The following is a 144,179-nucleotide window of genomic DNA, read 5'->3' on the forward strand; positions in this document are numbered from 1 at the left end:
CAATCAACTCCGCTAACTAGATCTAAAGGCCACCTTCTCTTGAAATTTCCTGCTAAACTCTAGACCCAGGAAGCATGGATGCTTTGGAGAAGCATCTGAGCTCATGGGAATGGATACAACCTTTTTTTTTTTTTTTTTTTTTTTAAAGGGAGATATCCTATCTCCTAGAGCTGGAAGGGACCTTGAAAGGTCATTGAGTCCAGCCCCCTGCCTTCACTAGCAGGACCAAGTACTGATTTTGCCCCAGATCCCCAAGTGGCCCCCTCAAGGACTGAACTCACAACCCTGGGTTTAGCAGGCCAATGCTCAAACCACTGAGCTATCCCCCCTCATCATCAGAGCTTCATCCACGCCTCATAAATCGTCTCCAGGTCTTTATTTAGTACCAAAAGCCCAGAAGACAAGCCCAGGGGCAGAATTACCCATTCCTAATTAACTGTGAAATCTTTTTCTCTTGTCACTTCAGCAGGATGTTCCCTGCCTTGAACACTCTCCAACTCAGTGTGGGGAAGTTTACCGAAGCACAGAGAGAGTAGCGAGGTTTCTTTAGCAGGATTTTTTTTCTTTTTGTGAGGAGCTGGAGGGGCGAAGGAAAGATATTTTTCCCCCAGCATTTCCAGTATTTTTTTTTTCCATTTTGCTTTCTTCTTCTTCTCCATGCTCTGCTCTGATAGCTTGTATCTATGAAGGGTGGGCGAAGGGGAAATGAAGGATAAGATATTTCGATCTGTGCTTTTGGCCAAAAGGGCTAATGCAATCGTAGGTGTATAAACAAGGGAGTAGAGGTGGGTAGGTGAGTTTGCCTCTCTCTATGGCATTGGTGGGACAGATTATGGAATACTGTCTCCAGTTCTGGTAGCCACATTTTTTAAAGGATGTTGAAATTTGGAGAGGGTGCAGACAAAGAGTCCCAAAAAATATTCGAGGACTGGAACAAATGCCTTACAGAGGGAGATTTGAAACGTTCCATCTGTATAAAGCTTGAGAGGTGACTTGAATGCAGTGTTTAAGGGCCTTCCCTGGGAGAAAATACTAGCTACTAAATGGCTCTTTGATCAAGCAGAGAAACGCAGAACAAAAACCAATGGCTACCAGCTGAAGCCAGACAAACTGGAACTGAGGCTTAAATTTTTAGCAGTGAGAGTGATTAACCACTGCAACACACTACCAAGGGAAGTGGTGGATTCTCCGTCTCTCTTCAAATCAAGACTGGAGGCCTCTCTGGAAGATACACTTTAGCTAAACCCAAATTATTGAGCTCAAACACAAGGGGTGAAATGTAAAGGCCTATGAGATACAGGAGGCCAGGCTAGATGATCTAATGTTCCCTTCTGGATTGATTCTCCATGAAATCTGAAATTTGTTTGTAAAAGTTCCTCTCTGCTCAGCGGGGTCATGTTCTCCAACCTGACCGAGCACTTTCGATGCTGGAGACGTGCATTATTGATTGGGATTTTTCCTCAAGGTCCTCTGCTTGTTCAAATAGACGTCTCAGAGGAACCCCTGTTCTTAGTGTGTGTGCATAAGAGATTGTTTAGAGGACAGGCTATGAAGTGAGCACCGATTCAAGGCCTGTGTTTGCCTTGGCTTCCTCCTCTTCTCCGTTCTCATTAATAATTTGACGAACTCGCTTCGCCTGATGTCGTTCCAAATGAGAAGGGCTCCCGGCCAACTGGACAGTCATTATTCAAAACCTTAGTTATTCCCTTGCAAAACCTCCTCCAAGCCAGGCCTGCTCACCAGGTTTCAAACAGCTGTGTTGGGATTGGCTGGCCTCTGTCAAGTTAGAGAAGAAGAGCTGCCAATGTTAAAAGAGAGGGAGTTGGAGAAAGTCTCACCTCACAGGGAGGGGGAAATGGTGGTCTCTCATTTATGTTGCTATAAATAACTCACTTGGCATTGTTGCACAATGAATGCCTTGGCTACACCCCTGTGTTTATTGTGTATCAGTGGCTACTTAGCCTTCTGCATCATTTATTGTGGGAGACGGATCATTGAATGATAGAATATGAGGGTTGGAAGGGACCTCAGGAGGTCATCTAGTCCAACCCCCTGCTCAAAGCAGGACCAATCCCATCTAAATCATCCCAGCCAGGGCTTTGTCAAGCCGGGCCTTAAAAACCTCTATGGATGGAGATTCCACCACCTCCCTAGGTAACCCATTCCAGCGCTTCACCACCCTCCTAGTGAAATAGTGTTTCCTAATATCCAACCTAGACCTCCCTCACTGCAACTTGAGACCATTGCTCCTTGTTCTGTCATCTGCTACCACTGAGAACAGCCAAGCTCCAGCCTCTTTCGAATACCCCTGGGGGGGAGGGATGGCTCAGGGGTTTGAGCATTGGCCTGCTAAACCCAGAGTTGAGAATTCAATCCTTGAGGGGGCCGATTAGGGATCTGGGGCAAAAATCTGTCTGGGGATTGGTCCTGCTATGAGCAGGGGGTTGGACTAGATACCTCCTAAGGTCCCTTCCAACCCTGATATTCTATGATTCAGGTAGGTGAAGGCTGCTATCAAATCCCCCCTCACTCTTCTCTTCTGCAGACTAAATAACCCTAGTTCCCTCAGCCTCTCCTCATAAGTCATGTGCTCCAGCCCCCTAATCATTTTTGTTGCCCTCCGCTGAACTCTCTCCAATTTGTCCACATCCTTTCTGTAGTGGGGGGCCCAAAACTGGATGCAATAATCCAGATGTGGCCTCACCAGTGCCGAATAGAGGGGAATAATCACTTTCCTCGATCTTCTGGCAATGCTCCTACTAATGTAGCCCAATATGCCATTAGCCTTCTTGGCAACAGGGGCGCATTGTTGATTCATATCCAACTTCTCGTCCACTGTAATCCCCAGGTCCTTTTCTGCAGAACTGCTGCTTAACCATTCAGTCCCCAGCCTGTGGCAGTGCATGGGATTCTTCTGTCTTAAGTGCAGGACTCTGCAATTGTCCTTGTTCAACCTCATCAGATTTCTTTTAGCCCAATCCTCCAATTTGTCTAGGTCACTCTGGACCCTCTCCCTACCCTCCAGTGTATCTACCTCTCCCCTCAGCTTAGTGTCATCTGCGAACTTGCTGAGGGTGCAGTCTACGCCATCCTCCAGATCATTAATGAAGATGTTGAACAAAACCGGCCCCAGGACCAACCCTTGGGGCACTCCGCTTGATACCAGATGCCAACTGGACATCGAGCCATTGATCACTACCTGTTGAGCCTGATAATCTAGCCAGCTTTCTATCCACCTTATAGTCCATTCAAACAATCCATACTTCTTTAACTTGCTGGCAAGAGTACTGTGGGAGACTGTATCAAAAGCTTTGCTAAAGTCAAGATATATCACGTCCACGGCTTTCCCCATATCCACAGAGCCTGTTATCTCATCATAGAAGACAATCAGGTTGGTCAGGTATGACTTGTCCTTGGTGAATCCATGTTGACTGTTCCTGATCACCTTCCTCTCCTCCAAGTGCTTCAAATTGGATTCCTTGTGGACCTGCTCCATGATTTTTCTGGGGACTGAGGTGAGGCTGACCGGTCTATGGTTCTTCAGATTCTCCTTCTTCCCTTTTTTAAAGACGGGCACTACATTTGCCTTTTTCCAATCATCCGGGACCTCCCAATCACCACGAGTTTTCAAAGATAATGGCCAATGGCTCTGCAATCACATCAGCCAACTCCCTCAGCACCCTCGGATGCATGAGATCCGGACCCATGGACTTGGGCATGTCCAGCCAGCCCCATCCCTATAAATTATGGTGCCCTACGCAGCCAGAGCACCTCCTCCCCCCTCCATGGGGGGGAGGTGCTCACGCTCAAGGGCTGCAGAACCACAGAGTCAGGAGCTGTGGGGAGCTGCTTTCGGGGGCCCCATAAGGGGACCCCATAAGGGGGCCCAGGAGATTAGTGGGGGGCCTCGCATCGGCAGCAAGAAGCGGGGCGACCCAGCCCCAGCCTGCTTCGCTCCCCCACCCCGGCCGTGTCACTGGGGTGGGGGGGTTGGGGAAAGGACCGCCTCCTGCACTCACCGGTAGCAGGAAGTGGAGCGACCCACCCCAGCCCCCTCCACTTCCCCCGCCCCGGCCCTGGCCCCAGCCCTGGCCCTGGCCCCGGCCCCAGCCGTGTCACTTGGGGGAGAGGGAAGGACCGCCGCCCACACTCACTGGCAGCAGGAAGCGGGGCGACCCAGCCCCAGCCTGCTTCGCTCCCCCACCCCGGCCGTGTCGCTGGGGTGGGGGGTTGGGGAAAGGACCGCCTCCTGCACTCACCGGTAGCAGGAAGTGGAGCGACCAGCCCCGGCCCCGGCCCCAGCCGTGTCACTTGGGGGAGAGGGAAGGACCGCCGCCCACACTCACTGGCAGCAGGAAGTGGAGCGACGCGGCTGGGAGCTGGCAGAGTAGAGCAGGCTGGGGCCGGGTTGCTCCGCTTCCTGCCGGTGAGGATAGACAAGAACACGACTTGCGCCTCAAACTCCTTTATCCTTCTTCCCAGAACCACATAGTCTGCACTGACCTGCTCAAGGTCATTTTTGGCAGTATCATTGGTGCCCATGTGGAGAAGTAGGAAGGGGTAGCGGTCTGAGGACTTAATCAGTCTCAGCGGACACTCCATCACATCCTGAATTCTAGCTCCAGGCAAGCAGCACACTTCTCGAGTCTCCTGGTCTGGACAGCAGATGGATGACTCCATCCCCCTTAGGAGGGAGTCCCCGACCACCACCATCCATCTCCTCCTCTTGAGTGTGGTGGTCATGGAACCCCCCATCCCTAGGACAATGCATCCCATGCCTTCCAGTCAATGGGGTCTCCTTCTGATCCCTTCCCTCAGATTTCAGAGTAGCAGCCATGTTAGTCTGTATCCGCAAAAAGAACAGGAGTCCTTGTGGCACCTTAGAGACTAACAAATTTATTAGAGCATAAGCTTTCGTGGACTACAGCCCACTTCTTCGGATGCATACGGCACTCTCAGCAGTAGTACCTGTGCAGAGAGCCTGAAATCAGTTTCTTACCTCTGTCTGCATTGGGGGTACATGCATTCTCCTCTTTCTTCTTCTGGAGGTCACATGCCGCCAATTTTCTTTCCCATTCTACACTGCCCTCTCTGATTCTTCATCATGCTGTATCTGCAGTACCAAACGCTGACTTCTATCCAGGATGTTGCCAGCCAAGCAATCTTTCTGCAGGTAACCCTTCCCATACCATCTGGCTCTCCAGCATGGCTATGGTGGGTCTCTAGAAGGGCTTTGGTGGATATGCCACAGGTGAAGACTGTTGGGCTCTTGCCCATTCACCCACAGAACTGGGCTTCAGCACTGCAAACATGGAGCAAAGTAGATGTGAAAGATTCAATCTCTCAGTACTCCAGCACTGATAACCCCCCGGAGGCATCCAGAACCGGGGAGGAGGGGGATAGGGGGTTAGACTATTTTGGTTCTACAACATGAAATTAAAAAGCTCTGTGATGCACAGGAAGGCATGCTGGGAAAGAGTGTCTGGGCATATAAGCCGCCCTTCCCTCAGAACAGTGAAAGGCGAGAGAAGAGCAAGATCTGCCGTGAGTCTATCTAGTGGAAGATGAGAACTAGGAAAGGGGCAGTAACTCAGGGACTCTCTGGTCCAAGGGTTTGGAGAAGCCAGTGAAAAGGTCCAGGAAGAGCTGGGTGCCTGGGTAAGGTATCCTGGGGAGAGGGGGTGGAGGGGTTGTTTTGGCTAAAAGGAACCAAGTTCTGAGAGGAGCATTAATGGACTCTCAGAACATAGATTGTAACTGTGAGGGGCGAGAAGTGGGGAGAGTTTGGGGTCAGACCAGATGTCCACGCCAATGTTTGGGCCCTGGACAATGAAGAGCCCCTCAGCTCTGACCAAATGCAGCCAGTTTCTCCCCACCTTTTGGGCTCTCAAATTCAGCCGGGGCAGCATAAAGCCAGCGAGTCTCTGAGCACGCAGGCCGATTGGTCATGTTTATCCAGAGGCCGAGACGTTCCCCTCCCAGCTGCTTCGAGCTGGACCAGTCAGGTCTGTAACTCCCAGCCGGGGCCGTGGAAGGAGCTTCTGTTCCGTGCTGAACTCTCCCCTCACCCTTGCACTTACTGCCCGTGCCCAGACCACATGACAGGGAGTGGTGCTGCCGGAGTCCCAAGGAACTGAAGATCATCGCCAAGACGTTGCTGGTTCACAGAGAGCTCCCTCGGCAAAAACAAATTTTATAAGGCTCTGACAGAGATAAAATGTCCCCCGGGGAGCCTTTTAAAAAGGCCAATTTGTCAAGGGGCCCATCTGACATAACTATTTTTAAAGGGCTCTTTTGCTTTTCTCTTGGCACAGTCCTCTTCCTCCACAGCAACTTTGCTTTATTTTTTTAAACCCTGGGCAACATTTGAACTCCTTAGCAGAGAGTCCACCAGCAAGGTTCCCGGTGATGCATCCCCCTTCCCTGCCTCTCTGCTCCCTTTCAAAACTTTCAGTGGGATCTTCCTCCACTCTTAATGTTCTAGGTCTCTCTGACCTTGGCAGCCTCCGCAGTGTCCTTGGACCGTGTACCTCTCACCCCGTTAGTTACGTGATCGGGCAAGCTCTCTTGTTTTCCAGCCCCTCTGATATCCTTGTGAGTCTCCCAGGTAGCGTTATTTGCCACTCCATCTATCTACTTCATCAGCCTCCGGCGAGCGTTTGTTTCCAAGCCCCTCCAGAATTCCTTCCACTGTGTTATCCTGTCTTGTTCATGCCAAGCTCTCGGCCTCCACTGGAATGAACTGAGCACACACTGGGCTTGCTTCTAGCAGAGATCTCAAGCCTCTGTCCTAATAATCCTGTTCCCAGCCTCTATAAACAATTGTAGGGGTAAGATGGTATTGTGGCGAAGGCTTTAGTCTGGAATTCTTTAGTAGGCTCCATTCCCAGCTCTACTAAAGATTACCTGTGTGACATTGGGGGTAAAAATCCCACCTTTTGACTATTTAGATTGTAAACTCTCTGAATCCTAGAATATCAGGGTTGAAAGGGACCTCAGGTCATCTAGTCTAACCCTCTACTCAAAGCAGGACCCATTCCCAGACAGATTTTTGCCCTAGATCACTAAATGGCTCCCTCAAGGATTGAATTCACAACACTGGGTTTAGCAGGCCAATGCTCAAACCCCTGAGCTATCCTTCCCCCTGAGCTGCTATCCTGCTCTGCTTGTGTGTGACTCAGAGCAGATGGGACTAATCTCAGCTGGATGGGGGTCTCTCAGCCAATATTTTGGTGGCCTTAGAGTGCAGCCACCAACTTTTGCTGGGAGCTGCTCTGACAATTTTTCCTAAAATACTTAATTAACTTTAGGAAGAACAAATAAATAGGCACAGATGCATGTCCAAATCATTGTCATTGATTTATGTAGGGTTCTTTGGGTTTTTTTGCAGACTCAATAATGAAAATAATGCACAGTTGCCGCTATTCCTTACTGGATCTAAACAGAATAGAAAGACAAATAAGGTGCTTGGCGCGTTCTTGTCTTTTTTGTTGTGTTTCTTTTGCTTTTTTGGTTGCTTTTTTAAAGACTTGCTAGCTAGTAAGTCGTCTGCTGTGAAAAGTGATATTTGTATGTTTCCTGCCGCTGGAACCCACCACCTGAGCATCCCAGAGCTAAAGCCCAAAGCTCAAACCCCACTGCCCAGGAAAGGTGGGGGGAACACACCTTGCTCAACCAGCATTGTGTCCCATCTGTCTCCAGAGCTGGCGCAGGGCGCCAACCCCTGCTGGAGGCCTCAGCCACCAACACCAAAATGGCGTATCCAGGAGCAACAGATAGAACATCATATAAGAATATAAGAATGGCCAGCCTGGGTCAGACCAAGGGTCCATCCAGCCCCGTATCCTGTCTTCTGACAGTGGCCAATGCCAGGTGCCCCAGAGGGAATGAACAGAACAGGGAATCATCAAGTCATCCATCCCCTGTCACCCATTCCCAGCTTCTGGCAAACTGAGGCTAGAGACACCATCCCTGCCCATCCTGGCTAATAGCCATTGATGGACCTGTCCTCCATGAACTTATCTAGTTCTTTTTTGAACCCTGTTATAGTCTTGGCCTCTCCCTCCACCCTGCTTCGCCTCCCCCTCCACCCTGTCACCACCCAGGAGTCTACCATGGCTGCAAGAAAAGCCACCGGTGGCCGCATTTGAGAAATACTGCAAGGTGCTACCATAATACTGCTACATATCAGTATTCCTAATCTCTTATATGCACTTTCTTCCCCCTTTAAAATTATACTGTAATGACCCTAAATCTGGGGGAACAATTGCAGGCACTTGGGTGGGGGGAGCCTAGAGCGTATGGTTTCTGTACAATTACATTTTTAACAAAATAATGGCCAGTAAATATCCAAGCCGAATTTCCAATATTGTTCCTATTCTTTTTTCCATGTTGATGAGTCAAAAATGAATTGGCAGAGCAGTGAAAGTTGGTGCTACCTCTCAGAATGTCAAAAGGAAGAGCAGAAAGCCAAGCCAGTTCCAACAGCTCTGCACGGGTGGCCTTGACTTTCCAGTGTACAACCTTACGATGCCATTAGCAATTCTTCCAAGTGTCCAAACAATTCATTCCCACCTCCCAATCTCACACACCCTTCTTTTTCCTCTGCAAAAATGTGGTTCTCTGACCGCAAGGAACAAGCCTAAAAAACAAAAACCAAAGAAAGAAAGAAACCTCTCACAAATTTGTCATCATCAATTCAAAACTTGAATAAAGAAATGTGGAGAAGTCTGGGGGTGGGCTGCTGAAGCCAGGTTCTGTTATGGAGAGGTAGGATAATGAAAATCTCTTTCATGCATCTTGGGCCCAGAATCAACACCGAACGTACCACTTGCTAGGGGGAACAGCGACTTGCAAATGACGAACACTAGGAGCAATCAATTTGGCAAATACTTTCCGAGCCACCCAGAGGCTGACCTATTGTGCTTCTAACTCGTTAGCCAAAAAAAAAAATTAATAAACAAATTCCTAAAAATCTGATCACCCGTCATTTGTAAATGGAAAACGGGGCTGAACTGGTTAGAAAAGGGGCTTGCATTTATTTCTACTCATAGTTGCCATTCCCAATACAAGCTATATTGGTGCATCCCGACCCTGATCCAAACCTAAAGGGCACGTATCCTGCCTCTGACAGCGGAGGCTTTGTGGGAAAACAAGGACATAATGCACTTGCTTTTCCAACGGTACAAAGTTCCCCACTCCGCGGAGGCTTTCTATAGCCTAATTTATCCTAGCTAAAGTGAACGAGAAGACCGTTTTTATTGAGATGGGGGAGGGAGGGAGAAATCACCCCCGTGCGAAAGACAACACAAAGTTGAAATCCACCCTCTGCGTGAGGATGGATTTCACCCAGATGAGTCCAATCCTTCCCTTGGGGTGCGTTGCAAGACTCTCTGATGTCACAGCAAGCATTTGGTAGCTGCTTTGCGTAAGAGGTTTGTAGACCAGCTCCATACAGCAAAGAGAAAAGTTACCAGGCTCCATCCTTTCACTTGACAAACGTGACACTTTCTTTTTGACATATTTCCCCTCAAAAAAATGCATTGTTTATTCAGCAGCGTCCCTGACTAACGCTGGAAACCTGCTCTTTTGACTCAGGAATTTTTCTCGATGAAATATCTTAAATAAATACAACTGAAGTGTATGTTTATGGCGGGACTATTAACTCCTGATGTTGAAACCGAGCCATTCCGCTGACTCGCCTCTCATCAGCAATTTGTCACTGGTTTGTGTTAGAAAAACCTCCATATGATTGAGCGGTGGAAACTTTCAAGCCATTAACTGTTGCCCCTTTGGTTAATTGTTCCTGATATTACAAATTCCACTCATTAATGACTGCATTTTTTTCCCTGAAGTCCAGATGCTGGCGCTCTTTGTAAGGACAAAAATAACCTAGCGGCAGCGTCTTGAAGACATTTTCCCTGCAACCACTGGGCTTGTGTCATTAAATCCAAACTACAATCTGCTTCAGAATCAGCTTCTAAGCCACAGAAATAATTAGCCGTAGAACTAGCAGGGACATTAAGGTTGCCTAACACTTTCCATTATAAGTTCCTGTTTTTGGCTGCTTATAACTTTGCTACGTCCCCATCTCGCCCCCACCATGTTCCTTCCTCCTCCTTCACTGAGGGGAGGCATGGGCAGCACTTAGTGGCAAAAGCATACATAGTGAACGAGAGAATTTGACTCTGTCTCCTTTGTGCTTTTTTAATAACAACCCACTGGAAGCCAACAACTGAAAGCTGGTCCCAGACCAAGCGCGAATTGCCCTCCATTGGGCATGAACGCAACAGTTTGTTTGTGTAGGGTGGCTCGCAAGCAGTGATCTGCACTGTTATTGTCCGGGCTGAGCAAAAGCGGTAAACATTGCGTCATAGAATCATAGAATATCAGGGTTGGAAGGGACCTCAAGAGGTCATCTAGTCCAACCCCCTGCTCAAAGCAGGACCAATTCCCAACTAAATCATCCCAGCCAGGGCTTTGTCAAGCCGGGCCTTAAAAACCTCCAAGGAAGGAGACTCCACCACCTCCCTAGGGAACGCATTCCAGTGTTTCACCACCCTCCTAGTGAAATAGTTTTTCCTAATATCCAACCTAGACCTCCCCCATTGCAACTTGAGACCATTACTCCTTGTTCTGTCATCTGCCACCACTGAGAACAGCCGAGCTCCATCTTCTTTGGAACCCCCCTTCAGGTAGTTGAAGGCTGCTATCAAATCCCCCCTCACTCTTCTCTTCTGGAGACTAAACAATCCCAGTTCCCTCAGCCTCTCCTCATAAGTCATGTGCTCCAGACCCCTAATAATTTTTTTGCCCTCCGTTGGACTCTTTCCAAATGCCACACCAAAATTGGCACCCATTCATTTGGGGACAGCTTTGTGTCCCTGTCGTTGAACTTTTCTGCAAAATGTTGGGGATATGGTTATTTGCAACATGCAAAAATGAGGGGGAGGGGGCTGAAATCCCTTTCACTCAATGTCACGTGCTAGCAAGAAGCTGTCAAACAGAAGAGAAAATAGTATAGTAGCCACTGTTTGTTTTTTTAATTTTTGTATGGTCAGACAAGAGCGCTCAGCCACACATGCTGGTGTGTTACTGTAGGGCTACTCATGGGCAATGGGCTTAACACATGAGTGTGTGACAACACAGTTGCTAAGAAAAGGGCAGCACACACTGGTTTGTTACTGTAGGTTTGCAGGGTGGTAAGTTACTGGCACTAATTTTTCATCTCGGAAGAAAATGCATTGAAGGGTTTCTTTTGCAAAAAAACCTGAATCGTACACAGAACCTAAAGCAGGGGTTCTCAAACTGGGGGTTCGGACCCTTCAGGGGATCACGAGGTTATTACATGGGGGGGGGGTTATGAGCTGTCAACCCCACCCCAAACCCCGCTTTGCCTCCAACATTTATAATGGTGTTAAATATATAAAAAAGTGTTTTTAATTTATTAGGGGGGGTCACACTCAGAGGCTTGCTATGTGAAAGGGGTCACCAGTACAAAAGTTTGAGAACTACTGACCTAAAGCATGAGATGGGCTTTGCAAACAGGCCTGCCTGACCTGAATGAGTTCCCATTAGCATCCATGCAGCACAGAACAGATAAGACTTCCCATCCAGTGGAGCCCAGGGTCTTTACTGCCTGTAAAAAATGCAACAGCCAGAGGTTTGAGATGTCTGCTGGCTAAATTTGGAAACCTGGCGGGCCTTCTTCCAGAGCATTGGTCTACTTACATCTAGTTAGCAGCATTATCCAGTTTGCCAACTGCTGCCCAAAGTATGACAATCCCATTTATCTCCCAGGAGCAAGATCCCGTTCCCACGACCTCTATGAGGTTCATTGGTCCCACTTGACCACATGACTGCAACTAGCGTGTGTGTGTGTGTGTGTGTGTGTGTGTGTGTGTGTGTGTGTGTGTGTGTGTGTACACACTGGCTGCTGATAGAAGTCGAGGCAGTGAAAGGGAAGAGGAGGAGGAGAGGAAGAAAGAGAAGAGAGTCTGAGAAGAATAATCTTTCACATCAAACCCTGTTCCGTCAAGGCTTTCCGCTTAGTCAAAGCAGGAACTCCGTGCAAAGGAGTTTTGGAAACCACTGGTTGTCAAAGCAAACATTTCCCCCAGTACAGCCCCACCTCAGTCACTGTAAACATCCTTCCTAAGCATTTCTTAACGGACTTCACCACTGGGAGACAATGATTAATATCTGCTACCACCGAGAGAAACTCTCATGGCCTTTGTCAAGAGGTTGGTAGTGTAGAGATGCGTTAAGAACCCAAGGTCACCTACTCTGCAATCACCTTGCAGGAGGCAGGCTGCCCTGTGTCAGATCGGTCCGTAACCTCCCCTCCCCCCAAACACACACAGTGTGCCTAATAATAATCCCCAGCACTTCCATAGTGCTTTTCACCACAGAGGCACGAGCTCTTTAAAGACTGGTCGGCAGTAGTAGTCTCCTTATTTAGATGGGTAAACTGAGGCACGGTTGAAATGTGTTTTAACTGTCCACTCTTTTGGGGATCCTCTCTGCCATATACATTGGCCAAACCGGACAATCTCTACGCAAGAGAATAAATGGATACAAATCTGACATGAGGAATCATAACGTTCAAAAGTCAGTGGGAGAACACTTCAACCTCTCTAACCACTCGGTGACAGACCTGAAGGTGGCAATTTTGCAACAAAAAAACTTCAAAAACAGACTCCAAAGATCAGAGGGGCAGCCCATGCAACAAACCTCGATGCCAACTCTGCCCACATATCTACACCAGCAACACCATCACAGGACCTAACCAGATCAGCTACAACATCACCAGCTCATTCACCTGCACGTCCACCAATGTTATATATGCCATCATGTGCCAGCAATGCCCCTCTGCTATGTACATTGGCCAAACTGGACAGTCACTATGCAAGAGGATAAATGGACACAAATCAGATATTAGGCATGGCAATACACAAAAACCCGTAGGAGAACACTTCAACCTCCCTGGCCACACAATAGCAGATGTAAAGGTAGCCATCTTACAGCAAAAAAAACTTCAGGACCAGACTCCAAAGAGAAACTGCTGAGCTCCAGTTCATTTGCAAATTTGACACCATCAGCTCAGGATTAAACAAAGACTGTGAATGGCTATCCAACTACAGAAGCAGTTTCTCCTCCCTTGGTGTTCACACCTCAACTGCTATCAGAGCACCTCACCCTCCCTGATTGAACTAACCTTGTTATCTCCACGCTGATATATACCTGCCTCTGGAGATTTCCATTACTTGCGTCTGATGAAGTGGGCATTCACCCACGAAAGCTTATGCTCCCAATACTTCTGTTAGTCTTAAAGGTGCCACAGGACCCTCTGTTGCTTTTTACAGACTCCAAAGAGAGACTGCTGAACTTGAATTAATATGCAAATTAGATACAATTAACTTAGGTTTAAACAGAGACTGGGAATGGTTGGGTCATTACACTAATTGAATCTATTTCCCCATGTTAAGTTATCCTCACACCTTCTATGGGTCATCTCGATTATCACTTCAAAAGGTTTTTTTCTCCTGCTGATGACAGCTCATCTCAATCGACTGGCCTCTTACAGTTGGTCTGGCTACTCCCACCTTTTCATGTTCTCTGTATGTATAAATATCTTCTTTCTGTGTGTTCCATTCTATGCATCCGATGAAGTGGGCTGTAGCCCATGAAAGCTTATGCTCTAATAACTGTGTTAGTCTCTAAGGTGCCACAAGGACTCCTGTTCTTTTTGCGGATACAGACTAACACGGCTGCTACTCTGAAACCTGTCATTTATTTGGGTTCCCTGTGCCCAATTGAAGTTGATGGGAGCTGAAAAGTTTGGCCTAAGCCATTCTGCTAACATCACACCGCCAGTGAGTTGGGTAGCTGGGACCAGAATCCAGTTCTCCTGGCTCCCAGGCCTTCGTCTCAGTTTAAAAGGTAAAATATTCCGATAAAGGGGTATGATGGGTTTGATTTAATCCAACTATAAAAATAAAATGACCAGAAGATTTGGAAGATATGGCTGGAAGCCTTGGAAACATAATCCCGGTGTCCTTAGCAGACAATGGGTCAGATGCTGCCCAAGTTCAGGTGAATTTGACCTATCAGAGCACCACAAAGGAACCTTAAAGATGCTCGGAAGGCACAGCTGAGGATTCCCTCAGCATGGCAACTCCAGTCAGTACACGCCTTCTCATCTCTCCTGAAATTCTCTCTAGCTAAGCCAGTCACTCTAGTTTAGAAGATGTTTTCCAGCCCACTAGGTTTCAGACTGGGATCCAGTCAGATAACGAAAAGGAAATCATCAGAAACATTACCCTGAAGTCAAAGGGAATCTGAGTCCACCTTTCTCGGTGAGCGAGTGTGAACATGATGAAAATATCCACCCATCTGGGTGTCACCCTTGGCTGCATGCATTGTGACACCTGTGATATGCACAGCACACAGCCACCTGAAATCTACTAATAAATATATGTAATATGTCTTTTACATTTTAAAAAAATTCTGTTTTATATCAGCAGCAGCATTTTCTCGAGTTATAGGTTCCAAGTCCAGTTTATAGGCTCCAAAAGGCCAGAAGGAACCATTGTGATCATCTAGCCCGAGGCCCTGCATAACACAAGCCGTTGAAGTTCACCCAGTAATTCCCCCATCAAGTCCATAACTTCTGGTTGCGTTGTAGTGAGTCACATAATATCGGGGCTGGAAGTTGAAACGAGACCAATTCAGATGAGAAATAAGGCACAACTTTTTAACAGGGAGGGTAATTAACCATAGGAACAAATTGCCCAGGGTCATGGTGGATTCTCCATCACGGGCAACTTTTAAGTCAAGACGGGATGTCCTTGTAAAAGATATGCGCTAATTCAAACAGGAATTAATTCAGGGACATCTGATGGCCTGTATTACACAGGAGCTCAGACTACAGCTTGTCAGATTGAAAATGTCTTGCTTGACATCACGTGACAAAGAAGATGCACATTCTCCTCTAATTTTTCTGAAGTTTTACAAACAAATTGGTTGCCTGCCCGCTGTCCTCATTATTTAGCATTTTTTCTCACAACTGCATGCTAGCTGGGACCAGAATCACTATACAGTGTTATGTAAACATTTTAAACATACGCCTGAGCCTAAATTTTAAGTCCAGATGGGTCTGAGCCAGAAAGTGTGAATGTGAATCCAGATCTGAACTTCCCCGGAGTTTCAAGGTTTTGGTTTGGTCCATTATAGAGACACTGGGCAGGCTGTGGACCCGAAAGTTTGGAAGTGTTCCAATCCAGGTCTTTCATTTGAGCCTATCTCAGCATTCATGGTTCTCCAGTCACTACTTTAAAAACTGGTTTTTTGAAAGAGCTTTTGCAGGCTAAATATATTTGCTTGAACATAAACCGTGGTGTTGCGTTTTTAAGAGGGATGCAGCATAAAGCAGGGTGAAAACTGGCTTGTGATGTGACCTGGGGCTTGCCAACTGTAACCCACAAAATGGTAGTATCTCTCTGGCAGACAGCATTTTTCACACCAGTTAATCTGAAAGGACCAGATCCCAAGAGACGCTGAGAAGAGCTGGTCAAATTAGTCTTTGGGACTAATTAGCAATATTAGCTGAGTCTGGTAATTTCAGCAGCTGTTTTCATTCTGAGGATGATTGATTAGAGTCACAGCTAAAGTTAAGTTCTGTTTTTCTCAGTTTGTTTTTAAACAGCCTAGGAAATGACATACCAAAAACTATATTAAGGAACAGAAAGGCTGCAAAGTCAAGTACTAAAAAGTTACAAAATACCAACATTAAAATGCCCCTGCAATCTTAATTCAGCCCCCAGATATGTACGTGTTATGATATAATCTTTATTTACAGGACCACATGCTCTTTGTTCTACAGGTCCCTGGCCTCATTCCATGCATGGGTTGGATGGTGCATAAGGCAGGAGAGTTGCAAGAAGAGAGAGAATGTTTTTCTTGTTTAGGGCACTGGACAGGGATCCAGGAGAGCTAGGTTCGGTTCCTGGCTCTGTCACAGACGTGCCATGCAATGTTGGCCAAGTCTATGTCTATCCTAATGGACGTACACACAAAGGGCTCCAGAAAGCAGCAACAGGTGCCCCTTATTAGCTGTGCTCCATGGGTCAGTCTAGGTGTAGCTGGCTGAGGAGCTAACCATCTGCTCTAGTTGCCAGAGTTCTGATGGGCAGTTGCCAGGTCCTATCCTGGTGCTTTCTTAATCGTTAGATGGGTCTTCTACCCTGGTGCCTCATGGGTGCTCTGCGGGAAGGGCAAAGGCTGTTTTTCTCCTCTTCCCTCACTAGCAAATCCACATGGCACAGGGCAGGTATTTGCTCATAGAAGTTAGAGACTCAAGTCATCTATTCCAAGGTTTCTCCAGCTGTTTTTGGTTTACAGGTCACTGTGTAAGGCCAGGCCCCTCCTTTGAGCCCCTGGCCCTTCCCAGAGTCTCAGGCCCTGTTGAGCTTGGTGCTCAAAGTATTGCATTCTGTGGATCTCTGACTGCAGACCGTCATCTGAGCCCCATGGACTGGGCCCATACCCTTCCCATCAGCTGCCACCGCAGGATGGCTCCCACCAGTGTATTCTCTCATAGGGAAGCCTAAAAGGGTGGAATGAAATAAGAACCACCCAGAAACCAGACTATTTGGGGGGGCTAGAAAAAGGGGGTTCTATTAAATGTATATTTTCTCTTTGCCTGTACCACCTAAATTCTCATGGCCAGAAACAAAAAGACAATGAAAGAGGCTTGTCTCATGAGATCTTTCTCCCAACCAGGACCTGGTAGTGCTAGAAATCTCACCTCGGTCCTTGGTCCCCTGTAGGTCTCCAGAGATAAGTGGTTGTGGGTGCATTTGGCAAAACATCTGAACTCCTAAGTGTTTATAACCACCCTGAACTTCTGAAGTTCTCCCATGGCCAGTCTGAATCAACGTTTCTAAGCAGGCAGGATTTCACAGCCTCTAATTGGCAAGCTCCACCTTCTGAACCCTGCTGTGAGCAAAACAGGTGCAGCTTTCTTTCTGAATTGATTACCCCAATTATTTCACTTTATTATATGAAACTTGAGGAAAAGATGAAGTGCTTCTAGTTCCTGGCTGCCTGCCACTTCCAGCGCCAGCTCGATCGTTAGAAATTACAAATTGACGCTGGCTGTCTACACCGGCAGTTTGTCCTGTACAGCGGGAAGATTTATGTGCCCAGGGAGCCAATGCTGATGGAATAAACGAAACTGGGCATGAAAAGGAATAAAGATTTACTCAGCATTTGAAATACTTTGGCTTCAAGGCCTCATGGAAAAGCGTGAAAAACATTCCATGGAGAGGCAAATGTCTCCTGTGTCCCTAATGTAAAAAACTTCATTAACTCAATATTACGGCTGCTAGACTACACCCCAAACCCCGCAGCTTACAAAAAACAGCTGGGAAAGAACATTGCATTGACACCGTGTAAGCATGCCAAGGGCTAAGGTTGCCTATGAACGTTGGATTCTAGAGATGGGCCTGAAACAAGACCCCCAAACCCTGCAGGTGTTTGAAATCTGAATCCGGATCCAGATGCCACAAGTTGGCCCTCTCTTTAAAATGAGCCAAAGGAGAAAGCTAGGTGTGAACAGATTCATCCTTTAGAGTCTTGGAAATCCAGGTCAGAACTTTGCCCATCAACCCATTTCTAGCATAGTGCAAAATTTTGTGCTGCACAGAGGCGGGTTGAAAAGGAATAATCCTATACTAGTGTCTCAGTTCTCTCCAACCAAACCACCCATAGAATATCAGCATTGGAAGAGACCTCAGGAGGTCATCTAGTCCAACCCCCTGCTCAAAGCAGGACCAATCCCCAACTAAATCCCCCCCTCAAGGATTGAACTCACAACCTTGGGCTTAGTAGGCCAATACGCAAACCATCATGCAGTATATCTATTGTAGTAAGCCAGAAGAAACTTTCATCTACCAGAACCATGTTTCTCAAGCACAGTTCCTAGGGAAGTCACGAAAAACAACAGGGGACATTGAAAATGTTATTACTGTTCTAAAGCAAAGAAAATAAAATTTCCAGAATAACATTGGATTGGCCAAAACCTTCAGAGTCAGTGAGGTCAAATGTAGTCTAGGTAGTATTGGTCTATTGTATGGGCTGATCATTGTTGTCTGTGATGCATTTTTTTACTCTTACGTTTATAGCAAAAGTAAGGGGGGGTCGTGAAAAGTTTTCACGTCGAATAAGGGGCTGCCAGCTTGAAGTGGAGGCCAGACATGTACTCAGGTATATAGTACTTCCACCCTAAACCTTCTACAAGCCTGAGTTGAAGTGGGTTTTGCCAGTACCCTTTTGCACGCTCTAATCCAGTCTTGGCTGCTGTGGTTACTGAGTGGTCATGCTAATCAGGACTCTGGGTTGGTTTCTTGCTGTTATGAAAAGTGATATGGGATCTTTATATCCCCCCTCCCCCCTCAAAAGAGTCACCAGAGAGATTGGGGGCATCTAGGAGTTAATGTTTTATGGCTCATCCCAAGAAACAACACCTAGTGCAGTGCTCCTAGCACTATATTGCAGAATAAGCTTAGAGCCCCAGCGGGATTTGAACCCATAACTTATTGGTTCAACAACCGGCATTGCTGTCCGAGCCATCATGCTGCAAATGCCTTTCTGGGTAAATAATCCAGAACCGCTCGTTTCTTGGATGAATTGTGATTCTCTTTCTGTTCTCAACATTTCTTAGAAGTGTGGGTCATCCAAAATCATTTGCAAAGTAACTTCAAGGACTAGTTGTTTTTCCGTACCTTGTTCATGGGCTGTTTGCTGTAAGAATTCAATGTTTGAAATTAGACCTGTTTTGACCGGATACCTAGGTCACATGGTTAGTTGCTGTTTCCCTGAGTGGATGAGCTCTAAATCTGAGAAACGGGTTTCCGATGGGAATACTCATGCTTATGAATTCAAAATGTGCTCTCCGTAAGTGTTCTCTACAATTCACTTAGAATGCCATGTTTCTTGACAATAAGAGGTCTCATCTTAGTCCTATGCAATTCGACAGCAAAACTCTCGTGGAATTGAGTGTGGGAGGATCAAGCCGGAAGTCATTTGCCGGAGCATCGGTGGGAAGCCAAAAGGGGATACAGTCAGAGCGAATCTGCTGAAAAATGCAAAGGAGCAAGCACAGAAACACCTTCACCAATCTCTCTGCCATAACTCAGGTGAAGACAATGGATGAATCCAGCACACAAACCAGCCAGTAACACTAACATGCAATTCATGGATACAGGTTCTGAAAAACATCCTTGTTTCAGCGTGAATGACTAAACGTTATTGACTGGTGTAGAGCAAACAGATTCTACCGAACTACTAAGACTTCATGGAAACCTTTGGAAAGCATTCTGCTGTTCAGCACGGGACTTTACAGCCTTAAGATTCATAATTCCATTGTTATTTAGCCGTCTTAAAATAATAGTACGGTGTATTGCTCAAAAGCCAAGAAATGCCACCGTTAAGGATGCCCTCCAGCTTTAACCCCTTGGAAACCGCACTTGACTGATGGGCAAGTCTCCCGTAGTACGAACGCACCACTCTCCTGGAGGTTATTACGGCTTTAGCAATCAGCAACTACAGCCATGTTGGGAGGAAGCTGTTGTCAGGCATCATACATCCAGGGTCTCTGGAGAGCTCCCCCTCTCTTTAGCAGGGTGCATGGAGGGACTAGAGCAGTGACCTGAGAGAGGAAGGAGGCTCCAATGGTTAAAACACTAGCCAGCAACTTGGGAGACAGCAATTCAATTTCCTGCTCTGCCAATGATTTCTTGCATGACCTCGACCAAGTCACTTAGTCTGTATGTGCCTCAGTTCCCCATCTGTACAATGGGGATAATAACCCTGCCCTGTCTCACAGGGGTGTTGGGAGGATAAATGCATTGAAGTCTGTGAAGCTCTTTAAGATCTGCTGGTGAACGGCGCTATACGAAGAGCTAAGTATTATTATCCCTCCTCCTTTGAGGAGTCCAGTATCCGAACCAGAGCGCCACAACATACGATCCCGATCTGAATTTGGCAAACGGACTCTGACTTCACAGTGGACCCAACTAAACTCTCGGATAGACTCATCTCTCACCGTGGAGCATCCTGAAGCCAGGTGGGAATTAATATTGAAGGCCAGATCCTCAGCCGGTGTAAATCATCAGAGCTTCAATGGAGTAGTGCTGATTTGCATCAGACAGTGAGCTGGTTCAGTGCGTCTAGAGTAAAACTCTTCTTTGGACTCTCGAAGCTCATTTTAAAGCAGCCGATAAACTGGCTTGTTTCTGATCTCTGCACGCGGCCTCCCCACAGGGTCTATCTGTGCTGCGGAAGGGAGTGAGAGTAACTTCTGAAACCGGCACGGTGATTCATAACTGAGCTCTGGCACTTTAAACCCAGAGTAACTGCAGCTCCGGAGCTAGGCCCAAACCCTCATCAATTTCATGTGGAGTTTGCCTGGAGTAAAATATCCCCAGCCTTTGGCCCATTGCCTTGGACAGAGTTGCTAGGATGGACGCCAGAGTAACTGAGAATCCTTCCTCAAGCAAAACACCCATTATATTCCCCGAACAATGATTTCGACGGGAGTTTGAACGGAGGCGTGACCTCAGGGCTTGGCCCGTTGGTGCTACAGACGGTAGGTGACTCTAGTCCAGTGAATTGCAGAACCCAGGACACCCAGCCTGTGTCGAAAAGGGTGAACTCACCTGCTTTACCCAGCTGTGACTCCACCTGTTTCAATGGAGTAGCTCCCCTTTATGCCACTAGCAAATTTGATCCCCGGGGCCTGATTCTCCTCTCACGCATTCAGGTTTTCCTCTGATGTATCTCCGTTGGACCAGCTCCTCTGCTAGTATAAATGGGCATAGATAACGCCACTCAGCTCTATAGCGCTACCAACTGAGGGTCTGAGCAGGAGGAGAATCGGGCGGTGAGAAGTTGTGCACAGCTGCACGCAGGCAGAACAAGCAGCTTCTCCTGTCGGCAAGCCCTGAACATGGTTACAGAGACGTCACCTTTTCTTTAAGACCTAAACCAAGTGAAAAAAGCCAGCCGCTTTGATTGTGAAGGAAAGACAACGTTTGGATCTGTTAAACTGGAGCACGGGCTAAATCACTAAATAAAAACGCCTTCTGCTAGGCAAGACCAGCGTGTAATTACTGGGGCTAAGCAGATGGCTTTATGCAAAGCGTTAGCGCTAAAAGCATAAGGCTAAATCCTTCCTTCTGGAACTCGACTGAAATCAGTAGCGCTCCACCAGCAAGGGATCGGGTCCACCGCCTTGAGCTGAGGGCTAAGAGTCGGCCCTATATAGCAAAGTATGTGCTTCATGCATGCCCCGCAGAAATCAAGTTCCGCGCTCCAGGACTCACCACCGCCGAGCCAAAATGTTTTGAGACATTCCTGTTAGGAACCAAGCCACCGACCTCAACGGTACCAAGTTTCAGGCAAGACTTCCCCTCTGGTTTGGCTTCTCAAGAGTGGCCTGAGGTCAGAGACTGTAATTGTGAGTTCTGAATACAAAAACAGGGCGAGAGACCAGCTCTCTGCAGAAGGGGAGCCACAAGAGCATATGCGACGGGGAGGGAAGTATCTGGATTCAGCTGGACTTTGCTCTTAAGAGCTGGCACCAAAGGGCATGGGTGCTGGGACTTTGGTTCCTTTCCTCTCCCCCTCTTAAAGGCTCTGTTTGTCCATTCTACGATACAGAGCGTGAGTGAGCCTGGAGCTGCCACACTGAAGCTGCAAACCCTTGCTTAGAACTGGCTATTCCGAAGGAATGCCGCAGCACATTGGGTTTGAGATTTCTGACGGCCAGGGAGGAAACCAAGTTAGTACCGGAAAGGAGGACATGTGGGTTTCACCGAGGACAATTGATGGGTTTTATGTTAACTTTAAAAGATCCATGCCAGAGCTTTCCACTGTTGCTGAAACCCAAGCGTGGAAAATGGCACCCAGGGATCCAGACCAGTGTCCACAAGTTTCTGTTCCCATGGCTCTCCAAAAGGGGGAAAGGAAAACATCAAGCGGGTGTTGAAAAACAGTGTCTGCTTTTGCTGCTTCTCCACATGCAGGGCTACGCTTGAGAATTCACTCAGCTAGCTGGAGGTCCTAGAAGAAGTGATAGAGCCTCTCTTTTCATTAAGCATCACGTGGTTGGACCCAGGGTTCAGTTATGAGATGAATCAGGCTGAAATGTCATATTCTACTGAAAAGTCAGACACTACAAACCTGAGTGGCTTGCGAAGCCCGCCGTCGGGTGGCATCCATCCCATGCTTGAGGTGACCCCAGGGCGTTCCATCTGATGACTACTTGGTCTCCTAAGTGTAATGAGTTTGTGCTTCTCAGCCCACTTCCTAACGGCATCACTCACAGAATCAACATCACTGGCTGATCCCCAGGAGATCAGGATGGGGGAAATTATCCTTAAATTGTCATGGCAGCACAGGATGTAACCGGTTACATTCCCCCCCCCCCCCCCCGCCACCCACACACACCCCTCCCACCCCACCACACAGATGGAGAATAGGATCGGCAGCCCAGTGGGCATTTCCAATTCAAACTGCAGTGAAAGGCAAAATTCAATTATTTGTATCCCTAATTCCTTTCTCTCTTTTAAGTACTTTCTTCCTCTCCCATAGTCTGGCAGAAATGCCTAGCATCTCAGCCTGGTCTCCACTACCCAGAATAAAACCCGATTCCATGCCCTCATTTCCCACCATGGCACAAGCCTCTCATGCCACCCTCCAGCTAGGAGGGCAGACAAATGACTCCTCAGGCAGCCAACATGAATCTCCCCGTACCCAAGAGCTACGCCGGCATTTCTCCTCTTTCGGGGACTCAAATGCCGCGTCTCCACAACGTACTTAGCCCCTGCCAGCCCAGGTCCTGGGAACTTGAGTTTGTTCCCAAACTCAGATGTTCCAGTTGAAAGCGCAGGGCAACGGCTGCCAAGCCAGGAGGCCAGGGAGTGAATGGACTTTAATAAAAATAAATAATCGTTTAAAGCAGAGCCTGGATCAACTGTATCTTCACCTATGAAATAAAATTCATGACGAATCTTCTGGGTAAGAAAACCAAAACCAACATAATTCAGCTCCCCACCCTGGTTCCCTGAATACTTTTTAATATTCTTCACAAACCAGCTATGAAAGTGAAAGCACTTTTAAAATGAGATCTCCTACTCAAGCCTAAATCTCCTAAAGTTTGCAGGGCTCTTTAAGACAGATGGCAAGATTTTCAAAACCGGGTGACTGACATTAGACTCCTCAATCCATATGGAGGCACCTAAATCAGTTGGCCTTCTTTTCAAAGAAGCAGCACCCCTAATGGATTTAGGATCTGGATTTGGGAGCCTTACTATAGGCACCTGCTTTTGAACATCTTGGACAAAAAGTCAGATCTGAAATTCAGAAATTAATAAAGCATCTTTCCTTTCAATTCTGTTTTTTTTTTTAAACCACATTGAGAATGTTCCCAGGCGGGTGGAAAAAAAAACCCCAAGCAGACTGGTTTTGTACTTGCAGCAGTGGGATAAAACCCAAAAGGAAAAACGGGTTGGTGAAATAATAATATTCCTTTAATGGCACTTGCCATCGGCGGATCCCAAAGCACTTTATAAGCATGAAAGTTGAGACCCACCCCAGCGGCCTGCGTTAGTCCTCTGTAGTAAGGTAAATAAAACCCTAACTGATTAAGCCTCAGAACACCCGGGTAGGTCTGTTGTTGTCCACATTAAAACCAAGGGGACTTGGCCTCCTAAATCTGTTTGGGAGCTTTGCCCATTTCCCCTTCTATACCAATTGGAAAATTTAAGGCAAGGGGGAAGGTGAAGTAACTCTGTGGGTCTCTCATGAGCTAATGAGAGAACAGGCACTAGAATCCAGAGCATTTGATTCCCTCTTTAACCAATGGACAGTGCTTTCCCCATTCTGGATCATACGCTAATCGCCTTAGAAAATGTACTTGGGAGGGTCTGGTCCAGTGACTCTGCCACCGACCTGCTTTTTGACCTTGGGTAAGTTACTTCCCCCTTGTTTCTCCTCTCATTCTGTGTCTTCTCTAATTAGATTGCAAACTCTTTGGGGCAAGGACTACCTCTCACTCTGTGTCTGTACAGCACCCGGCACCATGGACTCTGATCTTGGGTGTTCTAGGTGTAACCCACTGGTCGGTGAGTGCCATGTGTCCTGGTCTGTTTCCTCTTCACAGAGAACATGAGTCTTTTCCAGTCCCATTATGGAGGCTGGTTCTTTAGCTCAAGTTCTAGCGATGCATGCATATCCCTCCACAGGTCCCTAGTTCAATTCCAGGTGCTGGCCGTGACAGCCACGCTTCGGGTAAACAAATGAGTGTGTGTTACCAATGAGAGGCAGGCGTGTGATATGAAACACCGTGTCAGATGTTGCTGCCTTTGATCAATCTCATCTCCCACTTAAAGGAAAAATTGACCTAAGTATTGACTACCACCAGGTACTGTGCAATTTTTACCAACAAGAAGAGATGTTTATCCCTTTTAAATAAAATACAGTACAATATAGAATTACACTATAACATTTGGGGACCACTACTATAGAATACTGATGTATATGGGCACACGCACACACTATATACACGTGCACTCACACACACAAGCTTGATCTCAACTGAAAGGCAGTCAGCTCTGGAGTGAAACATGACAGCTGTTTAACAGCTAACAGCAACACACACACCCACACTCCCCAGGATTTGAGCTGAAAGTAAATCAGGATCTCACCGTCAACTGAAACTTCAGGAGGGCGTGTCGGAAGGTAGAACAGAATGGAGTTACCTGAGTTGGAAGTAAAGAGAAGTAGATTCAGTTTCTGTCACTGGCTGAAACACACATACATCCTCCTGCCCGGCTGAGAATGGGAGCAGAAGACAAGGCTTCTGTGGGACAGAGGGCCTGATCTAAACCCCACAACAATTAATGGGAGTCTTTCCACTGCCTTCAGTGGGCTTTGGGTGAGTAGGCCCAGACAGGTTACTCTCATCCTGAGACATTAGGCCTCTGTCAACAGCAGCTTGAGCCAGACTTGCTCCAGGGGGAGCTAAGCACTCGTCTACGGTAGAAATCACTGGAAAGGCTCTGAGGTGTGATGTTAACTAGGAGAGTAGAATAGAATCTTTGAACCTGGTTCATCCCATGACACACTCTGCTCAGATTACTTCAGAGTCACTCTGGGTGGGGGAATAGAGGGTGCTGGCTCATCAGCGGGTCCCTGAGCCATCACACTGGTATAGGTCAGGACTGGGCCGTGGAACCAGAGTTATATGCTCTGTAGCACCTTTTGCTGATGTGCCAAAGAACAGCACATGCCCCCTCTGACATGCGCCGATGTCCCCAGAATAAACGCAGGAGCAGTAGGAACCTAGCCACAGGGGGTCAGCGAGGATTGACCCTGCAGCCTTCTACACTAGATCTAGACTGGTCTCAGTGGTGGTAGATGACAGAACAAGGAGCAATGGTCTCAAGTTGCAGTGGGGGAGGTTTAGGTTGGATATAAGGAAACACTATTTCACTGGGAGGGTGGTGAAACACTGGAATGGGTTCCCTAGGGAGGTGGTGGAATCTCCTTCCTTAGAGGTTTTTACGGCCCGGCTTGACAAAGCCCTGGCTGGGATGATTTAGTTGGGGATTGGTCCTGCTTGGAGAAGGGGCTTGGACTAGATACCTCCTGAGGTCCCTTCCAACCCTGATATTCTATAATTCTATGATTCTACCCCAAGGCTGAAATAAAGGAATAATGTCATTAGCTTGTATCACGAGTGGTCTCATAGAGCCTGGAAACTATCCACTGAACGGGATCAGGAGACTGCTGAGTTGGTGTGTTACGCATGGCTCTGAGCTGGGATAACATCCCCAGTCGGTGGACAAGTAATAATAAAGGTGTATTCTGTAGCCAGATCATACTCTTAGTATAGAAGAGAGCGCTAGGGAGGAATCCTGCACTGTTCCCATGCAGGTGCCTGGTTGGTTCAGTCCCCTTCCTCCCCACTCACACACCCCTGCATATTGGGGATTGGTTTTTTAATATCCTTCTTTTCCGATGGGGTTTGGGAAGTTTTTCCCCAGGCTAGAAAGGGTTAATGTCCACAGGAAGGGACGGGGGAGCTTAAAACAATGTTTTTGCAATTTCATCTCATCGATTGCATCTAAAATGTTCCTGAGTTTAAAAGGGGGCTTTTAAAAGAGAGTTGTGCAGCTGGGTTTGTCACATTGCTTTCACTTAATGGGTTTTTCATGAGTGTTTGGAAAGTGTGGGAGTCAGAGCTGACCCATCTATAAAGGACGAAAGGAAGGAAATGCAGAGTGTAGGTTGCCTCCCAATTCATATTAATCTAATCTCATCAGCTTCCAGGTGAGAGCTGAATAGTTGGGTTTAACCTGCAAAGCCCTTCAATGGTTTGGGATCTAGCTGTTTCCACGGCCTCTGTCACACAGCAAGGGAGCATCTCATAGGCATTAACTGATCCAAGCAACCTCACCAAGAGGCTGGGACGCACCATTTTTCCCATTTTACAGATGAGGAAACAGAGGTTCAGGTATATGAAGTGACTTGCCTACGGTCACGCTGGGAAGGCTGTGGCAGAGCTGAGAACTGAAGGAAAGCCTCTTGAATCTCAATCCTCAACCACAGGACTTTCAGTGTTGGAGAAGTAGAGGTGGGGCTGACTGCAAGGCCTTCTCTGGGAGTGACTCTCGGAGTCAAGGCTATTGCCAGGGGCCCATCCGTGGTTTAATTTAGAATATTTAATATTACAATATACGCATGCCTAATGACCTATACACTAGGGCCCCACCCCCACTGCATTCTCCTTCCCCAAATCCATCCTCCAGGGCCCACTCCTGCCTTGATGCCTATAAGAATTCAGCCAGCTAATGGACCAAGGGGGGAGATATTAAGAACTGACGCTTACACCGCAAGTGTTCCCATTGATTTCATACATTAAGGTGCCACTCAGTATGATTAAGAGTAGGAGAATCTAGTCCTTTGAGCGTACGCTTTTCAGGACATGTACCAGACCTTGCACAACGAGGCCCTGATCCTGACTGAGACCTCTGAGCATTGCTTTAAATATACATATGAAGAGAAGTTTGAAGAGAAACAGACTGGAACTCCAAGACCTACAAAACCATGCCATGGACCAGAAGGCGTGGCAAAGAATGGTGGGCATCTCTGACCCTGTGGAAACAGGAAAAGGAGTTGAGAAGTGAAGTGAAGTGAGAGATGAGAAGATCCTTCATGCAGAGCCTGCCTGAGGTGGCTATGATCAATATCTACCGGTATTTGAAGGGCACGCATATCATGGGTGGAGAGGAGTTCTTCAAGGTGACCCGAGCTGGTATAAAGGGGTGCAGCTGAGCATGGAGAAGTTAAGCTGTAGGTCAAGCCAGTTGTCCTCAGGGTGAAATGCTTTAGGCTGTGAAATGGTCACTGATAGCCCTACCAAATTCATGGCCATGAAAAACACCCTCACGGACCGTGAAATCTGGTCTCCCCCCGTGAAATCTTTTCTTTTGTGTGCTTTTACCCTATCGTGTAAAGATTTCACGGGGGAGACCAGTGTTTCTCAAATTGGGGGTCCTGGCCCAAAAGGGAGTTGCAGGGGGCTCACAAGGTTATTTTGGGGGGAGGGGCGGGATTTCCACTCTTACTTCTGCGCTGCTGCCTTCAGAGCTGGGCGGCCAGAGAGTGGCGGCTGCTGACTGAGGGCCCAGCTCTGCAGGCAACAGCGCAGAAGTCAGGGTGGCAATACCATACCATGCCATCCTTCCTTCTGCGCTGCTGCTGGTGGCAACTCTGCCTTCAGAGCTGGGCCCTGGCCAGCAGTCGCCGCTCTCCAGCTGCACAGCTCCGAAAGCAATGCTGCCCCCAGCAGCAGCACAGAAGTAAAGGTAGGAGTACTGCCACACACACCCCACTACAACCTTGCAACCCCCCCACACCCTTCTTTTTGGGTCAGGATCCCTCCAATTACAGCAACGTGAAATGTCAGATCGAAATAGCTGAAATCATGACATTTATGATTTTTTAAATCCAATGACCATGAAATTGACCTTGAATGGGGTAGGGCCCTACTGATGGGATGTGACAAAGCCCCTCTTCTTCAGCCAGTTGACAAACCTGCCTGTCTAAGGATCATTCGTAGACTGTTAAGGCCAGAAGAGGTCCCATCTAGTCCTGACCTTCTGCATAGCACACACCACAGAATGTCCCCCAGTTACTCCTGTATTGAGCCCATCTCTTTCCTCCCACGCCCCTCAAAGTGCTCTTGTCCTACTGGCTCAGCCACCGTGGATCCTGGATCATCTTCACAGTGGCCTCCACCATCTCCTCTCTACAGAAACTTCTCTGGCAGGTGTCATCAGTGACCACTTGCTGATCCAGGTCTCCTTCATGCACAGTCTTCCCAAAGCTTTTGATTCTCAAGCAAGGAAGGGAAGTCAGTAGAGAGGCACCATCACCTTGGACGCCTGAGATACGGACATTAACATCACTTTCACACTGAGTTTTTCGTGGGGAATTAAATACACTTCCTCCTCCTGTCAAGAGCGGCTTCGGCTTTGAAGAATTTGATTATCCCCACCATGAATGCAGTAGCAGGAAGATGCAGATGTTGCCTATGTAAACAGAAACAGGGCGAATCTGCCGGCTGTTCCAACTTTACAGGAATTTCCTATTCCACACCACAATGAGGCTACATCCAATGAGATGGTTCAAGCCCAGCTCCTGGAGAACACAGCCATGCCATACATATGTGACTGATTACTGCATGAACTGGAACAAACCGTAGGGAAAGGTATATCTGTTGCAAGCCAAAATTGTGTCTTCTGTTGCAGAGGGTAAAATAACTGCACGGGTCTTCTAACCATGTCCAAGCATTTAATTTATTAAAAGTGCAATCTTCAGCCTGGTCTAAGCATGGCATTAAATGGTAGTAAGGAGAGTTGCATTTCATACAGCTGATCCAACGTCCATTAGCTCAAACAAATTCTTGTTTCTATCCTGGCTCGTGAATCCATGTTGCAAATAGACCCCAATCCAGCTTCCATTGATGGCTATGAGCCTAATCCTCATGTCATGGAAGTTAATGGGGGGTTTTCCATTGACAACTACTTAAGATGCCCTGATAAAAATACCCGGCATCAGCAGTTTGGAAAGGCGGGATATTTTGCTGAATGGACAACTATGAATTCAGTGTCCTTGCCGTCACTGTCTTGCATGGAAAAAAATGGTATTTTCTCTCATCCTGTTCATAAAGGGCCTGACTCAAAGTCCACTGAAGTCAATGGGGGCTGCTTCCTGGACTTCAGTACGCTTTGGATAAGGCCCAGAGTGCTTTGCTGGGTTAATGTTTTCTCTCCATCAAGCTGATCAAAATATTGTCTCAGAAGCATCTATTTGCCTGAATCCACTCACCTGCAACATCTCCAGGGTGCACAGAGGACAGAACCCACGCTAAGCTTGGCCACTTACTTGAGAAAAGCAAGACCTGTGTTTGTCTTCATGTGCACCAGCAAATTTCTCTGATGTGAAAGCCAGCACCCTGTTTTTGGAACTGATTTCTTCATGGCTTAATGGTACAAGCTGTGAACAGATGCATGTATGATGACGTTGCCCTCTGTAGGGCACAAATCCAGAGTTTCTAAGCATGGGCATCTCCTGCTTCAGATGAAGAGTCTCATCTGTTAACTTGGAGGTTGGAGCAGGTTCAGAAACTTCTTCACCCGCTGAATGGGACAAAGACGTACCTACTAGTACATTATTTCTGTAGCGAATTACTCTAGTTCTTTAACCTGTTGCTGCTGTGATAGATTGTCATTACAAATGATAAATAATAATCATACCTAGTTCTGGTACTGATAGCATCCAACCCACCAGGCTGAGCAAGGGCCTTTGTGTGGAAAATGAAATTGTCCAACAGAAGCTCAGATGTTTCCTTTTGTCTGGGGGAGAATGTGTAGTGACGTGTGAAACACTCAATTTACAAGTGCAAATAATTGAATATTGGTTTGGGGGCTTTTAGTTATTTTTAGTGTGTACCGTAAAGGAGGCTTTTGAGGAGGGGACTAAGATATTGTGAAGGAGATCTGTCTGTCTAGCTCCTATTGCTAGAGCAAGGGTGGGTTCTGCTGCCCTTGTGAAAGGACATAGATTGTCATGGTCCAGGGAAAGATCCTCAGCTGGTGTGAGCTGTCCTTGATCCTGTCAGTGGACCAGGAAAGCAAGGAGCAATGGTCTCAAGGGGAAGTCTAGGTTGGATATTAGGAAAAACTTTTTCACTAGGAGGGTGGTAAAGCACTGGAAGGGGTTACCTAGGGAGGTGGTGGAATCTCCTTCCTTAGAGGTTTTTAAGGTCAGGCTTGACAAAGCCCTGGCTGGGATGATTTAGTTGGGGTTGGTCCTGCTTTGAGCAGGGGGTTGGACTAGATACCTCCTGAGGTCCCTTCCAACCCTGAGATTCTGTGATATATTCTATGATTCTATGAAGCGAAAAGTCTGTTGCAGAAGGGGCTGGGGCTGGAGAGGGTGCCAGACTGGGGGAGAGGGAGGGAATCTTAGGGGCTCCAGGTGTATTTATAAGCCTGGGCTAAATCAGTCCTAAACGCTGACGCTTCTGAGGTTTCTCTGCCTGCGGGTCTGATTCTGCTCTGTTACACCGGTGCAGATCAGCAATAGTGCTGTCGATTTACTCCAGATTTGCACTGCTCTAAGCAAACAGGGAATTTGTCCTTTAGGAGACCCAAGAGCATGTGTGTAGCTCTCATTAAAGTTAATTGGAGTTCAGCACACAGAGCAAGGGGTGAAGTGACCTCCATACCTCTCCTCTTGTATCGCCAAACCCAGCAGGAAAAGCCCTGCACAGTCAAGCATCCGAACTGTGGAGCTGGCTATAAACCATCCGAAGGGCCCTGTTTTCCCAACGCGGAGAAATAGCTCCTCGGGCAGTTCCAAGACCTATGGATCATGTTTAGTCTATGTGCTTCAAAAAAAAAGTTCAGACTAAAAGGAATTTATAGGCAAAATGCACCACTGAAATCAACTACCTTAGTCCTCGGGGTAAAGCAGCTCCAATGAGACGAAGATCAGCTCTCTCCTCGTAATGTTGATTCATCATGCTGGGCATTGCGTCTTGGCCGAGACAGCACCCTCTTAAGGCAATAATTTCCTTCCTGTGGGCCAGCCCCTCATTCTACACAGATGATTCCTCCCAGGCAGTATGAACTTGATTGGTGTTGGGCTCTAGCCAGCTTTCCCTCAGGAGACTCAAGTTCTCCGAGGCCAAAGAATCCTTCCAGAAATGTCACAAGTCGGGCACCGTGCTGTTATTGACATGAAATTCAGATCCTCCGGTGTAATGAAGTTCTAGCCACGCCCCCTTTCTGGGGAACGGGAGATGTCTGAAATCACACCCTATGGAGGATCATATGGGCTCGGAGCCAGGAAACGCCGGCATCAAGATAATTAGGCCAGACACATTTCAATGGCAAATCGTATTTTTCATAGTCTGAGCAACCGGGATTGTTTACCTCAATTCCCAGGGTAAGCAAGAGTTAGAGCATAGAGACATTCAGCAGCGTTCAATTTACAGGCTTAACCTCTTTGCTGGGAGCTAATTTAGGAACGCTCAACGGCAGATCAAGGTAGTATCGGCACCACCCTGTGCAGCTGCGGAAAGCCATCCAAAATTGCAGCTGGATGCCTTTCGCCTTATCTTAATAGCCTTAAATGTTACCATTCCACTTCCCCTCCACTTCTCCTTGGAACGGGGCTGGAGATCTAGCGAAACCAATGGAAAGAGCCAGGCAGGAGTCACAGAAAATAACAACTTCTATTTTCTTTCTTCCTTTATTTTTTTGGTTTGCTTGGAAAAGAAATGGCCTGCAGAAAGTTCAACTTGTAATTCCAAGTGATCTTACAGGGTAACATCGTCTGTTCCAGTGGTTACTGGGCCTGCAATGTTGAGTTACTGAAGCACTTGGGGGTCCTTCGGGATCCAAGGCACTAATTATTTATTATTATTATTATTGCAGATAAGAAATTGCAATTAATGACTCTTCACCCACTTCAGGAATTTTTAATTTACGAGCAGTGAAAGGTGATTTCTGGCAGCTTTGGGGTGTTGTAAGTGGGACTGTTACACAAATAGGGATTTCTTTGCTGGCCTATGGGGGCAAACCACCAGTGAAGTCAATGGCACTGGGCCCATTAACACCAGCAGAGAATTTGGCCCCATATCTCAGCACACTGCAAAGATGGTGCTGCACATCCGGTTTCCAGATAGTCGTACTCCTACCATAAATGTTCAGGGGCCTAGAGCAAAGACAACCTTCTGTCTCACCTTTTGTTGCCTGATGAGAAAATATGGCTGTAGGCCCGAGGGTATTCCTGGAGGTTTCCATTTAAATGAATGTGTGCAGCACAGGGTGTTGTGTCAGCCTCTCAGAGACAAGCCGCTGGGCTGATGGGACCTGCCGTTAAAACATCTGGCCAAACTGACTGAGTTGTGTCATCCAATACAAGGCCGCACAACAAAAAGGGCCTCCCATATCGGATGACCAGATGTCCCGATTTTAGAGGGACAGTCCCGATATTTGGGACTTTTTCTTATATAGGCTCCTATTACCCCCCCACCCCGTGTCCCAATTTTTCACACTTGCTGTCTGGTCCCCTACATGTCCGTGTCCTTGAAAACACCACCCCTATATGGTCCCGGGTCTCTGGATCTGAGCCTTGGGTTAACGCACTTTGTGTATAGACAGGAGTTGGGGGTTAGGCCTGAGCTAACTCTGGCCTTATACTGCAGTGTAGACACATCATTTAAGGCCAGAAGGGACCTTCATGATCATCTAGTCTGACCTCCTGCACATCACAGGAGCAACATCAGTGTACACTGACCTACCAACCTGTCTCAGACTTAATGTAGAGGGGAAATCCCTCTCCAAGAGCCATTCGCTCTGTGGCCTCTCTACCAACAACCGGGCCAATTAGAGTCGACTGTGTATTGGGGGGGTGGCGGGATTAGTGATGTGGGCACCTGTCCTATGGAAAATGCCAGCTCTGTTCAGAAAGCAACAGCGGTCAGCCACTTCCATCCAGGGCTGGACGTGCTCCGGTGACAGAGAGGGGAAAGGCTCCCATATCTCACTCCCAACCCCTGGAACCTTCAAACAGCCGTGACGGCGCGGGTCTGGGCCTGCCACTGTGTTCAGATTCCAGGTGTCTTTTGCCAAACCCAGCCTCATCCAGCTCTCATTAAGCAAGAGGCTCTCAGACTGCATCCTGATCAGCAGACCTCGCGGTGGTCCATGGATGGGTGGGCGCATGGCGCTGCCCCCTCCTGTTTCCTCCTGTTACTTTTCCAGTGTAAACCAGGTGGGTGATCAATTGCAAATGGGAGCAGGCAGTCCGCACACACAGGCGTGGCGGGGGAGGTGTCCGTGCCACTTTCCAGATGTAAAGGGAAACAACCAGTGGAAAAAACCCTGAGATTACAGCCCGGTTCCACAGTGTACTGTCCCTTTAACACTTACTAGGAAGCACAATGGGTTACACTGCATGCTTGGGGCCCAATCCGTAGTCACAGAGTGGAAGCTCCTAGCGATGCTATCCGGAGACCTGGGTTCAGTACACGACTCAGCCACATATTTCCTGTGTGACCGTAGGCAAGTCACTAAGGCACTATGCCTCAGTCGCCCTTCTGTACAAGGGGCACAATAGCCCTGCCCGGCCTCACAGGGGCACAGTGAGGACAAAGACACTACAAAGATTGTGAGCTGCTCTGATCCTCTCGATGAGGCGCCCGATAAATACCTTAGATAGAAATTAGCGGAGTGCACCAGGGCCAGTTCTAATACAGGGCACCTGCAAGTCCATTCAGTTGGGAACGACCAGATATCCCAGCCTAGCCCCACATCTGAGTTGGCTGGCTGGGGGTCACCTCCGCACAGGGGGGACACAGGCAACGTGTGCAGAAGGGCTGCATGTTACTCTTGGGGGAATAGTGGATGGAGGTTTGCTGGTAAACTAAAGGAGTGGGGAAACCCACCATCTGCTCAAATTTCTCAAGTCCCGAGTGCAGCAAGAATGACTGGGGTTTGAACCCAGGGGGCTTTCAGCCAGCCTGTTCCTGCTGGGTGGGGTGGAGACCTTGCTTTTAGCAGCCCACAGGTCTGGCAGCTTTGTCTGAGCTGTCCATGGTGTGATCCCTCTGCTCATGCCTGGGGTTCTGTCTCACTTTGCCAGAGATCTCTGCTGCATCTAATAAAGATCTGGCTATCTCAGACAGCAGCACGACAATTCCCGGCAGCATCACAAAGGAGCACATATTGTAAGGGAAAGAGAAAATCGCCCATTAAAACCAGGGCTTGAACGACCTGCCAGGTTGATTTCAAGCCCCTGCTGCTGTAGATAAAGCTGCTTTGTCTGTCTCTATTAAAACGTGCAGCTATCGGCAATCTGTCCAAGCGCCCAGTGCACGGGCTAGCTGGCTGCATATGGATCCCATCTGACCTCAGGCCACAAGCCAATGCCCTTGCCCAATAGCTTTGGGGGCTATAAATGCAGATGTTGTCCCTTTTGGTTAGACTGGTTCTTAACGATGGTGCGAGAGGCGTTCAAAGGAGGAAGAGGATGCTCCTGGAATGGCTAAGGGGGCAGGAGCAAATGCCAGCTCCCTTGGGGCCTTTAGTGCAATCTTACCTGGTGAACTAATTGTGAACTAATGGATAGGTGCCAGTAGGTGGCTCTCAAGAATATCTAGCAGAGTCTCTGGGTTTTGTAGAACCAAGAAACCTTGCTGCTGGCCACTGCAAATGGCCCCTCGTGTGTAGCTCTTTGCATGGCGCTAGTTCTTTCATGCCAATGAGCAGATCAACTCCCGGCTTTTAATGTCTGTCACAGAGTGAGCGGGGCCTGAATAAAGCGACAGCATTTTGGTTGCATTTTATTTTTGCCAAATGCAACCTGACGGCGCTCTGACAGCAGCCCTGATGTCGCACCTGCTGTAAGATGGGCTGCCTTTCCCACAGTGGGAGAGGGGTCTGGGGCAGGAGCTCAACGGGGGCTTATGGGGGGGAGACCCCCCTCTACGGGTGAAATCCTGCCACGCTGAAATCAGTGGCAAAACTCCCATTGACTTCAGTGAGGCCAAGATTTCATCTCCTCCTTCTCTCCTGCCTGCGCCGTGTTATTTTAACGGTGTCCCCTCAAAACGGCGGCTTTCCTCTGCTTTCTCCACTTAGCTCTGCTTGGAGCTGTGCTCTCTTAGGCCGGTTGCAGGGGGAGGTCCCCAGTCCCTCTGGTCTGTTGCGTTGAGCTGCACTAAAGAGGGGAAAGCATCTCTTGTCCTGATCGTCAGGGTGGGATGGCGGGAGGAACCGGCCACTGCTAGTCAGAAGGGAACGGCTGATTTGCCAGAAGAGCAAGCCCAGCCGGCATTCCCATCTGGAGCTGGATGCGATGACTCATAAAAGCGAGTGGCTAATGAGCTGTTTACGAGCGGAAGTTCCTTTTTGTTGACCCTACAGTGGAGCTGTGAATGTCCTGCTCACCAGACCCACCCTGGACCTTCACACAATACACAGCAGCTGTGGGAGAGGACAGACCAGAGCTTGCTGAGCCTGCCGGGCCCTTTGCCGCTGGTGGGGGAGCATCTACTGAAAGGCAAGGCCGCCTCAGAGGTGACCGTATCAAGACGCTGTGCGAGGGGCACTCATTGGCTGTCCGTCAAAGGGCTGCCTCTACACACACATGTGCCTTGTGAATATGCTGGAAGAGCCTGTGATGGGCACCTGCATGTACTGGGATTGGTCAGGTCCCAACAGGAAGCTTGGAAAGATGCAAAACGCACAGTGTCCTTCAGAGCAAAATTTCCACCCGTGAGACAGAGAAGGTAGATTGGGACTTTCTGTTCACCCTCTCCCAGGAACATGGGATCATCAGTGAAACTGACCGGTGGCAAGTTGAAATACCGACCAAAGGAAATACCTTTTTCACGCAATTAGACATAGATGCCCAGGCCAGAAAGGACCACAGAGATCATCTAGTCCGATCTCTTGCATAACACAGGCCCTATACCCGCCCTCAAAATAATTCCTGTTTGAACATGGGCACATTTTTTTTACAAAAACATCCCATCTTTGATTTTAAAATGGCCAGTGATGAACAACCTTCTAGGTAGATTACCCTTGCTGTTAAAAATGCGCCCTTTATTTCTGGTCTGAATTTGTCTAGCTTCAACTTCCAGCCATTGTGGTGGTGGTATTATTGTTTGTATTGCCTCAGTCACAGACCAGGCCCCCATTGGGCTAGATGCTGACGATCTGTTACACCTTTGTAGGTTAAACCAAAGAGCTCTCTATTATCAGAACAGCCTGTGGAACTTATTGCCACAAGATACCACTAAGGTGAAGAGCTCAGCAGGATTCAGATATGACAATGGTGCTTTCAGCACTCTTAGGCCTGGTCTACACTCGGGGGGGGGAGGAGGATCGATCTAAGATACACAACTTCAGCTACGAGAATAGCGTCGCTGAAGTCGACGTATCTTAGATCGACTTAGAATTACTTACTTCGCGTCCTCACAGCACGGGATCGACGGCCGCGGCTCCCCCGTCGACTTTGCTTCCTCCTCTCGCTGAGCTGGAGTTCAGCAGTCGACGGGAGAGCGATCGATTTATCGCCTCTACACTACACACGATAAATTGGTCCCCGATAGATCGATCACTACCCGCCAATCCGGCAGGTAGTGTAGACGTGCCCTTAAATGCCAATAGTTCCTCCCAGGGTGCTGTTCTCCTACAACCCAGGAAGGAGGTGCAATCCAATGTGCACCAGCACAAAAATCAGAGGTGCAATGTTTGAGTTTTTAACTTTGCGACGTGAATTTGAAGTGTAGCCGGATGGGAGGAAAACATTTCGAACTGGTTTTGGCAAATCTAAGGATTTCAACATCTTCTGGCAAGATTCAGCTGGAACTTTTAGGGGAATTTCACTATCATTTGGCAAAAATAAAATGCAACCAATGATAACAAAGAAAACGAGAAGGTTTCTGGAGGAAGTTTAAGTGAGGAATGCATGCTTGGCAAAACAAGAGGTTGGCCGTAACGATTCAGGTTTCTGTTTTACGCTTGCAAGAATGGGTGACAATGAGTCCCATCCTCAGAGATTCTGGAATTGATCAGGCCTCTTGCACAATCAGCAAATGGATTTGCAAAAACATTTCCCTTCATTCTAGTATTTAAAGTGACAGCGAAACTTACACCCGCTATTTCCTGCCATCAAAGGTGTGCACAGGTATTTTTCACACTTCAGATTTGTGCATGCAAAAATTGCAATTGCATATGCTGCATTTGCCCAGGCAAATTAGTTAGTGTAGGGTGTAATTAAATGACTAATTACCCAGTTTGCACTTGCAAATACACAGACATGCAAATGTGGGAGTTTGCATGTGCAAAAGATTTAGGACCAGTCTCTCCAAAGGTTTAAGAGGGGTGGTAGGGCACCAGTGAAATCTGTTGCTGCCACACGACCATCAGTTTGTGTTTTTTCATAGCTTGTTGACCTCGGCTCAGTTGCAATCACTAAAGTGCCATCGCGAGAACCATCTTCTGTTGCCCTGTTCTTCCTGTTAATGCAGATCCAGGAAGAGAAAATCCAAATATTAGAAAATGTAGGGGGCATGTGTCTCATCAGGCAGCGCACCTCAGAAGGACCCTGCACACAGCACATTAAATTGTAGAACCTTGGCAAGGTGGGACACAAAATGGAACATTCCATGTTGTTGTCAACACCAGCTGAGCAAGCAGGTGCTTGGGTCGGCCAAGGGGAAGGGGCGGCACGTCGGGCTCTTCGGCGGCAATTCGGACGAGGGTCCCTGTCCCTCTCGGGGGGAAGGACCTGCCGCCGAATTGCCACTGAAGAAGAAAGTGGCGCGATGGAGCTGCCGCCAATCGCGATCGCAGCTTTTTTTTTTTTTTTTTCCGCCGCTTGAGACGGCAAAAACCCTGGAGCCGGCCCTGGTTGTCAACACATCTTTTGCAACTGACTGATAGGAATGTGGCTATTGGAAACAAGGCACAATTTGGATAGGAATTTGGACACCCCAATGTGCAGATCTGGGCTATTTGTTTCTCCAGTTACAGAGAGAGATGGCCCAAGCACAAATTCCAACCCAGGATACAGGCTCTGATTTGCTGTGATGAACTGTGGCCACACACATGCAAACACGCCACATGGAGATAAAACCTGGCACCCTCGGCAACAAACACACACACGCGCGTACCATATGCACTAAAGAAGTCACTCTGTTAGCTGTAAGTAACACACTGTGATCCTCTCCAAGGCTGGTCGCTAGTAAGAGACACTGTAATGAACAGTAAATTAAAATACATCACCACAGGTTGACGCGTCTGGGCTTTATCTAGCTGTGATCCAGGCAAATCAAGGATGGTGGTGTGACACTACGCCCCATATTCTTCATAGAGATAGGCTTATGATATCAATAGGGCATAACTAAGATGTATTTTATGCAAGGTGGGTCATGTGAGATATCATTGGAAAGGTTATGATTTACTGGATGTGATTATCCTGTTTGTAGGCATGTATCATTTGTGTATCTGAAGTTAGGAATATTGACTATGTATCAGTTACAAAAGTGTTTTCACCTGGGGAACACTCACCAGACAGAATGCCCTCAGTCTGGGTGGGCCGTTAGGGAGAACAATAGGACTTGGAAGATGTTAATCTCCCATCTTCCTGAGAAGCTTCCTGGGATGCTACAAACAACCTTTGACTCATGGGTGCTTTGACGCTGCAGGGTCATGTGATCATGTCACCTGGTACTGGACTCCCTCATAGAATACCAGCATTTTTCCACTGCGAGGGAGGAGAAATCACACTGAAAGACAAAGGATTCCCGCCATATATAAATCATAGACTATCAGGGTTGGAAGGGACCTCAAGAGGTCATCTAGTCCAACCCCCTGCTTAAAGCAGGACCAACCCCAATTAAATCATCCCAGCCAGGGCTTTGTCAAGCCTGACAATCCTTGACAAAGCCCTGGCTGGGATGATTTAGTCCTATTTAAGGCAGGGAAGTAAATCCTACCTAAGGCAGCGAACACTGGTGGAGCTGAACTGGCGGCAGCAGTGGTAGGGAAATCCATCACTTGACGCCTTTAAATCGAGACTGGACGTCTGCCTCAAAGGTCTGCGTTAGCTCAGGCAGGAGTTGTGGGCTTGCACCGGGCACTACTAGGCCAGGTGATCATAATGGTTCCTTCTGGCCTTAAAATCTATGGATCTATAAAAATCCATATTGTCAATAAGGCGCCTACTGACCTCTGCAACTGTCCCTTATGACTAGGGTTTTTACGATGGTAGCACTTAGCAGCCCCGGCTGCAATCAGGGCCTCATTGCACGAGGCACTGGGCACACACACAGTCCCTGTCTCACAGAGGACAGGGCAAATACACAGGGCAACACCTTTGATATTTCAGACTTGCAAAGAGCATGGAAACATCCCTTCCAGGGACAGCGTCCGGCTAACCGAGGTTGTAATTCCCATTTCATTTTCACAGAGTACCATCATTATCATGACAATGTACTCCCCATTATCCAAATAGCAAAGGGACACGGATCGTATTTGGATAATCCGGAGTTCAGATAATGGAGCGGGCAGGAGTTGTGAAGCCGTTCTGGAACAGGATGGCCTCCCCGGACGCCGGGGTCTTCTCCTCCTTCTCCACCTCGCAATCCTGGCCAATGGTCTCAGCTCTGTTAGCCAGTGTAGGCCGTAGGGCTAGCTTGCCTTTAGTATATCCATTGACTTGCCTTTATTATATTCTGCCTTTATTTAGGGTTACCATACGTCCGGATTTTCCCGGACATGTCCGGCTTTTGGGGGCTCAAATCCCCGTCCGGGGGGAAATCCCCAAAAGCCGGGCATGTCCGGGAAAATCGGGAGGTCAGCCGGGCCGGCGGGGAGCCGGGTCAGCCGGGCCCGCGGGGAGCCGGGCTGGCGGGGAGCCAGGTCAGCCGGGCCCGCGGGGAGCCGGGCTGGCGGGGAGCCGGGCCCGCGGGGCCGGGAGCCGGGGGGTGCGCCGGGCCGCCGGGGGCCGGCAGTGCTGGGCGGGCCGGGGGTGGTCGGCCGGGGCCGGCACCCCAGGGCCCGAGCCGACCCAGGCTGGAAACGCCGGGGGGCCAGCCTGGGCCGCGCCTCCTCCCCCCACACCCCCCTTACCTGCTTCAGGCTTCCCGCGAATCAAATATTCGCGGGAAGCAGGGGAGGGGGCGGAGACTTTGGGGAGGGGGCGGGGTTGGGCGGGGCTGGGGGCGGGGCCGTGGGCCGTGGAGTGTCCTCCATTTGGAGGCACAAAATATGGTAACCCTACTTTATTATATTCAGCACTAATGCAAGGAACCGCCAGGCCTGTATCCTGTACAACATTGGCTTCCGCTGTTAGCATAAGGCTTGAGGCCTGTGAACTCTGGCACAGATAAACGGCCTAAGGGTCACCCCTAAGTTTTCAGGAACTGTTAAAGGGGGAAATTTGTCCATAATGACCCCAGCCAACCACAGGAACGTGAGCTAAGGCCGGTTTTTGCATAGCACATCCGCAAATGTCTGATGTACATGATGAGTTGAAATCATTAATATACTGGCCTATAGGAGAAGGACACCCCAACATTAGGAGGGTGAGTAAATACAAACAAGGAAAAGGGGAGAAACCCCTACTTGGTGTGCATTAGACATAGAGGTGTCAGCATAATGTATTATGAAAGTTGTATCCCAGCCTGCATGCGGGAGGAGAGAGAGGTGTAGCCCTTGGGAGGGACGCTGGTGATGAGGAGGCAGGTGACGGTGAGGAGGCAGATGATGGCTGACATTTCCGGTTGTTCTGCAAGGGATGGTGTGAGTATACGGATGTGCAGAAGGACATTCTGCACTATCTCTATTTTCCTGACTGAGTTGGAGGGTTTGTGACTTTGCTAAATGTATTATTACACTGTTGTAAATAGAGACAGGGTCCTACAGTGTGAGTGGTGCAACGGTGCACATCGAGATTCCCAGCTATACAGGAATTTTAATAATACTGGACCTGATCTTGGGACAAGAACCAGTCAACCCTCAAGGTGACAACTGGGGATTCTTACGTAATCAATATAATTAATATAGGTTTCAGAGTAGCAGCCGTGTTAGTCTGTATCCGCAAAAAGAACAGGAGTACTTGTGGCACCTTAGAGACTAACACATTTATTTGAGCATAAGCTTTTGTGGGCTAAAACCCACTTTATCAGATGCATGCCACAAGTAATCCTGTTTTATATTAATGGAGATATCCTATCTCCTAGAACTGGAAAGGACCTTGAGTCCAGCCCCTTGCCTTCACTAGCAGGACCAAGTACTGATTTTGCCCCAGATCCCCAAGTGGCCCTCTTAAGGTTTGAGCTCACAACCCTGGGTTTAGCAGGCCAATGCTCAAACCACTGAGCTATCCCTCCCTCCTGATGTAGCCTGTTCTTTTTATAATTAATATATAATCTATAGAACAGGCTACACCAGACCTCTGCATTACCTGAAACCCTTCCTTGTCCCCCAGCAGGAGAGAGATGCTCAAGGGGGCATGTATCAGATGTCTCATAACATGGTTTAAAAGAGAACTGGATAAATTCATGGAGGTTAAGTCCATCAATGGCTATTAGCCAGGACGGGTAAGGAATGGTGTCCCTAGCCTTTGTTTGTCAGAGGGTGGTGATGGACAGCAGGAGAGAGATCACTTGATCATTGCCTGTTAGGTTCACTCCCTCTGGGCACCTGGCATTGGCCACTGTCGGTAGACAGGATACTGGGCTGGATGGACCTTTGGTCTGACCCAGTCTGGCCATTCTTATGTTCTCATGCTGAGGGACAAGGAAGGGATGTGGATAATGCGTGGGTTCAGATAATAGCGTTTTGGATAAATGGGAGTATACTGTATATGCATAACCGTAGAACCATAGAAGATTAGGGTTGGAAGGGACCTCAGGAGGTCATCTAGTCCAACCCCCTGCTCAAAGCAGGACCAACCTCAACTAGGATCTCCTAGGAGAACTAGTCACGGACCAGGACCCATTGTCCTAGGCGCTATACAAACACAGAATAAATCTGATCCGCTACAGGATGGTTTTTAAATGCTTCTCTCAGCAGAGCCGTCAAAGATCAGGGAGTCACATCCTCCAAAAGCATCGTATTGTCCAACAGGACCTGACAGCCTCTGAAATCAAGGATGCCTCAGGAGGTTAACAGAAGCCTCCCCCCGTGATGTTTCCACAGCCCGGAGTCCATTCACGGTGCAGAGGGAAGTGAGCTCAACAACCCCGACTAGAGGATTTCTCTTACGGGAAAGCAGTTCACCAGCTGTCAATAATATTTTGCAGCCTAGGGAAAAATATCTGCAATTGACGATGCGTCGAGGATGAAAACAGCCCTTATCTGGATTACAAGATCCCTGACGTGGGCTTGGAGCGCCGATCCCCTGGGAGCAGCGGTGTTTGGGGGCAGGGTTGCTCATTCCTATCTCCACAGGGAGCCACTGGCTCTTGTTTAAAAGTAGCACGAAAGCCCTGGAATCTGGAGCTGACTGATGCAAAGTGATTAAGAAGCTCATGGGACACATGAAAGGGAAGAGAGAGGAACCGTCTACTTCCTTAGATGGCAGGGCTGGAGCCCCTAAGCACTGGAGCAATATAAATAATCATTCAAATTATAAACGATGCGGGGGGAGGGGTTTCCTTCAGCAAAAGCTAAAGGAGGAGAAGAGACTCAGGGTGAATTCCAAACAGTTAGGGCATGCTCAAAGTCAATGGCAAAGCTTCCACTGATTTAAATGATGCAGGATCAAGGCCTTAGAGAATTTGGGTCAATGGGTGTGATGGTATATTTACTTGCAGTATAAAATTCAGCCACTAGATGTCGCTGTACAGACTTCCAGGCAGGGTGTGGTCATTGCTAACCAAAAGACAAAGCTGGAACTCAAGTTGTGAGGAAGGTTGTTTGTTTTCTTTAATAAACACCTCTTGCTTGATTCCATGTATCGTGGAAATGGGGGACGATCCATCAGCTTCTCTTCATAGCTTCTCTCTGGTTGTTGCAGAGTGTGATCAGCAGGTGCACGCTGTTTTCCTTTGAGGATGACACACCCAGCTGGGAGTCAGGAAGACTCCATTTTAATCCCAGTGTTGCCACTAACTTGATTTGTTGCCCCTGAGCAAGTTATTTCACCACTCTGTGCCTCAGTTTCCCCAGATGTAAAATGGGAATAACGCCTGCCTCACCGGCTGTTCCGGGGATTAATAAGCTCTCATTTATGTGCTTTCAACATATAGGTTGTAGAAGCTAAAAATGGGAAAGGCCTGTTAGACCATCCAGCCCATTAACTTCCAGTGACAAGAATACAGTAGGGTACTTCCCCATTCCCAGCCTTCATCTGTGCAAGCGCCGTCTCCCTACGCACTTGGGTCCTTGGTTTCCCTGCTGAGAACTGCAACAAGAGTAGCAATTACTGACAGATGGGGAAGAGAGTCTGTGAACTGGGAACTGGTGAGCTGCGTTCTCAGAGGCCACCAAACCAGCCACCGGGTTCAGAAAGCAATTGTGGCAGCATTCCACAATCCCAGATCGTTATCCGGGAGGCGTGACAGCAACAAAAGCCAGGGTTTGGCTCAAAAAAGGAAAAACAAAAAGATCTGGAAATAAAAGAGAAAGAACAGCCCTGGCTAGAAATGGAAGAGAGAGGAACACTAATACTAGTGCGCCGGGGAAGAATACAGTCTGATTATTTCTCTTAAACACCTTCCTCTTTGAAAAGTTAATAACAGTGTAATCAATACACGGGGGATAATAACTGGGTGTACACAAAAGGAGGTTCCCAGGGGGTGTTACATTCAATAGTCAATGGGACCCACATGGTTTTGTGGTTAGAAAACGAAGCAAAAAAGGACCCCAGCTTTTAAATCCTGTACAAGGCGCTGACTCCCAAACTGTGATCACGAGGCAGCCTCTTAACTTTGGAGTCCTGATACCCTCCGTCCAATCCAGCTGGAAGGTCGGGTAATAATGCAAAGCAGGAACCTCAGGGGAAACCAAACCCTCCAGTGGAGCGGAGCTTTTCTCAGTTTCGAAAGATGAAAGCAGCAGCAGCAAAATTCAACACGAGATTGAAAATAATAATCATTGTACAAAATGATCGCTCCACTTCAAAGGCAGTCAGACCTGCTTGGTGGGACCACCTGGGGGGGAGGCAAGATTGTTACAATGTCAGAGCCTGATTCAGCCTGATTTTAAGCCAGGCCACCTCCTGGGAGTTCAACAAAATTCACTTCCTTGCTCACTCCACTGGGGTGGTCTCTCTAAGATGAAAGGCTGGCTCGCAACATTTTCCCTGCATGTCGTTTAACAGTGCTAAATGCAGCTCAGCTTGTTGTGTAATGTTGTTGTATGGACCGTGAAGCAGCTGCCGTGTTCTACCCCAGAGGTAGCCGCAGTTCAGCAGTGGCTGATGTGAAATCCTCCGCCATGACCACTGCTACGTTAAGCCCCATGGATTCCCTTGTGGAACGGCACGCAGTATAATCAATGCCACAGCAGAATGCAGGCATACTGCAATATGTGTCTCACCCAGCGCTAGTCCTTGATCTGCAGCTGTATGGCAGAGTACAAGGAGGAATCGCTGTGAAGCTTTAAGAAGCCAAAGAAAGCCATCAAACGGCTCAGTGAAGAAAAACATCCAGAACCAAGTTAACCTCCTCCTGGCTAGAAACACGTCGCCCAGAGGTAGAGGGCAGAGAGCCCATTTGTGGTCTCATCCCAGCTTCCCACCTCCTCTGCTCAAAAGCAAAACATTCATCCCACAAAAAGGAAAGAGACCGGAGAAGCCAGTTAAACAGTAGCGCTGAGCAAATGCATTTCTGAGCTCACGCAATGATGCGCCAATCAAATGTCCCAGTTCTAATGTTTGTCCCGGATTTTTCTGGATTCCTTTTAAAGATAGTACAGAAGGAAATACATTTCCACAGCGCTGAAGTCAGTGGGACTTAGGCTCCTGAACGTCTATGTCCCTTTTGAAAATGGGACTTGTTGTTTATTGCTTGTATTATCGTAGCAGCTAGGAGCCCTAGTCATGCGCTGGGTGCTGTACAAACACAGAACAAAAAGGCAATTTCTAACCCAAAGGTCTCATAGGCACCGACTTCCCCTCTACCCATGGGGTGCTCAACCCGCCCCTCTGACCCAGGCCCTGCCCCCACTCCACCCCTTCCCCCAAGCCTCCACCCCGCCTCTTCCCGCCCCTGCTCCACCCCGCCTCTTTCCATCCCCCGAACACGCCTCATCCCCGCTCCTTCCCTGCCTCCCAGAGACGACCTGCAGGCCACTAAACAGCTGTTCGCAGTGGGCGGGAGGCACTGGGAGGGAGGCGGAGGAGCGATCAGCAGGGGAGAGGCGCTGGGGGGAGAGGGGGGAGCTTGGCTGCCAGTGGGTGCTAAGCACCCACTAATTTTTCTCCCCACGGAGTCGGCGCCTATGAAAGGTCTTACAAGCTAAGTATAAGACAACAGATGGTTATAGACAAAGAGGGAAGCACAAGGAAATAATCGGATGGTTTTGGCCAGCATGAGGGGGGAGGGGGGCCTCAGCACACCAGCAGTCAGTGTGCTTCCCCCCCAACCCCCAAGGCCCTGCTTTATCTACACTGGGGATTTTCCATAGGTGTGCCCAGAGCTGCGCTGGTCTAACCCCCGAGAATAGGCAGGCAAAGCTATGCCTCTCCCTTTGCATCCATGCTGCTCCCCCCTGTCTCAAGTAAGGAGCAAATCGCACTTATGCAAATTGCCGCTGCTAACCGATTCCCCGGTCTATGCTAAGGAGCTTGGGCTGGTATAGCTACACCAGTGATTTAGCAAGGCTGATAAGTGCAAAGTAAGGCACATTGGAAAAAATAATCTCAACTCTGCATGCAAAATGATGGGGTCTAAAGGAGCTATTACCACTCAGGAAAGTTGGGTGTCATCATGGATAGTTCTATGAAAACGTCCACTCAATGTGCAGCACAGTCAAAAAAGCGAACAGAATGTTAGGAGCCATTGGGAAAGGAATAGATAATAAAACAGTAACGATCATAATGCTCCTATATAAATCCAGGGCACACCCACACCTTGAATTCTACATGACGTTCTGGTCACTCCATCTCAAAAAAGATATGTTACATTGAAAAGGGCACAAAGAAGGGCAGTGAAAAAGAGCTGGAACTGCTTCCGTACCAGGAGAGATTGTTCAGCTTAGAAAAGAGACGACGAAGGGGGGATATGATAGAGGTCTATAAAATCATGACCACTGTGGAGAAAGTGAATAAAGAAGTGTTATTTATCCCTTCACATAACCCAAGAACCAGGGGTCATCTGGTGAAATTAACAGGCAGCAGGTTTAAAACAAACCAAAGGAAGTTCTTTTTCAAACTATGCACTGTCAACCTGTGGAACTCCTTGCCAGGGGATGTTGTGAAGGCCAACAGTATAACTGGGTTCAAAAAAGAATGACATAAGTTCACGGAGGACAGATCCATCAGTGGCAATTAGCCAAGATGCTCAGGGACGCGACCCCATGCTCTGGATGTCCCTAAACTTCCAACTGCCAGAATCTGAGACTGGAAAACAGGGGATTGATGACTTCATAAATTGCCCTGTTCTGTTCATTCCCTTTGATACATCTGGTGCTGGCCACTATTGGAAGACCGGATACTGGACTAGCTGGGCCATTTGTTTGATCCTGTAGGTCATTCTTATGTTTTTATGTCCCTGGGGGCTGAAATCCCTCAGTGGGGACTGAAACAAGGGTTACATTTCCTGGATTGTGTCATGTCCTGCCACGGGTCCCTTTCCCCAGCCCGTCCGAGGTGCGATACAGCCCAGAGGGAAATGTGTCCTGCAGCCACCTACCCAGGATCTGGAGAAAGAGAGCAATAAACAACAGCTAGCCCTTGAGCTGACTTGTTTTACACAAGTGCCGCCATGCCCGATCCGCCCCAGGCATGCCACCCAGCCATGCTACCCTTACTCACTGCTGTGCCCTGCACCGAACCAGGCTGTGTCTTCGGCAGCTGGCGATACACAGAAGAGATTGCTAGAAACAAAGAGAGAGAGAGAGCAGCCTGGTTTTCATAACCTAGGTTAAGTGCCGGAGGGTGAAGGCTCCGAAGTGGCAGAGTCATGCTGGTTCAGGGAGAAGAGAAACGAAGGGCAACAGGAGAAAAACCTATAAGGGCTTCTAGTCTTTGGCCGTGAGTAGGGGAGATAGGGGATGGATAATAGCAAGTTCTGGCCCTCTCTGAACTAGCCGGTGTGTATCTGTCGGTCGCCCCGTTACTGTATGTGAGGTAGGAGTGAATCATTATCCCCACCACCCTCGCTGGGGAACCGAGGCACAGAGAGATTAAGTGTCTAGCCCAGGTCACGCAGGGAGTCCGTGGCAGAGCTAGGAACTCAGGGAAGGCGGGAACTTGCTGTGTGTCCAGGGCGGCATGGGTGGTGGCTCAGGTTAGCTGCAATCCCACCCGACTATCCGTGTACAAGCCGAGGCGGTTAGCCCAAGCTGCCGGCTGTGCCACCACGGACCCGCCACCGTCGCTAAAGGCTACCACGAGCAGACCCAGCGCAGGTACATCGACACAAGCTGGCAATCACACCGCCCGGCTCAAATGCAGATGCACAGAGTGGGGTGGGCGCAGCCATTTCCAGGCTGGGAAGAGGAGTCCCAATGGTTCCTACTGGCTCCCTGGCCCAATCATGGGCCCCTCTGGACCCCGCTTTCACTTTGTGAGTTTACACTGGAGCACAGCCCACTCCAGTATTTCCATTGCAGGAGCACTAGCCCCCCTCTGCCCTCCTGCTTCCACCAGTGCTGCAGGCACATAGCTGGGTCTCCTGAGTTCCAGTCCAGTGCCTTAGAATCATAGTCTATCAGGGTTGGAAGGGACCTCAGGAGGTCATCTAGTCCCACCCCCTGCTCAAAGCAGGACCAATCCACAAAACTGTCCTCACCTGAAAGGAATCGGAGCTACCGCAGGCTCCAGACCGCCTGCAGCTGGCTGAGATTCTCCTTTACCTCAGGAGGTCGTGGCCTTCTAAGCCGGTGGAGCAGGAGGGACCATTATTCTGTCCCTGCTCTCGCTGGGACATTCTGCATGGCCGCAGAGACAGCTGTGAAGGCTTCTAGTCTAGGACCTGATTCTTGCCTCCCTTTCCAGGGTTGTAGCGCAGTGATTTCAGTGGCATCGCTGTTGATTTAGGCCCAGTGTTAGGCCAAAATCAGGCCATTAATCATCCGAAGTAGTATATGGATGGGCAGGTGACTGTAGTTTGGTGACAGCTCCAGACAAGACCCAGGCGGCGGATTAAGATAGCCATTGTGTCATTATTACCTCATTCAGAGCCTGTACCAATGCCTACCGAAGTCAACGAGAGTCTTAAGAGTCTTTTCTGGCATGTTTTGTCGTTTTAATACGTTATGGTAACAAATGACGCACCAGAGTCTGGGAGGGATGATGGCCACAAACTACCCATGTGTCATAAGCAAATGCTACCAAAAACAAGGCTTTGTTTGGCAACCTTGTGTCATTAACCTTTGGGGGAAATATAAGGCAGTTGTGAATATTTAGAGAGACAGTAGAATTGATCAAATAATTCGTTTCAAATAAACGATCTCATTCATTCAGCCCTTGTTTTCTGTTCATGAAACTATCTCAACTCTGGCATGTGACAGAACAAGGAGTAATGGTCTCAAGTTGCAGTGGGGGAGGTTTAGGTTGGATATTAGGAAAAACTTTTTCACTAGGAGGGTGGTGAAGCACTGGAATGGGTTACCTAGGGAGGTGGTGGAATCTCCTTCCTTAGAGGTTTTTAAGGTCTGGCTTGGCAAAGCCCTGGCTGGGATGATTTAGTTGGTGTTGGTCCTGCTTTGAGCAGGGGGTTGGACTAGATGGACTCCTGAGGTCTCTTCCAACCCTAATATTCTATGATTCTATGATTCTTTATTCACCAGTATTTGCGGAATAGTTTTGATGTCTATCTATTTACCTATATATCTTTCTAGGACAGTGATTCCATAGAGAGACCCTCTGGGATTCCCCCTTCCATCTAGATGGGATGCAGGAAAAGGGAAGGGCAAGGTGTCATGACCTTCCTCGGGGAAGGGGGTAATGACGCTCAGGTTGAGAACTCGTGATCTAAGCTTTTTTATTGCATTTACAACCATTATTATTATTCAGAAAAAGAAGAAGAAGAATATTGTATCTGAATGTCTTTTTGGCCTACAGTTCATCTGTGAATGTTCACTTCATCTAGTCACTTCCTGTGGAGTTTGGCTAGACACCCGCACCACGTGGTGTTGTTTCTCCTGTTTGATTAGACGACTGAAACGTTTCAACAGGATCACTAGGAATAATGAATGGTGAATAGCAAAGGCTCTTACGGGCATGTCAATATAGCAACTTCTGTGCAGAGCAACTGTTCCCTCAGCACTTGGGAGCACACAAATCCATCTGTGCAAACACAAGTAACGAAAGCAAAGAGGACGGCAGGCACCTGAACCAAAGAGCCAGGCCGAGTTCAGACAAATGTTGGTGAGCTCTTGTTTTGCAGGATTTGATTAGTAAACTACAAGACTCGGGATTGGGGTAAGAAGTCATCTGCCTCCAATGTCTCTGACTCCACTATCAGTCTCCTTAGCTCCGATTTTAACTGGGTCCTCAAGGCCAGAAATCTTGCAGTCATCCTTGACTTTGAATTTTTTTCTTTTCCTCCCCCATCTCCCTTGTCTGGAAGTCACTTATCACCACCTCAGGAAAGTGGTCAGAATTGACTCTTGCATTTGCCTTTCACGCTGCTGAAATAGTTGTCCACGATAGACAGTCATCAAAACCCAGATCAGTGACTGCAAAGCCCTGTTTTCTGGGCTTCATAAATATTTCCCCCTACATGTCCAGGGGTCCAGAGCATTGCTTGGAACTGGATAGGAGGAAACCAGTGAAGACAATGCAAGACAGGAGTGATATGTTCCTGCTTCCTGGAGTGAAGGGGAAATCTGGGCACAGCAACATCTGCTTCTGACCAAGACTGAGGATAACTCTTGCATGAGGGTGTAAATAAAGTCTCCTTATGCGTTCTTGTCCCCTTCCTAAAGCTGCATCAGTCCAGCCACTGCCCATCCCCAATACACCATGCCGACTGTGTGCCCCTTCTCTACTCATTTCTCCAAACCATAAACCAATCAAGTTAGCCTAATAATGTTTTTTTCTTTAAAAATCCCTCGCTGCGGCTTATTACTTGTGGTTTTGCTACCCGCTAGAATGTTTAGTGACATTTTTCTGCTAGTGTTTAGTCCTTTATCTTACAAGGGATAGAAATTAAACTCCCAGGGCAGTAATCGTCAGGAGCTCTCTTTCCTTTCTGTGGAAAAGTAGAACTGCATTTTGCTCTTCCCTGTCTTTGGTTGCCACCTCGGCTGTTTGTGGCTTTTCTGAAATAATTGATTTGTCACAGCGCAGTCAATTCACTAGCTAATTCTCAGAACACCCTGGGACGCAAACCATCCAGAGCAGGTGATATGTATACATCCACACTTTCAAAGCATTCTCTTATCTGCCCTCAAGCAATAGTTAGTTTTAATAGGATCTTTGGTCCATATACTCAAAGGTATTTCGATGCCTAACCCCTATTGAAATCCAGGCGAGTTAGGCACCTGAACAACTTTGAGGATCTGGACCTGCCTTCCTTAGAAATTATTCAGTGGTGACCTACAGATGAAAACCTCTCTATCCTGTTATAATTCCCATCCAGTCCCAGATATAGTTTGCTAGTAAAATACCCAAAGTATAACAGCATTAAGCTCCTGATTCAGGAAAACAAACTTTCTGGGCTTGGAGTTCTGCCTGTGCTTTCCTGAATGAGGATCTATGCAGCAGCATAAGAAGCGAATTTGGTTTCTAGCTGCTGTAGATTCACAAGCCAAGGTGATATGGCTGCAGGATCTTACAGAAGGTGTCTCTGTCATAGGACCGTCAGCTGCATCTCTTTCCCCCAGGATTCCTCAGGTTATTTTCTTGATAAGGTTCGGTACCTTGGCCTGGCTATGAGAACACAAGCAGCAGAAACCATCTGTGCTGTATATGCAGCACCCACACTTGTTGCATTTGCACGGAGCCCTGAACAAGACCTGGAGTCCTGCTTAGATTACACCGGCCTTACTAAATATAGGAAACTGTTTAGTCCTCAGAGCCCCGTCCTGCCTTGATAACATTTTATTTTTAATCTTATGTTTGGTTTGCCCTTGAGTTAAAAAAGAACTAGAATTCCAAGGAACGTTGAAGATAAAGCTAGCCGTGTTCTGGGTAGCCGGCTTTGCACAGCTTCATAGGGTCCCATCCAGCCTCTCTGTTTCTGGCCTCCAGGGCCGTTCTGCCCCTTTCTCTGACTTCCCCAAAAAACTCCTCACCCCCTGCCAAAGATTAGATCCAAGAAAGACCACTGGCACTACAGCCATTAGCACCTGTAGCGCATTGTAACGTGTGTTACTAATTCCTGGCACAGTAATGCAATGGTCATGGCAATGTATACTGCCTATACAGTGCTATCAGGTGCCCAACTGATGTCTTGCAGACCGTACACAGCACACCTGCGGCCTGCTTCAACACAATAGACTAACGGCCAATTCATCCATGGGTTATGTGTTCTTTTCTGGGTTTTATCCCTATTTTCTGTCATTCTGATGCACGTTATGCATTGATTTCTTTATTTCCTTTTCAACACGCAAAACTGTACAAAGAAACAACCTATCTAAATACATAGAAACAAGTGGCACTTAAAATATAAATCAATACAGGTGACTTTAAAATCTTATTAAATTATGTAAAAACTGTTTGGCCCACACAAGATTGTGCTTAGGTTTATATGGCCCTCCTGCATAAGAACGGCCATAATGGGTCAGACCAAAGGTCCATCTTGCCCAGTTTTCTGTCTTCCAACAGTGACCAATGCCAAGTGCCCCAGAAGGAATGAACAGAACAGGTAATCATCAAGTGATCCATCCTCTGTCGCCCATTCCCTGCTTCTGGCATGAAGGGTAGCACCACTGCAGTACTGGGTGTGTTGTCTCTATTGTCCATCATGTAAAAGGCAGAGAGACCCAAGTTTGACTGGGCCACAGAAACCAAACTCCCTTCTCAACTTGTGAGGTGAGCCCTGTACATAGAACTGATGTACATTGTCATGACTATCTTGTGTTGAAAATTGGCACTGCCATTGCATGGGCTGGGCTGGCACGCATCAGGCCCCGTTTCCCAAAGTGACCAGTGAGCTGAAGTTTATCCTGTGAGCGGTAGAAGCTGTTTCAGGAGGCATTTATCTTGAGACACCTGCAACCAGTGTATCTACCGGCTGATAAGTATCAATGACTGCCTATTGAACTATTAGATAAAGGTGCCTAGACACCGGGGCTCTAAACACGGGGTTAACTTACAATTTCATGATCACCACAAGGACGTGAGTAATCACTGAGCGATTCTGAAAAACAAACTTACTAGCAACTTGGGGACTCCAGCTGGTGCTGTTTGGAAATGCAAAGTCCATGTGATCCATCCACGTGACTTCACCTTCCACCCCGGGAGGATCTGAATTTCCAGCGCCTCGCATGCGTACCAGCTGGGTCACCATTGCCAGCGCATTCACAATCCAGGACACCCACCCAGCTGGTTTTGTGGACAAAGCAAAGCCCTTTTGCCAGGACTCACACTGGGTTTTCCTCGGGAGCGAATAATGTATCTGTCGGTTCAAAAGCGATGTGGTTTTGAAGCAACTCTAATTTAATCTGAAGCTGGGAAATAAAATCCTCCTGACCCGGCTGTTCTATTCTCCTTGCCCTAAACAATTGTGACAGGAAAACAGTTATTATTCCGCTGTAAATGCCCCTGGAATCTCACCCCAACACACCCACCCCCATCATTCATTTCACAGTTGAGTCTTGTTCTGACTGCTCCATCTCTCTCTCTCTTTTTTTTTTTTTTGACTCCAGGGCTGAAATAGACACACTCTTCTGATTGTTCTAATGTTACTCAGCTCTCCTAGGCTTCAAATAGATACGTAACGATTTCCAGACTCGTCGGCAAAAGGAAAAACCCTTCACCGCCTCAGCACACTACGGTGTCTTGGAATGTCCAGCTCTGGACCATAAGCAGTTGGATCGGAGACTAAACGTGAGTTTTAAACACCACATTTCTGAGGCAGAAAGCTCCTCCTTTCGTGCACAGGGTAGTGTTACGCTTGCTAAAGTGCGCACACCTGCACAGTACACAGACAGGGATGCAGGCATCCACTTTTTCCACGTGCACATGTGAAGTTTGGGAAATTTACTCCTGAAGGTGGAATGTTACTGGACAGACTCTTTGGCCCTGCTAAGGCCACTTTGCATCAGTCCAGCCTTAAACACTGCTTTCTCTTCCACCGGGGACTGGGGCAGCACCCGGGAGACAGAAAAGTGGATTCATGCCACCTCTGCAGACTGCCACCGAGTACAGGGCAAGCCAGTCTGGAGGTTCTGGGGGGCAGATCCTCAGTGGGAGCTCTGTTCTGTTCTGTTCCCCCTTGCCTCCTTCGTCTGCTTGCCTATTCGGATTGCAAGCACTTTGGGGCAGTGGCTGTCTCTTATTAGGTGTCTCTTATTAGGACCCAGGACAATGGGGGCCCTGATCTTGCTTGGGGCCTGTAACAGGGCGCTGGTGCAAAAGCACCTAATTAGCCCCTGCCCAGTCAGCTCCGAACGGGGGAAACAGATTGGGGCTGATGGAAAAGGCCTGATGCCGGCCTGAGGATTGGCAACACCTGCTGGCCTGACAAGCCAAGGACTATAAAGGCTGGGAGGCAGCCAGAGAGAAGCCAGGGAGGGAACTGGAGGCCTCCGAGCTGAAGGCTACCTCTGCCTGTAAAAGAGGTTGAATAATCCTGTAAAGTTTGTAAATAGATAGACACTGGTAGTGGGTTAACTGTTGGTAAATAAAGACATGGGTATTGCACAGGTGTTGGGGAGAGGGATAGCTCAGTGGTTTGAGCATTGGCCTGCTGAAACCCAGGGTTGTGAGCGCAATCCTTGAGGGGGCCACTTAGGGATCTGGGGCAAAATCAGTATTTAGTCCTGCTAGTGAAGGCAGGGGGCTGGACCTGATGAACTTTCAGGGTCCCTTCCAGTTCTAGGAGATAGGTCTATCTCCAACCCTGAAGCCTCCCTGAGCCTTATTAGGGGCAGCAAGACATCCCCAGGAAGAGGGGTGGGTTCTGGACCCTGTTACAGGGCCTCTCTGTCCTACTCTCCTACTAATAAATCACAGTTGGTGGCTTTGTAGTAGGTGCTTAGCTGTGGATTTCAGTGCCTGATATTAGCAATGCCAAAGCCCAGCCTCTCGGGAAGGTTTATTTCAGTGTCTGTAACTATGGGACTTAATATGCAGCCACAAGGGAGGAGTTTGTACACTTGCCATTTTTTGCTCATGCAGGAAAAAAAATCAAACTCCATCAAGGCTCTTTTCTCACATCAGGCAGTTTCTCGGTCACCCGGGCCTGATCCGGCAGCCACCTGTAGTTTCCCCAGATACTTGAAAACCATTGCGTTGCACTGGGATCTTTTGTTTCCCCATTGCCCGGCTTTCTTTTACTCTGTATTTATGGTTTCATTTTTTCCAGATGCTGCAGTGCCCCCATTGTGCAGCTGCCACTAGGGGCAGCAGAGAGCACCCAGAAGTCAGACGGTGCTTCATGCTCATAGGTGCCATAGATAAGTTCCAGTGTATATCAATGGGAACAGCTGTTGGCCATCAGAAAAGATGCTCTTGCCCTCATCCTCTTGCAATCACACCTTGAACCAGTCAGCACGGGTCCAGTGCTGCTAACCTCAGCGGCCTCCTCCTCTGGTGTAAAAGTTTCCCCTAGACCTGTTAAGAGTTGCCTGCCCACAGATGCTAAAGAGTTAAATAATAGGCCTACGTGCAAAGCTAAGGGTACTGAGCAATGATGCCGAGAACACCTGACTAATAATTTACAGTGTATTTATAGCTCAGAACAGTTGTAACAGAAACAATGGCTGTAACGGGAGTCTGCAAACAGCTCTTTGAACGGATCATCTTAGCTAGTCGTCAAGGAATGTGTCGTCTTTACTGGAAAGACATCTGCTGGCCTTGTTGCTGGGTTCTTCTTCTTCTGTTCTGTGCTGTTCCAAAAGGATTTGTTGAATCACAGCGAAGGTCCTTCTGTGTGGTGCTTATCACCAGCATAAAACATTGGGATGGATGGGAAAGGTGGTTCTGGTTTAAAAAAAAAAAAAATCCGACCCTCTATCAAGATCTGGTGCCACACTTTCCCACAGGACCTTGGGGGCAATCCACCATGCACTGAGCCTTCGGCCCCAAGGAGAACCCAACCCTTTCCCGAGTTTCCAAAAAATTCACTTAATTTTTCTTCCTTTTCATGAACCTCTCCGCTTCCTGCTTTGCCCCCAATGAGATCAGGAGACTAAATGCCATGAGAGATTCTCTTCCGAGAAGGTCACCTGCCAAGCTCTGCAGAACCAGTATGTTCCCATTAGCAAAGGGCCCCTTCTTCGGGGTTCAGATCTGGGCTTTGATCTGAATCTGAACTTCTCCAAAGTTCAGACTCTGAAGAGTCAGACTTCTGGTTCAGACCTATGATAGAGATGGGCCTGAAGCGTGAAGTTCAGATCTGGATCCAGATTCCTCCAATGTCTGAACAGGATCAGCTCTGATGCTGTCGCTCAGACCTTTCCCCAACACGAAACGCCCTTCAGCCCTGTGAAACACACATTTCAGTAGAAGGAGAAGCTCTGCAGGATGGGTGCTGAGTCACATGGGGGACACCAAGTGGTACATTAAGCAACCTCTTCAGTCTGGTGGCTGCCCTGAGGGTGAGTTCAAAGCACCCAATGAAAAGGAAAGCTGTTTACCCAATTCCTGGTGGGAAATTTCTCAGGAAGGACGTAAGAGATGGGGAGACTGTCCTCTACGATTAAAAACATATAAACAAACACATATATATCTCCTCAATATATGTTTCACTCTATATGCATCCGAAGAAGTGGGCTGTAGTCCACGAAAGCTTATGCTCTAATAAATTTGTTAGTCTCTAAGGTGCCACAAGTACTCCTGTTCTTTAAACAAACACAGATGTGGCTTCATCTTTAAGCATTTGTTAAGAGCAATTGAAAGGGCCACTAGGCAGCTGGGTTAAGCCCAGCGGGGGTTGAGGTTTGCTCTGGGAGCATGTTGTACCCAAAGGCCAGGCCTGGACTAGCAGGGAGACTGCATGTCAGGACTGAAGGCCATTGGCGGAGCTGCATGAGATCCAGCTCTGGAACCGCAGAGAGTGGCTGCAGGCCAGGGTTGGCGAGTCCCAGGACTGACTAGCAGGGAGGGACTGGAAGTCAGCTCAGATTTGGGCAGAGCAGTGTAGCAGGACGGCTGAGTGTCAGGATGAAGGTGTATTTGCAGAGCTGTGCGGGGGAAGCTCGCTGCCAGCTCTGTGCCTGGTTGTGTCCAGCACACAAGCACTAAGTTCACTCAACGAGAGAGAGAGAAATTAATAAATCCTCCAAGTAGGGTGCATAGAAAACATTCCTTGGGTTAAAGAAATGACCCGGCTTCCTTCTGGGGTCCCCTTGGGGTCTTGGGGGCTTTGTCTCTCCTTTCTGATCTTTCTCACACATTGCAAAGGCCGCTGTTGCAGAGGAAGGTAAGGAACCAAGAAATATCTCAGCCCCCAAAAAAAGACCAGACATCCAACATAGTTTCGCAAGGCGCCTCGCACTATCTCACTCCAATTGCATTCCCCCTTCCCTCCCTGTTATCTTTACAGTGACAAGCTTTTAATCTTAGCTTTGTTTCCTTAACCGATGAATTGCTGCATCAGAAGTGGAATTAAATCTGGCTGCCATGTCCGGGCACTGGGACATGCAGACAGTTCCAGATGGTTTTGGTCCTTTGTTATGCTGGTGACAGGGGCTGGGTTGACAACCCTGGAGATCTAGGTGCTTTCTACGTGTAGGTACAGGACAGGCACTGGCAAGGCTAAGGGCAGCCCTGCCAACATAGTCTTGACTGGGATTAAAGGAACTGCCAAACTGGATCAAACCCAAGGTCCATCTAATCCAGCATCCTGTCTCTGACCACAGCTGGTACCAGATGCTTCAGAGGAAGGCGAAAGAACCCCATAGTAAATAGATGTGGGATGAGCTGCCCTTCCACCCTTCCCAAAAGGAAGGACCGTCTTAAAGAGTGAGAGAACTGCTTAGCCCAGTCAGTCCTTGGTGTCTCTTTTCCGAGCCTGCCACAAGGGCGTCAATGGATGCTAACAATGCTAGTGCAACATAGTGACCGTTCTCCTCGGAAGTGGCCTGAGAACTAACCAGCTCGCTGCACAAAGAAGCTGCTGAATGTGTGTGGGTCTGAGACCGTTACCAAGCCATGAAAAGCCCATGTCCTGTCAACCCCATGCTCCTGCCCTGCTCTTTCAGCACAGCTTTTCTGTTTCATCTGACAAAAGGCAGGACGTCAGCCCTGTTGTGCGCTCCTCCCCAGTCACCAGAACCGAGCCAGTGCCGAGAGGAGCACATCCTGTATCCTTTCTGCTGTAGCCTGTGTCGGATGAGGCGTTCCCTGAGTCAGGCACAAGGCCTCCGGGACTGCCACTGAGGTGTTGTTCATAATGGCTGACTCCCACGCCCAGCGCACAGGCAGGGGCTGAGTCTTCCCACAAGGCCTTAGGATCCTACCTGACAATAGGTACAGGTGTATCCAGAAGTTAATTGGGTCACTCAGGCCTTGTCTACACTGGTGGCGACACGCACCAGTGAAATCAGGCTGTGTCCACACTGCGGGGTGTAGCTACATGCGTCGGTGAAAGGCTCTGTCATGGGATGGCAGCGGGGAAAGGCTCCAGCAGCTCGATTATACGCTGCCAAAAATATCAGTGTAGGCGGGGACGCGCTGCTTGGGTGTGTAAAAAGCCATGTAGGATACATGCCCACAGGGTTCAGGTGTGTCTTTACTCACTTACGCTGCTATTTATACCCAGGCTAGGAGGGTGAGCAATGTCTGTACTCTACACACCGCTGTAAGTGTAGACATAGCCTCAGAGTATTATCAGTTGGATTATCTCTTACTTCCTGGACGTAAGCACAAGTCCATGGGGCCGGATGCGCTGCATCCGAGGGTGCTAAAGGAGCTGGCGGGTGAGATTGCACAGCCATTGGCCATTATCTTTGAAAACTCATGGCGATCGGGGGAGGTCCCGGATGACTGGAAAAAGGCTAATGTAGTGCCCATCTTTAAAAAAGGGAAGAAGGAGGATCCGGGGAACTACAGGCCAGTCAGCCTCACCTCAGTCCCTGGAAAAATCATGGAGCAGGTCCTCAAGGAATCAATTCTAAAGAACTTAGAGGAGAGGAAAGTGATCAGGAACAGTCAGCATGGATTCACCAAGGGGAAGTCATGCCTGACTAACCTAATTGCCTTCTCTGATGAGATAACTGGCTCTGTGGATGAGGGGAAAGCAGTGGACGTGTTATTCCTTGACTTTAGCAAAGCTTTTGATACGGTCTCTCACAGTATTCTTGCCGCCAAGTTAAAGAAGTATGGGCTGGATGAATGGACTGTAAGGTGGATAGAAAGCTGGCTAGATCATCGGGCTCAACGGGTAGTGATCAATGGGTCCATGTCTAGTTGGCAGCCAGTATCAAGCGGAGTGCCCCAAGGGTCGGTCCTGGGGCCGGTTTTGTTCAACATCTTCATTAATGATCTTGAGGATGGTGTGGACTGCACCCTCAGCAAGTTTGCAAATGACACTAAACTGGAAGGAGTAGTAGATATGCTGGAGGGTAGGGGTAGGATACAGAGAGACCTAGACAAATTAGAGGATTGGGCCAAAAGAAATCTGATGAGGTTCAACAAGGACAAGTGCAGAGTCCTGCACTTAGGATGGAAGAATCCCATTCATTGTTACAGGCTAGGGACCGAGTGGCTAGGCAGCAGTTCTGCAGAAAAGGATCTAGGGGTTACAGTGGACGAGAAGCTGGATATGAGTCAACAGTGTGCTCTTGTTGCCAAGAAGGCTAACGGCATTTTGGGCTGTATAAGTAGGGGCATTGCCAGCAGATCGAGGAACGTGATCATTCCCCTTTATTCGACATTGGTGACGCCTCATCTGGAATACTGTGTCCAGTTTTGGGCCCCACACTACAAGAAGGATGTGGAAAAATTGGAAAGAGTCCAGCGGAGGGCAACAAAAATGATTAGGGGGCTGGAGCACATGAGTTATGAGGAGAGGCTGAGGGAACTGGGATTATTTAGTCTGCAGAAGGAAGAATGAGGGGGGTTTGATAGCAGCCTTCACCTACCTGAAAGGGGGTTACAAAGAGGATGGATCTAGACTGTTCTCAGTGGTACCAGATGACAGAACAAGGAGTAATGGTCTCAAGTTGCAGTGGGGGAGGTTTAGGTTGGATATTAGGAAAAACTTTTTCACTAGGAGGGTGGTGAAGCACTGGAAGGGGTTACCTAGGGAGGTGGTGGAATCTCCTTCCTTAGAGGTTTTTAAGGTCAGGCTTGACAAAGCCCTGGCTGGGATGATTTAGTTGGGATTAGATCCTGCTTTGAGCAGGGGGTTGGACTAGATGACCTCCTGAGGTCCCTTCCAACCCTGATATTCTATGATTCTATTATTCCTGTTAGTGGGTATCTTCTTCCACATTGTTATGTAATTGAATAAAGCAGCAAGTTCTCAGCCTGCAGTGCTGTGAGTAGATTCATTTTTGTTGCACTGAGCAGACCCTTTACAAAACCATGAGACTATAACAATGGTTTATTTTTATTATTAATACTTAGGTTGGAGAGGCAGTGTGGCCCAGCGGATAGAGAATTGAGCTAGGACTCAGAAGACTGACTTTCTGAGACTAACCTTGGACAAGTCACTTCAGCTCTGTGCCTCAGTTTCCCTCCCCTTTGTCTGTTTAGATTGTAAGCTCTTCGGAGCAGAAACTGTGTCATACTATGTGTGTGGACAATACCTAGCCCATTGAGGCCCCATTCTTGGTTGGGGACTCTCTGGGCTACCATAATACAAATAATAATAATTTATTGTCCAGGTAAAAATGTTTCGGCAATTGAGTGTCAGAACATAACACTGTGTGGCTCTTCAGAGGAGGAGCCATCAACCCTCTCTCAGATCGGTTGGAGAAGAACGATAGGAGTCACTCTGAGTGTTGGCTCATCTAGTCCCATTATGTCATGCAGACGGGTTAGTGGTCCTACAGCTGCTTTTAAATTTGTTGTCGAAATGTTTTGTCGAGAGAAAATACCATTTTTGTCAAAATCCAAATATTTCCTGAACTGTGTCAATATCAACAAAAATTCCTGCAAAACAATATTTGAAACAAAAAAAAATAATGTTGGGAAATTTCAAATTTCATTTTAGAATTTCAAAATTCATTTTAGCATTTTATTTTATGTTGTTGGGTTTCATTTTATCTCAGTTTTACATTATATCGTGATGTGCCGGTAGTGCTTGTGCACGATATACATTACTAACACTGACATGCCGTAATACAACTTCACATCATAGTTGAAATATTCTATTTCATTTTATCTTTAAAATCATTGAGGACGGTTGCTACTTAGTACAGATGGGAGACACTTTTATCCAGAAAAGGAGATAAAATGTTTCCGTTTGTGTTGTAATTCAACAGCTTGACACTTCGTGATTGTCTAACTCAGTGACTTTCAACCTTTGCAGACTTTACCCCTTTCAGGGGTCTGATTTCTCTTGCGTATCCCAAGTTTCATCTCACTTAAAAACTACTTGCTTACAAAACAAGACATAACAATGCAAAAGTGTCACAGCACACTATTACTGAAAACTTGCTGACTTTCTCATTTTTACCATATAATTATAAAATAAATCAATTGGAGTATAAATATTGTTACATTTCAGTGTACAGTATGTAGAGCAGTATAAACAAGTCATTGGCTGTGTGAAATTTTAGTTTCTACTGACTTCGGTAGTGCTTTTTATGCAGCCTGTTGTAAATCTAGTCAAATATCTAGATGAGTTGATGTAGCCCCTGGAAGACCTCTGCGTACCCTCTGAGCTACACGTACCCCTGGCTGAGAACCGTCATTAGCGCCTTGTAGATTCGTAGATTCATAGATTGCAAGGCCAGAAGGGACCATTCTGATGTTTGACATTCTGTACAACACGGGCCACCTAACTTCCCCAGAATAATCTATGTGGGTTGCTCTCCTAAGGCGAGTTGGAAACCTAGAGCACTGAGGAATCTTTGTAGGGAGGACCAACTTTGGTTGCTCACTGCCCTGGTGGGAAGGAGAGGAAGCTCTGCTCTCTGCCTGGATGAGGTGTGATCAGACCAGAAGAGTGGTACGTTGATGTGACATCTCCAATAGCCAGTCCTAGGCTCAAGATAGGATCCAACATAGGTCCAGCTGCATATGTTGGTCTAGCACAGGGGTAGGCAACCTATGACATGCGTACCGAAGGTGGCACGCAAGCTGATTTTCAGTGGCACTCACACTGCCCGGGTCCTGGCCACCGGTCCGGGGGGCTCTGCATTTTAATTTCATTTTAAATGAAACTTCTTAAACATTTTAAAAACCTTATTTACTTTATATACAACAATAGTTTAGTTCTATATTATAGACTTATAGAAAGAGACCTTCTAAAAACGTTAAAATGTATTACCGCCACGCGAAGCCTTCAATTAGAGTGAATAAATGAAGACTCGGCACACCACTTCTGAAAGGTTGCTGACCCCTGGTCTAGTGAGTGCCTGGGAGAATCCCAGGGTTTTCCTGTAGGCCATAAGATCAAATATAGCTGTATCATTGCCATTGCCTATGTAAAGGCTGAGGTCACCAACCATAAGAAATCTGGGGAATCCAGCAGCTCTGTAAGTCCCCCTCAAGAATTTGCCAGGGTTTTCACCCAGTGGTCTGTACACCACTAGAAGTCCTGGGTTCCTGTTGTCCATAGATAAATACAGTTAGGCTGGCACAGAGGAAGGCTCCAGATGCCAGTGATACACCCATATGTGAGGAACTATTGACCTTGAAAACCGTTTCAGGAGACTGAGAGCAATTTAAGGCGGGTAGGAGGGAGGGGATAAAGGCAACTGTTCAGCACCCTGGCAAATACAACTGCCTTATCGGCCCGGGTTGGTCTGTACAGCTATGGAAACTCCCTCCTGAACCTTCTCTGCTCCCCAGAGAGGGACTACAGAGTCCTTTCCCTCTCTCCCTTCAGCCACTTTCTACTCTGTGCTCCCTCTCTTTATAGAAACCACCCAGCTCCTTCCCCAGCTGGGACTCATCTTTAATTGGGCCTTGCTGGTGGTTCACTGGGTTCACTGCCGGTGCTTGTCGGCAGCGAAATGTTAGCGCAGAGCAGGTGTGCTCTCTTCCTGGGGACACCTGGAAGCTTTCCCAGCAGCTAAATGGTTAAAATCCCTGTTACACCCTTCTCCTGTCGGGCCAAGTATTTATGAAGCAGCACGTTTTAAGTGCCCGCCCACCTTTTATTTTGGTCCCTTTGGTTTCAATGCTGCCATCACCTTCATTACTGACCATATATATAGGCCTGGGTGGATCATAAGGTCTAATTTCCAGCCTCCACAATGGCATCATGCTGTCCCATTTTGCTTTGTGATCAGATCGGTTTTAAATGCTACCAAACCACAGGAAGGGACAAACTAAGAGAGGGCTCGCAAGGTACTGGCTCCCTGCCACCTTCCAATGTCCCGTTCTGACTGCTCGCCCTGGGGAGTGAGCAACGCAGCTGTAGTTCAAACCAGGGCACTCTCCCTTCCGAGTTTTAAAATGCTGCCTTCATCAATAACCTGGGAGACTGGGAGCAGATCCGTACCTGTGCTAGGCCTGGCTGGGCACAGGGGAGAGGGCAGGGGGCTTGGCTTATCGGCTTGGGCCTCCAGACAAGGCAATGGCAAAGAAAAAGCGAATTTAAGCCCAGATTTCAGTGTTGCCGGAGTGGGTGGAGGGTGGGGATGGAGGGAGCTCATTCCGCCCATTTCAACTAATTTTATTTCTCCCTTTATAAAATCCTCAGTGTCTGTGCACGTTCCCTGAAGAGATAGCGGAGCGCAACATTAGGGGCTGATGCTACTGGTGGGGTGATCCGCAGGGATCAGACCGGAGCCCTCTGGATGTAAAAGCATGTGTGTGTTCTACTGAAGCACCACGCTGGGAGGAGCAGTTTGTGGGCCCGCTATGCAAGAGCTGCAAATACCTGATGGCTTGTCATGGCCCTTTTTTTTTTTTTTTTTTTTAATAATGGAGATATCCTATCTCTGAGAACTGGAAGGGACCCTGTTCCCAAACTGGCCCCCTCAAGGATTGAACTCATAACCCTGGTTTTAGCAGGCCAATGCTCAAACCACTGAGCTATCCCTCCCCCCTTATTGTGCTCTGGAGCTCAATAAGGGGCTACAGTCAGCGGCTGTGACAATCCGATACCTTTTGCCAGCACTAAAGAAAATGATGTACATTAATAGTATTCTACTGTCTAACTAGTATCACAGAAAATCCCTTGGGAAAGAATTAGAAAGCCCGGCCTTCCAAGTTCCTGACCACGACTTACAACCAAAGAAAAGACAGCACCTAAACAATCGTTCCCAGATTTTCCGCCAGACCCAGTGCAGGCTGGGATGGGATATTTGGACTTGCTCAGTCACGTACCTTGTAGACCTCCAGCCTAGCTGGGCATATTCAATGAAAGCTGCTTCCTTTTTGTTACCTTAATGCTGAGTCTTGGAGTATTCACTCAAGGCTCCTAGTAACCCAGTGTCACAACAAGCTGCTAATTTCTTTAGTTCACTTTAACAGCTTGTTTATATCTTTGGGACCCAAAAGGTTCTTTTGCAAATTAAAGAGGCTCACGTGTCCTGTAAACTTTTTAATGCCATGTGAAAACGGAAAGACTTAATAGGAGAGGCTTCGCTGCACGGTGTCCCGACGTGCGGGCATTCAGTGAGCTGGGTTTTATGAGTCTGGTTTCGAGAGACATAAAAAGGCTTACGCCCAGGGTTGAAGGTGGGAAAGTGTAGCGCCGAGGAACCTAGTGGCGCCTCTCTCGAGCATTTTCTCAAGGGAAGGAAACTTTGGGTCTGCAACCAAGTGGCACATCCTGTGTGAATCCAAAAAGAAGAAAGAGGAAGAGAGCTTTGTGCAGAATGGGAGTGGTGGATGGAGACAGATGGGAAGACACACTGGCAGGCTTGCGTAACCTGTCCGGTTCAATGCATGAAGGAAATCGAAAGGTGTCAGTGCGGTTGTGTGGCCTTCGTGCCTTTTATCCCCGAACTAGCAACGCTTCCTTTCCTGTTATTCCCTGCAATGCCAAGGAAGAGCTGGGGTTGCAGCGTGCTTTGTAAGGAGCTATTCAATAAGGTTCGGAATAACAGGGCTAAGTCCTGGTCCAAACAGAACCAGTAGAGCCCATAACACTTCAAGGCGAATTGCACCCACATCATGAAGACTGATATCAGCCCAGGGTTCTGTGCTGAATGTTCCCACTAATAAGGCTTCAGGGGGCATCTCTAAGGCACAGAGATCACTTTTCATTAATCTTAAAAAAAATCCTCCTCATCCCCAGACCAGCTGACCTTCCTGGTTCACTCACAGCATCCCATTCGGCAGCATCACCTACACCAAGGGGGCGGGATAGCTCAGTGGTTTGAGCATTGGCCTGCTTCAACTCAGGGTTGTGAGTTCAATCCTTGAGGGGGCCACTTAGGGAGCTGGGGCAAAACCAGTACTTGGTCCTGCTAGTGAAGGCAGGGGGCTGGAGCTGGAGCTGATGACCTTTCAAGGTCCCTTCCCTATCCAGATAGGATATCTCCATATATTAAAAATTAGAGCATGGGCAGCAGCAGTGCCAGCTTCCTTGGTCAGATGGAGTTTGGTCCCTGGCTTTTCTGCTACGGTTGCCCCAAAAGGTGCCAGTTAGAGCCAGCTGTCAAGCATCAGTCTGTGGGATGTGGACACCAGTCCATTAGGAGTTGGATAGAGGCTTCTAAAGTTCTTTCACATGATCTGCTGGCATTACCTAGGACTGCAATGTTTTCAGGTTAGGAGGCTGGTGCCAGTCCTTCTAACTCCATCCCATGATGCAGGGCCTCACCTTTGCTTGCAGCCACAGCACTGAGCACTCTGGGAACAGGTGCATCAGGAGGGTTGGAATGCACAGGTGCAAGGACACTGATGAGGTGTGCTGTGAGTGGACACGTCGAAGTACTTCTGTCAGACACAGTGTTTCTACGGGGACATGCAGTGAGCCACTGCAAGGAGGAGTCAAAAACCCAACCATCGTATGCAATCCAAGTCTCTGCAGGTGATGAGGTACCTACCCCAGAAAAGGTTAATGTGGCCCTGAAAAGCCAGTTAACACCCCTGGTTGCACCTGGAGGGTTGGTCAGGCTGGGAAGGAGTTGGGTGGTTTCTATAAAGAGAGGGAGCACACAGTAGAAGGTGGCTTGAGGGAAAGGACTCTGTAGTCCCTCTCTGGGGAGCAGAGGAGCTTCAGGAGGGAGTTTCCACCCTGGCCCTGAAGGGAGAGGAGAAAGTGGGCCTCAAAGCAGGTCAAGCCAGAGGCAGAAGGCCTTGGAGGTAGGATGGAGTGGAAGGTTTAGAGTAGAGGCAAGACACCCAGGAGGTAACCCCAGATAGTCAGCGTTCTGCAGAAGAAAGGAGAGGTGGGGAAAACCCAGGATGGATTAAGGGTTCAAGCCCAGAAAAGGGGTCAAAGTTGCTTGTGGCTTGTGTTTTGCTGTTGAGCTTGGTTAAAAGACTCCAGGGAGAAGCCGTGGGGGCCACTGCTCTGCCAGCAGAGTGGAGTGGAAGGGGAGCCCGAGGAGATGCCAGATTGATGACTCATGTCAAACGGGACACTGTCTGTTTGGGATGTTAATGCCCCAGAAAGGGAGAGATGTAGAGGCCTGGTCAGAGGTCCAAGTCACGAGGACAGAGACCACCGCTGGGCCTGGCTGTTGGAAGGGCGTGTTAGACTGAGGCCCGATGCCCAGCAACGAAGCTTACGGTGCGTGAACTCTTCCACTCTGCAACAGCTTCTTGTTTCACCGACAACGAGGTGAATCAGGAGTAATTCCACTGAAGTCCCTGTGAGAAGAGACTCAGTCTCATAGCCTCCTCCTGGCCTTCAGTGAATCCAAATCCTTCCTAGCAGACCAGGACTCTTCTGCAATCCAAAACCACCCCTCACATTCTTGAAGCTGAAGCCAGGTTTCTCCTGCTTAACAATAACAGTCACCTCTAGCAGGTGGGTACACTCTGATAACTGCTGGGAGACAAGGAACCAGGGGGGCATTGTCCAAACTCAAGGGAGAAGAAGCTCGCTCAGGAGATTAACACTCATCCAACAGTGCACAAATGAGCAAACTCTATTATTATCTCAGACTCGATGTGGGTTGGGAATGCAGCAGAACTGTGTGGCTTTCCATTGCTCCATCCAGAGAGAGCATCTGAGGGGGTTACTGCAATGCAAAAAGCAGGGAAGGGCGATGAGAATGATTAGGTGCATAAAAAAACTCTCATATGACAAGAGACTGAAAAATTGGGATTGTTTTCCTTAGCAAGGAGACAAATAAGAAGGAGCACAATAAATGTATACAAAATAACAAATGGTCCAGAGGAAGTAGTTTGGGAGATTCTGTTCAGAAACAAGAAGACATTCAATGAAATGGAAAGGTGGCAAATTCAAACCTGATCAAACAAAATACGTGTTCACACAGAGCGTAATTAGCCTGTGGAACTCTCTGCCACAGGATGTCAGTGAGGCCAAGAGTTTAGCAAGATTTAAAGACCGATTGGACATTTGTATGGATCACAAGAATATTCAGAGTTCTCATAATTAAGAAGGAAATTTGGGAAGGGATACGAAATCTCATGCTTCAGGGATTATAACGGGCTCTAACTCTTAGGGATTGAGATGAGCATCAGATTATCCCACATCTAACTACTGTGGGGCTCTTGCACCTTCCTCTGATGCATCTGGTACTGGCCGCTGTCAGAGACAGGATATGGGACTGGGTGGATCAAGGGTCTGGCAATTCCTATGTTCCTAATTAAAACCCACATGCCTTTCGGCTTTTTTGGAAAGTGCTTTTGCTTTAAAATAGCTCTGTTCCAGCTCAATAAAATTAGTACATAGACTTATAAAGTGTAACCCTAGTAATCTTGCAGTATTCCCCTCCCCCTTCCCTCCCCACCCGCATCCCTGGTCCCACAGCATTTCAATTCTTTCTTTACAAGGACCCAGCTCCTTGTATGTTTTAGACAAATTCAACCATGCAGTCATAAAACAAGCTGAACAGCTCAGCTGTGCGTCCCAGCACCCACCTCACATCCACACAGAAGAGACAATGGAAACTGGTTATGAGCTACACTGACCAAAATGAGAGGGACTTGCAAGGAATTCTGAGACCAGCCAATGGACACTTGGAGGGAGGATGTTCCAGGGGAGACACCCCGCAGAGAAGCACCTGCCCCACTGGGACTGAATTTTGGGGTAATGAGTAAGGTCCATCCAGGTGACCTCAGTTGCCTTGGTTGGACACAGGGTGAAAAGTGGTATTGCAAGAATCTTAGCTGGGTGACCGTGGGCAAATCTCTTCAGCTCTGTGTTCCTCAATTTCCCCATTTCTAAAAAGGGGAAAGTAAAGCTGACGTGTCCCACAGGGGTGTCGTGAGGCTTATATCTTATAATAATATATGGAGATATACCTATCTCATAGAACTGGAAGGGACCTTGAAAAGTCATCAAATCCAGTCCACTACCTTCACTAGCAGGACCAATTTTTTTTGCCTCAGACCCCTAAATGGCCCCCTCAAGGGTTGAACTCACAGCCCTGGGTTTAGCAGGCTAATGCACAAACCACTGAGCTATCCCTCCCCCCATAAGTGCTCTGAGCGCCTCGGACACAGGGTGCTATAAAAGGCAATTCATTACCAAGGGATTTATCTACTCGACCTTGAGGGAAGTCTCTCAGCTCACTGGCTGACAGCTGCAATTAATAGCAAGGCTTTTCGAATGAGTGAAACATGCCTGCCACCATAGTCGATGGCACGTGAGCCAAGACTATCTGGGAGGGTCCCATGGGGGGATATTCTGCGGTGCCCTCAAGAGGTGGACCCCTGCTATTGTAAATGTCTATGGCACGGGACAAGTCAGGCAATGCAGTACCGTGATATTGCTATTTATAAGCCAGAGGGAACACTGAGACGTGATTCAACAGTCTGTCTGGGCTAAGATCACCAGCCATTCATATTGCGGGGGTCTCCTGTATACACCATTTGAAAGTGTACCAGTGTGAAACAAACAAACCTTAAATCGCCCAGGGTCTTTTTTTTTTTTTTTTAATGGTTGATGACAGTTTTGAAAGTATATGTGGCTGAACAAAATACTAATTGTGCTTTTCTAGCACTCCTTCATCCTCAGAGCTCAGGGCTGTTAATTAATTTAGCCTCTTGACAGCCTAATTATTATTATTTGTTAAATACCTACAGTGTGCTCAGTGTTCTCCAAGAGACAACGCTAAAGGCCGTCCTTGCCCTGTGGGGCTCACAGTTTAAAAGACAGGCACCCAGAAGACAAGGAACTCTGCGAAGTTCAGAGGCAAGAGTTAACCTAGATTTCAGTGAGTGGAGGGGTTTATGCTTTAGTCTGATCTACTTCACGTCTTCTGTACCACAATGCTAAGTCGGGGCAGGGGTTTGGCACTGGTTAGTGTTAGGGGCTTCACAGAAGGAGTGGGTCTTTATGAAAGATTTGGCTGAGGTGAGCAATAGGTACGCTGGCACACGGGCACTGGGAGGTTGTTCCAAGCATAGGGAGCAGCAGGGAAAGAGGCGCGGAGCCAGGAGTAGGAGAAGGAACAAAAGAGACCAGCCATTGGTAAGGATTTTTATTAGCCCCATTTGACAGATAGGGAAACTGAGGCAGGGAGTGGTGACCTGGCTTACCCAAAGTCACCCAGAAAGAGAGCCTATGACAGAGCTGGGAGTAGAATCCAGGAGTCTTGGGCTTTCATCCTGGCCTTTGGTAGAGGTTCTGAACTGAAAGGTAAAAGTACACCTCTATCCTGATATAACATGACCCAATATAACACGAATTCGGATATAACACGGTAAAGCAGTACTCCAGGGGGGGGGCTGCGCTCTCTGGCGGATCAAAGCAAGTTCTATATAACGCGGCTTCATCTATAATGTGGTAAGATTTTTTGGCTCCTGAGGACAACATTATATCGGGGTAGAGGTGTACCAGCTGTCCTGGTCAAACCCCTCTCTACTGTTTATGGGTCTGAGCTGGTGAAAGGACCACATAGAATCATAGAATATCAAGGTTGGAAGGGATCTCAGGAGGTCATCTAGTCCAACCCCCGGCTCAGAGCAAGACCGACCCCCGATTAAATCATCCCAGCCAGGGCTTTGTCAAGCCTGACCTTAAAAACCTCTAAGGAAGGAGATTCCACCACCTCCCTAGGTAACCCCTTCCAGTGCTTCACCACCCTCCTAGTGAATAAGTTTATCCTAATATCCAACCTAAACTCCCGCAATGCAACTTGAGACCATTACTCCTTGTTCTGTCACTTGATGGTAAATAAATTCCATCGCATTAAAGTTTGTGTAGTTGCTATCCAGCATGCCACATAAACTGACAATTAGCCAGTTGCTGTTATTAATATATCAGTATAGCATCAAACGCGCGCAGGGCACTTTACAAACAGGTGGCTAAAGTAAATCAGTTGTCCCCAAAGTTCACAATCCATTAAGGCTGGTGGACGGCCCCCCAAAAAATTTGGATCAGTCCCCGGGAAAGTTTTGATTAATTTCAGACAGTGATCATTTGTCTCACCCTGCACATCTCTCAACCACAACCCTGCCTGATACTGTGTTTCCTTGTTTAGGATGTTTCTAATATGTATTTGGACAAGGCAGGTGGATGAGGGTTAAGAACGTGGTAACAGCTTGTGAAAATCAATCTCTTTCCCATGTACTATTTGCCTTAGGGACTTACTTCCTTAGTGTCTGAAAAGGTTTTTATTATATTGAGTTGTCCCTTCGGGGGGCGGGGGTGGGAAATCTCATCACTTTACATATGAACTAAATATTTCACCAATGTGGTTTTGATTTGTTTGTTATTATTATTAAAAATTTAAGTCTTGGAAATATATCTGGAATGTGGAGGTTTATACAGCAACACGAAACACCATTTTTGTTGAATAACTTAATCCATTTAATATCCCAAACATTTTGTGGAGTTATATATTAAACTATATGTACCTCTGTGCACAAGTTGCCTGTAGTAACTGTATACCAAGGGCCATATAAATGTATAAAGAAGAGCTTTTTGTGGCTTGAAAGCTTATCTCTGTCTTTTCCACCCACAGAAGTCGGTCCAATAAAATATATTACCTCACCCACCTTGTCTCTCTCGTATTCTGGGACCAACATGGCTACAACAGCACTACCAACCTATACATGTACTGCGGGCATACAATAAGGCCAATGAATCCATAGTGCTTAACGAATAAATATTATTGTGTGGTTAAGATTATGCACTGTTGGCTCTTCCCTGCAGCCCCATGGACTTCTGGGTAATAGACAATGCACTTCTGGGTTTGGGGGAATAGAAAACACAGTCCTACTCTCAGCAATGTCATTACAAGCAGAAGACTGATTCCCAGCTATGGGTGCGTGTGTAACATTAACAGACCCCGGATGTCGGCGAACGGGATTGAACCTGGGACCTTTGGAGTTTAGTGCATGAGCCTCTACCGCATGATTCATAGATTCTAGGACTGGAAGGGACCTCGAGAGGTCATCGAGTCCAGTCCCCTGCCCACATGGCAGGACCAAATACTGTCTAGACCATCCCTGCTAGACATTTATCTAACCTACTCTTAAATATCTCCAGAGATGGAGATTCCACAACCTCCCTAGGCAATTTATTCCAGTGTTTAACCACCCTGACAGTTAGGAACTTTTTCCTAATGTCCAACCTAGACCTCCCTTGTTGCAGTTTAAGCCCATTGCTTCTTGTTCTATCCTTAGAGGCTAAGGTGAACAAGTTTTCTCCCTCCTCCTTATGACACCCTTTTAGATACCTGAAAACTGCTATCATGTCCCCTCTCAGTCTTCTCTTTTCCAAACTAAACAAACCCAATTCTTTCAGCCTTCCTTCACAGGTCTTGTTCTCAAGACCTTTAATCATTCTTGTTGCTCTTCTCTGGACCCTTTCCAATTTCTCCACATTTTTCTTGAAATGCGGTGCCCAGAACTGGACACAATACTCCAGCTGAGGCCTAACCAGAGCAGAGTAGAGTGGAAGAATGACTTCTCGTGTCTTGCTCACAATACACCTGTTAATACATCCCAGAATCATGTTTGCTTTTTTTGCAACAGCATCACACTGTTGACTCATATTTAGCTTGTGGTCCACTATAACCCCTAGATCCCTTTCTGCCGTACACCTTCCTAGACAGTCTCTTCCCATTCTGTATATGTGAAACTGATTGTTCCTTCCTAAGTGGAGCACTTTGCATTTGTCTATGTTAAACTTCATCCTGTTTACCTCAGACCATTTCTCCAATTTGTCCAGATCATTTTGAATTATGACCCTGTCCTCCAAAGCAGTTGCAATCCCTCCCAGTTTGGTATCATCCGCAAACTTAATAAGCGTACTTTCTATGCCAATATCTAAGTCGTTAATGAAGATATGGAACAGAGCCGGTCCCAAAACAGACCCCTGCGGAGTCCCACTCGTTATGCCTTTCCAGCAGGATTGGGAACCATTAATAACAACTCTCTGAGTACGGTTATCCAGCCAGTTATGCACCCACCTTATAGTAGCCCCATCTAAATTGTATTTACCTAGTTTATTGATAAGAATATCATGCGAGACCGTATCAAATGCCTTACTAAAGTCTAGGTATACCACATCCACCGCTTCACCCTTATCCACAAGGCTCGTTATCCTATCAAAGAAAGCTATCAGATTGGTTTGACACGATTTGTTCTTTACAAATCCATGTTGGCTATTCCCTATCACCTTACCACCTTCCAAGTGTTTGCAGATGATTTCCTTAATTACTTGCTCCATTATCTTCCCTGGCACAGAAGTTAAACTAACTGGTCTGTAGTTTCCTGGGTTGTTTTTATTTCCCTTTTTATAGATGGGCACTATATTTGCCCTTTTCCAGTCTTCTGGAATCTCTCCCGTCTCCCATGATTTTCCAAAGATAATAGCTAGAGGCTCAGATACCTCCTCTATTAGCTCCTTGAGTATTCTAGGATGCATTTCATCAGGCCCTGGTGACTTGCAGGCATCCAACTTTTCTAAGGGATTTTTAACTTGTTCTTCTTTTATTTTATCTGCTAAACCTACCCCCTTCCCATTAGCATTCACTATGTTAGGCATTCCTTCAGACTTCTCGGTGAAGACCAAAACAAAGAAGTCATTAAGCATCTCTGCCATTTCCAAGTTTCTTGTTACTGTTTCTCCCTCTTCACTGAGCAGTGGGCCTGTCTTTGGTCTTCCTCTTGCTTCTAATGTATTGATAAAAAGTCTTCTTGTTTCCCTTTATTCCTGTACCTAGTTTGAGCTCATTTTGTGCCTTTGCCTTTCTAATCTTGCTCCTGCATTCCTGTGTTGTTTGCCTATATTCATCCTTTGTAATCTGTCCTAGTTTCCATTTTTTATATGACTCCTTTTTATTTTTTAGATCATGCAAGATCTCGTGGTTAAGCCAAGGTGGTCTTTTGCCACATCTTTCCTATCCAGCGGAATAGCTTGCTTTTGGGCCCTTAACAGTGTCCCTTTGAAAAACTGCCAACTCTCCTCAGTTGTTTTTCCCCTCAGTCTTGATTCCCATGGGACCTTACCTATCAGCTCTCTGAGCTTACCAAAATCTGCCTTCCTGAAATCCATTGTCTCTATTTTGCTGTTCTCCCTTCTACTCTTCCTTAGAATTGCAAACTCTATGATTTCATGATCACTTTCACCCAAGCTGCCTTCTACTTTCACATTCTCAATGAGTTCCTCCCTATTTGTTAAAATCAAGTCTAGAACAGCTTCCCCCCCAGTAGCTTTTTCCACCTTCTGAAATAAAAAGTTGTCTGCAATACATTCCAGGAATTTGTTGGATAGTCTGTGCCCCGCTGTGTTATTTTCCCAACATATATTTGGATAGTTGAAGTCCCCCATCACCACCAAATCTTGGGCTTTGGATGATTTTGTTAGTTTAAAAAAAGCCTCATCCACCTCTTCCACCTGGTTAGGTGGCCTGTAGTAGACTCCTAGCATGACATCTCCCTTGTTTTTTACCCCTTTTAGCCTAACCCAGAGACTCTCAACACTTCCGTCTCCTATGTCCATCTCCACCTCAGTCCAAGTGTGTACATTTTTAATATATAAGGCAACACCTCCTCCCTTTTTCCCCTGTCTATCCTTCCTGAGCAAGCTGTACCCATCCACACCAGCATTCCAATCATGTGTATTATCCCACCAAGTTTCAGTGATGCCAACAATGTCATAGTTGTATTTATTTATTAGCACTTCCAGTTCTTCCTGCTTATTCCCCATACTTCTCGCATTTGTATATAGGCATCTAAGATACTGGTTCGATCTTGCCTCCCAGTTTTGTCCTGACCCTCCTTTCTCTCTGCCAATATAGCCCACACTCCCTCTCGTTTCTGACCCATCTCCCAGGTCTCCATGTTCCCCACTTATCTGTGGGCTTTGCTCATCTGTCCCTGTCAATCCTAGTTTAAAGCCCTCCTCACTAGGTTAGCCAGTCTGTGTCCAAATAGGGTCTTTCCTCTCCTTGAAAGGTGAACGCCATCTCTGCCTAGCAGTCCTTCCTCGAATAGCATCCTGTGGTCTAGGAAGCCAAAGCCCTCCTGGCGACACCATCTTCGCAGCCAGGCATTCACCTCCATGATGCATCTGTCTCTGCCCGGGCCCCTACCTTTGACAGGAAGAATTGAAGAGAATACTACCTGCGCTCCAAACTCCTTCACCCGTACTCCCAGAGCCCTGTAGTCACTCTTGATCCGCTCAGTGTCACACCGCGCAGTATCATTTGTGCCCACATGGATGAGTAGCATGGGGTAGTAGTCAGAGGGCTGGATAATCCTTGACAATGCCTCCGTAACGTCTCGGATACGGGCTCCCGGCAGGCAGCATACCTCCCGAGATGAAATGTCAGGGCGACAGATGGGCGCCTCCGTCCCCCTCAGCAGAGAGTCTCCGACCACCACTACCCTACGTTTCCTATTCGCAGTGGTGGCAGCAGACCTCCCAGCCTTAGGGGTACGAGGCTTTTCCTCCTTTACTGCTGGGGGTGATTCCTTCTTTCCTGTATCAAGAAGAGCATAACGGTTACCTATAACCACGGCAGGAGGGTTCGGAGCAGGGGTGGAGCACTGCCTGCTGCCAGAAGTAACCAGCTGCCAGTGTCCACTCTGAGCCATCTCCTCCTCCACCAGTGGTGTATCAGCAGTCCTGTGTACTGGGACAGCTACCTCAGCTGTCTCCACATGGACACTGTCGAGGAATTGCTCATGGATTCGGATGCTCCTCAACCTAGCCACCTCCTCCTGTAGCTCTCCCACCTGCTGCCTGAGAGATTCCACCAGCAGGCACCTTTCACATTGGATGGTCCCCCCAGCCTGGATATCAGTAAGTGGAAATTGCAAGTTACAGTCTCTGCAAAACCACACCAGGATCTGGGTAGAGGCATCCATGCTTAGGCACTCTGTCTGGCTACAGGCGCAGGTGGAAGAGACAGAAGCAGTGCTGGCACAGGTGTTGCGGGTCTTCCTAACCATCGTAAGCCTCCCTCTGTCAAACTCCCGTCTGCAGCTCCCTGTCCGCTGAAAGGGTTGTTTAAGCAAGAAGTTTTGAATGTAGTTGGTTTATAGGTTTTAAGGGGAATAAAGAGAAAACAGATAGAACTGGCAAGGGACCCCTGCTCCCTTCCCACTCCCCTTCCAAACTCCCTTGCGAAACTCCCTGTTAGCAGCCCCTGGTCGCAAAAGCGCCCTGGTCGCTTGTGCGCTGCTAAAAGCCAACTGGCTGTTAGCTAAGGCTGTAGAGCAGATTCATTTAACTCTCGCTAAGGGGTCTGGGTGCCACTAGATAGGACAGAACCCCACACCCAGGAGGTGTGTGGGTTACACATGTACTAATACTGACTGGTACTTCATGCACGATTAGCCAGCCACCCTCCCTATATCAGTCATGAACCCTGTGTGAGACCTGCTGCCCCAGCTCTTCAGTATCCCAAAGTTGCTGGCCTTTGCCAAGCCCCAGGATATGTCTACACTACCCGCCGGATCGGCGGGTAGTGATCGATCTATCGGGGATCGATGTATCGTGTCTCGTCTAGACGCGATGCATCGATCCCTGAATGCGCTCCCCGTCGACTCCGGAACTCCACCAGGGCGAGAGGTGGACGCGGAGTCGACGGGGGAGCGGCAGCCGTCGATCCCGCGCTGCGAGGACGCGAAGTCAGTCAATCTAAGTCGATCTAAGATCCGTCGACTTCAGCTACGCTATTCTCGTAGCTGAAGTTGCGTAGCTTAGATCGATCCCCCCTCCCCCAGTGTAGAAGGTAGAAAGCAGGCAACAGACTTGCCAGGGGGCACTACAGAAGTGGGACCAGGGACGAACGCATCTGCAAGGTTAGGGAGGTGGGTTCCTGGCGGCAGGTTAAGGGTGAGGCTTTGCTGGAAGAAGGAAGGTGGGAAAAGGCAAGAGGGCAGCAAGCGCCAAAGGAAAGGGCGAGCAGGGTTACGAATGAGATCTGTAAAATGGTTGTTTCCCGTGAAATAAGGAGCCTCTCTGATGGAGAATACACAGCTGGTCCTGTATCAGGGGGTAGCCGTGTTAGTCTGTATCTACAAAAACAACAAAGAGTCTGGTGGCACCTTAAAGACTAACAGATTTATTTGGGCATAAGCTTTCGTGAGTAAAAACCTCACTTCTTCGGATGCAACTGGTCCTGGGCGCCAACACTGCAACATCAGGGGATTTATTTAATAGTCACTGGGAATGTTCCCAAGAAGACAGTGCAGAGGTTGGGGGGGTTTTAGACCCCAAAGCAATCCCAAATCAGGCATGAGAAGGAATGCCCCAGATAAGGTTGTAGGCAGGGTTGTTGAAGCTACTTGGTCTCAGGCCATTGTAGAGACAAGGCGGGCGAGGTAATTGCTTTTATTAGATCAGCTTCTGTTGGAGAAAGAGACAAGCCAAAGAGGAGCTCCGGGTAAGCTGGAAAGTGTGCGTCTCACACCAGCAGAAGTTGATCCAATAAAAGATATTCCCTCACCCACCTTGTCCGTCGGGGTAAGTTCCCGGACGCCTGAGCCGTCCTCGCAGGTTGGCTGGCCAAGACATGACGCAGCGCTTTCGATTACCCCCGACGAGTCTGATCACATTCATCACTGAGCCTTGTGCATAGGTCAAGGACGCGAAGGGGATTCAGCACCAGCAGCTTCCTGGAATCCTCCTGGAGACACTTCTGGGAACAACAACAAACCCCCAACAACCAAGCAACAGGCGTGGGCTGGGAGGAGGTTTGTTTATAGCGCTCACACCCAGCACGGCCCGAACAAGTGGAGCTCTCTCGGCGGTAACAAAGGCCAACTCCTCCCTCCGCCCCATTCCAGCCAAGACTCAGTTCCTGTAAGCAAGCTGCAGCTCCCAAAGCCAATGGGACTGGAGGCATTCCAGAACTGGAATGGATTTCCTGTTGCCCAGGAGGACGAGCTGGGCCTGGCCATGAAAGGACGGAGCCATTATCACCCTCTTCCTCCCACTGCCCTCTCCCTCCTCCCTGTCTCTCCTTTCCTTTACCATTCTTCCTTTCTGCCCTCCTCCTCTGTCTTGTAACTTGTCCACACCTCTTCCTTTGCCCCTTTCGCCTTCCACCTCTCCTTAAGGTTGCCAGTTTTGGTTGGACGTATTCCTGGGGGGACTCCTCTTCTTCTCCCAGGCATTCTTGAGCCCCATCAGGAGAGGAAAGTTTATAACAGAAGAATCACAATAAAAGCACACACCAGTCTTAGCTGAAGCACCACAAATAAGCCCCACTTAGGACATGGCTGACTTTCGGTGCCTTTATGATTCAGCAGCTGAGGCCTAGTCTGCATTTTTAGTGTAAACCTCCGTTGACCGGGGGTTTTTCCCATGGCTATAAACATTTCATTCTGGGCAGGAACTTGGCAGATAAAATCTCAGCCAAGGAACACTTTCTTTTTAAGCAAAGAACCTCCCTCCTTCTGCCCGCATGCTTCCCCCCCATGCTCTCCTCCCATGATCCAAGAGAAAATCATAGAAACACGGGCACTGACAGATCGGATCAGCCCAACGGTCCATTTAGTCCAGTGCCTTGTCTCCAACAGTGGCAGCAACAGCTGCTTCAGAGGACAGCAGTGTGGCCAACTCTTGTGATATCTGGTGACTTCCTTAAAGCCCCAGCTCCTAGAGTCATGTTATTAGATGATACACCTCTGTTTTCATTTTTTTAAACAAATTCATAGCACACAGGATTGCAGGGAAGAGCTTAAAAATGTGACCCCTGGAGGTTCAAGCCTCAGAAAGCAAATAAAAAGAACCCCAAATGTATTCGTCTCATGGTTTTGGTTTTGGTTTGTGGTCTGGCTCATGACTTTGGGCCTTGGGACTGGGAAGGTAGAACACTGGCAAGGAACTCAGCAGTGCATAATATGGAATAATCGTTCCAAAGGGGTGAAATGAAACACCTTTGGCTTCCACAAAGGCCCAAGTATGGGCAGCACTTGGGAAACCATAACTCTCAACATCCCAAACAGGTAACATGGGACAAGCTGTGTGAAGCCAACCCATGCTGGGGATTAGGAATGTGGAGGTTATCATCCTCCGAGCAGCCAGCAGGGGAAGCTGAATTTTTCAGTGCATTTAAGGTTGCATTTTGACCCTGAGACACAGGCACAGATTGTGGTGGGCGGCATTAGTCACCGTGACTGGAAAGTGATGAGGATGGGATAAGACCCTGGATAGACTAGACTAAAATGGCCACAAAACCCTCTTAGCAGCACCCCTAGAGAGAGCCAGCCTCACAAGGCCAATAATAACTGTCCAAATATGTCTTTCCATGGGGAAAAAATCTGACCAGGGAGAGACCTAAAAACCCCGCCCACTTGGGAGGTGGCGCTTCCTGTGGCCACACCTATTAAAGGTCATGCCCAAGCCCATTTGGATTCCCAGAAGGGAGCCAGCAACCCAAAGCACTAGGCTAGAGACAACCTCGCTTGGTGGAGTGCAGAGCCAACTTCCTGACAGATTTAGAGGGAAGTGGCCCCCATCTTTGGCCACTCCACTGAAGAAAGAAGATGGGGGAGTGAAAAGCTGCCTTCCCTGAAGAGCACAGGGGAGATGGGGCCAAAGGCACCTCGGGTTACCCCCCAGAAGACTACAAAGGTAGGAAGATTTTCCCACCCTCTCCCCAACCTTGGGAGACCCACCTATCCCCTTATGTTAAAGGATGTCCTTTTTCCAGTGTCTAATGTCCTGTGGCCTGTTTCAAGTCAAGTCAAAACTGGAACCTTTCCATTATTTCCCTGGAAGTTGGAGGGCCCTGGGACTCCTGGAGTTGGGGTGTGCCCAGCCAGTAGCAGTTGTATTTGCCCCTGAGCAGGGCAGGTGTGGCTAAGAATTCTGATTTAGTGCTACGCATTGGAGCTGGGTGGGAAATATTTTTTTTCTCTCCTGAGGGAGTTTTTGAGATTTTGACATTGTTTTCCTATTCCGAAATGGGACGAAAAATTAAAATCTCAAAACTAAACCCAAAAATTTGCAAAATAATCATCTGAAAAAAAAATTGGATCAAGTCAGCCAAAATGTTTCATTTTTTTCTGTTCCTACTTTGTATTTTTTTTAAATGTTTCTTGCATAAATTAACTAAAATGTCGAAACAAAGAGTCATTTTGAATCAAAAAATGAAACTTCATTTTAAAAAAGGTCAAAATCGGAAATTTGGACAGTTTTGAAACTTTTTTTTCCCGAAAATTTTTTTTTCCAGGCAGGAGATTTCTCAGAGCTGACTCTTCCTAGCAAAAAAATACTGTTTCAACAAATCAACATTTCCCAAGAAAAAAGGTTTAGCTGGAAAATGCCTCACCACCTCCGCTACATATCACTTTTTATCTTGCACTTCTATGAGGCCTGTTTCACATACACGTACTTTTGCTATCATAAGCCTGGCTTTACTACATGTTCCTATATGTATTTTTCTGTGTTAATAATGAGGTTTTGTGCATTTATTCTTTATTCCGCCCTGAACTCTTAGAAGAAGGCAAAAATTATTTAAAGGGGCAGAAGGAAATGATTATTTAAGTTTGAGTGTCAGCATACAACAGGGGGAACTTGGGATGTTAAAAATATTCCGCATTCCCACAGGCTGTGAATCCGAAAACAAACCCCAAAACTGGGCATGCTTTGCAAAAGCAAACTGTGAGGAGGACCATATAAGTAGACAAATAAACAGCTAGATAGCTTGAGATTTTGTCAAACCTAATAGGCTCTTTCTTCTCACACTATCTCTAGTTCTAAAACTGTGCTTTACTTGCTGATTTTTGCAGGCTCGCTTGTGCAGGGGCTGGTGATCCGTAAATGGGTGAGTGACTATGAGGATCTGGGAAGATGGCTGTGGCCCAATCTCATTGGCTGGTTTCTCAGCTGTTCAGAGGTCCCTCGAGAAGGTGCAGTCAGGGCCGCCCAGAGGATTCTGGGGGCCTGGGGCAAAGCAATTTTGGGGGCCCCTTCCATAAAAAAAAGTTGCAATACTATAGAATACTATATTCTCATGGGGGCCCCTGTGGGGCCTGGGACCTGGGGCAAATTGCCCCACTTGCCTCCCTCCCCCCCCTCGGGGCGGCCCTGGGTGCAGTACCCTCTGTAGCTAGCTACAGTAAAATTAAAACTGATCATGGCCTTTGCCACTATGCTGCCATTCCCAACTGACACCAATGAGATTTCCACACCATACTACGCCACGTCACTGGCCATTCGCAGGCTCTCTTTCTGCTTCTCTCTCTGGATATAGTTAACAAAAGGTAAGTCGTAGCAAAAGACAGAGGAAAACAACACACGTGCTGATCCTTAGGGTCACATCCTGCGTCAGAACTGCAGGATTTGGCCTTTTCCAAGCAAAATGGCTCTTATTTGGGATGGCTTCATCTCTGAAAAAGATTCACACCCACGCTTTTCTGAGTCAGGATGCAGACGGAATGGTGAAATCAGAAAGAAGTGAAGAGGAGAAATGACTCTGTTTGGCAATCAGACCACGGGGGGTAGATTTCGTTATAGGCCTTCAGGTGCTGGCATGATTTGGTACAGAATATACTGAGGTATTTTGGATATGCTTATAAACCAAATGAAAAGGCAGGAGGCAAGAATAGGATTGGAGTTTTATAGGGGAAACTGAAGAGAGAGATGCCAGGTTATGCTAACGGTATTGTACCGCGTGGATAATCCAGCAGTCTCCTGTTATATTCAGCATGATGCAGTGAAAAGAAAGGCCATAGGACTGGGACGTAGATCCTAGTCCTGTCTTGGCCGTGGCTCACTGTGTGACTTGGGACAAGTTATTCCACTGCTTCATGCCTCAGTTTCCCCTCCCACCCTTTTTATGGCTTGTCCATGCAGATTGTAAACTCTTTGGGGCCGGCCTTTGATGGAATCCCTCCCTCTCTGGTTGCTGCTATATCACCTCGGCTAGAGAGGACGTATTCGGGGGGGCTTCTAATGAGATTGGTGAAAGGTAACGCTTTGGAGTTTGGGTTGCACAAAATGCCAGGAACTTTCTAAAAATGTGAGGGGGGGGCGGAAATATATACAACTGGAATTCCATGGCCATGATTTGATCTCAGTGACACTGTAGGGATCCCCTCCTCTGCTCGCCAAACCACGTAACAGGGCCAGGCTTTGCTACCTGTATGCTCAGGCTAGTTTTCAGGAACAAAGGAGGAACTTTTCCAGCAAGGCTGATTTAAAAAGTTTGTCTGCCCGGAAGAATTACCTCCGTCGGTTGTGATTCAGTCTCTGACCCTTTCCTTTTCAGCTCACACATGCCCATGGGGCCGTGGCTTTATCAGAGACAGAGGGGACCTTGTTTGTGGGTGTCCTTTATTAAAAATGCAGCCGCACCTTCTCCAGTACATTAGCTAAGTTGGCTAGCTAGCCAGAGTGCTCCATCATGCTGGCTCTCTGCCTTTCTGGGCTTGTGTGAGGTTGCTCCTCTAATAAACCCCATGCATCCTTGGCACTGAAAATTTTCTTTCCAGAAACTGAGCTCTCATTCTCAGTGTCTTTTCCCAGGTTTGAGAGGAACTCTGCTAGACTGTGGCTCCCTCCCTCTGATTTTGAAGGTTGACCTGGTGCATTTTAAACCATGTGTTTCTCACTCTAAGGCTACAGTATTGTAATTTCCTTTATCCAGGTCTCGAGCGCTCCAGAAATGACAAATTAAAGCGTTTTATTGCAGCCAAGCGTAACCAATACACAGTATTTATCCCTTGCAGCCGAGCCTTTACTGGCTGGGGATTTTTGCTGTTGGAAATGCGTGCAATCTGGAGCCGAGCGGGAACTCAAAATAACGTGCTCTTCCAAATTATGTTTATGAGCCAGGTAGAAAAGTTCCCCCTGGCTGCACTTGTGCATCAGGATCTAGAGAAGAGAATGAACTCCATGGTAGCAGGGAAAATCTCCCCCACCCCCTAGCCCCATTTCAGTTCAAATATTGATCGTGTCCAGGTCTATATTCTTTGAAATGATTAATATTCATTCAGCATGGGGGGTGATCTAAGAGGGAACTTAGAAACATTTCCGAAAGCTGATTCTAGAAATAGGGTAAACAGGAAGACCTGGAGAAATATTCAGGGGACAATGAACTAGCTAGAGAATGAAGTCAGTGAAAGGCCGTGCATTTCACCCTGAGTCAAGGGGGAAAAGAAATCGCACAGAAAATAATTACCTTTGCTCTTATATAGTGTGACTTTCACCTCAAAGGGCTCCCTTGTTCTAAGAAAGCCTCACAAATCCTTGTGAAGCAGGGAAGGGATACATGGTTCACACTTAATGCAGCCATCTCTGGAGTGGAACACATCTGCTCAGATCCTCATCTGGTGTAAATCAACAGCTAGTCCTATTGGAGTCCATGGAACTGTGTTGTTTTACAGCACAGGATCTGGCCCAGCAGCTGTCGAAACGTGTAGAGCAACCCTAGCCAGTAGTTCAGGAATACCAAACAGTAGCTTAAGCCTGTTCCCATCTTTAAAAAAGGGAAGAAGGAGGATCTGGGGAACTACAGGCCAGTCAGCCTCACCTCAGTCCCTGGAAAAATCATGGAGCAGGTCCTCAAGGAATCAATTCTGAAGCACTTAGAGGAGAAGAAAGTGATCAGGAACAGTCAGCATGGATTCACCAAGGGGAAGTCATGCCTAACTAACCTAATTGCCTTCTGTGATGAGATAACTGGCTCTGTGGATGAGGGGAAAGCAGTGGACGTGTTATTCCTTGACTTCAACGGGTAGTGATCAATGGCTCCATGTCTAGTTGGCAGCCAGTATCAAGCGGAGTGCCCCATGGGTCGGTTCTGGGGCCAGTTTTGTTTAATATTTTCATTAATGATCTAGAGGATGCCGTGGTTTGCACTCTCAGCAAGTTTGCAGATGACATTAAACCGGGAGAAGTGGTAGATACGCTGGAGGGTAGGGAATGATCACGTCCCTCGATCTACTGGTGATGCTCCTACTTACACAGCCCAAAATGTCGTTAGCCTTCTTGGCAACAAGGGCACACTCTTGACTCATATCCAGCTTCTCATCCACTGTAACCCCTAGGTCCTTTTCTGCAGAACTGCTGCCTAGCCAGTCGGTCCCTAGTCTGTAGCAGTGCATGGGATTCTTCCGTCCTAAGTGCAGGACTCTGCACTTGTCCTTGTTGAACCTCATCAGATTTCTTTTGGCCCAATCCTGTAATTTGTCTAGGTCCCTCTGTATCCTATCCCTACCCTCCAGCATATCTACCACTCCTCCCAGTTTAGTGGCAACATTAGCAACATTAGAGACCTGTTTCTCCACTGCTGCCTTGCACCTTGTATAATCATTTTCACCTGTGCAAATCAAGTGTAAAATGGTACCAAATCAGGCTTAATTCATTAATGTTTGTAAGGCACTTTCAAGTGCAAAGTATTACTAAATTGCGAGAGATTATTACAATTCTACCACACAAATGGTCAAAATGTTCTATCCTTTCTGCAGGCAGGTCTTTCCTCATGTCCTACACTTCTTAAGCAGCCTCCACAATAGCAATGCAGAACATATGTGCGTTCGAGACACACAGCTGAAGATCATTCTGGGCTGTATTAGCAGGAGTGTTGTAAGCAGGACACGAGAAGTCATTCTTCCGCTCTACACCACACTGATTAGGCCTCAACTGGAGTATTGTGTCCAGTTCTGGGTGCCACATTTCAGGAAGGATGTGGACAGATTGGAGAGAGTCCAGAGAAGAGCAACAAAAATGATTAAAGGGCTAGAAAACATGACCTAGGAGGGAAGATTGAAAAATTTCGGTTTGTTTAGTCTGGAAAAGAGAAGACTGAGAAGGGACATGATTTCAGTTTTAAAGTATGTAAAAGGTTGCTACAAGGACGAGGAAGAAATTTTTTTTTCTTACCTCTGAGGATAGGACAAGGAGCAATGGGTTTAAATTGCAGCAAACAGGGCCAGCTCCAGGCACCAGCGCAGCAAGCAGGTGCTTGGGGCAGCCAACGGAAAGGGGCGGCACATCCGGCTCTTCGGCGGCGGTTCCCTCAGTCCCTCTCGAAGGGAAGGACCTGCTGCCAAAGAATGAAGCGGCGGCGGTAGAGCTGCTGCTGAAGTGCTGCCGATCGCGGCTTTTATTTTATTTTTTTTCCGCTGGAGCCGGCCCTGGCAGTAAGGGAGGTCTAGGTTGGACATTAGGAAAAACTTCCTAACTGTCAGGGGGGTTAAGCACTGGAATAAATTGCCTAGGGAGGTTGTGGAATCTCCATCATTGGAGATTTTTAAGAGAAGGTTGGACAAACACCTGTCAGGGACGGTCTAGATAATACTTAGTCCTGCCATGAGTGCAGGGGACTGGACTAGATGACCTCTTGAGGTCCCTTCCAGTCCTATGATTCTCTGATTCTATGAGACTCTCTAATGAATCATCCTAAACCTGGAAAAAGCTAGAAAAGTTGCCTGTGCATCTAGGGTAAAGATCCCTGGGAGAGGATGTGATACAAAGTAAAATCACAGCATACAATTCATTCAACCAAGTTTACTACAAGGCAGCCCTCATGGCCAGTGGCTCTTCTTCCTTCTGCTCCCAGAAATCAGAATGGCTCCTATGGGATTGTTTCACAGGCTGGAGGTGGAGATTCTAAGGTCATTGCCGTGGCAGCTTGTTGCTATATTACGGTATCTAGGACAGGATGCAGCTGATGGTTTAATACGTCACACGTCTCCGATAGTGGTAGTGGTTTTCACCTGCAGATAAGAACATAGAAAGGAGAGCTTGGTAAAGTCCACTCAGCGCTAACATTGTCCAAATGCTGCCCAGGCTGGCAAGGGCAAAAATGAATTGGACCATCTGAGTATTTTAATTATGTGGTGGGCCGGTGGTCACACCATACAGGCCTCAAGCCCAGCGGTCATGAAATGGCCCCTTTGCTGAAAGTGCCCCTGGGAGACTAAGGATTTGGTGGGACATGGAGACTCAGTGGCTAGCAAAGGCAATCAGAACATCTCCTTTGCCAGCGCCCAAGTTCTGTGAGTAAACAGAGTGTCTCCAGATTGTCCAGATGGCACCATTCTCTAGCCAGACTGCCTATTACAACGGGCAGCTGGGAGCTGGGATTCTGTGGTGCTGAATTTTTTTCACAGGCTCCCCAGCTTATCCTGGACAGCTACAATAAAAGAATTAAATCTTATAACAAACCTGTGGCCACCTACGACTTTGTGGTCATCACAGTGTTGCAGACCATGGTCACTGCACATGTCATAGAATCATAGAATCATAGAATCATAGAATATCAGAGTTGGAAGGGACCTCAAGAGGTCATCTAGTCCAACCCCCTGCTCAAAGCAGGACCAATTCCCAGCTAAATCATCCCAGCCAGGGCTTTGTCAAGCCGGGCCTTAAAAACCTCCAAGGAAGGAGACTCCACCACCTCATAGTGGCAGCAGGAATGGAATCTCAGCACCTACTCGGCTAAAAGTACAGACCCTTATTGCTCAACCTAGAAGAGAGTCTTACGCAACGATTAGCAGTGCGGGGCCTATGACACTCAGTTCAAAAGTTCTGATTCCTTCCAGCAGAGGATGCACATACACACAGTAGCCAGTCCTAATATTAAATCCTGTATAAGGTGGTACCTCCTTTTCTCCCTCTCCTCCTCCTGTCTCTCCTTGCTCCTTGCTTCCTGTCCCTGACATGTCCTCTAAAACGGGCGCTTCTCCTGCTGCGATGCCTGTGGTAACGCCTGTATCTCACCATCGTCTCTTTTCAAGATCTCTGCAGCAGCTGGATCGCTGCCTCTGGATGGAGCCAGGCGCCTGTCTTGGTTGATGTTATTGGCCTGCTTCAGGTGGAGAGTTGAAGCAGATCTGGCCTGTATCTCAAGAGGCCAACAATTATGACCTACAAGGCTTAGCTTGTGTTTGTGATCCATACCTCATAATGGTCAGCTTAACCATATACAGCCACTGGCTTTCCCATTGCTATGGAAACTGCTTTGCAATTGGCCTTCACCTGCGTAATAACATGAGAGAGGAGGAATTAAAACACATGGAAACTAAGATCTCTGGTATCTCCAGCCCATAGGAAAGCACAACGCTCATAGGCCCATACATGCAGCGCCATCCTCTACTGGTCCTTTCCTCCTATTCAGCTCTTCTTTGGTGGGAAAATGAAAGGAAAAGTAATCACGAAAGAAAGGGGAAGTAGCATGACTGACAACAGGGATGAGTGTCGAGGAGTGAAAACGAGGAGATGGAGGTTTCTAACTCATTTCAGTTAAGTGACTTCTCATCAAAGCATGTTGTGTGCGGTGCCACAATTAAACTTCAGTAAAATCCCGTACCGCCCTCACCCCCGACCAAAATAAATAAATAAAGAGCAAACTCCCAAAAGTTCAGTGCACTTACTTGTCTCTTTACTTTTAAGGCTCATGTGCACATTGTGACCATAATCAGGGCCGGCTCCAGGCACTAGCCAACCAAGCACGTGCTTGGGGCGGCACCTTGTAAGGGGCGGCCAATCTTGGGGTGGCGGGGGGCGCTCGGGGTTTTTTTGTTGTTGTTTTTGTTTCGGCCGGGTGGTGCTCGGTGGGGGGGGGAGGGGTTCGGCAGCGCGGCGCTCGGCGGGGGGATTTCAGCAGCGCTCAGCGGGGGGGTTTCGGCGGCATGGCGCTCGGCAGGGGGGTTTCGGCGGCACGGCACTCGGCGGGGGGGTTCGGCGGTGCAGCACTCGGTGGGGAGGGTTCGGCAGCGCTAGGGGGGAATGTTACAGCGGGGCGGCGTGGCGCTGGGAGGGGGGGTGTTACAGCGGGGCGGCGCTCTTTTTTTTTTGCTTGGGGCAGCAAAAAAGTTAGAGCCGACCCTGACCATAATTATCCAGAGAATTGTCATTACATCTCATGGGAAGATGAAACTGGCCACAGGACCCACAAGTTCCTGCTGCACAATGAGACCTGAAGAGGCCATGATTTCCACAGGGCCTACATGGAAATTAAAGTTACCATACCAGGTCATACTAATGATGGTCTTCAGAGCCTCATCTTGAGGCCTTAGTGAACTTAGGAGCTATTTTCTGATTTCCTCCCAACAGAAGCTTCCATGGGGGTGTCGTTTCAAGTCAGGATCTGACACCACCAAAAGGTTTGGATGCTGAGCAGAACCCATTGAAAAAGATCTGACTAATGATCTGAAGCTATCCAGATCTCTCCAGAATGCAGTTTGAGACTGGATCTGGCTTTTGTGTCCAATCTTCTGTGCTTCCTTCCTTCTGTCAGATTGAAAACCTTGTCTCCCAAAAGCAGCCCCTCTCAACTGATCAGTCCATTTGGGTCACGCAGAGTAGTGACTTACTCTGTACACACCATATTGATTAGAGCTGAGTGGAAAATTTTTTTTATCAGGAATGTTGAGAGAGAGGCAAACCCCAGAATAGCCAATAGCCCAAAGACGAGGGCACTCACATGGGAAACTCAGGTTCAAGTTCTGCTCTAAAGCAATGACTTGAACCTGGGTCTTCCATATTCTAGGTGAGTGTCATGACCACTGGGGTATTAGCTATTCTGGAATCTCATGCATCTGTCTTTTCACCAAAAAAGTCGAGACTCTTGTTGTCATTCTGCATTAGAACGAAATTTTGAAACCTTGACATTTTTGGAATTGTTGTTTTCCAGCCAGCCCTAATATTGATTTCTGTGATGACATTTTGTGAAATGAGGCACCTATGAAGGGTAGCACAAACTGGCCCTTTAAAAACTAAACACACAGAAAGTTAACTCAACCATTTTTAAATTGGGATTTAATTTCATATAGTTGGTAGGAGACAATCAAACTTACGGTGACAAAGGACTATGTCACATCATAGATACCAAGTAATGAAGATAAACAAAGGCAACGGACTTTATTTTTGTCTGGTGTTGACAACATAATCATCACTCACTGAATAGCTATTTTACTAATAATAGATCAAATACGTACTACAATTGTTACAGATATATTTTTTTCATTAGTTCTGTCATTAAGACCATAGTGTTTGATTGTAAGGAACACATGTTCTACTGGTATTAAAGGATTTTGTGATCCATCAGGTACATTTTCATAATGTTTTACACACAGGTACTTTTCTTCTTCAATATGTGAAAGCCACAATTGGAAAAACCATGTTGTTAGCTCTTTTGGCCCTGTCAGCATGAGGGTCGATTTGTTTTCTCATAATCATGTCTAAAATATACATAGATTCATAGATTTTATGTCCAGAAGAGACCATTGTGATTATCTAGTCTGATCATAGAACTTCCCCAAAATAATTAATAGAGCAGACCTTTTAGACAAGCAGTCAATCTTGATATAAAAATGATCAGTGATGGAGAACCCACCATGACCCTGTGTAAATTGTTCAAATTCTTACCATTCTCAATGTATACCTTATTTCCCATCTGAATTTGTTTAGCTTCAACTTCCATATTGAGCTATGGACAATCTAAGAGATAGCCCTAGGTCCTATAACATAAATTTGGAATTTGACCAAGACACCTGGGTTTAACACAACACCCCTCCCTTACACTCGAAAATGTTCTACTAATCTGCCAACAGTCAGTCCAACCATCTATTCCAGAGGTGTGGATGAATGAATCAGGCCAAACTTTTAAGATTGATGATCACAATGGTTCCCTGTGGCTTTACAATCTATGAATCCAGAGGGCCTATCAGATTCCACAGTCAAACCGCTGACTTGGTGGAAGTTGCTGGACAAGCACCCAAAGGTGGAGTTTGTTGAAGTAGAAAACCAGCTTCAGTGAGCAGTCGACTTCAGAGACAGAATTTTCTTCCTCTGGATTAGATAGAACAAGTCTGAAAGACTGAATGTGAAGAAAGAACACAAGAAAGACAGTTCCAGGCAGTGGCTAAAGACTGCAATGCACATGATCTTACCCTGTTCTAGAAAACTTCATAAAATAAGTTCAAAAGATCTCCTCACTTCTTCCACAGTTATTAAACTGCTAATAGTGGAAATTTATCAGCATTAACAGAGTCTTCTCTCACTTACATTCTTGTAAACCTCACGTCACTTCATTGCCAACAATGACGGTCCAGTACACACCCAGTCACAATTGGTGTGAGCTCAGAATTAGACACCTAGAGTCCATGGCATTACATTTACCTATGTGTTGTTATTTTTTAATGAAATAGGCCGCTGGTAGAAGATACCTCATAAACCAAGTCCATCTCTCGTGTTATCCCAACTAAGCCAATGAAATCGCATCAGGGATAAATATAGCCCCATTTTTTTAGTTTAGCCAGAAATCCCAGGACTATAGTGAAATGTCCCTTGGACCCTTTAATAAAGCGGTTGGATTTTTACACTTCAGCAAAAGACGGCAGTACAATTCTGAGGCTTAGTTCAAATAGTGAGGCTAGGGGAAGATCCCCTTTGAATTCAGTTAGGACTAATTCTTTTAAGGTGCTTAGTTCATGTGTGTAATTTTTTTTTCACGCATTTGAAACCTTCTGGTATTTTACTGTTCCCATTCAGGAAGGGGCCTTTGACAGTGATTTTTAAAAATTATTCCCGAAAAACAGTAACCTGGGCTAAATCCAGGACAGTGATGTCCATTTCTGTAGCGAGAAAACAGTTTCTCACTTACTTCGTCACTTCTCAGTGTGTCTACCTGGCTGGGACTTTGTGCAGAGCGAGTGGGCAGCATTCTGAGCAGGTGTCCCGTGGTGGTTTTGTATAGAGGTTCTGTGTGCACATACACACACACACAATGAAATGAATAGGCAGCAGGTTTAAAACAAACAAAAGGAAGTATTTCTTCACACAATGCATAGTCAACCTGTGGAACTCCTTGCCAGAGGATGTTGTGAAGGCCAAGACACTAACAGGGTTCAAAAAAGAACTAGATAAATTCATGAAGGATAGGTCCAATGGCTATTAGCCAGGATGGGCAGGGATGGTGTCCCAAGCCTCTCTTTGCCAGAAGCTGGGAATGGGCGAGAGGGATTGGATCACTTGATGATTACCTGTTCTGTTCATTTCCTCTGGGGCTCCTGGCTTTGGCCACTGTTGGAAGACAGAATACTGGGCTAGATGGACCTTTGGTCTGACCCAGTATGGCCGTTCTTATGTTGAAAACGTCAATAGGATTATGAGGAGTGTACTACCTCTTTAAGAGACAACCAAGAACTCACAATCAAAACAGCCTGGGTGTAATTAAGAAGGCTCCCTCCCCTTCCAGTGGGCTGGCTTATTTAAAAGGGAACAGGAAGCTGAACAGGGGAGTTATAAGGGGTGGTCATCTCTCTCTGGCACGTGAAGATTAGTGTGGCCAGACACAGAGACTTTTTGGACTCTAAATTGGGGAATGCTGAACTGAGGTGAGGGCCTTTGAACTGTTAGTCCAAGCGCTCCTTCCATGAAGCTTTACATACTTATTTGGATTAATTTGTTTTGGTGTCTCATTGCCTCAATCTGTGAAAGCAAACGTGTCGATGTCTAGTTGGGACTGACACCTTGCCACCAGGGGGCCTGCCGGGATGGCCCACACTATTACAAGGATGTTATGACACACCACGCAAGAGCTGCATTTTACAACTTTACTGGCAGGTTGGCGGCATGTCTCCTGTGGCAGAAGGACTCCTGGGTCTTGCAGAGTCACCCATTTGCTTGCTCGTTTCTTTTGGTGTTTTATGTGATGGGCGTTGTTGGTTTTCAGGCTCAAGAAGCAGGTGGCTGATGGACTATTGATGAGATGCACGTTTCAAGACAGGCCCACGGAGAGGTGTCACAGATCATCTCCTATAGTAGTAGGTGGTCATAACACGCACGTACCCTGTCATAAAGAGAGAGAACACTTCACTCTCTGCAAATCCCACCAGGCAAAGAATTTGAAACCATGAGCAATACAAGTTTTGTGTGAAAATAAAGACATTACTAACTAGTGCATAAGGAATTAAACCCAGATAGAAACCTGCAAACTGACAAATTACCCTCTAATCTACTGTGCCCAATGCTAGTTTCTTAGCATATAATTCCCTTTACCACCCCTTCATACCCCCTATTTCATATTAAGTAGCTACAAGGAAAGAATTAAGTATGAAACTGGCTTGGTGTTTACCCCTCCTCCTTTTCATTGGTGGATTTCTACAGCTGCACCTCCCCCTGCTCCTCCTTCTCCTTCGGATGGAACGCCTCCGACGTCGGGGTCTGCGGCGGTGCTGGCCTGGGCATCTCGCCATCTCTGCTTCAGCTTGCTGGTTTCAAGGGCCCAGGAGGAGAGATTTCATTTCTTGGTTGAGCCAAGCCAACCTGTCTGCTCTGATGGTTGGTGAGCTTATGAGGTGATCTGTGCCAGGCTCATGCAATTAAAGGCTCTGGCTACTATGACGTCATAGAGGGTCTGCCTCCTGTGATGGTATCCGCTGGCAACAGCTAGTGAATGTTCCTGGGACGCTTTTATCAACTAAACCAACTATCATGAACTTTATGGCGATGGCCACATATGGTTATGGAACTGAGGTTGTCTGCTGTGGCTTCCAAAGGAAGCTCATTTGTATGTTCAATGCTCGGTTGTTAGAGTAGTCGGACCCCAGGCTGGGTATAATCAAGGTTGCTCAACCTCTTCCTGCTTGTACCTTTTGCTAATATTTTCTGACACCTTTAGCTAAATCCCTTTTGTCTCGGGGATGTGAGGAACTGTCCCCACCTAGTACATGTTAGACATCTTCACCACTCCTCTGAAATATCTAGCCTTCAGTGGTGCCAGGGTGAAATACAAGTTAGGGCTTTGAGGAAAATGTGCCAATTTGTATCAGAACAGATATTTATACATGTGGATAAAGACTCTTTATTAAAGAGTCAATCTGAGCTACTTTTATTTAAGGATCTAATTATGGATTTAGAAATTGCACCAGATAAAATGTCTAGTGTTTCAAATCTTGACCACCGGCTTACAACGGAGGATGGGTGAAGGGATGTTGCCGCATGGCAAATCACGTGGAAGTTCATCCATTTGAAAGTGTAACTTGAAGCTGACATTAGAGTCCCATGTCCCGTTAGGAAAGGGTGTGAGGAGGGAAATAAAAACAAAGGGTGACGACAGAGGTAAAAGGCTTTCATTGTGTGTCGTGTCTATTGGTACTGTAAGCTCTTCAGGACAGCTTCACACACATCATGGAGCGTGTGTACCCCACGCTAGCCCAGCAACCAAAGGGTTAATACAGGCACAGCCGGCCACTGCTGATTGGGAGCCTCGCAGCAGCTGGGAAGGTAAAAGGGCTGGGAAGCAGAGGGGCAGGGCAGCTACCAGAGGAGTGAGCATCCTGGAGAAAGGAGCTCCTGCCAGAAAGCTACCAAAAGCCACCCAGAGACAACAGCCCTGAACTGACCGACAAACTGGAGGGCCTGCAGAGGCCCAGGGGAAGGTCAGAAGGAGCTTAAGGCACTGTCAGAGTTGAGGAACCTTGATCCTGCTTATCTAGCCCGAGGGCCCTGGGCTGGAACCCAGTGGAGTGGGCAGGCCTGGGTTCCCCTATTAACCCCAGGAGCCCACACTTGGGCATTGCCCTGACACACCGCCTCACACGGGGTAACTAATATACTGGTTTGTGTCCACGTGTCTCTGCCTCCTGCTGGAATATGATGGAGCCATTCTTAAATCAGTGCCTAATGAAGCCCAGTTCGACTGGTATTTCCTAAAGTGTGGGCTGGATACTAGTGAGTATGAAGGATTCGCTAAGGGTTTTGAATACAGGGGTGTGGGGAATATTTGGGAGGCCTTTAGCAACACATGGTGGGCTTGGAGGAAGACGCAGCGGGGTTTCATTCCCCTGAACACAGGTGCAGCTTTGAAAAGTTTGGCAAATGGTTCCTGGAGAATTATCTATGGAACGAAAGGGTCAGAATTGTGACATAAGTAAGTCCACCAATCACCATCTTCCCGTCTCTATCTTCCTCCCTCCCTCCCCCCACAAGTACTGTGACATCAGAAGTGAGTCAAGCCAGTGATCACCTCCCACTTCTTCCTCTCCACTCCTATTTGCAAAAACAACAAGGAGTCTGGTGGCATCTTAAAGACTAACAGATTTATTTGGGCATAAGCTTTCGTGGATAAAAACCTCACTTCTTCGGATGCATAGAGTGAAAGTTACAGATGCAGGCATTATATACTGACACATGGCGAGCAGGGAGTTACTTTGCAAGTGGAGAACCAGTGTTGACAGGGCCAATTCAATCAGGGTGGATGTAGTCCACTCCCAATAATAGATGAGGAGGTGTCAATTCCAGGAGAGGAAAAGCTGCTTCTGTAATGAGCCAGCCACTCCCAGTCCCTATTCAAGCCCAGATTAATGGTGTTAAATTTGCAAATGAATTTTAGTTCTGCTGTTTCTCTTTGAAGTCTGTTTCTGAAGTTTTTTTGTTCAATGATAGTGACTTTCAAATCTGTAATAGAATGACCAGGGAGATTGAAGTGTTCACTTACTGGCTTATGTATGTTACCATTCCTGATGTCCGATTTGTGTCCATGTATTCTTTTGCGGAGGGACTGTCCGGTTTGGCCAATGTACATGGCAGAGGGGCATTGCTGGCACATGATGGCATATATCACATTAGTAGATGTGCAGGTGAATGAGCCCTTGATGGTGTGGCTGATGTGGTTGGGTCCTCTGATGGTGTTGCCAGAGTAGACATGGGGACAGAGTAGGCAACGAGGTTTGCTACAGGGATTGGTTCCTGGGTTGGTGTTTCTATGGTGTGGTATTTAGTTGCTGGTGAGTATTTGCTTCAGGTTGGGGGGTTGTCTGTAAGCGAGGACTGGCCTGCCTCCCAAGGTCTGTGAGAGTGAAGGATCATTTTCCAGGATAGGTTGTAGATCGTGAATAATGCGCTGGAGAGGTTTTAGCTGGGGACTGTATGTGATGGCCAGTGGTGTTCTGTTATTGTCCTTGTTGGGCCTGTCCTGTAGTAGGTGATTTCTGGGTACCGTCTTGCTCTGTCAATCTGTTTCCTCGCTTCCCCAGGTGGGTATTATAGTTTTACGAATGCTTGATAAAGATCTTGCAGGTGTTTGTCTCTGTCTGAGGGGTTGGAGCAAATTCGGTTGTATCTTAGGGCTTGGCTGTAGACAATGGATCGTGTGATGTGTCTTGGATGGAAGCTGGAGGCATGTAGGTACGTATAGCGGTCAGTAGGTTTCCGGTACAGGGTGGTGTTTATGTGTTTATCCACTTGCGAAGTAACTCCCTGCTCTCCGTGTGTCAGTATATAATGCCTGCATCTGTAACTTTCACTCTATGCATCCGAAGAAGTGAGGTTTTTACCCATGAAAGCTTATGCCCAAATAAATCTGTTAGTCTTTAAGGTGCCACCAGACTCCTTGTTGTTTTTGTAGATACAGACTGACATGGCCACCCCCTGATACTTGACTCCTATTTGCATGCAGCTGGTAGACTTAACGTTTTGATTGTTTAATGAGATAACGGCGAGTCATACATTTAGAAGCCTCCATTCTCAGCGCATCTAAGTGTCATCCTGTAAGGGGAATGTTTACATTGTACCTGGGAGTTGTGATTCCCAGCACAGTAGACATAAACTCACTAGCTTTGATCCAGCTAGTGCACTACAAGTAGCAGTGTGTCCATGCTGGGATGGGTGGCAGTTTGGGCTAGGAACCCGAGTACGTACCTAAGATCTTGGACAAGATTAGCTAGTCCATCCCATACTGCCATGGCCACACAGCCATTTTGAATACACTAGTGCAAGCTGAGTTGGCACGTTTACAACTACCCGAGTTGGGACTGACACCTCCCACCCGCAGTGTAGATGTACCCTAAAACCAATGCAAAACATTAAAGAACCCACTAGCCCAAATACGCAACCAGCCGGGAGCACAGGATGTGACACAAGGCTGATCCCCAAATCACCCCGGCAAACCACCCCAGCAGAATACGAATTTCCAATGGGTAAAGTTGGCAAATGCACAGAGTCCCACCCACCAGGCACTGGTGTTATGGGGAATGCAGGCTGCAGCTTCTGAAAAGGGTGCAGTGGTTTGTGTCCCATAATGCAATTTGCCAGTGCCCCCCTCCCCCCCCAGAGGCATTCCAGCTGCTGCTAACCATTGTAGGTAGAATGCATCTAGGGACTGCATCTGTTGGGCTGATAAGCCTCCTAAATGTAGCACTGGCTTCAAAAGCACCACCATAGCCCTCAATATCAACCTCCCTTTTGTCAGGATTAGCCCCAGGCTTCTAGGAAACAGGCCGGCATTCTTTGGGATTGATCCTACCATTAGCTTTGTGGGTAGGACAGTTTTTCTAATTTCCCTCTGTTGATTATTCCTGTTTACCTTTTGATAACACTGAGTTTTCTGGACGGCTTCCTTGTGTTTTTTTCTCCCCCAACTTAATCTTATGGCAATGATACTGGCCTTCAGCAGAGATACAGGGTCTGCTGCCCGGGCATTTCATAGACCTCAAAATATAAACACTTTTTTAAATAACATTCAGCACTTAACCTATTCAAAGCCCTGTACAAATATCCTCTCTGCCTCCTTGCAAGGCAGTTAGGATTAAGTATTATTGTCCTTATTTTCTTAGCATCATAGAAATGTCTGGCTGGAAGGTACCTTGAGAAGTCAGTAAGTCCAGCTCCCTTCACTGAGGCAGGACCAAGTCCACCTAGAGTATCCTAGACAGGTGTTTGTCCAACTTGTTCTTAAAAACCTCCAATGATGGAGATTCCACAACCTCCCTTGGAAGCCTATTCCAGAGCTTAACTGCCCTGATAGTTAAAAAGCTTTTCCTAATATCTAACCTAAATCTCCTTTGCTTGGCCCATTACTTCTTGTCCTATCTTCTGTGGACATAGAGAACAATTGACCACCGTCCCAATTATAACAGCTTTTGACATATTTTAAGACTATCAGGTCCTCGCTCAGGCTTTTTTTCTCAAGATTAAACATGCCCTGGTTTTTTAACCTTTCCTCATTGGTCAGGTGTACTAAACGTTGTATTATTTTTCTTGCTCTCCTCTGGATTCTCTCTAATTTGTCCACTTCTTTCCTTAAGTGTGGTGCTCAGAGGACACAGTACTCTAATTGAGGCCTCACCAGGGCCAAGTAGAGCAGGACATTTACCTCCCATGTCTTACATACAACACTCCTGTTAATCCACCAGTGACGTGGTGGACTAGGCCCTGAGGCCCCCTGCTGGAGGCCTTGTGGCCCTGCCAAACCCTGTCCCAGAAAAGGGCAGTAGAGAGGTCCTCCAAGCTGCCTAGAGTGCTGTGTGGGAAGCAGCCAATCAGGGCCTAGCAGGCTAGTATAAGAAGAGCTGCAGAGCCAGTGTGAGGGCAATTCCTTGCTAGAGCTGGAGGAGAGTGGATGGTGCTCCAGGCTGGCTGCTAGGACTCTACCAGGACAAGGCCCTGAGGGAAGGGTGAAGAATGTGTGGGAGCCATGGGGAAGTGGCACAGGGAACTGTAGCAGCAACACAGTTTATTTAAAGGGACATGGCAGATGGTTGCTATCTATAGGGTTCCTGGGCTGGGACCCCCCTACCAGCCACTGGGAAAGTGGCCTGAACTTTGATGCACCCCAGAAAGGAAACTGAACTCTTTTAGTGGCCCAGCTGAAGAGCTGGAGCCAGAAAGGCCCAGAGAGGCGAAGAGTCTCCAGGGAGGGAGCCCTGGGGGTTGTGGCCCCCCACCAGGGCCAGGACTGCTTAAAAAGTAGGGATAGTTTGAGGGAGCCCAGAGGGGCTGAGAGACAGTTTGGCCAGGGTTCTGGGATAGGCCATGCTGGACTGATTGAAGAGTGAGCTTCAGGATAGGGCTGCAGATCAAAGTACCTTACAGAGGGCGCTAAAATAGGCCCCCTGTTGGACTTGTACCCCGGAAGGTGTTTGCTTTTTTGAAAACTCATGGCGATCGGGGGAGGTCCCAGATGACTGGAAAAAGGCTAATGTAGTGCCCATCTTTAAAAAAGGGAAGAAGGAGGATCCGGGGAACTACAGGCCAGTCAGCCTCACCTCAGTCCCTGGAAAAATTATGGAGCAGGTCCTCAAGGAATCAATTATGAAACATTTAGAGGAAAGGAAAGTGATCAGGAATAGTCAGCATGGATTCACGAAGGGGAAGTCGTGCCTGACTAACCTAATTGCCTTCTATGATGAGATAACTGGCTCTGTGGATGAGGGGAAAGCAGTGGATGTGTTATTTCTTGACTTTAGCAAAGCTTTTGATACTGTCTCCCACAGTATTCTTGCCACCAAGTTAAAGAAGTATGGGCTGGATGAATGGACTGTAAGGTGGATAGAAAACTGGCTAGATCGTCGGGCTCAACGGGTAGTGATCAATGGCTCCATGTCTAGTTGGCAGCCGGTTTCAAGTGGAGTGCCCCAAGGGTCGGTCCTAGGGCCGGTTTTGTTTAATATCTTTATTAATGATCTGGAGGATGGTGTGGACTGCACTCTCAGCAAGTTTGCAGATGACACTAAACTAGGAGGCGTGGTAGATACACTAGAGGGTAGGGATCGGATACAGAGGGACCTAGACAAATTAGAGGATTGGGCAGAAAAAAACCTGATGAGGTTCAACAAGGACAAGTGCAGAGTCCTGCACTTAGGACGGAAGAATCCCATGCACTGCTACAGACTAGGGACCGAATGGCTAGGTAGCAGTTCTGCTGAAAAGGACCTAGGGGTCACAGTGGATGAGAAGCTGGATATGAGTCAACAGTGTGCTCTTGTTGCCAAGAAGGCTAACGGCATTTTGGGCTGTATAAGTAGGGGCATTGCCAGCAGATCGAGGAACGTGATCGTTCCCCTTTATTCGACATTGGTGAGGCCTCATCTGGAATACTGTGTCCAGTTTTGGGCCCCACACTACAAGAAGGATGTGGAAAAATTGGAAAGAGTCCAGCGGAGGGCAACAAAAATGATTAGGGGTCTGGAGCACATGACTTATGAGGAGAGGCTGAGAGAACTGGGATTGTTTAGTCTCCAGAAGAGAAGAATGAGGGGGGATTTGATAGCAGCCTTCAACTACCTGAAGGGGGGTTCCAAAGAGGATGGAGCTCGGCTGTTCTCAGTGGTGGCAGATGACAGAACAAGGAGCAATGGTCTCAAGTTGCAGTGGGGGCGGTCCAGGTTGGATATCAGGAAAAACTACTTCACTAGGAGGGTGGTGAAACACTGGAATGCGTTACCTAGGGAGGTGGTGGAGTCTCCTTCCTTGGAGGTTTTTAAGGCCCGGCTTGACAAAGCCCTGGCTGGGATGATTTAGCTGGGAATTGGTCCTGCTTTGAGCAGGGGGTTGGACTAGATGACCTCTTGAGGTCCCTTCCAACTCTGATATTCTATGATTCTATGCTTTGATTTTATCACACAGACTGTGTGTGTGAGACTTGGACGGAGGGCAAAGACCACAAACAGAGAGAGAGCAGGCACATGCATGGAGATGGAGGCACTCACGAGAGCTGAGAGGACCCCATTACAACACCCAACAATTATATTAACCTTTTTCACAGCTGCATGACCTTGTTGACTCTCATTCAATTTGTGATCCACTGTAACCCCCAGATCCTTTTCAGCAGTACTCACACCTCGCCAGCTATTCCCCATTTTGTAGCTGCGCGTTTGATTTTTTCCTTCCTCGGTGTAGTACTTTGCACTTGTCTTTACTGAATTTCATCTTCTTGATTTTGGACCAGTTCCCTAACTCGGCAAAGTCGTTTGCAATTCTAATCCTGTCTTCCAAAGTGCTCGCAACCCCTCCCAGGTTGGTGTCATCCACAAATTTTATAAGCACACTCTCTCCACTCCATTTTGCAGGTAGGGAAGTTGAAACATGGAGAAGCTAATGGCAACGTTTTCAAAGTTCCGTACCTAAAGCTAGGCACCTAAATAAGTGACTTGGCCAAGCCAACAGACCAAATTTGGGACGGAGGTAGAATTTGAAATCAGGAATTCCTCTCTCCTAGCCTGTGCTTGTCCAGTAATTTGTCTGGTTATTTCTTTCCCTGAGGAGCGTGTTATTAGAGAGGTGAATCCAGTCTAGGTTTCTCATTTTATAGCCCTAGCATCTCTTGTTGATGCCTCTACTGCTTCTCGAGTTCAGATTCTGTATTTCAATAACATGTATGACATTTATATTGTCCCTTCCAGCCCAAAAGATTCCAAAGTGCTTTATGAATTTTCTACCTGTGAATGTTCAGACCACCACTGACATGCAGCCACCTTGGGTTGGGGCTCAGATAGGCCACGGAGTTATATTGTGTTTTAGCTGAGATGGGGATGGGATTCAATAGGAAAAACCAGGACATTGTTTCAATATCAACGCACAAGATAACCACTTATGAATTGGAGGTCAATAAAATATGCTCTAGTGAGTGGCTGATATCACTCCATGTATAGTTAACCTGGTATTTAAGTTTGCAACATAGTTTATAATCCGTTGGCTTCGCAAGCTCATAACTATCTGAAACAGTCAGCTTTTGGCCTGAAACGTTGTTTGTTCTCTCCCATGGATGATGAATTTTGAAAAGTTTAAGCAAAATCCCTTTAGCTATTTTCAACTGAGGGGAAGAATACAGATGGGGTTCTCAACCCTCAACCATGCGATAAAAACTCCACAGCCCAGCCATGCCACAACAACTGTTTTTTCTGTATATAAAAGCCAGGGCTGGCGTTAGGGGGTAGCAAGCAGAGCATTTGTTCGGGGTCCCACACCACAGGGGGCATCAGAAAGCTAAGTTGCTCAGGCTTCGGCTTCAGCCCTGGCTGGTGGGGCTCAGGGTACCGGGCTGCAGTCCCTTGTGGCAAGGCTTTGGCTTTCTGCCCTGGGCCCTAGAGTGTCTAATGCCAGCCCTGCTTGGCGGCCCCCGTGAAACCTGCTCGTGGCCCCCTAGGGGGCCCCGGACCCCTGGTTGAGAAGCACTGGAATACACCCACACTATTTTAGACAGAGCTACAAGAAAAATGCAACATGACATTTGGTGTGGGGAGGAGGGATGGCTCAGTGGCTTTGAGCATTGGCCTGCTAAACCCAGAGTTGTGAGTTCAATCCTTGAGGGGGCCATTTAGGGATCTGGGGCAAAAATCTGTCTGGGGATTGGTCCTGCTTTGTGGAGGGAGTTGGACTAGATGGCCTCCTGAGGTCCCTTCTAACCCTGATCTTCTATGACATAGGCCTTCTGGGAGAACTGTGACACTCCTTGGTTCAGAAAAGAATAGATCTTGATATATGAAAATTGCATATTAAGCATGCACATTAGATTTTTAACATTAGGCTCCCACTTAAAGAGAGCTGCAGTGCATATATATATATGTTAAATAGGGCGCACTTTTCAAGATTGGTTTGCCAACCTTTAAGTATCCATCCCTTTTCAATGCTTCTTCAAACGTAGTTTGCTTGTGGCTCTCCTCCAGACTTAAAACCAAAGCCAAGATTGAGGAAACTCAGTGTGGTTATAAAGCAGTTTCAAAGTTGTGAATGAACTTTCTACTTTTCCTTAGCCATAAATGGAGTGATGTGATGTGCAGACTCTAAACATTTAGAGCTTTAACAATACTGCCCTGAGCTTAAGTTTTAAGAATCTGTAAGGTCTACAAAACAACCCGCGGTTAGTGGTTTGGTAATTTTAAAGTGACTCACATTTTACATTGAGTAAATGCATCCTGAACTGGGACAAACTGAATCTGGTTCATCCTGAAACCTGTCTGTCTTTGCCCTTCAGAAGCCTCTTAACTAACACCTTCCTACCCTCTGGCAAGCCTCCCAGATTACATCTATATGGGGTGTGGAAGAGTGTAGACACCAAACCTTAGACATGTGTTAAAGAAAAAGCAGGAATAGGTGCTGGGTATAAACAGAGTTCCTTCTGTCTCTACGTTTTCTGTGCCCTACTACAGACTGGCTTGAATTTGTTTATGGTGAGGGATCAAGATCACCCACCAAGTCTTTTTGAGTTTGCCCAGTCCCCCCCTCATTAAAGTAAATCTGATTCCATTTCAGACTCATTTTTCAAAGGAAAAAAGGGGGGGGAAGCACCACACACTTAGATAATTTCCATTCAAATCCAGTGCGGTGCCCCCACCCGCCGGTCGTACTCCAAGGCAGGAGGCAGCAAGGAAATGTCATGCATTTGTTTGATCTGGTGGATGAAGCATGACCAATTATCCAGAACCTGACAAGGTCTTGGAACAGCCAGAGTCCATGTCTGAATCACATACACCACGATCAGCTGGACAATAGGAGACACTGTTGTGGGCTGCGGGGCTGGAATGGAAGAACATTTAAAGTTGTACTAACAAGATGGAGTGAATATCTTCCCGGGGTCATCTGGCAGGGGCCACCATAAAGAGGGGCAGAGATGTCCCCCTCCTGCTCCCCGAGACATTTCAACATTAGTTAGCCAAGCACCAAACCCCTTTCTGTGCCAGGGAAGAAAGAAATCGATTGTTTTTAGAAGCTACTTGGAGCCCACAAAAGATGCATTGTTTGCAAGTGGGTTGAGGGAGCTGGGTGGTTTGGGGGAAGGGTTGAACTTATGCCATCATTTTGTCTAATTATCCCTGATGTTATTGCTGTTGTCATGTGAGCTACTACAAAGCTTGTGTCCCTGAGAGCAAAGACTAAACTGTTACGCGTACAAGGCCGCAAAGTTTGGTTTGGTTTCCCCCACTCCCTTTGTTTCTCTTTAATACACGTACAATGCACACCCGCAGGATCAGAGAAGATGCTTCGAAATAATGTTTGGGAATAATAGTATACAGAAGAGAAGAGTGAGGGGGGATTTGATAGCAGTTTTCAACTACCTGAAGGGGGGTTCCAAAGGGGATGGAGCTCGGCTGTTCTCAGTTGTGGCAGATGACAGAACAAGGAGCAATGGTCTCAAGTTGCAGTGGGGGAGGTCTAGGTTGGATATTAGGAAACACTATTTCACTAGGAGGGTGGTGAAGCACTGGAATGAGTTACCTAGGGAGGTGGTGGAATCTCCATTCTTAGAGGTTTTTAAGGCCCAGCTTTACAAAGCCCTGGCTGGGATATTTTAATGGGTGTTGGTCCTGCTTTGAGCAGGGGATTGGACTAGATGACCTCCTGAGGTCTCTTCCAACCCTAATATTCTATGATTCTATAACCGGGGGTGGGGAGGGAGGACAGAAATCTCCCAAACTCCACGAGCCGCTTCCACTTGTGCCATTCCCAGCGTGGCAAACCTGCTGGGATGCCTGTCCTCTGGGAGGGCAGCTCGGGTCTGAGCAGCCCTGCACTCCAGGGCCGATCCGTCAGTTTAGCTTGGACAATGCAGCTGCAACAGGCAGACCCAGAACTGAGATCTGCCTCACTGATGAAAACTCTCTCTCCCCCTTGAATTCTGACCTGGTTCCAAATCCGGAGACTGACTCCACTGTCAGCCCATCTCTCTCTCTGCTGTACTTACAAGGATTTTGTTTCTTTAACTTCAAGAGAATTTTAAGGCTTGTGAAACATCTTTGATTGATTGTGGTCCCTCTCTTTTGAAGAGAACAAAGCAAGCCAAGGCTAGGCTGCCTCTTGTCAGTTTGCTTCTCCGCTGTTCTGGAGGGACGCACTATGCGGGTTGTTAAGTTCAGTCTCTCTGGCACAGTTATACTTGGCCTCTTTGCTGAGATGACCAGGAAGAGGTTCAGCTGGGATGGCTGACTTTCTGATGTGGATGCTGTCCCACAAGGAACTAGATTAAGTTAGCAAACGTATCCCTCACAACCGCCATTCAATAGTCTTGACTGAAGCTGCCCTGAGCTTCTTTCTGCCTCTTAAACCAGTCTGTTCTTCAACAGATTCTCCACCTCTCGGTATGTCTGACGCGGAAGCGAGCCTCCCAGCCCGGGCCCACAGACTACGGTAGTGGGGTTCACTAAAAATAGTCATGTAGACAGTGCTTGGAAGATGCGCGTCAGGCTGGAGTTTGGGCTCTGTAGCCTAGGGAGGGGACCGAGTGCCGACCTGAGCTGCAACTTCAAAGATCTGTTGACACAGGGTTTTTTTAGAGAGCTGGCACAAGCCCCACTACCCCAAGTCTGTTGACCCGTGCTGGGAGACTTGCTTCCATGAGCTATGTAGACTAGAGTGACCAGATGTCCCGATTTTATAGGGACAGTCCCGATTTTTGGGTCTTTTTCTTATATAGGCTCCTATTACCCCCCCAGCCCCTGTCCGAATTTTTCACACTTGTTGTCTGGTCACCCTAATGTGGACATACCCTCAGTGGCCTTGCCCCTGGGTTTATGCCAGTTGAAGCAAAATAAACCTGGTCTGAATCTGATCCTTTGACTGTCCAAGTCAAGTCAAGCACTATCATGTTCAATAGCTAGGAATGGGCAAACCTGAGACAGATAAAATCATAGGCCTAAAACGTCACCTGAAGTTCAAGACCATTTAGCAAACTCTTCATGTGTTTTTATTTTAACTTTCCCATGCCTACCGTATATACTTGTTGGTTTTATCCAAGCCTTTAGAACTCAAGAGATGCACACACTTAGGATCGAGAGACCAGTCCCTCTGATATGCTGGGCAGACATTCTCATCCTTGGAGTGCAAGGCACACAGGTAGTGAATTGTTGGAAGAGTTGGGGCCTTGGAAAGAGGGAAGATTTCCAAATTCCCACCATCCTGGCAGGTTTTACAGCTCCTTCTCTAATCTGTACGTATCTGCAATAACATGTCTGAGGCTTGTTGGCAAATCACCTGGACGGGGAGACTTAACATTTGCTAATGAACCCATTAATGGGAGGTTTAAACAGTTTTGTTCTATCTAGCACGCTTATCGTAACATCTGAGTGCTTTCCAGCCATGCATTAAGCAATGTGACTACGCATCTGTCTCTTGTTTGTTCTCGCATCTTCTCCACAGGGGGAGAACTGTGCACGGTGGAGAGCTTTGGTTTTGAAGCGCCGTGTCCCGCACAGACGAACTTTACACTTATTGTACAGATTTCCATTGGGCCAGAGAAGCAGAATTTGTTGTCAGCTGCAGTCTTCATCCCAGAGCAGGTCTCCAGCACGTCTTTACCCCAATACCCACTATTCATGCCACTCAATCATGTTGGGAAAGCTTGGTAGAAAGGGTTGGTCTTGCAACATGGCTTGAAGGTCCTCTGATTTGGCTTGCTCTCATGCTACGGCTCAGCTCTGATGACCTTCAAGATATGCTGCAGGACTCCCCTTTTCTCCCAAGCGTTCCCAGATTGAATGGATGGCATGAGTAGCGTGGGTTTGGGGGGTGAAGGGGAGACATGCTAGATGTCTAATAATGGCTGCACTGATGGGTAGGGAAAGTTTCATTGCTAGTCTGATTGAAAAATTAGCAATTGTGCAAACCAGAGATAAAATAAACAGGACTGTCTCTTATTTGTAAACTTGGAAATGCTTTGGGTTTGTATCAGTATCATCTGCAGAAAATTTCCCCGAGAGAAAGCTATGGAAAGTATGGGCTATGAAGAACCAAGCCCTGCTCTCACTTTCACGCATGTTCACCCCATGAAACACAGAGGGCACACACGCGTGTAACAGAGATCAGGAAGGACATTAAAATACCTGTGATTCTGGGGCCAGAAAAGGTCCATTCTCCAAGGTTCTGGCAGTTTTAACACGAAGCTGAGACTCCAGCCGGTGAGCAGAGTTGCCCAGTTTATTACTGTGCTTTGCACTGACACAAGACAGGGTGAGGTTCTCGTGAGACGACAGAATGGTCGTACGGTTGCTGCAGTGTCTAACACCATGTGTTCACTCTCTGCATTGTAGCATTGGCTAGTTCAGCTCATCAGACTCAAATGTTTCTGAAGTCAGCTCTCCCCGTCTGCAGCGTAGCACCGCCCAGTTTACAAGGCCAACTCTGTGCAGTGCTCCCGCCCTGATATAAGGCAGCTGCATGGAGAGAGAGGTGCTGGGCTGCAGAAGTGAGATCTTTACCTGCAAACTTCAGCATCGTAGAGAAAGCAGCGCTGGGTTTATACAAAATCCCTGCGTCCCTGGGGACTTCAGGTGATGGATAATATGGCTCTGGATCTCGGTCGCCGCATTGGGAATTTCATGTTGGTAAGCACTAATGGCAAGTTTAAGGTTGGGTGCAACAAACTCATGTCTAGAGCCCCAGCTCTTGGAGTCCTGGGATTATATCAGACTCTCAGATTCCTTTTTTTAAACTACATTTCTAGCCCTCATGGTTGTGAAGTTGAAAGACTGAAAATGTGAACTGAACATAACCAATACAGTGATGACTGCCAGAGTCTGCAGACAGCCTGAAACAACTGCCCAGTAAGGAGTGACCTGCCCCATGCATCTTATTGCAGTGTTCACTCCAAAATCCTGTTTAGGGACCCCAAACTCCTATTCTGGAAGCCCCAGCAGAGGGCTCTATGTGGGAGGAGAAGAGGATCTTAATATTTAGCCCCTAAACACCCAGTGACACATGGATTTTTCTGTATGGGGTGTGATGTTTTCTGAAAACATCCTACATTTATTTTATATCACTCAGTTCATCCCAAAACTCTTCAGCAATTGAGCTACAGTTCATGCACAGAAATAGATCCACTCCCCCACCACTGAAATGGAGCTTCTGAAATATACCAGGATTTAGACCATAACAGAATCCCATATTCAACTGAATGTGCTGGGGCAGCATCGGAAGGCAGGCTATAAAGGGCCCATTATTTTAAACAGCAGGAATTCATCCCACTTCGGCAGGCAGAACACAGAACCCTGGGCACTGGAAAAGCGTCACGGTGCGGATCTTTCTGCTCTGACTAGCTGCTGTCCCATTGGCCTGCTGTCCGCAGTACAGCATTGGGCGGCGCAGGTCTCTTTGGAGGGCAGGTCACTGTTCTCGTGACCAGACGCAGGAGTTGAAAGCTAGGGCAATCCATATAGCTAGACTATGGAGGACCCTCTGCTGGGACTCCCATGCTGTGGGCATGGCCCAATCCTTAAAGGGGCGGAGTGCCTCCTGAAAGGTGCTAAACAGCATCTACTCCAGCTGAAGCCAATGGGAGTGCACCGGGATTGGAGCCTATTAGCAATAGGACTGAGAGGTACCAAATCATTCCATAGCTATTGTTCATTGACTTTATGAACTAGCTGTACTTCCGATGGGCTTCACGCCGGCTTTATAGCCACCTGGCGACAGCAGCAGTCATTATAACAACATTAGAACTAGCCGTGTGTTATTTACTGGGCACTGACAGTGTTCTTGGTTGCTGCACACACGCAGCGGAAGCAGGGTCGGCTCCGGCTTTTTTGCCGCCCCAAGCGGTGAAGGAAAAAAAAAAAAGATAAAGTCGCGATTGGCAGCACTTCGGCGGCAGCACTACAGCGCCGCTTCATTCTTCAGCGGCAATTCAGTGGCCGGTCCTTCCCTCCGAGAGGGACCGAGGGACCCGCTGCCGAAGACCCGGACGTGCCGGCCCTTTCCATTAGCCTGGAGCAGGCCCTGAGCGGAAGACACCTTGTCTGCACCCAGGAGTTCACAATCCCAGACTCAGACGCTATAGCTCAGACACATACGAGTCTGTGACGCCAGGTGATGGCATTCGGTTTTGGTACATGGGCTGTACCAGAGTCCTGCACGGGGACTGGGGTCCCACAGGACCCACTCCCATAATAGTGGGAACGGGTAAAATGTACTTTGCTGCGGGCGGGATCGGGTGGGCAAAAAAACCAGACTGCGGTAATTTTGGGGAGAACACGAAATCTCTCGCCAGTTTGTCATAAACAGAATTTCAGCAATGTGCAGCAAGTTTTTCTTTTTTAAAAAAAAAATAAAGGTTTTAATATTTAAATTTAAGTGAGGGATAGAAAGGGATTTGATGTCTATTATAATAGGAGTTACAGTATTTTTACGTGGTTTAAGCAAGATTTGTTTTATTCTTTTAGTGGTAAAAGCTGTCTGAATTCCAATTTTATATAGAAGATATAATACGCTCTATTAACCAACCATTTGTTTGGTTTGGGGTTTTTTAGTAGCATGGGGAAATCTCTCTCTCTCAGGATTCACAGGATCTAAGGTTTTTCCAAGAAGCAGGCGAGAGTGGGTATTGCGGGGTGGGACAGGAGTGGGATTGAAAAATGAGTCCCGCACAGGGCTCTAGTCTGTACCCAAGACAAATCCCTCTTGTGTCATGTGTAGTGCAGGTGCGCTGGGGGAAGGACGGCTCTCAACAGCACAACTGTGCTGCAGCGGGGCCGGACTCAGACCTACCACTTCCACGGGCAATAAAAAAAGGAGACCAGCTAAGGGTCCATCTGCGCTGAATGACAGCCATGCCAGGGGACCCAGCTACGGCACAGTTGTCCTCTGAGCCAGTGACAGTGGAGGAGGGGCAGGACCTTCAGTAACGTCCTCAAACCGCGCTGAAGCCTTGGGCGAGTTCACATGATAATTCCTCACACTTCTTGGTGTTTATGCCCTCTGGATAGCGGGAGGTTTATCATGACTCCCCCACTCTCATAGCCATCCCTTAGCCGAGCTCGGCGGAACTAGCTCTGTGCACCTTACCTCCTAAATTCATCCCTGCAACCCCTGATCCTTTTAGTCACTCTTCCCTGAGCTGCCTCTAGTTTGTCTGCATCTTCCCAGGGATGAGATGCCCCAAACTGAGCTGGTCTTTTCTCGCCCCTCTGTCCTGATGCCACAGACTGGCTGGAAAGAGACTGCACCCAGGGACGAAGGCTGGCCGTGTGCTGAAGGTGCAGACTTCCATGCCACAAGACCTGCATTCAATTTCCAACTCTACCACAGACTTACTGCGTGATCTTGGGCAGGTCACAGGTCTCTGTACCTTGGTTTCCCCACCTTGTAAAAGAGGAATAATAACACTTTTTCTAACTCACAGCAGGGACGTTGTGTGGCTTAATTCAAAGCGAACTGAGATCGTCGCATAATGAGACAAAATGACATTATCCTACACCTTTTGGTCTGCTTCCCAGCAGCCTTTCTAACTATAGCAGCAGAGAAATGGTTCAGTGTCAGGGTGATGCTCAATGGGTACCATTCGGCCTCAACACCTGGGCCGTCTGCATTGTCACGTTGTTCAGCACTCTTCCACCCCGCCCCCCGCTGGCTGATTGAAATGAAGAACAGTGCCAGCAATCTACTGTGTTTCTTCCTTAGATCCAGACCACCTGGCGATGTCCAATGCCTCTTTTCTCTGTATTCAGTAGATCTGGGGTCTTTACTCATCTCTTTATTTGTTTTCTCCTCTGGGCTCTAGGCTGTATTGCTTCATGTTGCCACAATTTGTCACTTCTCTCTACGGTAATAAATGGCATGTCTAATCCTTTTCAAAACCACAGCTCACTCTCTCCCCAGGGCAAAGAATTTTTGAATTCCACTTCCTATTATTTTGACCCTGTGCTTCTTGGTTCGGTTCTGGAAGGCAGCTTGCAATTTCCTCATGCAGTATCATCTGTCTCCCTAGTTTTTTGCCATGACAAAGGGAGGTCTGAGAGGTAGGGGGGTAGAGAAGTGAAATCCCTTCAAGGGCCTGCATCCTTGTTCTCACCCCGAAAAGGCAGTACCCCCTTTGAAAATCAGTGTCTCAGAAACCCCTCCCATGGGCAGGACTTTCTGACATGGCCAATCAGATCTGAGCTTGCAAGTATAGCTCCGCCTCCTGGCTGAGGTCAAATACGGTGTGCAAAAAGGAGCAGAGAGAGAAAGAGAGTGCACTGAGTGGGGGTGAGGGAAAGCGTTGATGCTGGCCAGAGCTGGTGAAAACAGCTTGGAGGTGGACACTGGAGATGGAGTGAGAGAGGAGGAAAGACGTCATGGGGGTACAAGGGCGAGCAAGGACGGAACAATGGGGTTAGACCTGGGAACGTATGAGAATGGTTTCTCGTCCAACCAAAGAGGGGATGGATTGTTCCATCGAGCCGAAGAGGAAGGAAACAGGAGAGGCTCTGATGATAAGGAGGAGGAATGGCTGGAAAGGCCAGACAGATCGAGGCAGGCCCCCAGCAGTTACATGGCATGAGGGGAAACTGTTCATCAAAGACCCCCCTTTTCCAGGTCTTGTGTAGAACGAAGCTTAGAATATTGGGGACGGGGTGTCCATACCACGTACTGCTCTCTGCTGGCTGATCTACAAAGCAGCATCCTCAGTGCTATTTACCCACTCCATGGTGAGAGCAATTAGCAGTGAAACTAGGCTTCGCACGTATCAACCACAACACAGCCCTTCGCTTAACAAGCCCATGTGAGCCACTGCTAAGACCTATTATGGTGCCTCACCTAAAGTTATGACGTAGAGCCAATACTAGTGCTTGGTGCTGTACGAAACTCATTATCCCTGCCTCGAGGAGCTTATCCTAGAGACTCAGACAAATCACTACAAATGCAACCTACCCTGGGGGAGCAGAGGAAGATTAGGGTGTTGCCTGTTTTGTGAATATAGGGTGTATGGGTGGGTTAACTCCGGATGAGGAAACATTAGAGTGAAAGCAAATATGGTTACTTGAGAGCAAGGCCTCGGGATATCCATTTCTAATGTTCCAGGGGATAATACCATCTTAAAGATGATAGGATGGGAAGCCAACTAGTGGCTTAATAAGCACTTGGAAAGAAGATGGGCTACACAGGGACAAAGTTCCTGTTTATGCATAAGTAACTGGATAGCTAGTAATTTGGGGAAGGGAGTGTTACACACTTATAAAGAGAAATCTTCCACTGGAAGATGTTCAGTTTGTGGGCAATGCCTGCAGTGTGAGTTTCACAAGCTGCAATCCAGTATGCCTCAGAGCAGCGTCACCGCTGAGCGGCCCAGGGAAGGTCAACCAGACACACGGAGCATTCTGATTCCGAGCACATGCCTCGCAGATGTGGGAAAGGCAATTTGCACACACACACACACACACACACACAGCGTCACATCATAAACACACGGGCAGATCCATATCCACCAGGAAAGACACACCCTGCGATACGTAAACATGTGCCCGCATACTTAAAGAAATACACACACGCACACTCGTTCACAGATACCAGGACTCAGACCTGGTAGGGGAAGTAGTGGTACTACTACTTAAGCTCCACCCCCAGACTCCAGCTATTTGCATATTGTTACCCAGAATGCTTTTGTGACATCATTGTTGCCTCGTCTCAGCTGGGGGGGGTCCAAATTCTTGACGAAAGTGAAAGGTCTAAGCATATCTTTGTGGGCACAGGGAGTGCTTGCCATGAGCGTAGCCAGCCGGGATTGTAAAGGGCCACGATCCGAGCCTCTCTGTCTTGGAGCATGAACTCAAACACAGAGAGAGATGAAAAGAAATCAGCAGAACTGTCCAGGCAGTTAACACGCTGTTCTCATTGGCTGAAATATCCCTCTTCTGTCAAATTTGCCTGTGGTGAGAGAGTCCTTTGCTCAACATGGCCTATTCTGCAGCCATTTAACTTGGGCTGGGGTCCTGTGAAAGGAGCTAGGGTCTGCTCCGGGCTAGACTGGGAGGATTCCAAGGAAAACGGGGGGCGGGGGAGAAGTGGCGTGGGTGACTCAGGAGATGATTCTCTTTCCTCTTGGTCAGCACTGTACCAGTGCCTGGTGCAAGGCAGGATGGTGTGGCTGGCAAGAGAGACTCTGTGTTTCCAATGAACTGTGATACGGAGATCCTGCCAACTTACGGTCATTAAAGATCCCGTGGTACTTATTGAAATGCAGGGATGTTTATAACCTCAGTGTCCTGGCCAGGTTCCTGTATGGGCAATTACATTTTGCTGGTATAAAATCTCCCCTGCCGTTTCATTTGGATACAGCATTTTACCCCATTCCTTTGTCTAAACTAAGTGTGGGGTGTTGCTGTGGATTGTTAATTGGCTCCTGAGTTTCACCCTAGCAGTGGCTGCATATCAATAGTGGGTAAACCGATTCCTGTACTGAGCATTCAGTGACTCTACTGCTGACGCATTGTAGGAATTTGGGGCGGTCTCTTTGCTTTTCTGTGCCTCCATTTCCCCTTCTGGAAAATGGGGTAAATTAATAACTGCCTACCTCATGATCTGGTTGAGCCAGTTAATATTGGCAAGATCCTTTGTGGCTGTCCAATGAGAGTTACTCCAGCAAGTGCATGAGTAAGTGCTTGGCGGAGCGGGGCTGTAATTTATAAAGGGTAGTAGGATCTCCTGGGATGAAGGGTACCAAAAAGATATAAGATATTGAGCCGGATTCTCCACTCCCACTGATGCAAATCATCAAAATCAAGGGAGTTAGGCTAGGTAAAAACTGGTATCAATCACTTAAGAATCAGTGAAATCCAGGCTTCAACTTGCCTTCAGTATGGCCAGGATTTTATCCAATAATTACATTAGCTTCGGGGGTCTTCAGAATAGAGTAAAAATGCAAAGGCCCTGCCAGAGGCCCAGCTGCCACGGGTGTCATGCCCCTGCTTGGATGTCCCAGAGGTGACCAGGCTATGGGGGGAGGACTAGCTCAGTGGTTTGAGCATTGGCCTGCTAAACCCAGGGTTATAAGCTCAATCCTTGAGGGGGCCATTTAGGGAACTGGGGTAAAAATCTGTCTGGGGATTGGTCTCCCTTTGAGCAGGGGTTGGACTAGATGATCTCCTGAGGTCCCTTCTCACCCTGGTATTCTATGATAAAAAGCAGGGCTGGGAACTAAAAGTCCCACCAGGGACTCAGAAGAAAACCCATGGAAAGAGCTTCTGAGCAGTCAATGGGGCTGAGGTACCCCTCAAAAGGCAGAACTCCACACGCAGAGGCTAGAAGACTGGGCTGTAGCCCAGGCAATGCCATTTGGCTTCATGTGGAACACATTTGTTGATTTTTGTTATAGCCTGAAACATAAAACCTTAGAGAAAGAATTCTGTTGATGAAAACTCTGTTCTGTTGCCTGACCAGTTGTCCAGCTCCACCAGTCGACCGCTTCTTTCCAACAGTTGCCCTGGGATTGTGCCACGCAGGGTAAATCAAATATAAAATATTGCAGGCTTGCGTCATTTTCCTGTGCTGGTCCAGGTTCCGGAGTGGGAAATGAGACCCTTTGCTTTCAGGGGTGGGGGTGACACTATTGCATGCATCAAACATCCCAGGTCTTTAGTAACTTTGAATCCCCTAGCACCGCTCTGTATGTCTTTCTCAGCTCGGAGCAGCATTGTGATTTAAAGGAGGAACATGGGGTACACATGCCTATAAATGGAAGATGAAATTGTTACTATTGAGGGTGGACTCTGCCAAGGCAAACAAGTGCAAGGAAGCTGCGTGCAAGCGAAGGGCGCCGAGGAAAGTCTAAGTCAGCGGAATCATAACTTCACTTTAATTTTAACATCACTTAAAACTACATAAACACCGCCATCTTATTAATAACAAAGCCATCCCCGCAGTATAAGGTTTATCTGGGAAGCCAAGCGTTTGTGTATGGATTAGCGGGAAGAATCTGGCTGTAAATAATTGCTTTTTCTGCAACCGTGTTTTGAATTTAAAATAGTTGAATCAAATGAGCCTCAGCAATTGAAGAGAAGCACCAAATACCCCTAGATTTCTTTGATATGTAAGTCCGAAAGAGCAGGTCTCCAAGGGTGTTTGAGCGTCGTATCACTGTTACCGTAAGAACCGTGCATGCAAAGGTGACAGCTGTTATAGGCTCAGCTTGGACATTAAAAGCTGTTGACTGACGGGATGTTTGCAAGGACATCGGGGTTATCTCCCCCTTCTTCTTAGGGCAGAAGGATGGTCAGATAGTTAATGTGGCGGCCTGGACATCAGGGCTCCTGGGTTCTGTTGTGGCTCGTTCAAAGACTTTGGTGTGACCTTAACTAAGTCATTTAAGCCCGTATTTTTTAACGTGCATGTGCACCGTTGTGCCTGCAAAACACCAAATACGCACCTGGCATTCGGGGTTGCATGCAGAGAACTGCAGGCATGCAAGTTCCTGATGTACAAGCAATTTGTGCTCATGCAACCCTGACTTTCACATGCATTTGGGTGACTTTTGCGCCTTTTTGTGTTGCACAAAAGTAAATGTGCTTTTTTTTGTGCAAGCACTTGTGACAATGTGGGGCCTTGATTCATCAGTGCCTCAATTTCCCATAGGTAAAATGGAGAAAATAATACTTCACTCCCTGGGGGTAAGTAATGGGGATGAATTAATCATCTGTAAAGCGCTTTGATGTCCTCAGATGGGAGGTGATAGACAAGGAAAAAATGTCATTACAATTGTCTTCAAAAAGTGTGCTGGGGCGTGTAACAGTCTGGGAACCTAGGGTAAGGAGGAGGTAGAAGACGCTTGTACCAGGCTCACACTTTATTAGTTCAGATTTCTTGTCAAGGTTAGCAGGCTCAGCGAGCAGTGGTTGACAGGGAACCCAGAGATCAAAGATACAGTGGGCCACATTGGTGTAGAGGGGGAAGGGATAGCTCAGTGGTTTGAGCATTGGCTTGCTAAACCTAGGGTTGTGAGCTCAACCCCCTTGAGGGGGCCACTTAGGGATCTGGGGCAAAATCAATACTTGGTCCTGCTAGTGAAGGCAGGGGGCTGGACTCAATGACCTTTCAGGGTCCCTTCCAGCTCTATGAGATAGGTATATCTCCATTTAAAAAAAAAAATTCCTTGCTGATGAAATTCCACTGACTTTGGGGGGAGGCTTATTCCACCCTACAAGTTCTGCCAGAATAGCTCTGTCAGCTAGGAGTGTGAAAACCCCCACACACACCCAGCCGACATAGCTGTGCTGCCAAAACCCCAGGTCTAGACACAACTACGTCAACCGAGTGTTTCTGTCAGCTTAGCTAATGTTGTCTGGGGAGGTGGTACAGCGATGCCTGGAGAAGTCCTTCTGTCAGTTTAGGCTGAGTCCCTACTTCCAGAAACGGCTCTGTAGTGTAGACCAGCTCTAAGGCTACATTTGTCCTGATCTCTCAAGTACTTTGGAATCCTAAAGCAGTTTTCAGTTTGGGAATTCGAGAGGACCCATCCCTCCCAAAATGCTTCAATGCAGCCTTTGGGATTGACGCTTTTCACTGGCTTTTCCCACTCGATGAGACATTTGTGAGGCCAAAGCAAAGCCAGGTCCTGGCTGCCTCTTGATTTCTCCGCTCCCCAGGAAGTGAGTTACAGGGAAGGCCAGAACTTGCATGCTTTCAGCCTCGTAAATGCCTTTATGAGGCATTTTTAAAGCCTGCGGGGGAGTAAAAAAAACATAGACACAGAGATTTGAAATACAAGCCCTAGACACGCTGTCCACCCCTAACCTGGAGAGCCACAGTCTCTAGGGGTTACTGAACAGGCCTGCTGCCCCCTCAGAGGTGCAGCCAAGAACAGCATCTGATTTCTTCTTATCGACTTGTATTAAAGTAGCACCTATATCCCCAACTGAAATGGAGACCTGATTGTGCTGGGCATTGTACATACTCATGGCTATAAGGGGTTATCTCCCCCTGTGCTGAAAAACTTCACATCCAACCAGCCAGGACAGGTAAAGGGGAGAAGAGGATGCAGGCACAGCGAAGAGAAATGATTTGCCCTAAGGCCAGGCAGCTCGATGGCACAGCTAGGACTCCACAGGGCCGTTCAATTCCAAGGGTGCAGAGAGCACCTGGGCTCGAATGGAGTTGGCAGGGTGCCTTGCATTGTATGCTAATTAAAATGTTGCTGGTAAGTGAACCGATGAGTTATTTCCATGGTAAATTGCACTTTCCTGAACACAATGGACGGGGCTTGCATGGCGAAGTTAATGATTTATCTCTGGGGTGAGTTTAAAACACTCTGTGTAAACCAGCCCCCTTTAAACACTGTCGTTTTTCCCTTAAGGCAAGTATTTGGAGGTTTTCTCCAGGTTACCCTCATGTCATGTGGTCATTGCCTCGGCCCTGGCTCACTTCTGAGAGGTCATCATAGCCTGTATCCCGAGGAGACATACAGCTCAGCTGCTTCCGGCTGTTGATATGTTGTCAAGGTCACCAGATCACTGGTTAACTCAATTCAAAACACCAACCCAACAACCCTCTTGTCCATCTACAGGTCTCTGTCTGTGCGTGACAGCCTCAGTATGAAAATCAGTAAGGAAATGGCAGAATCTGACTTCAGATATGGGACATAATCTAGATTATTTTACCGTCCATCACCCTGGGATTTGCCCGTTGCCTGGCGGAGATTAGTGTGTGGGGGAAAGACGCTGAACCCTGGCAGGATGGAGTTGAGGTTGATGGGAGGAGGAAAATATTTTGAAGCCCTAACCACCATCATAGCATCTCTCATCAACAGGGGGTGCCTTCAAATAGCTGGGATGCTCTTTGCCTTGGAGGCTTTCTGTAGTCCTCACAGTTGCTGGGCTCACAAACACCAGTGGCCACTCAGAATCCCTTCTTCCGTCTAGGCCGGGCCAGGAGATTGCTCCTCAGAGTGCTGGACAATGACACAGCTACCGTGATCCGTGTGGATTGTTGCATCTCACGATATTTACTGTCGGAACAAACGTGCAGCTTCAACTGCTCCTCAACCGTCCTGGTCCCTGGGAGCACGTTACCCTGGTGCTTCACAGTGCTGGCTCACCAGGTCAAACTCAAGATCCCCGTCTTCATCTCCAAGGCCCTTCATGGCATGGCCACCCATCCCTGGGGACGGCACCTTGATGCGGTGGGAACACTAGTGTGTTCCAATGACCCTGAGAGCTAGAAGCCTGTGGGAAGGCCACCCAAGCCAGACAGGTCAAAGAGTAGGGACAAAAAGCAGTGCATTGGTCCTCCAGGTTAGAGGTTGAGCGATAGGCCAACAACCTGCCTTTGTAAAACAAGCTATAGAAACACAATAAAATAGCCATTCTTGCAAACAGCATGGCTGGTGGAGCCTTGTCCGTGTCCTCAGCGATGTCTGATGGATTCAGATTCAGATGGCCTTGGCAAAAGGCCACCTAGGCCACCACCTTTCACTCAGAACATTGGATGTTTGCAAAGTGGCCTGTCTCCCTTGAGTGAGGAATAGAATAAATGTATCTTGGTAGCGGCAGTTGTTGGCCAGAATTTGGGCCACAGTTGGCTGTTTAGCTTGCAGTATAGGAAACAGTAAGGAAATCAGCAGCCTCACAGAACACGAAGTCCGGTATCCATCTACCCACAGCTCAGCAGTTATCTTCATATGCAATACATGGTCCCATGCACACACACCTATCAACAGCAATATTCCATAAGAACTGTAAAACCGTTTGTGTCCAGGGAAACTTGTCAGAACTTGGGGCAGGGGTTCTCCTGGTACCAGGCCCTGAGCTCTGGAATGCCGCCCAGAAGGAGGTGAGCATGTCAACATTCCTCGGTGCTTTCAGAGCACGGAGCAAAACTCACCTCTCCAGCCTAACTGGAGAACAGCAGCAACTATAAAGGAAAGGGAGAGAGAAGAAGTTGCACGCGCACACACAAATGTATCTGCCTTCAGGGAAGGAGTTCTTGAGACCATATGAAGGATCTTATTCTTTGCATTTGTTGGGACCTGGGGTGGGGGGTAAGGGGAACTTGCCTTTCTCTGTAGTATAGGGTGTGAATCACCTGTTAGGACCATATGGGCATACGTCACCTAATCAAGTCCCTGCCAACTCCCTTGGGCATTGGTGGCACCTCAGTCTCACCTGGTCTCCAACAGTTTCGTTTCTTGAAGACTAAAATTCTTTAGTCTAACTGAAGGCATTGGACTCAATATAGGGGTATCTAGATGAAATTTACTGGGCTTTGCTATACTGAAGGTCAAATTAGATTATCTCATTGTCTCTTCTGACCCTAAACTCTATGAAACAATAATAAGAAACACATTATCAACAATTAGATACTCTAAACTACCACAGACCCAGAAGCTATTCCAGATCACTACATCTTCCTTCTTTCTTTCTCTTTCTTTCTTTACTTTAAGACCTCTACCACCCTTCAGCTAGGAAAAATACTTGTCATAACTATAAAGGGAAGGGTAACAGCCCTCCTGTGTACAATACTATAAAATCCCTCCTGGCCAGAGACTCCAAAATCCTTTTACCTGTAAAGGGTTAAGAAGCTCAGGTAACCTGGCTGACATCTGACCCAAAGGACCAATAAGGGGACAAGATACTTTCAAATCTTGGTGCGGGGAAGGCTTTTGTTTGTGCTCTTTGTTTTGGGGGTTGTTCGCTCTTGGGACTGAGAGGGACCAGACATCAATCCAGGCTCTCCAAATCTTTCTGAACAAGTCTCTCATATTTCCAACTTGTAAGTAAACAGCCAGGCAAGGCGTGTTAGTTTTTATCTTTGTTTTCTCAACTTGTAAATGTACCTTTTTGCTAGAGTGTTTATCTCTGTTTGCTGTAACTTTGGCTAGAGGGGATTCCTCTGGGCTCTTTAAGTTTGATTACCCTGTAAAGTTATTTTCCATCCTGATTTTACAGAGATGATTTTTACCTTTTTCTTTAATTAAAAGCCTTCTTTTTAAGAACCTGATTGATTTTTCCTTGTTTTTAAGATCCAAGGGGGTTGGATCTTGATCCACCAGGAGTTGGTAGGAGAAAGGAGGGGGGATGGTTAATTTCTCCTTGTTTTAAGATCCAAGGGGTTTGGATCTGTATTCACCAGGGAATTGGTGAAGAGTCTCTCAAGGCTACCCAGGGAAGGGAATTAGCATTTTGGGAGTGGTGGCAGCGGACCAGATCTAAGCTGGTAGTTAAGCTTAGAAGTTTTCAAGCAGGCCCCCACATCTTTACCCTAAAGTTCAAAGTGGGGAAGCAGCCTTGACAATACTCCTGCGCGATTCCTTGCTATTTTAAATCACTTTACAAAAAACATTATTGAGGATGACTTCCAACCACTGCTGACCTGGGCCTGATTTGAAAGGATGATGTAAAGGCAAAATGCCATGGCATCCTTTAGTCATATTAGCCAAGATTTTTAAACATGTCCAGTGATTTTGGGGGGTCACGTTTGGGGGTACAGTTTCTGAAAAAATCTGTGCTTCAATTTGCATATCCAAAAATGGAGGCATTCAAAATCAATTGTCATTGTTGAAAATCTTGGGCATTATTTTAGGTGTTGGGAGGCTTGATTCCTGCACCTAAAATATGTTCATTGTTATCCCCATTTGCAGTACCCTAACCCATCCATAAACACAATTAAAAAAAAAACAACAATCTGGCTCTCCAGTTAATGGTGCATAAAATGATCCCCTTTTAAGGCTTTAAAATCTCCAACTTTGGTGCAGATAAAGTCATGACTAACTTCACTGGATGCTTTTCTTATAGAAGGAAACTGGCCTTTGTGGTACAAATGTTACCATGACCTGAATTTTGTGTTGGGAAGAAATATCTTATAAAACAACCTTTTCATCTCTGGCATTAGTCAGAACTGGCTTTGCCGTCATCTATCCTGGGGTGCTGTTTTTAAGCAGCAACTGGCATTAGACTTGAGGGGTCGGTCAGTGTTTCCATAACAATTCACCCACTATTTGCAGGAGTTCTTAGCTCAGTATTAAGCACAGGCTCCAAGAAGGAGTCAAGTTCAGAGCATGCAAACCCCATTGACAATTCCCAACAAACCCCAAGATCTCCAAGCAGGCGTCTCAAAGACCCCACCCCACAAACTACTGGCTGTTGCTGAGAGAGAAATAGAGCTCTCTCGTCCAGCTTCTTTGCACTTTCCACAACACCTTTCACAGAATCATAGAATATCAGGGTTGGAAGAGACCTCAGGAGGTCATCTAGTCCAACCCCCTGCTCAAAGCAGGACCGACACCCACTAAATCATCTATATACTTCCATATATATATATATATATATAATGGGAAGAGACTATCTAGGAAGGAGTACGGCAGAAAGGGATCTAGGGGTTATAGTGGACCACAAGCTAAATATGAGTCAACAGTGTGATGCTGTTGCAAAAAAAGCAAACATGATTCTGGGATGTATTAACAGGTGTGTTGTGAGCAAGACACGAGAAGTCATTCTTCCGCTCTATTCTGCTCTGGTTAGGCCTCAGCTGGAGTATTGTGTCCAGTTCTGGGCACCGCATTTTAAAAAAGATGTGGAGAAATTGGAAAGGGTCCAGAGAAGAGCAACAAGAATGATTAAAGGTCTTGAGAACATGACCTATGAAGGAAGGCTGAAAGAATTGGGTTTGTTTAGTTTGGAAAAGAGAAGACTGAGAGGGGACATGATAGCAGTTTTCAGGTATTTAAAAGGGTGTCATAAGGAGGAGGGAGAAAACTTGTTCACCTTAGCCTCTAAGGATAGAACCAGAAGCAATGGGTTTAAACTGCAGCAAGGGAGGTCTAGGTTGGACATTAGGAAAAAGTTCCTAACTGTCAGGGTGGTTAAACACTGGAATAAATTGCCTAGGGAGGTTGTGGAATCTCCATCTCTGGAGATATTTAAGAGTAGGTTAAATAAATGTCTATCAGGGATGGTCTAGATGGTATTTGGTCCTGCCATGCGGGCAGGGGACTGGACTCGATGACCTCTCGAGGTCCCTTCCAGTCCTAGAATCTATGAATCTATGAATCTATATATTATCTATTGTGTTGCTGACAGGACAACTAGCTGCCGTGAAGATTATAGGGCTTATAATAAGTTGGGATATACTATATTCTCCTGCTCTCTGATTAATCCCCATCTCCTCTCCTGCACTCAACCATATGGGAGGAGATAAGACTTCAGGGAGGTCAAAATTTCTTTCCATAAGAATCATCTGTACTTGACTGAGGTATGGAGATTGTCCCTTTGCTTGTAGAATATTGCAAGCTGTGAAGGCAGCTGTCTGGTATGTGTGCCAAGTTGGATACTGAGAGCTGCTGGCTGGGTCAGCACGCCGTGTCTGACCAAAGTACCCTTCCTGGTTTAGTGAAGATCATGTAGTGACCCCAGAAGGGGATTACAATGGCAGCTGGATTGCAGAGACGAGAACAGAAGATGTGTCCAGGAACAGGACTCACAAACCAGGAAGAGTTCATGGGAAAAGTGCAAGATCTGAAGGTCAGAGTACAGCCCTCCACACAAAGGTGCCTCAGCTTTGACCTGGAAAGAAATCTGTGTTTGCACAGTGGACCCTCTCTCCTGAGTGAACAATGGAATCGCATTGTTTTGGTAGCAGCAGTTGTTCACAGAACGTGGACCACAATTGGCTGTTACTGTTTGACATACTACAAACTTAAGGAAAGCAGCAGCCTCACACAACACCCAGTCAGGTATCCATCTACCCACTGTTATCTTCATATAACACAGTCCAATGCGCACACACACACTCATCTCCCTATGCAGTGCCTACCCTAATCCCCCATAGAGAGAGATCCATCTTGCATGGACACCCACTTCCATACACACACACTCAAGACAGAGACTCTTTGGAGAAACTTTATATAAAGGGTCGTATTAAGGCATCTCACCCCCTGGTAATCTGCTTCCTTATCAGTTTATATGCAATAAAAACAGTAGATGGAAGAATAACAAATAAAGACCAGATGGATACACAGAAAAGAAAGGAAGTGAGAGAGGAGAGAGAGGCATTGAGATCAAGAGGGATACACCATAAAATGTGCCCTAAACAAGTGTTTATGGTGTGATAACAGCTTGCAGGACAGGGATTACTAGTCCAGGCTGATTTTCCTTTATGAAGACAAATGCTAAATCCCATTTCCACACCTGAAGCAGGGTGTGGATGGATCCACTGTCTTGGTAAAAATCCTTTGCACTTGATTAGAGCAGTGAAGACAGATCTTTTCATCTAGGCCAGTAGAGGGGACATTCACATCAAGGCCCAGGAAGAAGGAGAGAGGGCGGTTTATGATTTGGAGAAGGGGGTATAGATGGGTACCAGGGGATGGGAGAGACAGAGAGGCATGTGACTAGTTGCATCTCCAATGTGTTGCAGGATACTTTGAGGTTTGTGGCTTGTAATCTACCTGGTGTCCAGCAGAATCTGTTCAGCATTGTATTTTGGGTCAGACTTAAGCTGGGTGAAGACAAAGTGCATTTCCACTATGCCATAAAACCTCATCACCCAGAGTGATTCCATCCATGTACTTTTTCCTGGGTAAGGAGAAGGCTGAGCAATAGACAGCGCTTGGCCATTGGTAGCATTGGCCACTGAAGTATGGGCCTGCATCTGCTTTCAAGATAAACTCTCCAGATTAAACAGTAGTGTGGTCAGGACTACATCTGATCGTGGCTTTCACAGCAATTTGACCTCCAAGTAGAATGAAGGCCTAACCATGTGTAAACATCTTCACCCTGCAGCCAGACACCTGTCTCCCCTGGAGCTATGCCAGTCGTCATCACCCTGAGGCCCTGGCCCCTCTGGAGAGCATTGTCCCCAGCTGACTGATGAAATGGTCAGGTTTTCAGATATCACAGTAAAGCACTGAGATCCCATGGTGATGGGTGAATAGATTATGTTGATTGCAGAACACAGGTGCATTCGTACATGAGAAGAAGTGTTTTTGCCCCTTTACAGGACAGCCAGAAGCTCACAAACAGAACAGCCTGGGTGCAATTAAGGGAACTCCCTGCTCTGCCCTCATGACCTATGTCACCCGGAAGAGGAAGCTGCACAGGTGTGAGGGGGCTCGAAGTTGAACAGCGTGCAAGAGCTGGTATCTATCGCGACCTCCTTAGCCTCACCAGGCACAGAGACTTGGGAGATTTAATGTGGGAGAGCTGAACTGGGATCCTGAGGTAATTTCTTATTACGTTTGCTCCTTCTCTGGGGCCGACACACTTCTTTGACTAATTAGTTTTGGCTTTTCATTGCCCTGATGTGTGCCAGTGGATTGGTTGACACCCCGTTGAGGGAAGGCAAGGTGGGGCTCACCTGCAGTGCCCCATCTAGCCAAAAGGGGGTGCTCCAGGTGGCCCTTCCATTTATAATATAGCGTAGCTGGATGCCGTATGTAATATGCATTCATTAGCAGGCTCCCAGTTTCAATCTTACGTTCAGGAAATGGCTCTCAGAGCATCCAGATCCTGTGGTTTGGGAAGGACTGTGAGCCGGTTTTCTCACACTGAGCCCATTAGCCTAACTGTGCACACATGTATGCTTCCTAGATCCCTATCTGATAACCCCTGCCAGCACTTCAGTGGCTTGGATTATGGATGAATGAATAACTTGCGTGCTTTCAATATCCCCAATTTGTAACCACGCAGGGATATCTGAGGGCGAGAGCACTGTCTCCTCGATTCTGACTCACTCCTGGTGGGAACAGGAGAAAGCAAGGGTGTCTGTTTGCTGTGGGAAAACTAGCTCCCTGTAGCAGCAGCATGTGGTGCGTCTGGATGTATTGCACAAGGAATACGTTGGGGGTTGGCCAAGTTGTCAAAGATCTCAATTTTGTATTTTTTTTTCACACAGTGCAAAGAGCCAGACTCTAAGAGGGATGTTCCTTGAGCCTCCAGACTGGCTTTGTTTTAGAAGCTGTTTCTTTGTGTCGATTTTTTTTCTTCCCCTGGGCCGGCTCTCCACGTCCCTTCTGGAACCCCTATGTTTCCTCCCCTGTACAAACACTGTGCATCCTCTGAACCCTAGGACTCTGTCACCAGCCTTCTGACTGAAGCAGACTAGATTCTCTCTAGTGCCCATCCATGCTTCTCTTTCACTTGTAACAAACTTTATTCTGGATCTCTGGTGCTCACCCTAGCAATCCAGCAGCATTGCAGGTGATTGATTACTGGAGAATACTGTTGTAATTTTTAAATAAAGGTAATCAGGTAGGAGGTGTCTCTCCTGAGAGGAGATTGATAGGAGGCGAATACATAGGAATTATTAATAACAGCACTTTTTACCTTCAATTCGTTTAACAAATGTTATTCAGTTCAACTGGAACTAATTCATAGAATCACAGACTTTAAGGTCAGAAGGGACCATTAGGATGGTCTAGTCTGACCTCCTGCACAACGCAGGCCACAGAATCTCACCCACCCACTCCTGTATCAAACCCCTAGCCTATGTCTGAGCTATTGAAGTCCTCAAATGGTGGTTTAAAGACTTCAAGGTGCAGAGAATCCTCCAGCAAGTGACCTGTGCTCCACGCTGCAGAGGAAGGCGAAAAACCCCCAGGGACTTTGCCAATCTGCCCTGGGGGAAAATTCCTTCCAGACCCCAAATATGGCGATCAGCTAAACCCTGAGCGGGTAGTCAAGACTCACCAGCCAGACACCCAGGAAAGAATTCTCTGTAGTAACTCAGATCCCACCCCACCTAACATCCCATCACAGGCCAACATCCCATCACAGGCCATCAAACAGGCCATCTAAACTGACATTGACATAGTGTGACGGCTCCCCCGCTGGCTGATACACTGGGGATGGAATTGGGGACCTCCAGTGCTAAAAGTATGAACTGCTCCAGCCTGGGCCCCAGCCCTATATAATTTCAGAGCTTCTGCAGGACAGCTCAGACCGGGACCTGTAAAATGTGCTCAGCAGGGGGTTACAATTGCACTTTTCATCACAAAGGATCCCCAAGTACTTACAAACCTCTATATACAGGGGCCCCTTCAGCTAGCACTGGAATGCAGTTGCCTCTGGGGTGGAATTTGGAAACTGTTCAATAGCACATAGGCTATTGAATGCACCACAGTCTAGGACAGGAAATGAAGAATACCCCCTCCAGGTGAATCCAGTAATAAAGCACTTTGAGATCTAATGATAAGAAGGGCTATGTACGACCGAGGTACTATTATGGAACTTTTCTGTTGTTCACCATGGCCACATAGAGTGACAGGGGCTAGAACCCAGCTCTTCCAGATGCAAAAATAATCCAGGCCTCTGCCACTTGGGTTAATAAAGAATCACTGTCATCAGTATAGTCCCTATGATACAGAACTCTATTCAGAAGAGATAGTGGCACACAGACACAAACCCTCACCAGTTCATTTTTACATTCCCTGCTGTGCCTTTGTTGGTTACATCTGTCTATTTACAGCTCTGTCCTTATGAAATAGTTAAAACCTGACAGAACAATAAATTACACATACTGTATTTCCTCGGAGAAATACTCCCATGACCCCAGGTTACAACCCACTAGATAACAACCTTGAGATGAATGCTATCATGGTTTATATTTTCTACCACAGCAACATACCGGATACTTTTTTGGTTTACTACCAACTCCCAGAAAAAAAAATACAAAGCTAAATAAAGTCAAGGTTCACAGCTCGGACAATCCTTTCAGTAGGACGCCGGGATGCTTTTCAAGTGTTACCGACAACTTTATTTTCCCATGTTTCATTCCAAGACAATAATGGCTCTGCAGATGTTCCCCTCGGAACAGTGAGCTAATCAGGCACAATTGCAACAGCTGAGCTTTGTAGTCTGCTTTATGGTGTCACTAGTAAGTCCTCAACACTAGGCAGTGGGATTGTGATGAACACTAAAGAAAGGGGACCTTTGTTTCTCACGCACACTGAATGTCCACACATCATTGCAAAGCGGCAAACTCTATCCCCTAACTTGAGAACAAGGGGGCCATTCAATCAAATGAATGTCCTAATAATGTAGAACAAATATTGCTTCAGATGTGGGGGACCTGTGGAACTCACCTCTGCAGGAAGTCACTGAATCAAATACAGCGGCTGGAATTTTTAAAAGGGGGGATAATGTTTACAATCATTATAACATTTCTAGTTATGCTAACTGGGATCATAGGCGCCGACTCCGTGGGTGCTCCAGGGCTGGAGTACCCATGGGGAAAAATTGGTGGGTGCTCTGCACCCACCGGCAGCTCCCCGCCCCAGCTCACCTCCGCTCCGCCTCCACCTCCTCCCCTGAGCGTGCCACATCCCGCTTCTCCCCTCTCCCTCCCAGCACTTGCTGCCGTGAAACAGCTGTTTCATGCAGCAAGCTCTGGGAGGGAGGGGGGAGGAGCGGGAATACAGCACGCTCAAGGGAGGAGCTAGGGAAGCGGCAGGGCCGGGGCAGGGATTTGGGAAAGGAGGGGGCGGAGTTGGGGCAGGGACTTTGGGGAAGGGATTGGAATGGGGGTGGGAGGGGGTGGGGCAGGGGTGGAGTCAGGGGGGGGCTCGAGCACCCACCGGTGCTGGGAAAAGTTGGTGCCTATGACTGAGATAATGGTAATAGCTGCCCATGAATCATAGAATCATAGAATATCAGGGTTGGAAGGGACCTCAAGAGGTCATCTAGTCCAACCCCCTGCTCAAAGCAGGACCAATTCCCAACTAAATCATCCCAGACAGGGCTTTGTCAGGCCGGGCCTTAAAAACCTCCAAGGAAGGAGACTCCACCACCTCTCTAGGTAACGCATTCCAGTGCTTCACCACCCTCCTAGTGAAATAGTGTTTCCTAATATCCAACCTAAACCGCCCCCACTGCAACTTGAGACCATTACTCCTTGTTCTGTCATCTGCCACCACTGAGAACAGCCGAGCTCCATCCTCTTTGGAACCCTCCTTCAGGTAGTTGAAGGCTGCTATCATTCTTCTCTTCTGGAGACTAAACAATCCCAGTTCCCTCAGCCTCTCCTCATAAGTCATGTGCTCCAGACCCCTAATCATTTTTGTTGCCCTGCGCTGGACTTTTCCAATTTTTCCACATCCTTCTTGTAGTGTGGGGCCCAAAACTGGACACAGTATTCCTGATGAGGCCTCACCAATGTCGAATAAACACCAATGCTACAACACCTCCCTGGTTTGTAGTGCGGCTATCAGGCATCTAACTATTAGCCTGACCTTAAGTATGAATGAGCCCAGTGGCTACTTGAGGACATGCTGCATACCTCATGGGTCATCCCAATCTCTCCATCTGTAAGCAGAGTTAGAACTGGAAGCCTGGAGTTTGTTGTGGCAGGGGCCAAATTGATAATGGGTGATGCATCTTGCCATGCTGAGAAACCACAGAAAAGAGCGGGTTAATGGCAACCAGTGTGTGATCGGGTAGCTAGCCTGGGCAGAGGGAAAAATATGAACCTGCCTTAAAGTTCCAGCCGCCTCAAGGGGGAGAATGTCCTTTGGACTCTAAAGCCATGTTTTTAAAAAACGAATGAGTGACGCTGGGCCTTTATGTCCTTAGTTAGGCACATAAATAAGTGCCAGATTTTCAAAAATGCTGAGTAGCTCCTGCGATTGTGAAAATCAGGCCACTTATTTAGATGCCCGTTAAGCTCTGAATTATAGACACACACTTAAAAATTAGCCTATTTTTTTTATTCCCTCTCAATCTGCCAGCTTTTCTTTCAGACCTACAGTTTCCCCAGCCACTTGGCATCTATTCATCTGTGTGTCATGGTCCATACCCTGCCGGAAGTAATGAGAGATTCTCCTTTCCTTTAGGTGGTAACAATTCAAGTCTTGGGAGCAGGTGGATCTGAAGTGTGTCCCTGCTGGTGAAGTGAAGCTTTGAGTGGCTGTGATGGGAATATAGGGATAATCATGCAGGCCTAGGTAGGCACACATTTGTTACACTGTTTAAAAAAAAAATCACACATCACACTGCTCCTTTAAACTGATCTAGTTAGCTCTCTCTCCCCCTTTCCTGGATAACAATGGAGGGATATTTTCTGCTTAGTCACATTCTCACACGCACAAAAAAGGCCCGGAAAAGAAGCCAGATATATCGCTTGGGATCCTATCCAACAGTCTCCTAGAAATAGAAAGCCAACAAGAGAAAAACGCTTGGCCCGTGCCAGACTCCAATGCCTGTGTTTGAGCAACGCTTCAGAGCCGAAGCTGATCACTGCAGTGTCGGGACAGTGGAGTTCATCAAAGCCTTGCTCGTTGCATGGGAAAGGCAGTCAGCCCCGCTGCGGATCAGAACGGAGGATCTCTGAGGTTCAGATCTTCCTTTGAGCGGATTATGAACCTGCAGCGAGTTCACCTGCTGCTGCTGCTTCGGTTTGGCTGATGCTGACTTGAAGCTATGTGCTTCCAAACTATTTTGCTTGCAAACCATTTTCCCCAGGAGCTAAATCTCATGTTTCAACACGTCTTCACTGGAATCTGGTGCTTCCACAGTCGGAGTGCCTAGATGGGATTCACTGAGCTGGCTTTAGCAATGGCTCTTTTGAGACGTTTTACGTTAGATTAAGAGATGGGATCCAAACTAAATCTGGAACCAAACGCCCCTGAATCTTAGGAGCATTTGGACCCACATCTGCGGTTTGCACCTTGGGCCTTTCTCTACAGCACGGCAATGTCACATCAGACCATTAACTGGGGTATCCTCCCCACAGCCGCGGCCGCTTCATACACTCATGTAAAAACCTCCTTAGTGTACCTGGCCAATTGGGTAACGCCGGGCACAAGGAAACATGGGACAGAAACTTCCCCGGTAGACAATCAGCTAATTAATTAGTACATGTCTGTGTGCAGTAGCTTGAGCATGCAACGCCTTGTATAAGTGCTAATTATTATCATCAGTTGATGCCCTGAGGCATGAGCTCTGATTACCCCTTTCTTAGCAATTATCCCATAACTGCCGTGCAAACGTTCTTATTGGGCATAAAATTATCTGGGCTCCTTTTAAAGGCCGTAGGAGAATGTTTAACTCCGTGACCTGCTGGGCTAATGAGTCAGCTCCACACAGGGTAAAAAGTATTGCCTCTCGTTAATTAACTCCCCACCTTTTCAGAGCAACTGGAGAGCTAGGGATGAAAACCACTATCCATGGGCTAAGTGTTATTGGTATTTACTTGGCCCCGGCTTCTCTATGATAAAAGGCACATTAGCCGGGGCTGTTTTAAAACCAGTGCTTCCCTAATCCATTTCCCTGGCCAGACCAGGCCTAACACGCGTAGACTAGGCTGCCCTATGTTTGCCATTATTTTATAAACCTTTACATGGGTATCTTGGCTGGAACCTAGACCCAGATCTCCCCTCCCCCAAGGAATGCAGGCCGCAGAAATGTGGCTCCTCTGAGATTCCCGTGTGTCCACACTGACTCCTGATCCTTGTACCTTCCCCCATTTGCATATCTTCCCCCATCAGTATCTGCTCCCCAGATCTACCCATAAATCAGGGCTATGGAGTGCACAGGGGGTTCAGCAGGTATTCACTTCACATCAGATTCCCCATTGTCTGCTGAGGGATGCTATACCCACTACCCCCACGTTGCTCCATCCACACGTGCAGGTCTCTGACCCCATGCAGGGTTTCCTGTGAGTCCAGGCTCTGCAAGGAGTAGTGGCATATAGGAGCTGATCTTCCATCCCATGTGATCGGGCAGAGACATGCCTACACGCAGTCTGCCCTGCAGATTTGAGGGAGACGATCCAACCAATGACATGTAACATGGCTTCTAATACATTTAGACCTACGTTTTTGGTATGAAAAGGTTTGGTGTGCCGTTGCCAACGAAACAGTGTTGGTATCAGAGCTGGGTGAATAATGCACAAACCATGTTTGAATTTTAACTTGCCTTCACTCTGGTCATGCTCAGGACCCTTCTGTGCTCGCTGTCCCCAGATTTTCCAGCCATTTGAGTGTTACTGGCACAAACATTTGCAGAAAAGCCAATTTCAGAGCCAGGCGTTTGCATTTTCAGGGCAGCCAAATGGGAAACGCACATGTGCAGGAATCCATGCCTGATGTGTTTGTGCTGCCATTGAACTAGGGAACAAAAATAATTCCCGGTGACTTATGCCATTGGCCACAATGAGCCGCACAACTCACGTTTGGGATAACCCCACAGATTGCAGAATCCAAAAAGAATCCAAAAAGATATCCAGGGAATAGATGCAAAGAATCAGGAATCATTGTCTGCTTGCAGATATTCCACAGGCACGGAAGGTAGCTACTTTTGGCAAGTGAATAACTGCAAATGATTCACTTTGCTCTAGTTAGCCCCTTTCTGAGAATTCAAAGTTTTAAATACATTTTAAAAAGAGCTGGCTGTGGAACTTGCTGGAGCATTAATGTCTATTATCACTATGTCTTGGAGCACTGGGGAAGTTCCAGAAGACTGGAAGAAAGCTAATCTTGTGCCAATTTTATAAATGGGTAAAGAGGATGACCCAGGTAATTATAGGCCTGTCAACCTGACATTGCTCCAGGGTAAGATAATGGTGCAGCTGATAGGGGACTTGATTAATAGAGAACTAAAAGAGGATAATCTCATTGATGCAAATTTACGTGGGTTTGTGGGAAATAGATCCTGCCAACCTAACTTGGCGTTTTTTTTAAAGGAGATTACAAGTTTGGTTGATAAAGGCAATAGTGTTGATGTAATATACCTAGACTTCTGTAAGACATTTGACTTAGTACCACATGATATTTCGATTAAAAAAAAAACTAGAATGAAATAAAATTAACATGACACACATTAAAGAGTTTACAAACTGGCTACCAGATAGGTCTCAAAATGTAAGTATCAATGGGGAAACATTATTCAGCCAGGCCAGATTCCAGTGGGGTCCCTCGGGGATTGGTTCTTGGCCCTAAGTTACACTATTTAACATCTTTATCAAAGACTTGGAAGAAAACATAAAATCGTCCTTGATAAAGTCTGCAAAGGACACAAAAATTGGGGAAGTGGTAAATAATGAAGAGGACAAGTCACTGATCGAGAGTGATCTAGATCGCTTGGTAAATTGGATGAAAGCAAATTATGCATTTTCATATGGCTAAATGTAAACATCTAGGAACAAAGAATGTAGGCTAGGCCATACTTACAGAATGGGGGACTCTATCCTGGGAAGCAGTGACTCAAAGGTTAGGGGGTCATGATGGAAAATCAGGTGAACAAGAGCAGCGTGATCTTGGGATACCTAAATCGAGGAGTCTAGAGTAGGATCAGCGAGGTTATTTTACCTCTGTATTTGGCACTGATGCTGCTACTGCTGCTGGAACACTGTGTCCAGTTCTAGTGCCCACAATTCAAGAAAGATTTTGATAAATTGGAGAGGGTTCAGAGAAGAACCACAAGAATGATTAAAGGATTGGAAAACCTGCCTGACAGTGATAGACTCAAGGAGCTCAATCCATTTTGCTTAACAAAGAGAAGATTAAGGGGTGATTTGGTTAGTCTATAAGTACCAACATGGGGAACAAATTTTAATAAAGGGCTCCTCAGTCTAGCAGACAAAGGTCTAATACAATCCAATGGCTGGAAGTTGAAGCTGGACAAATTCAGACTGGAAATAAGACATCAATTTTTAATGGAGAGAATAATTAACCATTGGACCATTTACCATGGATCATTGGGGATTCTCCATCAATGGCAATTTTAAAACTGAGATTGGTTGTTTTTATAAAATAACTTCTCTAGGAATTATTTGGAGGAAGTTTTAGACAGGAGATCAGACGAGATGATCACAATGGTCCCTTCTGACCTTAGAATCTATGACTCTATAAAGCGTTCCTGAGTAACGCTTTCCTCAAGGCAGCCTGATTTAATCATGTGAACCCTTATTCTCACAAGATAAAAAGCCGGGAATAATCAGTTTTCACCATGCCATAATCTTAGGCTAGGTCTACACTACGGGGGGGCGAGGGGGGCGGGTGTTGACCTAAGATACGCAACTTCAGCTTGCGTGAATAGCGTAGCTGAAGTTGCGTATTTTAGGTCGACTTACCTGGCTGTGAGGACGGCGGCGAGTCGACCATTGCTGCGCCGCCGTCGACTCCGCTTCCGCCTCTTGCTGCGGTGGATTTCCGGAGTCGACGGAAGAGCCATCAGGGATCGATTTTATCGTGTCTTCACTAGACGCAATAAGTCGATCCCCAATAGATCGATTGCTACCCGCCGATCCGGCGGGTAGTGAAGACGTGCCCTTAAATACTTCTACCGACTCTTCTCCTTTCCAAGTTAAAGCATCCTGATTAATGCTACTTCTCCTACTCTTCTCCTACTCCTACTCTTCTCCTACTCCTACTCTTCTCCTACTCCTACTTACAGGACATTGTTTCCCAGTAGTGGATGGTATGGTATGCCTATGTATAAGATTACATCTAGGAACTTAAAGAACACTACATTCTGGAAGTGCTTGAGGAGAGAGCACTGTGTATGTGGAGGAAGGAATGAAGCCTGAAAGTTGCATTGTCTTAGTTCTCTCTTCTCATGCATGAGCACTGAACAGAATGCCTCATGAGTCCGATACAGGTCCTGACCAAGCCAACCTCAGTGTAGCTTGGGAGGTTTGCTGGGATCACCCTCCAAAGCACAGTAATATAGCACAAAGGGGAAAAAACACAATCACTAGCCACTTCCTTGTCATTGCTTGCCCTGGGCGATTCGTCCATGTGGCCTACCTGATTTCTGCACAAAAGCGGTTTTGTCTGGGATTTAGTTATTTTTAAGAACAGGTACCAACTGATTGCTCACAGAGACCCCATTATTTCATTCGGCAACAAGGGCTTTGCAGAAGGGAAAATGTTTTTCTATTTATAATAGCTGAGAGCCCACATATTTCTCTTTGTTTTCCAAGGAAAACTTGGAACATGGACAGTGGAAGTAAATCAAAGACTCTTTTTTATTTTTGGTAATCCCCTTGAAGCCAGTCCAGTTCAATGTAACCTGTAACTCTTTCTTCTCTAACAATGTGTAGAATCATTTTCTCCCTATCAATACTACCTTGCCAGGCAACATGCACTCTACTAGCGGAAGCAAAATGGCGTCCTCTGCACAGCATGACCTGTGTGCATGCTGTGAGGCCACATCGCCTGGGGGACGCCATATTGCTCTACCAAACTGCATTGCCCACAGCAGCAGGAACTGAGCACCCAGCAAGCAGTCTATGGGGCTCCGGCAATGGGTGTCCAAGGAGTGCAGGCCTCCTGGCCTAAGGAGGGGGAGTACTGCCACCCCCGGGGTGGAGTGGCATGGGGGACACGGGCCCTCCCAACTCCACCGTGTCCCAGCTCAGGGCCCTAACAGCAGCAGAGTGATCTGCCACTGGGTCAGCAGGATTCCACCCGCAACACGCTGACCGCATCTCCGGCGACACCACAGGCAGACGGTAGTCTGATTCCCCTGGGCTGCTTCCCCCTCGGGTATACCTACGTCCAAGGGTCGTCCTCTGTCTCCCCGGGGTACACTGTGAGTGGCAGTCCCAGCAACTCCTCAGCGTCGGGCGTGTGAGGCAGCCCTGGAACCTGGGCGGTCTCCTTGGGACAGCCGAAATCTTCCGCGGGTTCCAGCTCCAGCAGCAGGCTGGAAACTTCTGCCTCCCTCGGAGGCTCCTCCTCAACTGAGCTGCAGGACCCACCTCTTATACTTCCTGTTCCTGTCCCCTGCTTCCAGCGTAGCGGCCTAGGCCTTCTGGGTTCCACCCACCAGGGGTAGCCTGGCTCTCTCTCGCTGTCAGTCTCGGAGGGAGGCCACGCCCCTTTGCTACATGGACTTGGAGTTGAAATTAGTCATCAGAAGGTAATATATGGTAATGACCGCAAGGTTCTATCCTCTAACCACAGTCGATGGAAAACTATCAGAGACAACGACAAACAATTGAAACTGCTTAAAGGTAGAAAAGAAACTCTTGCAACAAGGGAGGGGTTTGCCAGGCCTGTGAATAGAAACAAAAGACCGTTTTCAGTATAACAGTACAGGGAAAGGCACTCTGTATCCACTCAGTGAGGAAACACCTCTGAGAGTGGGGGGCTTTCATAAACACTCGGATTCTGGTTATGGGAAACCAGCCATCTCTACAACTGACTGAAATTGGGGGGAAAATCTACTTTATTATATAGGAATTATTTACTCATACGTGTAGACCCAAGTTTGCATTTTACTGTTTGTGTTTAGTGTGGTAACCACTTGTTTCCGCCACTTTCTCTCACTTTTAATTAAATCTTTATTCTCACTTAAATCAACCTACTTTTATTTTATTAAAAGTGCTCACATGTGCTGTGTGGTTTACAGGAGCGGTGGTTTAAGGTAAAACTCGTACACTGCAACTCTGAGGGCAGAGGATCTGGGATTTCTGTGAGAAGCCAGTGTCAGGGCTGGATATGGCAGGGGTACCATGCAAAGGGACTCGGGGACCAGGGTACACCTCTTCTTAACCTGCAAGGCAAAGACAGGGCTGGCATAGCCCAGAGGAGAGAGATTAAGTGGCTGAAAGGCTGGTGGTGTTAGAGAGCTAAAGCTCAGTTACCACAAGAAAAACTCCCTCTTGCTAGAGAGAGGGGACAACAAGCTGACTCACAGCCCTGGGTACCCCAAGGACAGTCCCAGTTACATGGGCAAATCATAGAGCAAACGATGCATGGTCAGGCTTTGATTTAAGATGCAAGAAAACAACAACAAAAAAGAACAAAAGTAAAGTCTCCATCGGTGAGCACAGGACATAGCAATCACTTGCTAACCTAGTGAGGAGGGCTTTAAACTAGGTTCACTGGGGATGGAGACCTAAGCCCTGGGGTAAATGGGGAAGTGGGATACTAGGACGAAACACAGGGAGGAGGTGTAACAGGGGTGGCCTCTTGATTCATACTGAGAAAGCAGGGCAATTGGCTAGTTATCTTAGGTTCCTGTACACGAACACAAGAAGCCTGGGAAACAAGGAGGGAGAACTGGAAGTCCTGGCACAGTCAAGGCACTATGATGTGATTAGAATAACAGAGACGTGGTGGAGTAACTCACATGACTGGAACACTGTCATGGATGAGTATAAACTGTTCAGGAAGGACAGGCGCGGGGGAAAAGGTGAAGGAGTTGCACTGTATGTAAGAGAAGAGTATGACTGCTCAGAGCTCCAGTATGAAACTGGAGAAAAGCCTGTTCAGTGTCTTTGGGTTAAGTTTAGAGATGAGAGCAACAAGAGGGATGCCGTGGTGGGCATCTGCTATAGACCAGCAGACCAGGAGGATAAGGTAGACGAGGCTTTCTTCAGACAAATAACAAAAGTTTCTAGATCACAGGCCCTGGTTCTCATGGGGGACTTCAATGACCCTGACATCCGCTGGGAGAGCAATACAGCAGTGCACAGATAATCCAGGAAGTTTTTGGAGAGTGTTGGGGACAACTTCCTGGTGCAAGTGCTGGAGGAACCAACCAGGGGCCATGCTCCTCTTGACCTGCTGCTCACAAACAGGGAAGAATTGGTAGGGGAAGTATAAGTGGGTGGCAACCTGGGCAGCAGTGACCATGAGATAGTCGAGTTCCGGATACTGACACAAGGAAGAAAGGAGAATAGCAGAATACGGACCCTGGACTTCAGAAAAGCAAACTTTGACTCCCTCAGGGAACTGATGGGCAGGATCCCCTGGGAGGCTAATATGAGGGGGAAAAGAGTCCAGGAGACCTGGTTGTATTTTAAAGAAGCCTCATTGAGGGTGCAGGAACAAACCATCCCGATGTGCAGAAAAGAATAGCAAATATGGCAGGTGACCAGCTTGGCTTAGCAGAGAAATGTTCGGTGAGCTTAAATACAAAAAGGAAGCTTACAAGAAGTGGAAACTTGGACAGATGACTAGGGAGGAGTATAAAAATATTGCTCGAGCATGCAGGGGTGTAACCAGGAAAGCCAAAGCACAACTGGAGTTGCAGCTAGCAAGAGATGTGAAGGGTAACAAGAAGGGTTTCTACAGGTATGTTAGCAACAAGAAGAAGGACAGGGAAAGTTTGGGACCCTTACTGAATGGAGGAGGCAACCTAGAGACAGATGATGTGGAAAAAGCTGAAGTACTCAATGCTTTTTTTGCCTCGGACTTCACAGACCAGGTCAGCTCCCAGACTCAGGGCCGGCTCCAGGCACCAGCTTGCCAAGCAGGGGCTTGGGGCGGCCACTATGGAGAGGGGCGGCACGTCCAGCTATTCCCACTTGGAGCGAAGGACCTTCCGCCGAATTGCCGCCGCAGATCGCGATCGCGGCTTCTTTTTTTTTTTTTTTTTTGCCTCTTGGGGCAGCAAAAACCCTGGAGCCGGCTTTGCCCAGACTGCTGCACTGGGCAGCACAGTATGGGGAGGAAGTGAGCAGCCCCCAGTGGTGAAAGAACAGGTTAAGGACTATTTAGAAAAGCTGGACATGCAGAAGTCCATGGGGCCGGATCTAATGCAGCCGAGGGTGCTGAGGGAGTTGGCTGATGTGATTGCAGAGCCACTGGCCATTATCTTTGAAAACTTGTGGTGATCAGGGGAGGTCCCAGATGATTGGAAAAAGGCAAATAGAGTGCCCATCTTTAAAGAAGGGAAGAAGGAGAATCTGGAGAACTACAGATATGTCAGCCTCACCTCAGTCCCCAGAAAAATCATGGAGCAGGTCCTCAAGGAATCTATTTTGAAGCACTTGGAGGAGAGGAAGGTGATCAGGAACAGTCAACATGGATCCACCAAGGGCAAGTCATGCCTGACCAACCGGATTGCCTTCTATGATGAGATAACTGGCTCTGTGGATAGGGGGAAAGCAGTGGACATGATATACCTTGACTTTAGCAAAGCTTTTGATATGGTCTCCCATAGTATTCTTGCCAGCAAGTTAAAGAAGTATGGATTGAATGAATGGACTATAAGGTGGATAGAAAACTGGCTAGATCGTCGGGCTCAACGGGTAGTGATCAACAGCTTGATGTCTAGTTGGCAGCCAGTATCAAGCGGAGTGCCCCAGGGGTCAGTCCTGGGGCTGGTTTTGTTCAAAATCTTCATTAATGATCTGGATGATGGGATGAATTGCACCCTCAGCAAGTTTGAGGATGACACTAAGCTGGGGGGAGAGGTAGGGAGAGGGTCCAGAGTGACCTAGACAAATTGGAGAATTGGGCCAAAAGAAATCTGATGAGGTTCAACAAGGATAAGTGCAGAGTCCTGCACTTAGGACAGAAGAATCCCATGCACTGCTACAGGGTTGATCCTGCTTTGAGCAGGGGGTTGGACTAGATGATCTCTTGAGGTCTCTTTCAACCCTAATCTTCTGATACTATGACTTTATGACCCAATGTCTCTATTTCAGTGTGCAGCAACTCTGAGAACAAAACAGCCACTAAACCTTCTACATAAAGAGACTTCTAAGAAATTAAAAGGTGCAGTACCTGGAAAACAAAAGGCACCATGGCAGAGGGTGACCTATGTGTGACTTTGTTTCCCCAAATAGCACAAAAATGGATGTGAGGGTAAGAATAGGCTTTGTTTCCTGATGCTGGCAGTTTCAGTGCTCCATTCTTGGTAGTCCTTTGACTGGATACATTCATCTCTCAGTACTGAAGGATTAACACTAGTGAACTTGCTGACACAATGTCTTTTGTTGCTCTTTAGTCAGTGATATATCTATGCCAATTTTTTAACTCTGATCTTGTGAAACTGTTGGTGTATTAACTAGTTTTTGCCACTGTGAAATCTTTCTGTTACATGGCTGTGTTTCCTGCTTTGCTTGGTATAAGAAAATGACTGAGGTCACTGCAGTATATTTTGTGGGTTCATCTTTTTGGATTGGTCAGTTTCTCCAGGTCAGGACAGCCTCTCTGCTGCCTAGAGCCTCATCTAAATTGGTGGCTTTTTAAATCACGTCGGTCAAATAATTTTTAAAAGATTCTGTGCTCCTCCCTACTTAAAGCGTTTGGAACAATGGTTCCATGCCACGTTATCTCATCTAAAAGCAATGTAAGCACTTACTTGTAATAGAGTGAAGGAAATATTCCTGTTTGAGTTCTACAATAATGGTGTTTCCATGAATACTGGGAAAGGACACGATGTTTTAGATCTCAGGGGTTTTATAAAGCACTGGATTTCCCAGGGCATGCCATAAGTTCGGGAGGTTCGTTCCAAAACAAAATATAAGCAAAAATCATTTTGAAATTTCCCATAACACAAAATTCTGGGGGAAAATATCATTTCGAGTGGATCCAAACATTTCATTCTGATTTTGACATTTTTATTTTATGTTGTATATTTTTGAAATGACCAGAAGTTGCTTCACGCTGGAACCGTGCTGTTCCCAGATGGAATGTTTTGACGTTATTGAAATGCTTCCCCCCCCCCCCCCCCCGCTTTTTTTTTCTTTCAAAATGAACTTTTGTCAAAATCAACACAAAATGCTTCGCTTTCAACTAATCGGCATTTTCTGACGGAAAAATGTTCTGTCCGAAAATTTCTGACCACATCTAGTTTCTACTAAAAAGAAGAACAGGAGGACTTGTGGCACCTTAGAGTCTCTAAGGTGCCACAAGTCCTCCTGTTCTTCTTTTTGCGGATACAGACTAACACGGCTGCTACTCTGAAACCTAGTTTCTACTGACGCCCATCAGTGAAACACGTGAGAGAGTCCCACATAAAATCAGGAGCAGTTGCTTTTAGTTTAGGTTTGACTGTTCAGATGCTTGGACCAACCTCTGTACTCACATGGTATGCAACTCCACTGACGTCTATGGACATTAGCAGGGTGTAGGTTATTGAGGAATTTGGCTTCTCGCTTCAGCCTGGTCTACACTAGAAAATTAGGTTGGTTTAATTATGTTGGACAGGGGTATGAAATATCCACCCCCCTGGCAGTGTTGTTAAGCTGACCTAAGCCCCCTGTAGACAGTGCTAGGTTGACTGAAGAATCCTCCTAGTGTCTATACTGAAGTGCTACAGCACTAAGGGTACATCTACACTACAGGGGGGGAGTCGATTTAAGATACGCAAATTCAGCTACGTGAATAGCGTAGCTGAATTCGACGTATCGCAGCCGACTTACCCCGTTGTGAGGACGGCGGCAAAATCGACTTCTGCGGCTTTCTGTCGGCGGCGCTTACTACCACCTCTGCTGGTGGAGTAAGAGCGCCGATTCGGGGATCGATTGTCGCGTCCCAACGGGACGCGATAAATCGATCCCCGAGAGGTCGATTTCTACCCGCCGATTCAGGCGGGTAGTATAGACCTAGCCTAAGAGGTATTTAGTCTACTTGCTACTGCTAGATTTAAAACACAAAATAGCATTAAAATCCCTCTTGACAGATACCAAGAGAAATTGGTAGCTGTTTTTCTATTGCCGGTTTAACATCTATTCATCTAACATCTGGAGTTTAGGAACCTCTTGACAATTCCACTAGGTGATTAGCTGCATCTTTACATGCCTGACGACTTTTGTATATCTGGCCCTTTACAGCCTGCGCTTGCAATGGGATAGACGCAACGATATAATCTTTTACAACTGTCTTTTATGTTCCGTGCAATTTTCAGACTTGCATGGAAAAAGTAACAGAGACGTCTGCATTTAACATTAAATGAGAGCCTACCGTAGACCTTGCATTCAGCACGAGTTGTGTAATTTGTGCACCATCCCTTGCTTAGGTCTGGGCGGGTCTTTGTTGTTTTTACACATATGACTTTGAGAGAGTAACCCGCAAAACCTCTACATCTGGAATTCCCACTGCGTTCTGCGGGATTTCCACACAGAGAACTTGCAGTTTCGGGTCTTCTAAATATATCGGCATATTGATGCATTTTGCTGAAATGAAACAGCGTTTAGAGTAACGATCCCTGGATGTCAGAATGTTGCATTCGATCTCATCTGAAGACAGCGCCCTTCCCTGGGGCACTGGTTCAGTACTGAGAGGGAAGAGTGTGCCCCCACACCCATTCCTGAAGCACTTGAGTTTTCTTTGGAGGGTTTCAAGCCTAAAGAGGTCTAGTCCTGCTTAGTTTGTGACAGCTGACAAGCTCACAGCCTAAGGTGTTATACCACAGCTGCGGTAATAGGTCACAAATGCAGAAAATTCAGTAATTAGCAGGTTGCCCATTCTCTCCTGTGAAGGATGAACCGGGAATCACTGGTCCTAACCATTTGTTACACAAAAGAAGTTGTCTGTGGGGTTTTGTTTCTAAGAACATGTGCAAACTGATTGCTCACCAGGTTCCCATTGCTGCATATGGCAGTGAGGGCTTTGCAGACATGAGAATGCTTTTATAGTTTGCACAAGGCAAGAGCCTATGTCTCTCCTACTTTCCCTTTGCAGAGCAAAACTTGGAACCCAGAGAGCAGAAGTAAATCAAAGCTGCCTTTTTTTTTTTTTGCCAGTTCTCTTGGTTCCTGTCCAGTCCCCTGAGTAACTGTTTTCTTGCTGTCGCTATAGCTACATCAAGACATAGATGCCCCTCGGTCCTGACCTGTAGCATCACTGCTGCTCCAGCTCTGGGTTCCCCACACAGTTCTCCCAGGTCACCTCAAGCCAGGCCCCTTCTACATACACGGAATCCCCTGAAGAAACATGTCTCACTCGGGGGAGACCGGAATGAGGCCACTACAATCTTTCCCCCATGCAATCTAAATCAGGGGGAAAAAAAAAAAATTCCTGTCCATACAGAAGAGATTGAGTTCAACAAATGGCTAATCCCTTGCTTTGGCCCGCTGAATTCTTGGCCCTTCTGCCTCCAATCTCTGGATTTGGAAGCCGGTTGTCCAAGGTGGGACCCACCCCAGACCCCGCTGCCTTTCCCATTCCAAGACTCACTTTGAAAACGACCGATTTCTGCGATTCTTTGTTTATGAATGTTTGAGCAAATAAAACGTCAGTTCTTCCTTTCTGATTATTAACGATGCCAAGGCAGAGCTCTGCCTGCACAAATCCTCTGCCCCTATCTCATCTCAGGCACAAACTGAATGAGCGAGATAAGCTACAGTGCACCAAACAGGCCCCTGTACTTCAGCGTCATCAGCAATAGCTAATCGCCTTTGGGATCTCCAACTGAGCTGTACCTGCAGGAGACTGATGGGGGCGGATGTGGTAAGAAGAGCTCTAACCTCTTCTTGTCTGAATCCCTTCCCTGGCAATCAGTGAGGAACACAAAAAGTGGGTCCGGAAAAACAATTTTAAGGTGACCTGCCCAAGGACAACCTAAACCTCAAATCTGGAAAATCAGGACCTAGAATTTCCTGGTTCTGCTGGATCACAACATACCTCTTAAAGTGGTAGACTTCTGATGATTTTTTCTTCCAAAAAACACAGGCCCCAACCTCTTTGCTGTCTTTCAGATGAGCTATAAGACCAGGCCCTCCACTTGTGCTAAAAGAGACTTTCTAAAAGCTGGATGGGACCTAAGAAACACATTCGAGCTGTTCTCATTCCACCCGGGAGGGAACAAGGGTAATGTGTCCCAGCCAGTTTAGGGCAGCTTTTGCCATTTTTGGTAGCCAAAGTGGGCTTTTTTTAAAGGTATGTTTATGTCTTTGGTGGGCCTGATCTTTAATATGGTTCAGACCCATCTGTGCAAACAGAACATGCCCGACGATGCTATGGGATACTCACCAAAGTTAACTGACTTGGTTTACTTAAAGCATGCGGGTTGGGGGCAGTGCAAGGGGATGGCTGTTTAGGACTCTCCTGCTTGGAGCAGGGGGTTGGGTCACTAGATGACCTCCTGAGGTCTTTTCCAACCCTGATCGTCTATGATTCTACGACTCGCCTCCCTCCGGTCTTCTCTAACTGAAGCTGAGCCCAGCTCCTTGTTTCTTTTAACTTTTAGCAATTGGTCAGAGTCATTGAAAACGGTCACTGTTGCCTTTGCAAGGAGAAAGGCTTGAAAGGTATTGTCTCTTGTTATCAGCGCTGGAAGCCTGGATTCGCCTTTAAATTTCCCGTTGCGTTGTCCCATATCAGGAGCTCTGCTGGTACGGGCTTCATGGGGCCCAAATCCTCTGCTTGTGAAATTTTCCTCTCTCGCTGCTTCCAGCCGGACTAGAAATACTGGAAAAACTGCCTTCTAGCTAAGGTACTTGTATGGGCCCTATTACCGTACTGTCAGAGCGCCTCACCACCTTCAGTGTATTTATCTTCACAACATGCCTGCAAGGTAGAGAACTGCAGTTAACCCCGTTTCATAGCTGGGGATCTGCGGCCTAGTTCCCCAAAGGTATTTAGTTCCCTAACTTCCCTTGCCTGGCCTAGGGTCACATAGTGATAGAGCAGGGAATTAAACTAGAAAGTCCATAGCCCAGAACAGCACATTACACACAGGACAATCCTTCCTTTTGATACCGCTTCCCTCCTGTCCTGGATGGTTCCTGCAAATGTAGCGGCATGGTGTGCATTGAAAATTGGTTGCTAAGACATACAACGAGGCAGGTCTGTCTGCTTAACTCAGCCCAACTTTAATTTTAACTCTTGCTCTCAAGTTCAGTGGAGGGCCAGGATATCTGCCATGCAAGGGTGTCTTACCTTTGGGCAGTGAAGCAGTTAATGTATATTTAAACATGTCTGTGTTAGTCAGTGCTAAGTGCCTAGAGAGGACGGTGATTGGCACGCTATAATTACGAGAGCTAGACTGACAGGGAGATAGACAGATAAGCCTGAACCGCTTCCAGCGAGGAATCTATTTATTTCAATGTATTTATACAGGGTAATCTTGTTGGGCTGAAAAATGCCCTCGGGAAAAGTCCCTGTGGCGTCAGTTTGCCCAAACAAAGGCAAAGCAGCAACAAACAAATAATTACATCTTGCACACTGCATGAGGACATGAAACGCAAAGCAAGAGGCTCGCCACTGGCATTCTTCCAGCAAGTCCTTCCAGCGGCAGAGTTTAAGGGGACTGTGTGTGTGTGTGTGTGTGTGAATACACTCCACTTTTTCTGAAGGAAATATACTAAGGTGTATAAAACTTATGGAATGAAATCGATTGGGCTTGCTATAGCCCCAAGAGCTGCTCACCCTTTTAGTTGTTGGCTTTTTTTCTGTCTGTTTGCAAAGTTCAGGTAATGGGGTGTTGTTTTTTAATGCGGGCAAGGATTTTTTCTTTATAAAAGCTTGTGGTGGCCCTTTCTTTTTTTTAAAGAAATAGTTTCAGCTATCACTGTCTTGGTGGCAGCCCTGTAACGATGGCCTCGTGCCAGGGACAACGGCTGATCTCGTTCAAACCATGAGATTGGATGTTGGGAGGGGTGGGTTCTACTGGGGAGGCTGGTCACTTTTAGCCTCTCTGTGCCTTGCAGACATGGAGTAAGGCTTAAAGTTTGTAAAGGTGCCTGGAGTTCCTTAGGCCAGGTCCCCTCTAGAAATTTTAGCTGGTATTGCAATGTCGGATGCGGGGGCGATTTATTATTATTTTTTTTTAAATGACATTTCAGATGATACTAAACTGCTCAAGACAGTTAAGACCAAAGCAGACTGTGAAGAACTTCAAAAAGATCTCACAAAACTAAGTGACTGGGCAACAAAATGGCAAATGACATTTAATGTGGATAAATGTAAAGTAATGCACATTGGAAAAAAATAACCCCAACTATACATACAATATGATGGGGGCTAATTTAGCTACAACAAGTCAGGAAAAAGATCTTGGAGTCATCGTGGATAGTTCTCTGAAAACGTCCGCGCAGTGTGCAGAGGCGGTCAAAAAAGCAAACAGGATGTTAGGAATCATTAAAAAGGGGATAGAGAACAAGACTGAGAATATATTATTGCCCTTATATAAATCGATGGTACGCCCTCATCTCGAATACTGTGTACAGATGTGGTCTCCTGGATGGCAGGAGAGAGATGGATGGAGATGGATGGCAGGAGAGAGATCACTTGATCATTGCCTGTTAGGTTCACTCCCTCTGGGGCACCTGGCATTGGCCACTGTTGGTAGACAGGATACTGGGCTAGATGGACCTTTGGTCTGACCCAGTACGGCCTTTCTTATGTTCTTATGTTCCATTGTGCAAAAGTGGTGTAGCTGCTTAAAAATGCTTTTGTAGGAAAGCCTGTTTTATTCAGGTGCTGGAAAAAGCTGTGTCTACACTAGGAGTGTTTGCTCTACCAGTGTCACTATACTGGCAGCTAGTGTAGCCAATGCGTCTGTATGAGCACCAGTGTCACACTGGATGGAATCAAAACTGCTGGACTGTGTTTTCCTAGACACCCTACTGCCAAGAGAATTCTCCTTTTGTTTCACGGGTGGCGGCCACTGTCTTTGTCGCGGGAGGCTCCGAGTTCATCTCTGCTGAGGCCGTGGTGTGCGGGATGGTGACAGCCACAGGTGACTGGAGTTGGTACAAGATTATCATAAGTTATTGGCCTAAAACATCTCTTCTAACTTTTGCTCTCGCGCTCTTACTTATATAGAACAGTAGTTTGGTCCGCAGCCAGGCAGCCTCCCACCCCTCCCTGCCCTGCCTGTTCCTCCTGATAGTTTCACAGAAGGAGAGGGTAGCTCCATCTCTACGTCCCACTCACTCCTTGGCACCTCTGCCAGTGTTGATGGTGATGTTGTGATTTGGATGCCCCTATTTTATACCCACAAAGCACCATGGCCCTCTACCGGGGGAGCCTTGGCTGGTGTGAATCCATGTCGTTCCACTACGTCAATGGAGCCTGGCTGATTTTTCACCAGCTGAGGATCTGGACCAATAAGAGCAGCTAGCCTGAGATCACCTAATTTCCTATAACTCACTGAGCAGCAAGAACTGTCCATGAGCAAGTTGGGCTAACTCCAGACTAGCACCAGAGAGGCGAAAGGTTCCATCGCCCAGAATTAAATCCCTGAGCCATGCGCTGCCCTGGGGGATCACTTTATTTATCTGTCTTACATTTAGATTTATGTTTCAACAGACTGGTTGTCATCTTGTTTATATGGGCTAGTAAAACCCGGTATCCCTATTACAAACGATTCGTTCACTTCATTTCCCCATTAAAATTCCTGCTCCGTGCACCCCGCCAGCAGCCCGTCTCGTTGTCAGACAAGTCATTTCATTCTCAATAAATCATGAGGGATGCTTTGAAACCTGGCTATTATTAGTACCCGCCAGTGGACATGAGGGGACATGGCCAAGCCAAGGGCGTTGTGGGAGCAGCCTTCGCCTACAGCTTGCTGAAGGAGGACTCCTCCCAATCCTTTTTTTACGACTGACTGAGGAGCTCTGCGGTTCACGTCGGAACCCTGTGCAGCTGTTCAGAGATAACGCAGTTCATGTGATCGTGTGCCGGCTGCAGGAAAGCCCCAGCATCACAGCAAAGTCACAGAGGTTCTAAGCCCCGCAGCTAGTTACAGAGAGATCCCACAAAGAAAATAAGAGTGGGGGGGGGGGGTAAAATCCGGATCAGCTTCCATGGCGTTACTCCAGATTTACGCTGCTGTACATGAGCTCAGCATCTGGCTCCCCGAGCTGATTTCATGTGCCACCTGGGCCATGAGGTAGGCAGGTGGCAGCTTTAACACAAAGGATATTTAATGTGGGGGGAAGGGGAGAAGAGACACACAGCTGCCGTGGAAGGAAAAGCAGGGAGAGAGAAGGCTGCTGGCACGCTGGCAGTGACCACACAGCTACTCTTACTAGGCATCTGCAAGTGGAGCTTTGTCTCGATCTGCCATTCCTGTTGCCATCCAAGATA

The sequence above is a fragment of the Chrysemys picta genome, chromosome 11 (assembly GCF_011386835.1).
Source record: "Chrysemys picta bellii isolate R12L10 chromosome 11, ASM1138683v2, whole genome shotgun sequence".
Taxonomy (NCBI): Eukaryota; Metazoa; Chordata; order Testudines; family Emydidae; genus Chrysemys; species Chrysemys picta.